Source organism: Rousettus aegyptiacus, unplaced genomic scaffold, assembly GCF_014176215.1.
Source record: "Rousettus aegyptiacus isolate mRouAeg1 unplaced genomic scaffold, mRouAeg1.p scaffold_m13_p_10, whole genome shotgun sequence".
Classification (NCBI taxonomy): domain Eukaryota; kingdom Metazoa; phylum Chordata; class Mammalia; order Chiroptera; family Pteropodidae; genus Rousettus; species Rousettus aegyptiacus.
Window position 1 is genome coordinate 15,810,362 of NW_023416285.1, and position 144,179 is coordinate 15,954,540.

The 144,179-nt window shown below is 33.4% G+C and overlaps 1 pseudogene; it reads right to left on the reverse strand.

Moving 5' to 3' along the window:
• Window positions 1-106,256: 106,256 nt before the first annotated feature.
• Window positions 106,257-106,375, reverse strand: LOC118608974 (annotated as a pseudogene).
• Between the last annotated feature and the right edge of the window lie 37,804 nt (window positions 106,376-144,179).

The window sequence follows — 144,179 nt, forward strand, 5'->3', positions numbered from 1 at the left end:
AGGAGCCTAGAGCTTTAGATTCTTTTTCTTTATGTCTGCACATCTTTGAAACCTAAAAATTAAAAAATTATGATGTATTTTATTTAGAACAGATTTAAAATATGAGGTATAATGGCTCATGTTATACTGCATAATTCCAAAGGGAAGAATGATCTTTCTCCTACATTGATAAAGCAATCCATCTTGTAAGTATCCAAATTTGTCTAAGCATCTGGTATATCACAAACTTTCAGATCGACTTTGAACATTTTCCCATGTGTACAATTACTTTGTGTTAAATCACCATGCTAAAAAGCAGGCATAGGGTTGGCCCTCTTTTTCTATAGATCTTCAAAATGTCATCAAGGCTTCCCTCATTCAACAAGATGCATGATTTGGCAGGTAGCTCACTAATTGGTCTATATAGAGATTATTGTCTTCAAAGCTACTGGCTAATTGTGCTGTTTCATTCTCCAATGTAATGGGAATGTAACAGCATTTGAAATTGACTGCTAACTTTCAGATAACTCTGTGGACTCTGAAGCTGACATCTAACTAAGGCAATCTGGACATAAATAGCTAATATTATATGGAAATAATACTCAAAATTTTATCATTGTTTATTTTTTAATAACTAGCAGAGATAAAAAATTATATTTGCCTCATAGGCACATTATGAAAAAAGATTAACTGTAGAAAGGCACCTAGATCTCAGAAGTTAATTAAATTTGGGTTTGTGAAATTATTTTAATGTCTAGATACCACTATCTTCCATAGTTTTCAGAGTTCACACTTTTATTAATAAATGTAAACTTGTCTGAATCAAGTACTCTATTTTGTAGGATTCGAAGGGTCTGTGAGACTTTATAAAATCTGCACATGTGCCACACACACACAAAAGATATCTTTATGACGATTATGTTAAAATCTATTTTTTTGTATGTGAAACATGGTTGGGAGCTCTAGCTTTGTAAAGTCATCACCGTAGGATATTAAGACTCAGTTGTATTGGTCTGATTTCCTCTTTAAAAATCATTAGGGAAAAGAAAAGCTATGGAAATAAGCATTTCACCTTTTTAAATGATGTATATTACTAATGTTAACATAAATCACTTGCTAAAGCAGATGCACATAATCCCATGAGGATTAAAGACAAAATGTACAGCAAAGAAGCCAATTGTTAAAGCCGAAAATAAACGTAGAAAATATTTTTTCACCCTTTCATTTTAAAAACTAAGCCATCAAAATAATTGTACCCCATTTGACTCAGGGGTTATTTAGAAATGTATTATTGAATTTGTAAATATTTATCAAAAATTTTTTATTTATATGTTTATTATTGATTTTTAATTAAATCTTGTGTTAGAGGTCATAACCAAATAATTTCATTTCTTTGAAAATGTTTGATACATGCTTTATGACAATATGTCAGGTTTTTAAATGTGCTATGTGCAGTTTTAAAAATTTCAGTAGTTACTAGGTACAGTCATTTAATCCTCCTGCCAATCCAATGAGTAGGCTATTATTATTATTATACTATTGTTCCCATTTTACAGGAGAGACAATTGAGACAGAGGGGTTAAATAATTTGCCCAAATTCACATAGCTTGTGAGCGGCGAATATACCTGAGAATTACAGAGTATGTCCTCTTAAACCTAAGCTTTGTTGTTTTATTTGTTGTATAATAGTGGTACAAATATCACATTAAAAAATGAAGTTCAGATAAAATTAAACTTCTGGGTTAAGTTATATAAAGACTTGGTGAAATATTTAATCGTGTGAAAGAATTAGGTGTTTTCCTGTGTGACACCAAGGACTGTGCTGGGAGTAGTAAAGGGAACTTTCACAAGAACGAAAAGAAATCACACTAAAAACAACTTCCCAAATATAGTCTCCAGAGAAAATGGACTTCTTTAAGAATCATGTGACTCCCCTAACCTAAAACTTTCAAATGAGCTGAGGGACCACTAAGTATAGTAAAGAGAATATCAAAAGCAACTGTGCTTACAGACCACATCTGTTTTAGCCACTCTTAGTGGTATCTCTCCAGTCGGGAGATTGTTTGACTGTCAATAATGGTGCATTACTAACATTTCATATTCTTACTGATCCCTTACATTGCCCTTGAAATATTGGTTTTCCTGGAGAAATAACATTTTAGTTGATAGCATTATGGTAGATCATCAAACACTGCATTTTTGTCAAATGTTAAGTACAAGAAATATTGTGTTTATGTGTTCTGCCTTTTAGTCAATAATGAAAGCAATAAAAATGATTAAACCTTAGGAAAAATAGAAGAAACCTTAGAAGAAAGTTGAAAAACAACATATATCTAAGGTAAGAACAAGCTGAGGAGAATCATGAGAGAAGCATTAAATATTAAAAAATAGAACAACTCATAAAAAATACTAAAACATTTCCTTATTCTGCTTATCTACCCCCTTCTCTTAGTCATAAGTAATTCAGGTTGCACCTTGATTTAGAAATACAGACTCAGTGTCTGAAAAGATCGGCAAGCATCTGACAAGGGAAAATTTAAGGAGAATTATGTACTCGAATAGCTGATACCAAGAGAGGATTAAGGATTTACAGGAAAACCAAATTAATATGCCTTGTAAAAATGAGAAAATCATCTCTAACAGATCAGAAGTAGCTTTTAACTTTATGTATAACTATTAATTTACCAACATCCTGTCACCAAAGGGATGGTTGAAAATTGTGTTGGTGTTTTGTGGGGCAAGATGGTTGTGGTGGCTGAGACTCAGAAGGGTGTTACAATCCACCCAGACTTGAGGAGTCATGGAAGTACAGGATTAATCTATGTACCCTCTATTGTTCACCCTGCCCAGTCTCTTCCGTCCTGGCCAATTACACCAGCTCAATTGATTAAGAGATACATGGGCTCACTGACACTGTCCTCAATATTACAGTCAGACACAGATCCATTGACTTAAACAGAAGCAGATGATTGCCACCCAGAGGTGCCAAACTATAGCCAAAACATAGTTGTATATAGGTAGCTCAGATAGCCCTCTGGCTAGCAAGCTATGAAGGCTTGACCTGGCCATTTGACAAAGCTAATTTTTTTTGTGATTGAAAATTTGGAGACTATTAGTCATATTGGGATGGAATTACCCTGTAACTAAAACTTGAGTTCTGAAATTGATGTCTCAAGCATGATCTTACATGTCTTTTCCCCTTTAAATATACATATTTAAAATTTGGTACCCAGACACCAAAGGAGAGAGGGCACTGCGAGTGAAAAATGATATTGGTCCACAATAATTGCACTTTTTATCTTTTCATTTATTTCATCGATATTTTCAGTTCCGGGGGCAAAGAGGCTATTTAATGGCTTTTTCTGTGAGGAGTTAAAAAATTACATGGTGATTGTGAATTAATGTTGATATAATTCAAGAGTGTGCCAATACAATTGCAAAGTATTGAAACCTCATACTACATTATTAAGATACATTTTCTTGAGATATTAAAATAACAGTCTCACTATATTCCAAGTACTTACTTTTTTGGCAAAGAGCACCCTGTGTTACAGAGGACTTTGAGAAACTTAAAAATCTCTAGCAGGTTAATAAGCAAGTCAAGGACCTAAAATGTAATAGCTTATAATAAGATTCAATGGAGAAATTTAGGGAACTTTAAAAACATACTAAGTGATTTCAAATCATGGAAGTTCTGTTCTGCTCAGGAATGAATTTTCTGTTCTGATTGGAAAAGCCATGACCAGTAGGCGGATATTCCAGGAAGCAAAATTTTGGTTCAAAATAAGGAAGAACTAAATATTAGAACACACTGAAAGTGTGAGTCACTGGAAGCTGAGGCTTAATGGCAACTTATTAATTAGAGTAGATGCGGTTATACTGCTGTGAGTTTCAGATTGAACCAGCTTTTTACTATCATCCTGTTTAACTCCATGTTTGCGCTACTTTCTGAATGATGTTTCATAATGGGACTGGAATTAAAGTAGCTAAATCTACTCAAAGTATAAGTAGGGAGTATATAAACAGCATTTCGCTTTTCCCTGAAGTCAACACAAAAGTTAAAAAAATTCTATGATAGCTTTTTTTTTTTAAAAAGCACTATATGAAGTCACAAGACTTGTATTTTATTTCATAAAATAAGGAAGTAAAATTTGATTCTTTCAAAGTCTCATAGAACTGCAAAAATCTATAAAATGCTTTGACAGTTATGTTAACAATGTTAGTGTTGGCTCAGTTCATACAAGAGGAATGTGAAAATTGCATGGTTGCAGAAATCAGTTTTTGTATTAGTGTCAGGAGAATGCTCAACTTGTTGCAATGTTTTTTGCACCGTAGGAGTTAAATTTGAATTTTGAGGGCCCTGAATTACCATGTTGTAATGAGGACATATTTTTGCAGATAAAGAGATCTTGTGAAAATTACTGAATATCATGGTTGGCTATTCTTCAGATAATTGCCTAGGATTGCTAACTTTCTGCCACATGTCAGATGAAAAAATAATTCTTCAGTGAGTTATTAGAACAATTAGAGAATCAAAGGATATTGGTTCAAACTGCAACTTCAGCAAAATTCTACAGGTTATATTTTGGAAAAAATTAATCATTTTAATTTCCATTTCTTACTTCGGAAAATTCACATTATAATAGTCTCTGTCTACCATGAATTCTTGTAAATACTATATGAGATAATTCAAATAAACATACAGTATTTATTAATCACCTTCATTGCTATTAGTGTAACTACTATGAATACTAGATATTTATAAAATAAATCAGTATTGCCTAACAATTTTGCTCATGGTATCACTTGAATGTCTGCCATATCTTTCAGTGTTCAAATGACTCCAGTAATGGAGTAGCTGAAATGGAAAACAGCAAGTCAATTCTTCCACCCTCCCTCTCCCCTTCTCTTCCTCCCTCAGTCCCTCCCTTCCTCCCTCCCTCCCTCCCTTCTTCCCTCCCTCCTTTCCTTCCTCCCTAAACCCACCAGAAACTCAACTACAGTAGTTACTTGATAAATATTTATCAAGTAAACATTGAATAAAAATGGATTCAGTTTTCTTTGCAGCTGTGCTTTAAATAAATAAACTATGGGATGATTGGGCAAATAATCTGAGGAAAAAACAATCTAATATATTTTAAATCAAATAACTCATTTTAGTTTTCACATAGTCTCATCATACACTTCTAAACCATACCAATTCTCACTACAATTTTATAGCATTATCAATGTTCTGTGACAATGAAAGGATGTTCAGGTTTTTCTGGGATTCTTTTGATTGTTGTTGGTGGTGATTTTATTGTGGGATACTCTTTTCATCAATTTTTGCTTAAATAATCCTGCCAAAATCTCACTGGCTTACAACAGCATACATTCATTTCTCACCCTCAGACCTGTAGATCAGGAGCAGAAGCTGTGCTCCAGTCTGCAGGCTGGTTCAGGTCTGTTTTTACATCCTCATTTACCCATCCAGGAGAAAAGACAGCTGCTGCGTGGACTGTGCTTTCCTTACTGTAGGTGAGAGTGGCCCAGAAGCTAAGAAATACCGAGCAATAGCCCATTTGATATATGTCATGCCAACTCACATTTCAGTTGTTCAAAGCAAGTCACAAGGCCAAGTAAACTCTCATAGGGTGAGAAAGCAAATTTCTCCCATGGGTATCAGAAGGCAGGTGAATGAATATATGCTTCTCATTAATACTGTCTATCAGAGTTACATTTTATAGGCTCTCTGTGCTATCCCAATAATGTGATACTTCACATATATTGAAAAATGTTTTTAAATGATAAGAGTAGACAAAATTCTTGTCATCAAGCTATTGTGATAGTGGGACTTATTCAGATTATATTTTATATTATGTGTCATGCTATATTTGCTAACCACTGGGAAAAAACTAACATTATAGAATTAGCTTATGAATATTATAACATGAAATTTAAGTATTTGTTTTTATCTTCTAAGCCAAAACTCATTTAACATGAAAATTGTACTGTAAGTTTTTATATTTCAAATTTGATTTTTAAAAAAATTTAGATTGAATGATAATGAAAGATTTCGATCATCAGTTTTCATACTTTGCAGTATTTAACTTAATAATTCAGAATAAAATGTTTAAGGTAGTAGATTGCATGAGGTTAAGAATATTAAGAAGTTAACTGCCTGCTCTGTCATATCTTGTCTCTTTGAATCACCATGATCAATTCTAGGTGACATTTATGCAATACACTCCAAAAAGTAACAAGTAGAAACATGAATACAACATAATATTAATAATTTCTTCAATATCATTAAGCTTTGGCTACCTGAAAGTATATCAATATAAATTTTAGAATTATTTAGATTTTCTTTTTAAAATTTTTATCTTTTTAATTAAAGTTGACATTTAATAAATATATTAGTTTTAGGGGTAGAGCATAATGGTTGGACATTTATATAATTTACAAAGTGATCCCCCAGATAGGTCTAATACCCACCTGGTACCGTGAATACTTATTACAACATTGTTATTCCCTATAATATACTAGAATTATATTGATTTTCAATTTGTAATCTTTATAGTGATATTATGTACATATTCATTATATTATACTTGTGCTATTTATAACATTATTCATCTGGATATCTAAATATATACCTACCAGATATATATTTAGCAGTTTGTCCTAAGATAATTTCAGAATTCATTGATGACAATTTTTAAATTGTGTTCAAGAATGTACATTTACTTTTATATATTTTTTATGAGTGTGTGTATGTGTGTGTGTGGAGAGAGAGAGAGAGAAAATTTATAGTCACACTGACTGTTTTCTTAGGAAATACATGATTTTTTAATTATTTCCTAAATTAAAAAGGACACACATTGCCACTCTACAAATTATTTTTATGAATAATTTTAGTAGTTTCACGTTTTGTTTAAAAATTTCATATCAAATCTGAGTTCTTTACAGATTCCTAAATGAATAACATTTTTATCCAAGATCTTTATATCAGTGGACAATATATATTTACATATAATGTTATTGGCATGAATATATAAAATTAGCATGGATTCATGATCTTTCTCCATCAATTAACATTAGATCATAGATAGATCATTTGTAATTATTTCTTTTTTGAGATATATAGATATCCTCATATATAAAATGTCTAGTTGACTTACCTGTTTCCCATAATACTGAGTTTAGAATAAGTCTATATTTTCTGTGTGAAAAATGGAATAAAGGCTTTACTCATTATAAATATATTGTATACAATTTTAAACACTATTTGTTTAGATAAAGTAATTGAAAACTTTCAGTAGTTTACTAATCAATCACAAATCATATTAATTTGATTTTTTCAGTATTATGAGAATTCAAGTTAATACTTTATTTGAAAATATGAACATTAATAGCTTATTATTTTTAATGGCGATATTAAGAACATCATTTCCAGAGTAATTAATGAAAATTATAGAAGAGAGAAGTTCTATGAAATAATATTAAAGGAACATTTCAAAAGCATGCCCATCATAACTAAAAATATGCTTCAGGAATGGATTTAATGATTTTTAGAATTTTCTTTAATTTTACCTTTTGTTTTATTTTTAATACTTAATCTGTCGAAAGAGAAGTTGGTGATCTTGGGATTCAGAAGTATAAGATGAAGTTCTCAGGTATAATATTGCTTTTGGTAAAACTGAATGAACGAATTCTTCCTTAACCTCTGGTTGACATTTAAGAGAGGAGAGTGCATTCAGGGTACTAGAATTATTGTGTATAAATGGAAATAGGATTGATATAAAAATGCAGGCATGGTAGAATTTGACATCAAGGCCATGCATGCCTAGACAAACAAAAATAATTGCACAACAGCCTTGAATATGCTATTCCTGCCATTTAATAGTCCATTTGACTTTCTGTCATAATCAAATAGAGCAATATCACAGTATGAACTACGGTATGTGAATTGACATAACTGAAAACTAGCTCTGACTTTAAAATGTTCAAGTAAGACTTCATAACTCTTGATAGCTTGAGAGCATTTAATACAACTTTTTTTTTTTCTAATTTCAGTTTTTGTTGCATGATCTTATTCTAGGTTTTGTTCCAATTGATTTCTGTTGACATAAGAATTCAGTAGTGTAGGCAGAGCTATTTGATTGTGGACGAGTTTAGCACTGAAAAGAATACCTCAAAATTACAATTGTTAAAATTATTGTTAAGGGATATTCACATGTGTCAGGAAAATAAGAATGAGGAAACATGCAAAAATACAATAAAATTAAAATGCAGTTGAGTACCAAATATAACACTTCACTATCAGTAAATCCTTATGGATGTTTTTGTTTCTATATAATCCATTTCTAGATTTTAATTGCTCAAAGTATACCCATATAAATATCCTATCAGTAGTACTATATTTCTTATGAGAACACTAGAATACAATTTGCTTAGATACATTATTGGTTCAGAAAAAACTGTATCTGGGTTAAGCTCTATTTTTCTTTTACTGTTAGTTTTATTTTCAATGTTTGGACAGACACTCTGATTTTTTTGGCATTTCACCACATTGAAGTGGTGAGAATGAAAAAACTATTTTCTCTGTGGATTTTATATACATATTACAAAAACAGTGGCAATAATAATGGTTATCAATTTGCCCAAATATTTACCTTTTATTTCTATTATCAAGTTGTATTTCCCTTCCACATTGATATCAAATTGGTCATGTAATTTGTTTGGTCAATAGATTGTAAGAAAAAGCAGCTCTTTCTCACGGAAGCTTTTGTAGCTATTATTCATTTACTCATTTCTTTTTTCCATTGGTCATGATAAAAGCATGGCCCAAACAGGGGTTACTTTTTCAGCTTAGGTCCCAGTATGAAGGGGACAAACAGAGAAAGACTTTAGCCAGTGTTGGACATAAGCAAGACATAAGCATTTGTTATTATTAATCAGAGAGATTTGGGGATTCTTTATCACCACAACATAACTTAGTAAGAGAAGTTTGATGCATGGGAACATTTGAGATCTTGCTGCTCAGCATAGGTCATAAGTTTAACTCAAATAAACTCTTATAAAAATTTTTTTAAAGGTTGATACCGAGGCACAGAAGTTTTAAGTCTGTCTGAGATTTTAAAAATAATTTTAGATTCATCTTCATCCCAGAAATGAATATTCAGCAATTTTTTAGGAGATTCTCAGATTTCATACAATTTCTAGTCCACCATGGTGACATAAGAGGGTCCCGATCTCATTTATTCCCATGGACATACAGAATCTACAGCTACAAATGAAGCAAATTCTTCTGAAAGAAATCCAGAAACTAGCTGAGCAACTCCTACACATCTGGAGAATGGCAAAATACCCACATTGAAATGAGTCTTGGTAAGACCTTAACTACTGGGAACCAATTAGAGCAAAGAGGACAGCTTGGAGATGAAGATCAGTAGTTTACCTGACAAAGAGTTCACAATAATGGTCATGGGACTCATCGATGTTAAGAAAACAATGGGTGAACAAAATTGAAAATAACAGAGAAAATAGAAGAACTTATGAAATGGAAATGAGAGCTGAAGAATATAAGTGAACTGAAAAATTCAATAGAGGGTTTCAAGCAGAATAAAGAATCAATGATCTCGAGATAGGGCAGTGGAATTTATCCAACCAGAGAGGCAACAAGAAAAAAATATATTAATAAAAGAGTTATTTTATGGGGATTTTTGGAATACCATCAAGCAGACCAATATTCACATTACAGGGATCCCAGAAGGAGATGAGAGAGAGAAAAGGATAGAAGTCTTATTCAAAGAAAAAATGGCTGAAAACTTTCCTACACTCACAAAAGAAACAGTTATCCAGATCCACGGGGACCAGAGAGTTCCAAGTAAGATTATTCCAAAGAGACCCACACTGAGACACATTATAATTAAATTGTCAAAAGTTGAAAACAGAGAAATTTAGGAGCAGCAAGAGAAAAACAATTTGTTACATACAAGTAAACTCCCATAGGACTATCAATAGGTATTTATTTCAGCACAGACTTTGCAGGCCAGAGAGAATGATTATCTTCAAAACACTCAAAATTAAAAACTGCCTACCGAGAACACTGTACCCCTGCCAAATGAAGTTATCCTTTCAGAATTGAAGGAGACAGTTTTTAAAGCAAAAGCTGACAGAGTTTATCACCATTAGACCAGTTTTACAAGAATCATTAAAGGAACTTTTTTGAGCTGAAATAAAAGGATTCTAAGTAGTAATGGAAAAACATATGAAAGTATGACTCTTACTGGTAATGGTAAATATATATTAAATTCACAATACTCTACTGTTGTAATAATTATGGATAAAATACAAATTTAGTATGAAATTTCAAAGACAAAAGTATGAAAACAACTACAATGATGTGTTAATAGATATACAAGGTAAAAGAATGTGAGTTGTAATATAAAAAACATACATGATGGGGAGAGAGTAAAAATGTAGAGACTTAGTATGTGTTTGAAGTTATCAGCTTAAGATACTCTGGTTAAATATAAGATGTTTTATGTAAGCCTCATGGTAACTACAAAACAAAAACCTATAGTAGTTACACAAAAGATAAAAAGAATGGAATCTGAGCAAACTACTGCAGAGAATCATCAAATCATAAAGGAAGAAAAGAAGAGAACAAAGAAATACCAAATAGCTAGAAAATTATTAACAAAATGGCAATATTAATTCCATTCTTGTCAACAATAACTTTACGTGTAAATGGAATAAGTTCTGCAATCAGAAGACAGAGTGGCTGGATGAATTAAACAAAACAAAACAAAATCATGACTCAACCATATGCTTCCTACAACAGAGTTACTTTGGCCTTAACGATACACAGATAAAAAGGGAAGGAATGAAAAAATATTTCAAATAAAAAAGTTATCTTACCAAGTATAAACATAACTGCACAAAATCCGTAAACAAAAATAAGCAGAAGACAGTTAAAAGACTAAAACACATATGAAAAAGAGATTTTACTGAAAATATATAAAATTTAATTAATATGGAACATATTTCCTACTATCTTAATAGATAATGGACAAAGCACTTAAATAGAGTTCACTAATATGAAGAATCTGAAAGAGAAGATAAACATAAAAATGTCAACTTTACCAACTATATACATGTATATGTGTATATATATGTATATGTGTGTATATTTATAATTTTTAAATGGCAGCATTTACCTTCCCAATTGATGAATTATTAAAACAATAATATACAAATCTGAAGTCTAGTAAATTGAATAATTTTATTAAGATGTTAGAGTATAAAAAGACTAATTATAGAAGGGTTATCAAAGATTATATAGTAAAACCTAAAAGTTGTCTACCATAGTATTTTTGTTTGTTTTTAAATTTCTTGACTTTATTTTTTAGAGCAGTTTTAGATTCAAAGCAAAATTGAGCAGAAGATATAGAAGTTTCCCATGTACTCCCTGGCCCCACATGTTTAGCCTTCCCGATTATCAACCTCCCCCACAAGAGTGGTACATTTGTGACAATTAATGAACCTATACTGTGGTACTATAATCACCCAAAATAGTTTAAATTACAGTTCACTCTTGGTATTGTACAGTCTATGGATTTAGACAAATGTATAACATGTATTCGTTATCATTATAGAGAGAAATTTTATTTTCCTAAAATTCCTTGTTTTCTCCCTATTCCTCTACCAACCCCAACTCCTGGCAATGATTGATGTTTTTACTGTCTCCATAGTTTTTTCATTTCCAGAATATCATATACTTGTAATCATATAACATATAGACTTTTCAGTTGTCTACTTTCACTTAGTAATATTCATTTAAGTTTCCTCCATGTCTTTTTATCGCTTAATATTTCAGTTTTTAGTCTGAATAATATTCCATTGTCTGAATGTACCACAGTTTACTCGTTCACTTACTAACTGAAACCTTGGTTTCTTTACAATTTGGGTAATTATGAATAAAACTGTTATAAATGATCATGAGCAAGATTTTGTATAGACATAAAATTTTCAATACAGTTGGGTAAATACCTGGGAGTATAAGTACCAGGTTGTGCGATAAGAGTATGATTAATTTTCTAAGAAACCAAACCATTTTCCAATGTGGCTGCACCATTTTATATTCCCATCAGCAATAAATGAGAGCTCCTGTTGTTTCACACCCTTGTCAGCATCACGTGTTGTCACTATTTTGGAATTTGGCCATTCTAATAGATGTGTAGCAATATCTCATTATTGGTTTGATTGGCATTTCCCTGATGAATACATCATAAGCATCTTTGCACACGCTTATTTGACATCTGTATATCTTCACTGGTGGGATGTATGTTAAGGTCTCTTTTCTCCTTTTTTAATTAGGTTATTTTCTTACTGTTGAGCTTTAAGTGTTCTTTGTATATTCTGCATAACAATCCTTTATCACATGTGTCTTCTGATAGTATTTTCTCCCAGTCTAAGGCTTGTCTTATTTTCTCGACATTGTTTTTCATTGAGAAGAGATTTTAATTTATAATAAAGTTCAGCCTATTTATTTTTTTCATAGATTGTACCTTTGATGTTGTATCTAAAAAGTCATTTCCCTATCCAAGATTCTCTAGGATTTCTTCTTTGTTATCTTCTAGGACTTTTCTAGTTTTATATTTAGGCCCATGATTTATTTTTAGTTAATTTTTGTGAAAGGTACAAGGTCTGTATTTAGATGTTTTTTGTTGTTGTTGTTGTTGTTGTTGTTGTTGTTTTTTTGCATGTAGATCTTCAGTCGTTCCAGTACCATTCGTTGAAGAGATACCTTTGCTCCTTTGTATTATTGCCTTTGCTTCTTGGTCAAAGTTCCGTTGGGAGTCTATTTATATTTATGGGGTCTTTTTTTGGTATCTCTGTTCTGTTCTATTGATCTGTTCTCCTGTTTCTTCGCCAGTACCACATTGTCTTAATTACTATAGCTTTATACTAAGTTCAACTTGGGTAGTGTTGGTTCTGCAATTTTGACCTTGCCTTTTAACACTATGTTAGCTATTCTGGGTCTTTGGCCTTTCCATATAATCTCAGAATCATTTTTCTGGTAGCCACAAAGTCCCTTGCTATGATTTTGATTAGGATTATGTTGAATCTATAGATTAATTTGGGAAGAACTGACAATTTGAAAATACTGAGTCTTCCTATCCATAAACATGGGATTTCTCTCCATTTATGTAGTTCTTCAGTTGCATTCATCAGAATTTTGTAGTTTTTTTAATAGAGATTTTATATTTTTTTAAAGATTTATATTTAAGTATTTTATTTTGCAGGTGTTAATTAAAAGGTATTACATTTTTAATTTCATATTCTACTTGTTCACTGCTGGTATATAGGAGAGCTAGTGACTTTTGTATATTAACCTTGTATTCTGTAACCTTCCTATAATTGCTTATTAATTCTAGGAGCTATTTCATTGATTCTTCAGGATTTTTTACATAGACAGTCATGCCATCTGCAAATAAAGAAAAGATTTCTTTCTTTTCAATCTGTATACCTTTTTTATCTTGTCTTATTACATTAGCAAGTCCTTCAGTGTGATTTTGAGTTGTCAGAAGATACATAGTTTCCTTGTTCCTGATCTCAGTTGTAAAGCTTCCAGTTTTTTACTATTAACATTAGCCATAGTTTCTTGTAGATCTTCTTTATCGAGAAGATATTTTTTATTTGAAGAAGTTCATCTCTGTTCCTAGGTTACTGATAATTTCATCATAAATATGTATGGATTTTGTCAGATGCTTTTCATGCCCCTGTTGATATGAACATGTGATTTTTTTTTTGGCCTATTGATGTAATGGAGTACATGAAATGATTTTCAAATGTTGATCCAGGCTTACCCAAATGGTATATATCCCACTTAGTTTTGGTGTATAATTATTTTTATACATAATTGGGTTCAATATTTCTAATAATTTGTTGAGGTATTGTGCGTCTACGTTTATGAGAGATGTTAGTCTGTTGTCTACTTTTCTTATAAAGTCTTTGTCTGTTTTTATTGTTAAAGTAGCCTCATAGAATGAGTTAATTGGCAATCCCTCTACTTGTGTCCCCTGAAATAGAATTTAGAGAACTGGTATAGTTTCTTCCTTAAATGTTTAATGAATTCAACAGTAAACCCACGGGGAACTAATGCTTTCTGTTTCAGAAGGTTGTTAATTATTGATTACAGTTCTCTAACAGGTAAAGGCTAAAAAGATTATCAACTTTTTGTTATGTAATGGAAAGTTGTATCTTTCAAGGAATAGGTCCATTTTATCTAGATTATCAAATGTGTGGCCATAAAGTTGTTCATAGTATTCCTTTATTATCCATTAATGTCTGTGGGATCTGTAGTGATGACTCACTCCTTTTCCATTTCTAATATTAGTAATTTGTGATCTCCTTCTTTTTCTCTTAGTTACCCTGACTACAGGCTAATCAATTGTATCGATCTTTTCAAAGAACCAGCTTTTAATTTCATTTATTTTCTCTATTTCTTGTTTTCAGTTTTATTATTTTCTGCTTGAATTCCTACGTTTTGTCTTCTTCTTTTTATTTTTGATTTAATTTTCTCTCTTTTTTTAATTTTCTAAGATGGAAACTTTGTTCATTTTAGGTTTTAATTTGACAGAGGCAAATATACATGGAGGAAAGGTAATGTGAATACACACAAGAGAATGCCATGTGAAAATATAAGATTGGACTGATATATCTACAAGTCAACAAACACTAAAGATTGTCAACAAACTACCAGAAACTAAAAAAAGGCAAGAAAGGATTCACCTATAGGTTTCAGAGGGAATATGGCACTGCTGATACCTTGACTTTAGACTACTAGCCTTCAAAACTGTGAGGAAATGAATTTCTTTTGTTTTAAGCCACATAATTTATGGTACTTTGTAATGGTAGTTTTAGGAAGCCAACATCGTAATAGATACTATTGGAAAATAATGGCTGAAAAAATTACTATCCAAAACACACAAGCAATTGTTTTTTCAAAGCCACAGTGTGCCTACAAGTTTCATATTTTTAAAAGAACACTGGGTTATTATTCTGACATTTTTTCTTCCAAGATATTTACTGTAATTTTTCTTAGCCCCTCTCTTTACTTATACACATTCCCCAAAGTAATAATAATATAATATTATATGATAATTTTTCTCTGTGGATATGGTTCTTTTTGCTGCTATTTTTATTGCTTTTTTTTTTTTTTTTAAATCAAACCTCTCTCTCTCTTTCTCTCTCTCGTAATTTTTAGACAGTCAGAATTGTGGAGAGTAACTTAAGTTTGCTTTTCTAATAACCCTTTTTTAGATTTCAAAGTACTAATCAAAATCTTTTCTGAGAAAATATATGTTCATCCATTTTCTATCCAAATGTTTTATACGTGAAATTCATTCCTCTTATGTCTCACTCTATGCTGGTTGATGCCCTAAAAAACAGACAAACAAATAAACAAACAAAATAACTCAATCTAAACTACTAGAGATCTCAAGCTTATGTAAATACTGATAAAAGAATGTCAAGAAGTTTGAAGGTACCTCATCAAATTTTTTCAGTTCATATCATCATAGTATGGTTTTAGATATATACTTCTAAATAACCAGATAAGTTTGTATCAGAAAAATAGTAAAGCGAATAAATTGTGAGTTTGAAGTGACTGGTATTCTATGGAGATTGTGTAGGTGATAAATTTCTTATATATAAAAGTTTTTTTATGCAGCCATATAATTTTAGAATTTGAGATATGGAGTAATTTGCATCAATATTTACATTTGTATAAACTGAGCCACAAAAATGTTAACAGATGTAGCCAAAATCATCCAGGTGCATCTTACATTTGTATGGAATCATTGTATATGAGAAATTATTTCTAAAATATTACTTACATTTTAGAAGAATGTAGATTAAACATCGTTAGAATTTAATATAGATTTTTGATCTGTTTTTATATGACTATCTTTTTATACATTCTAATGATATTCCTATCTCTGTTTATGTATTCATATATTTTATGTTATAAATATTTTACTTAAAATTTTATTTAAAAGATATTTCTCCTAAATTTGATAAATCTATAAAATGGGCAAACAAATATCTCAACTTTAGAAAGTTCTATCAGAGTGAAATAAAAGATTAAAGTATTTTTTCTATTCTTGTTTTTTTGGTTTGGCTTTTTTTTTTTTTAATAATATAGAACATTCTAACTTACCGATGCAAATAAATGTAATCACAAAGAAAGCATACTCTTTTTCCCTTTTCGTTTTCATTCTTGAATTTTGCTTCATAGATATTATATATATTTCATAATTCTATCCAAGCAGGAATATTCATGATTGATTACTGTATTTTCTTTTTTTCCACCCACTATAAAATTGCCTCCTGACATAAAGTTCAGTTAAAGGAATCCTGTCTGGGGAGTTAAGAAACCTGAGTTCAATCCCAGCTGTGACTTTGGAAAAGCAAATTAACCTGGAATCTGTGTTTCTCATGTATAGAAAAACATTATAGCATGTATATTTTCCTCAAATGTTCAGAGCAAATAAAAGGACGTTAAAAATGTAAGATTGTTAATAGAAACATATTCAAAATTCAATCTTTCAATCGCTAGACATTTTTCAGGAAATGGAATTAATAACTATTCTTACTCCTTAACTAAATAGAAAATATACTTAAGGTTATCCCATGAGTATAATAAAAGCAACATTACCTGAGGGTGTTGCCTGGCTTTGTCTTGGGTATTAGTTATTTGTCTTGGGTATTACTTATGTTAACCTAAGGATAAGTGCTTTCACATGAGAATGAAGTAAATAAGACAACAGGGAATTAAGAAAGAAAATAATATCACGATGGTATTTAAAAAATTAAGTACCTGATGGAAATTAGAGTAATACCTAAATCTGTTAGTTAATTTCTAGGTTAGTCATGTACAAGAGAAAAGTCTCCAGGAGAGGACAGGAAATAGAGAAGGGAGGACCATCTTTCACAATCATCTAATCTCCACTGGTACCACTTCAATTCTGTGTGTTACATCACTTGCTCAATAGTATACTTAACATATTTTAAATACAATATTTTCCACATGTGAAGAACTAAATACGGAAGTAGCCTGACATGTATGCTCCTTTTGCCTTGGTATTACCTCTTCATTCTTTATTCTCAACCTTTCTTGATCATACTCTGAAGTTGGTCTGCGCTGCTTTGTCATTTGTCTTCTTTTCACTAATTATTAACTTTAATTACTTATTAATATTCACTTGTGTAATAGTCAGGCTTCTCAAGATGTTGTAAGTACCATGACTGAAGAGGTCATGTTGGTTTCCTTTATTAAACCCAGTGTGCAGGACTGTATTTGGAACAAGTAGACACCAAATGAATAAGTGTGAAATAAAAAAAAAATAAATAGTCTCTATAATTTTTTTAAGGCACTGTTCACTCACTCATTCATTAAATAAATATTGAGCACTTACTGACTGGGTAATTGGAATATGTCAGTATAAAAGACATATAAAAAGTCTACCTTACTGGACTTACATTATTTAAGGGCAAAGATTCCATAATAATAAGCCATAAGTAAATAATTTTATGATATATTAGAACTCAGTAGCTGATGATGGTAAAAAAGAAAAGACAATGAACTAGTATAATAGAGAAATTTGGGGCCAGGGCCCAAGGCAGCTCATTGTATTCACAGGCTGAAATGCATGGTTCATTCCTGGGCTTCACTACTCAGTAGCTTATGACCTCATTTTCTAAGGCACTTATACAAAATTAGATATTTGAAGATTTCTCCAAGGTACTTAAAAGTATAATATTCTATGACTATGTCTAAGGTAAACAACTCTCACAAAGAGGATAAGTCAGTGACATCAATGATTGTTACAATCCAAGAATACAGATGTAGGTATCTGATTAAATTTTTAAAAAACTAAATTTGATAATATATAAACAAAACACATGTTATTGTTTGAGATTCAGTACTAATTTTACTCATTACGCAGAACCTCTTCATATAAACAGTTAACTATGTCACAGAATTTCTGCAGTTATTAAAATAATATAATGATAAGCACAAAATCACAATAAAACATGATTAAAGAAACATTTTATAATGTTACATAATATAACACTATGTTATATTTATGGTGTTATATGTCAGATTTGCTTGTTTTTTTGGGATACAAAATTATGATGTAAAAAATGTTAGATACTCATTGTCCAGGTTTAACATGCTGGATGTACTGCCTGTCTACACTTTTCTAGGTGGTTCTTCAAACTAAAGCTTAACTACTTAAGAATTTCAAATGTGACAAATAGCTCTTTGAAGTTGACTTTTGAGTGTGCATCAGAGAAACACAAGATGGAACATAAATAAAAACAACTCTCAGAAACAAGGTTTAAAGTCTGACATTTCTAAGCAGCAGGTTTCTCTGTCCTCAGGGAGATAAACAAAACTATTGAAAACCCCATTAGGTATATTTATAGCCCAAGTTTAATGTCTGGGATGTAAACTAAGATGCCAGACTGCCAGCTACCAACTTTGGGATGGGAGAAAACGGCTTCTCAGAGTGAACATTTTCATCCTTTTCTCATCAATATTCTAGAGACATGACACCTTAATCTTTTATACAGTGCAGGGGGAGCTTTCTTTTCGATTACTTTCCATGAAAAATTTTATTTTTATTTTTTGTGAAATGTCGTGTGGAGAAAATTCACTAACCTGTTTTCTATTATCCTTACTTATTCTTGAATATGGGGAGATGGGGCCAGGAAAGCCGTGTTCAGAACTTTTCATGGCTCCTCAAATGGAAAAGAAACATGTGAATCGATAACTAATCCTGAAGCAAATGTACCAATGAACTGTCTTCAGAAGAAGAATTACAGCTGCTGTATGTGAAAGCCAAATAATATCTGATAAACTATTTCAAATAATTTTAGTTATAGGGTATCTGAAATAGACTTTTCCATATAGCTTCAAGAGGTCAAACTGCTATATGTTGTGAACCGAATGTTTTTGTGTTCCCAAAATTCATATGCAGAAACCCTAATCCCCAGTATACCTATATTTGGAATAAGGAAGTAATTAAGATTAAATGAGGTCATAATGATGGGGCCCTGATCCAGTGGGATTAGTGTCTTTATAAGAAGAGACACCAGAGATATAGCACTCGCTCTCTTTCTCCCTCCTTCCCTCTCACCCTATCAACCTTCTCTCTCTCCCCCTCCTTCCTTGCACACACAAAGTTGAGGCCATGTGAGCACAGTGAGGTGATGCCCACCTACAAGTGAAGAGAAGAGGCCTGAGAATGAAGTCTACCTTGCCAGTGCATTGCTCTGGGACTTCCAGCCTCCAGAAATATGAGAAATAAATTTCTGTTCTTGTTAAGTCACCCAGTATATAATATTTTGTTTTGGCAGCCCAAGCAGATTAATGTAGTATATAAGATATAGGAAGAACAATTTCATTTCTGTATAAGCAAAACTTTGTAAGTCAATATTCTAAGGCAGAATTTACTGTTTTGAGGGAACAGTGAGTTCTCTGTCATTAGAGGGCAAGAAAAAGCCAAAGATTTCCTTGAGTGATTCATTGGTATGGATTGGATTCTGGCATCAAACACATACTGGATTAAATTGAAGAGTTCTATTTCAAAGTTGGATGAAATGCTCTGATTTTGTGGACTGAATTGGTATTGTTGATCAGGAAATATATTAATAAAAAATATTAGTCACTGTAATTGTGTACTTTTAAAATGTGAAAAAAGAAAAACACAGTTAAAGGAGACTAAGGAAAAGCAGTGAGTTCTAGTGTCAATGAAATAGGTGGAATTGAAAGGGATTAAGTGACATATGAAAAGAATCTATAAGATATTTGATGATACAGGTAGTATTGCTGGGGTTTCCGTGATTTTACTAACAACTGGCCATAATAATGGCTAAGGAAAAAAAATGATTACTATTTTATTTTGTCATTTCATATAAACATATATTTTTTTCCTTTCATTTTTTTTTTTAAGGGTGAGGGTTCCATGTATCTATTTAAAGGTAATCTTTAAGAAAGGGATCAAGTCCCATATAGACAAGATTATAGCACATTGATCCCAAATTGGGAATGGTTTTAAAATATTTCTAACAATAATTGAAGTAGAAGGTATTAATTTTAAAACATTTGGTCACTATTAAAGACTGCCTCTAAGTAATAGCCTTAGACACGCACAATTATTGCTACATTTTAAAAATGTTTTCCAAACTCACTAGAAATTTAACTTTTTTTTTTTCTTCCATCCAAACTTCCTTTTCTCCTGGACTACTACATGCAGTCATTCTCATTGTGCTGAATTAGTATTTGTTTCAGAGACACTCTTAATATAGCATGGAAAATAGCCTGGAGAATTCTACTACCCTATGGATTAAACTAACAGTCCAAGAATCTTGAAAAGTAAGCAAAATTCACATTCAGATAAAATTTACATATTTATTAGCCTTTATATGAGCAGAAACCTTAGGTCTCAACTTTTTATGCATAAGTTGCCAGTTACTTAAAATTCTTTGCAGCTGTTATGTGACAACTTAAAAATAAAATATTTGACCTTTTGTTTAGAAAGCTGTGAGTAAGAATATAGCAAGACATTTCTCAGCCGAGATATTTAACAGGCAAAGTTTGGTTCAAACCAATGTTTGGCAAAGGTTTTTACATTCTGTCTTTGCATTGGCAAAGGCAAAAATCTGAGAACTGGTTTCTACAGATTCTATTTGCCAAGCCCTCAGCAAATGAATGTCAAATCTGCCATAGAAGATGATCAAATGTACTTTTCCATCTAAGATACTAAAATATTTTTTATTATTACATTTGTCTATGAACAAAACTAATTGGATTTTTGAAAATATGGGTTTTTCTTTTTTGATATTCTGTGATCTGATTTATCAGAACTGTTTCAAACATCAACTGTAATTTCGGTTTTCAATTTTTTTTTATATTCTTCTATTGCAGCTATCTTGTTGTTGGCAAGGACGTCTTTCAAAAATACAAGTTTAGTTGTTTTATTGCCAATTTCAAACAATTCATTATCACTCATGAGAAAAAGCCCTTCGGATAAGTATGTGTGTGTGTGTGTGTAATGTTAGGCCCATGTCTATTTCTCCACTCTTTTTAAAAACAATTTTCTACTGAGGCTGGCAGATCACTTGTAGTTCTCAGAAACTGCCACAGTGTTTATATATATATATATAATTTTTTTTTTTTTTTGAGAGAGAGATTGAGAGAGAGCACGTGCAAGCCTTGGACAGCATAACCCCCACTTTCATTTTAAATGTCTGCTCCTTCACCACCAATAGCCTAGCAAACAGGCTAGAATATTTTACATTATTTTCGAATTTTATTTCAAAGTTAGTTTGTTTATTTCTCATATTTTGAATACCTTTCTCTGCAAGATAAAATTATTCAAACTGATCTTTGTAAAGTTTTCTTATCTAGCATTTTTTTGAATTTATTTATTTTCATTGTCCGGCTCCTTCAAAACCAGTGACTCTCAAGAATTAAGGGGTGTATATGAATATTCATGTTAATGTGAGGTGATAGAGATGAGGGAGAGTCTTAAAATCAGAGGTATAATTTTCTGTACCAGTAGGCGTATGCCCCTCGAATGAGATCAGCTTGAGTCAAGGACAAGCTCTTTTTTGTCTTTTCATAACCAGTGTTCAGCAGGTGCCTGGTAAGTATAAGCTGCATAGTAAATTCTTATACAAATAAATGGATGCTTACTCATGAGAAGGTTACAAAGATATCTTGCATGTATGCAAACATTTTTCTTCTTTTTCTTAAAATTTTAAGTTGTGAGATAGAAAATAATCTTTCCATTAATTTACATGAAGATGGAGGAAGGGCCTACATGTAATTTTACACACACACACACATACACACACACACACACACAACTGTTTGATATGTGTACATGTTTACATGATGTATATTTATAGATCCAGTGGAGTCCGAACTCTGAAAAGGTGGAGTCATGCCTGTTTTAGTTATCTTTGGGTTTCTCAGCTTTTATCAGAATCTCAAGTAAGTACTCAATAAATACTTGTTGATTAAATTATACATTTGTTGATGTGTAGTTGGATAGGAAAGAATTGACATTTTAAATGTTGCCTCTATTTTTACAGGTGCTCAAAGGGATGGAGATAACATTCATCTTTGGAAAGACAGCTTCTATTATTAAAGAAACAAGAAAACAAAGTACACACACTCACACACACACACACTCTAGTGTGTCTTTTAGTTATGCACAAGTATAGACCACTTCTAGATTTTATAGTCTAGATTGAAGAAGAGCTAAATTGCTCTTCATATTAAAGTAGAATTACTGCTTTTGTCTTACCGCTAAGACTGTGAGTTCAATGGAATTTTGTTCATCTTTATTTGTGTAGCCCTGAGCATTATTTTTGGCATTTGATGCTTGCTTCATAAATCCCAGTTGTCCTGAACTAAATATATTGACTTGAACTGATTTAAGGTCCAACAAACAGCAATATCCAATGTCTAGGTATATTTACATTACCATACAATTGAGTCCAAAAAACTCTTTGATATACTAAACCATAAGAATTAGCAGACAGTGTTTACTTAAAAACAAAAGATTATTTTCATATTTGAATTGAAATTATTTGGAAAACCACATCGCAATAATTTCCTGTCAATTACTATGTGATAAACAATGGTCAAAAACAGTTTGTAAACATCATCTCATTTCTTCTTAGAAGTCACTGTTATTCTCATTTTACAGATAAGGAAATTGAGGCTCAGAGTTTAAGACTATCACAATATCGCACCACTAGGAAATTTACCCGATTTCGCATCATACTGCCTTTTTTCAAGGTTGGTAATACAGTACTGAACTGAAAATAAAAACACGAATTTAGTGCCTGGGGATAAAGACATCATCTGCTATTGAAAATATGCAGTGCCTGTTCTAATTTAGATATGAAGGGGGAAATGGAGCAGCAGACAGGACTTTCAAAGCAATTATATGCATTTAATTTTTTTTCTTCGACTGAATATTTGTGTTGAATTCTAAATAATAAAAAAACTCATAACTATGCTCTTCCTATATTTTACATTTCTATAGGATAATTGCCTCTTCATAATAAAATATAAAGATGTTTCTGAAATTTTGATCACTATTCTTTTTCCAATTAGTCATGACCCTACACATGTTTTCAAATTATAAAACTGACTTCATCATCATTCATATTAGTATTTGAAAAATTACTTGCCTTTAATATATCTAAGGCTAGAGTACAACTAATTGCTCTATTTCGCAAAATTGCAAGGCACCACAAAAGTTCCATCAGCATTAAGAAAATAGCAGTATGACCAGAACACTGTCCAGGCAGTTTCTTATGACAAAATTTGGTCCTGTTTCGAGTTTTTTCCCCACAATATTTAATGTGTAGTTTATGACTTTTCTCCTCAAATAACTAAATAACTTCATCCTTAAGTTCTCTCTCTCACCTCTAGTCCTCTTTTTTCCCTCTCTCTCCACCGTCTCTCTGCTCCCCTCACATCTTCATATGGAAAGTCCTTAAGCCATTATTGAGTAAATAAATGCATGTGATATTTTATATTTTGTCTGTTCATACATGTACATTCTAAGAGTTACAGAATAACATGTAGGAAACTTAGCTTGGCTGGTTGAATTTAAAGCTCTGCTTTATGACTTAATAAGTGATAATCCTAATAAGAGCTTAATAACATTAAACAAATTAATGTTAAGAGTTTTATTTCTCTTTCAATCAGTATAACCTTGTAAGTAAGATAATGCTGTCTGCTGAACAATGTACTACCTCTAACTGGGCAAGTATGCCTAATCAATGATATCATATATGACTTACGTTAGCTACATCTGCTGTTAACATTCATTCATTCCTTCATTTATTCATTCACTGTAAACATATTATTGAGATCTTATTATGGTCCAGGTACTGGTCAAGGTTCTGGAGATAGAGCAAAGATGGAAACAGATGAAGTGTCAGCCCTGAAGTTTAAATGTTCTCCTTCAATAACACGAATAGGAAAAAAGCCCATCTTATCCTTTGCTTCTGTCATTTATCCTTATCCCCCAGCTGTTTTTCTCACTGAATTAAAACACCTCAGCAGGCGTTCTTGTTATTTCAATCATCTCAAATTGCACTTTAGCTGAAACCAAAATAAATGGGCCACAAAAGGGTCTGTTTGTATCTCAGTAGGCCCCAAGTACATGTAGAAGATTGTGGGGCATGCATTTCATGTCTCTGTAAGTATCTTCAGACAACATATTGCGAACCAGAACTGCTTTGGTAGTAAGTGTTGAGTCAATAGCTTTCCAACTCAGATCATATAACAGAAGGCTTTTTCATGGTCTGTTGTCAAGCAATCAATGTATCAGCAAATAGATTAGCTAGAAACGTATGTTGCACACTGAATAAAGGGCAGCTAATTTCAACACTTCCGCATGTGTTTTTTGTTTGTTTGCTGCAATTATCTAACTAAAAGAAATATTTGGACTTAATAATTCCAATAATTAAATTAGATATATAATTAACCTTTGTATCTAGATAAATGGTTCTTAACTGGGGCCATTTTGCTCCCAGGAGAAACTAGGCAACATTCGAGATATTTTTGTCAAAACCGGATAGATGATAGTGGCATGTGGTGGGTAGAGACATACTCTACAATGTACAAGACAGACCCAAAATAAAAAAAAAATTATCTGGTCAAAAGTGTCAGTACCATTAAAGTTGGGATACCTTGATCTAGATAGAATGGGAAAATAATTTTATTTCTAATATGTCATTTATTTTTGAGTAGGGTTGCCAGATTTAAAAAATAAAAATATAGAATGTCAGTTAAATTTGTATTTCAAAAAATGAACCTTATGTATTTATTAATGTGTCACATGCACTATTTAGAACATATTTAACTGTGTGTCCTATATTTTATCTCGCACCCCTGTTTTTGTGGAGTAGTCAATATTTATAGACATTGTCCCTTGTGGGCAATGGTACAAACTTTGTCATTTTGTCTATCAGTGCCACACTTAACACATTTCAGTCACATGTGTGACAGAATATAACAACATATAGTTTTGGATCAGAAAATAATTGGTAACCAGGAAGATGGTCAATTGGAATGAGAAAAATTAGAGAAAATTAATAAAATCAGCAAATTTTTTTAGGACTGAGAAGCATCTCTAAAATGTCCAGATAATTTTCATTGGAAATAAGTAATAATTCCATGAATTATAATGAATTCCTTTATAAGAAGATTTGTGTCATTTTGTGATATGTATATTTTTACTAAATTTATATGATATTGAGTAACATAGTGGAATAATCCCTCTCTAATTATTCTGTAAACACGAGATTGACTGTAAGTATCAGTTGCATCCTCCAGATGTCGTTAGAATCCCAGAGGTGCTGTTTCCAGAACCCATTCTGTGAGGCTAATGCACCCATGCTTTCCTGGTTGCTCGGGCTTTACTTGCTGCTGCGATTAGACACCCTTTTCTCCTTTTGTTACTTCAACAGAATTCTGAGTGTTGGATCTATATGGTTCTAAGCAAAGTCCCTCATGGAAAACTACTCTGAAGAGACCAGGCCCAAGTTCCGTGTTTTCTCTCTGCAGGCATCCAATAGTGGTTGGTCATGTGGTGTGAGGACTGGCCCCCTTTCCTCTGTGAGACAACTAGGAAGGGCCGGCTCAGACATCCTGGAGAAGCACCAGAGTTCTTCACAATTTCAGTTTGATACCTCCTTTTACTCATTGGTGCTTCCTTACCTCCCCCACAGAGTTAGTCCCAAGGGACTTCTCAGTAAACCTCCTTCTTAAAAACATCTGTCTCACAATGTGTTTCCCCAGTGGCCAAATCAGGTGGTCAGATGGATTGTTGCCAATGGCCTTGACTGGTAAAATGCAAACTTTTGAATATTCTTTGCTATAATTTTTGAGTAGTATGTGCATGTGTGCATATATACACAGATACACACTTTTTTTTTTTTTTGCATGTTGGGGAATGCCACACTTCTCTATTTATGTTGTGAACCTAGAAAATAGGAGATTTGGGCATATCTTTGTCCTGTCTGTGTAACAGACAATGTAGTATTTTAACCTTCATTTTATCTCCCAGTCAATCAAACCATTCTTATTGTAGATTAACTACAAGCTTATGTACTCTACTAGGCACTGTGTAATCCAAGCTATAGGTGACCCAAATAATAATTGAAGTGAGCTGAACCAAACATTTTTTATTTTATTATGATTAGTTTTATTTGTAATTTATTGAGCGTTATGGTTAACAAGGTGCTTTCACATACTTTTCCTCATTGTGTATATTCTCATAAAATCATGTGAGCTGACAAGCGTTACCATTCTCTTTTACACAGGAATAAACTGAGATTTGTTAAGATTATTTTGCCCAAGTTTACCCGGGTAAGAAGTTCCAGGACAGGAAAATCAGGAGTCTTGGTCTTTCTACTTTCAGTACAGAACAGGTCACTTCAGAACCGAATCTGCTACCAGAACTGAATCTGGGACTTTAGACCTGAATCAGCTACTGAACTCTGGAACATTTTTGTTTAGGAAGTGGTAGGGAGAAGACTATGGGTAGAAAGAAAAAAGGCAAATGGCAATTTTAAAAAGGTTTGATTCTATGAGCAGACTTAGCATATGGAATGTTTCGGGGCTGCTGGCACCTGACATGCACTGTCTTAGCACATGAATCAAGAAGTGGGAAAACGTAAATATGATATAACACAAAATATGGTGTAACTGGAAATTATCCACAGGCCTAGTACATAAAAGGTCTCAGTAATTATTTGTAGAAATAATAAATTTATAGTGAATGTGCGGATTCAGTCTGATCTAGCCATCTGGTAAGGTCACATGGCCTTCATTTTCTGGAAATATCAGTTTTATGGATGCTCCATGTTTTTACACAGTGGAGACAGTGGAGTGTCTCCTTGGGATTGATGACTTAAGCCTCCTGGTAATAGTCCTCACTTACATCCCAAATGCAGTGGTGAGTTGGGCGCAAAGACCTGAGGTGGCAGTAGGTATGTAGCATTAGGGGCAGTGTTGAGGAGGGAAGTCAGTGCTCTTGTGCCTAACATCCTGCCTGAAAACAGACGCTTTGCTTTCTGGAACATAGCCAATTCTATACGTACAGCTTTGTCTTGCCATCACCTCTATGCCACCGTATTCCTTCATCGGAGAAGTCTTAAGTATCAGCAGACTTATTAATTCCTTTTTTTTTATTTGCTCTGATTAAACTGTAAGACCCTTGAAGGCAAAGATAAAGTGTGTTGTGCCTTTAGTATAGTAGTCAGAAAATAAATCTCTTTAAAAAGGCCTACTGAAACACAGTTAGGGCTTGAGTAATTGGAAGAATTCAGATAGTAGAGACCAATGGAATAGGTGTCCATGACGCTGAAATGCATAAGTAGATTTTGAACTCTGCTGAAAATGGTGTGAAAAATAATCAGATTAGAAATCATTAAAAGATTCAAGGAAGAGAAAATTAGGAAACGTGACCATATTATACGGGGTTCTTTGCTATGAATGTCTAATTTCCACATCTTTTTTTTAGAAAATTGCAATTTTTTAAGATTAAGTGAAATTTTCCAAAGTATTTAAAATCCACATAAAATAGAATATATCTCTAATTAATAAATATTTAAAGATAATCAGAAGAAGACCTAGGGCATAGTTATCGAAGGTCCTGAAATACTTCCAAGTTTTCTAAATTATCATGTATGCAGTTATCTAATATTTTCTGATTTATGCTCATCTTTTTACAAAGATATATTTTTGTCTCATCGTTAAGAAAAGATAAATGAGTACATATTTTACAATGATGCCTATTAAAATTAGTCCCCAATGGCATTAGATAAAAGTCTCTCTCTTTTTTTTTTTTTTTTAGCAGAAAAGAAGCAGATCTGAAAATTCATTCAGTTTATGGTCCAAGGCAATCATATAACTGCTTATTTTGGTTAGCATAATATTCTGTTGTACAGTTAAGTGCTATTAATTTATATCACCTCTAAACAATTTGAATATTTTTCTTTTCAAATGGACAATCACAGTTACTTATTGTGACTGCCCCTGCTTACATGTGTTTATGACTGTTTATCAAAACATTTCTCTAAAGGCTTGCACTGTGCTTTTTGCTTAACACACCCAATACAGTTCTCTGGATAGATGTTCTGGTGAATTTTCTGAATATAATCTCAAATCTCTGAAGTTTTCAGTTAAGTAAGGCCATTAAATGCCATACACTTCTTCTATCCTTTATCTTCCCATAGCATTTACTTCTCTTCAATGCCATTACCAAATTCTACCTTATCCAAGACACTCCCATATGACATATATAAGAATAAAATTATCATTTATATATCTGTTGCTCTCATAGCAATTTGAATATTTATTGCACTATGTGAGTCTGATTTATATTATTAGCAATTTATAAATACCTCATCTACTAACTTATGAATTCCCGTGATATTGGAGGACAAGGGGAGGTAGCAGTGGGGAAATATATACCATTGATTTTTAATTTATCACAGTGTCTTAAACATCTAACTTGAATACCCTAAGCTATCAATAAATCTTTACTGAATTAAGTAAAATGTCTGGAAGCCAGTTTTAATCATTTTGTTTTGAAAAACAGTTATTGATTTTTATAGAAGAAATCCTGTCATAGATAAGAATTAAAGAAATATTGTATTGGTGGACAGCAAAAGATAAAACAGTGACACCTGTCACTTGATTTGTGACCTTGATGAAGTTATTTTGGGGACACAAAACATTGAAATTGGATCTAACATATTTTTTTTTTTACTTTCTATTCTGATAACTAAATGTTTGAAATTGACTACCTGTGAATGTTAATTTTGCCATTTAGAAAATTAGAAAAACAATAATATCTAATTTCCCTTTCTTCATGGGGTCAATGTCAGTACCAATACAGAATGAGTGAAAATTCAGGGTACTGTAAAAATTGAAGTCATTGTTAGTACTCTTCTCTATTTCATGATCTATTTTGGAGTAATAATCTCTCCTTTTGCCTTTTGAAAATTTTAAGATTTCTATAAAACAATGGGTTTAGAGTATTTTATAATTTGTAAATCATATTTATGTATATTATCTCAATCCTCACAATAGACTTGGAAGATAGGCTTTATCTACACACTGCTAAAAACAGGCTATAAAACAAAATTTTGAAATCTTAGCTCTGCTTGTATTCGTGTGTGTGATTTGTCTTTTGTCCTAATAATTTTACATGATAGCTTAATTTTTGGTTTTATTTTATTTTTTTATGATTGTTAAACATGGTACAAATAATATGAATGCATAATATCTAAATAGAAAATACTTATCACATTATTACTATTTCAAGCAAAAAGGGAATAGAGTGACTCAGTATCTCATCATAAGAGTCATTGGTTATTATATTTTGGATTATTGAGAAACAATTAATTAGTGGACATCTATTTTGTTCAAGTAGCTGGAAGATTTCACATGTGTGAAATAATTCCTCAACACTCCTCTTGACTATTTTCAGAAAACTGAACATTTGTATAAGCATATATTTTTTAAAATGTTAATATTAATCTTGTTTGAAACTGTAGAAAAATTCTAAACCCTTAGGCGTATTCCCTATGACCTAACATAAACTCAGTGAAGAAATTACACATTTTGGTTAATTATACTCATAAAGTAAGATTTCCAAAGCCTGAAATGTCATAACTAGATAGAGTAATTCTTCTGTTTTCTAGTATGGCATTGTTAATGGTGCTTTCACAAAGATTTAAACAGTCCAAATGATCCGTATTTAGCAGAGCTTATCACTCATTGCATAAAATCATTAATTTATGCAATATTTGATGCTCTCTTCTTACATACTTTGAAAGTTAGTTCTTTAAATTCTTACTCACTGGCTTCTAGGCTCACGGCAAACTTGAGTTTTGTTTTCTAGTTAATTATTTTGGTCTTTCCCATACTTTCAACCCTGATGTTCTTCAGAATTTTTCTTTCTTGATTAATTTGTACTTATTATATTATTGGTCAGTTTAATTTATTCCTACAGTTTAATTTATTCTGTGTGTGTGTATAAAATTATATTTTATAATCTGAAATCTCAAGGTTTAGATATGTAATTTTAACTGTTTGACATCACCTAAAAGATGCGCCAATATAACCTTTATTTAAATAGATCAAACACATGTTTTCACTTCAAAACTATCACTACCTTTTCCATCTTCTTGATTTTTGTTAATTATATAAGCATTACCCTAGATATCGCCAGTATTTCCTCAGAGATGCTACAGACGTTATCTTGGAGGGCCAGGGAGAGAAGAAAGTGGGTACAGGTTCAAATTGTAAAACTGAAGTTCGAATCAAAGTCATTGTATGTTTATTTTATATATAGTATATGTCAATCAGCATGACATTTATCTCGAAGGCAGTGTTTCTGTCCCTTGAAAAACTAAACCTCATTTAATTTAAGTTTTATGTATTAATTTAGTGTGACTCCATTTAAACTGTAAGATTAAGAGCAGGGGTTATATTATATTCACTTCAGCTTCCTGCTCCATCCCACAGTGTCAAACACAGCCCCTGAGGGAGTGAAATAATGGAGTACTAAATTAATCTGGCTGTTTTTTCAGCGGGTATGCATAGCATAAAAAGCATATTTCTGAGTCTGGATAGTGATCCATCTAGGAGAGCTGAGTTGACTCAAAAGACCTTTGCTTCTCATGGAGGAGGAGTTTATAGTAGCAGTGCTCCAACAAGCAAGGCCTCCAGAGACACCCTGGTTTCAAATTCTGTCTCTACCACTAACTAGCTAACTCATCATAGAAATTTTACTTTTCGTTTGAATTTCCTCACCTGGAAAACAATGGAGGATAATAAAAGTACTTACATGACATAGTTGATGCAAAGAATAAGTGAGTAGGTTAATCACATCTTAATAAAACTGTTATGTATATATGATTTAAGGAGACATTTGGTGATTCCCAATACATAAAACTCTTGGAACAGTATCTTGTACATGGGAAATATATGTGTCATTATTTTAGTATATATTTATATAAATATATATAGTACATTTCATATTTATCTATTAGTGTATATTTGTCACCTTTATCTACCCAGCATCTGGGTCCCTTTCCACTTGATGAACTCTTGCCTGATAAGGACCAAAAGCTGACTCTTAACACAGGAGAGCAAGCTTCATTTGTATACACCCTGCTCAGACGGCACGTAATGTAAGCTTGACTAATCAGATGAGTTATTCCAGTATTTTGACATGGGAGCTAATAATATAAGCAGCTAATTGAGTGGAGAATCTCTGGATGGTGCTACCAATGACAGGTCCTTGCATATAATATCCAAGAAAAACTGGCAGTTTCCTGGCATTAATAGCCTCAGATGTCATGAATTCATTCCAGCTGTGGTTCTAGATCTTTTTCTTCCAGATCTTTTTCAGTCCCTGTTTTGCCAGTCATTCTTTGCTATTGGGAATCACCAAATGTCTCCTTAAATCATATATACATAACAGTTTTATTAAGATGTGATTAACCTACATATAATTCACTCCTTTAAAGTACAGTACGTCCTCACTTAACATTGTTGATAGGTTCTTGGAAACTGCAACTTTAAGTGAAACAACATAAAACAAAATCAATTTTAACATAGGCTAATTGATAAGAGTAGAGTTTGTATGGCATATTTCTATCACAAAAATATCACCAATCTTCGAAATAAAGACCCAAAACACTTCTTATATTAAACATTGAAATATATGTGAGCCATATATCCATTTAAAAAAGAATAAGAGAATGATTTTTCCAATCTGCTTATTCCGGGTCAGTGTCTCGGGTGGACAGAGCCTCTCACAGAGTGCCAGGCCGGTCTCACACTGGACAGGACGCTCTTCCATTGTGGGGTTCATCATACACACCCCCACACTCACTCAGACTATGTAGACACACCAGTTCACCTCGTGCACGTCTTTGGGATGTGGGAGGAAATGGGGAACCCTGGAAAACCCAGGCAGACGTGGGGGGAACGTGGAGAGTCCACAGAGACAGTGGACTTTGCCAGGAATTGATTTTTTTTTCTCAATATTGTATCAAAAGACCATTGAATGAAATTACATTATTCGAGGACCTGCTCTATACAATTCAGTGGTTTTGAGTATATTCACAGGGTTGTGCAATAATCAGTGCATCAATTTTAGGATATTTTCATTACCCCAGAGAGAAATCCTATAGCTAACAGCAGTCACTCTTTCCTACCCCACAACCCTGACACTTCTGCACAAGGGAACCACTAATCTACTTTCTATCTCTGTGGATTTGTCTATTCTGGGTATTTCATATAAATAGAAATATACAATATGTGATGTTTTGTGACTTGCTCTTCTCACTTAGCATGTTTTCAGAGTTCATCTGTGTTGTAGCATGTATCATTACACCTTTTCTTTTTATTACAAAATAATATTCCATTTTAAGAGTATACATTTTATTTTGTATCTATCGGTTAATAGACTTGGGTAGTTCCCAGTTTGGAGGTTAGTTTTTGAAACGAGCCTTTGAGATTTGTTTCGACTGCAACAAGTCTCTTCTCAGCTGCCTCTTTTCCTGATTCTCTCTGGGGACTAGCTGGCCTGTGGCTTAGCTTGCTGCACCTGTAGAGCTAACAAACTCCTTTTAATTGCTTACCACCAAAACCTCCCATCTTTTATTCTGCCCTTAGATTTGAATTCCTCATACTCTGTTCAAAATAAAATCAATTTCTTTGGAGCGAGCTTGAGAACTCATTGTTCTTAGGGCATATCTCTCTGCCTAGGCAAAGTCTGAGCTAGAAACAGGAAGAGTGACCTCCTTCTCTCAGTTATATCCTGCTTTACCAATAGGGTGCTTGGGGTTGGTTATAGGGGTGAGGCAGCCTCTGATTTTCTCTACAGGGTCTTCCAGTGTGGAACTTCTACCCTGGGAGTGAACTGGGTATTCTTTAGTTTCATTAACCCAGCCCTGCAATGCCTAGGGTAGAGCCTCCTACCTTATGAACACCGAACCTCTTGGAGGGACTCACTTGGAGCTCAACTTTTACTACACAGAGATGAAAGGGCGTGAGCAATGCTGGTGAATTGCCACCCTCAAGTCAACACCATAGCCCTTGATTCGGGGGCAGAGAAAGCCTCCATCTTGGCAACACATTCCCAAAGTGGTGCTTCCATCATGAAGAGCTGTGGTGGGTTGAGGGAAGGGGGTGGGCTCTGTTCAGCTATGACAGACTCTTGCTATTTTTACTTGAGTGTTAGTTTCTTCATTTATCCTATGCCCTTAAACCATCTTTAGAAACTTTTTTTTTTTCATGATTTTTAGCATTTGTGATTATTTCACTGGGGAACAGTTGTGTAGAGCACCTCCTACTGCTACTCTAAGTCAAACTCTTCAATGCCCTATGCAAAAATCTACTTTCTTTTATAATCCAAATTTATTTTTATTCACCCCCCCATTCTCCCCCCCCCCCACCATATCTCATTGTATCTCAGAACACTAGATAGTGTCATACTGAAACTCTGTGGTCAGATACCTAGACAAGCAAGGCCTGCTGTAGAAATGGCCTGCATTCCTTTCTTGAAAAACGTGAAAATGGAACTTCAGTGAATGTAGGAAATATAATTAAATTCTACCGTGAACTTAAGCAAATCTGAGTGCTTTCTCCAGTGGCATAATTTTTATTTCCAAATTTGGATATACTAAAAAAAATTCTCTTAGCCCTCTTTTACTCTTCTAGTGAATTTTTGTAATCTATATTGCAACTCTTTTTGCTGAGGTCAAAATTCTAATGCACTTTTATCAATTTTAACATAGAAAACTACTTGCCTATAATTAAAATATTGTAAGTGAATCTGCATTTAAAATTCTCGAATTCTTAGTTATAGATCAGTTCTTAAGTTTGAAAAACATTGTATGGAAATATCTCATGACATTACTAATATCTATGAAGATAAAGAAAAGATATAATATGTGTATATTTTATTCCTATAATTCCAATTCTCTAAAACACCAGGTTTTTCTAAAGAGGATATTTAGGACAAGGTGTTTAGAATGTGTTTGCTTATTAAACAAAATTCATATTTGGAATAGTCTGTATTTTTTTTCTGGTGGAATTACCTTGACAAAGGATCTGGGTTGACTGTGAACCTAGAAGGCAGATGCATCCATCAGTCCCTATCATAGCCAGAGGTCTCAGTCACCACTGATACATAATGGTTAGGAGACAGTGTGATAGAACAAAACATCACCAGACTGAAGTTTTGCATCTTAGATTGGTGTATTCTAGTTAGTTCTATACTTGTACTTTTCCTACTATTAAACTGTACAGTCCTTTGTGAACAGAAAATGTTTTATTTCATTTCTTGCTTCTTAGCATGTATCTTCAGATCTTTTCCTCCAATGTTTTTATTGTGATAAAATACAAAAACCAAAATTTATAATTTTAACCATTTTTAAGTGTACAGTTCAATGATATTAAGTACATTTGTAATATTGGACAACCATCGCCACCATCTCTGCCATAACTTTTCATCCTGTAAAACTGAAACTTTATATCTTTTATGCAATGATTCTTTATTTTTCCTTCTCCTAGTCCCTATCTAACACCATTCTGCTTTTTTCTCTATGATTTTGACTACTCTAAATACCTCATGCAATAGAAATAATACAGTATTTGTCTTTTTGTGACTGGCTTATTTTAATTAGCATAATGTCCTCAGGATTCGTTATATCATATGTCAGAATTCCCTTCCTATTTAAGAGTGAAGAATATTCCATTATATGTATATAGCACATTTTACTTACTCATTTGCTGATGAGCACTGGGGTCATTTCCAAATTTTAGTTACTGTGAATAATGGATGCTGCTTCGAATATGGGTGTACCAACGTCTCTTTAAGATGCTGCTTTCAGTTCTTTTGGGTATATACCCAGAAGTGGAATTGGTGGATCCTATGGTAATTGTATTTTTAATTTTGGGGGGAACCACCACCCTGTTTTACACAGCAAGTATAGGGTTCCAATTTCTCTACGCCCTCACCAAAGCTTGTTATTTGATATTTTTATTTATTATTTATTTATTTATATTGATAGAAGACATCTTAATAGGTGTAATTTAGTGTCTCGTAGTTTTGGTTTGCATTTTCCTAATGGTTAATTATATTGAGCATTTTCTCATGTGCTTATTGGTCATTTGTCTGTCATCTTTGGAGAAATGTCTATTTGGGCATTATAGGATCTTCTATGTATATAATAATCCTCTACAGGTGAATAAATGACTGCTTAGAATTCTGCTAACACTGGGGTGGTGTGAAATCAGGCATCACCCCAGTGGTGTGGAGGGAGTCCTTGGTTCTTTCCTGTTGACTCAATGAAGAATTATAGGTCAGCGAGATTTAGAAAAAGTAAGATTTATTGGAAGTACACTTTAGAAGGAGATGGGCCATGCTAAGGAAAACTGCAGCCCTGTGGAATTTGGGAGGTGAAAAAATAAAAGATAAAAGGCAGAGTATGCTCCAAGGGAGGAGTAGATTTTGAGTGAAGAGAGCTGTAACAGCACAGAAGGGGGAAGGAATGGCTAAATATAAATTAATAAATTAATAACAATATTAATATTAAAGAGCAGTTTTAAGGGACTTAATCTCATATTTGCTTAAACATCCTGTTTAGATCATAAATCATGTAATGTACCATGAATTTTATATACTTAAATATCTAGATGATCCTTATGTTGATTACAGTCATGTAAATGTTCTCTACTTCCCTGGTCTTTGTTTGAAGTCTGTTAATGTAGGGAGGTGGTTTTTAAATAATTATCATACAGTACGTGTTCCATTAGCTAGATCAAGGTGTTCCAATGCTATAATTAAATAATGTGTCTTCCCAATTTGTAGGAACAAATATCTAATGGAGATAATTTTATTCTAAATTTTATGTTTTTCTTCCAAATATATTTGTCTTAGAACATTGACTCTTGTATCTTATTGATCCCATATATGTGTAAGATGATATCTGATATGCCACAAAATTGAGTATTTGAAATTTAAAGGCACTTTATACTCAGTATCTCAGTATTTCAGTGGTGATCCATAAATAGCACTGTGATGACTTGCAATAGCAAACAGAACAAAACAAAACAAAAACTAATTTTGAATTCACTGATACAAGAATTTAAAAGAAATATTATAAATGTAGGAAAGAAAAAGTTAATATTCCTCGCTGAAACAAACAAACAAACAAACAAACAAAAACTTTGATTACTACAAAATTCACTGACCCATCCAGTGTAAGTAAGTATATTAAATCATTCATTGAGTGCCCTTAACAATTTTCTAGTAGAAAATCGTTCTAGAGATTGCCAGCCAGAGTGAATATTAAAACTTAGTCTCTCTTTATTTGAATGAAAGTGCTTCTCATGACAAACCTCAACACATTTATAAAAGTTAATTTACTAGAAGTAATGGCAGTTCAAATACTGAAGCTAATTTAATTTGAATATTTATTTTAAAAAGGACAGAGCCTTGTTTTGATAGCCATACTGCTGCAGAAGAGTTAGAAATTTACTTTCATAATAAGAATAGGGATGTCTGTTCTCAAGCTACAAAATTACAATGAGGGAGACAGAGAAAGGGAGGATGGAGGGGGAGAGAGAAGGAAGAAGGGAAGGAAAGAAGGAAGGAAGAAAAATAAAGTCACGTTTAAAGAATACTCTATGGGAGCGTGCTAGAATATGAGTTATTAGCCATATTAAACAATGATGTCTTAATGCAGACAGATTTTTAAAAGTTTTAAGCATTTTTCTTTAGTTAACTTGATCTTGACCCATTAGCGAAAATAATTTAAGAATATAATGTCATTATTTGCATAATGGAGAAAAAGAATATTCTTTCCTCCCTCTGCAAGCCTCTGTGCATGATAAAATTATATACTTTGAAAAATAAAGACATCTATGGAAAGTTCCTCACAATAGGAGATGACAATAATGTGAAATACATTTCTGTATTCTTCTGACATTTAAAATAAGGCTTCTTTTCAAGTCTAATATGAATTTTTGTTAAAAGTCAACATTTAAATTTTGCCATTTATTCAATCATTTTTAAAGTAACTTGAGGTTAAATTGTTCACCTCTCATGAACAGTTTTTGTGTATACGTTTTTTAGATTTTACCTAAGATTGATCAAGTATATCTCCTCTTGCTTTCTCGATGACACAATTTTTTAATGAATGGATGTTTTCTTCAAAGTTACAAAGTCTTGTGGGTAAAATAAACCATTATCATGGGCCATAGGTCAATATTAGAGGAGATCGAGAGTATTAAACTAACATCCATGTTCAAGAGTCTTCCTTTCAACACTGTCCAATCTCCTTTTACTATAGCACTATGCACAGCTATAGAATGAGAGAAATTCATGTCTTTGTCTCTCTAAGATATAATATTGCCTTTTCTCATGGAGCAGTAAGAGCAACTTGGAAGAAATTGAATTGTGCCTTAAAAAATGATGCTAGATTCCAAGAAAAAGCATCTATGAGTCTACTCGAAAATTTGGAGCATTAGAAGGACCTAAATTAGTCATCACTGCCTTAAAATTAACAATTCTCCACTAATTTTCAGACTTTCTGCCCTTAAATCCTAATAGGGACCCAATTACTCATCAGCTTAAATAAGAAACATTATAAAATATTTCACGTATATGTAAAATGTTCAAACACTATCCAAAAATATAAACTTTGTAAAATGCCGAAAAGGAAGTATTGATCTCAGGTAAAAATGTAAATTGCTCTAAATATTGCTGCTTGGTCTCCAGAATATTAATATGATTATCAACAGACAGTTGTTTTCTATGCAGGTTCTTGTTCTTCTCCCTGATGATAACTTTTCCCATTTGCTTTGCTTCTTTCTATGTAGTTTTCTATAATACTTCCTCAACTTCTTTAGGACTCATTATACTAGGTAATAGACAAAAATGAGCGTTAATATAAAGGCACAGTGAAATCATGCTGATGAAAACAGTATGACAGTAAAAGGCTCATTTTGTGTATTTTGCCAGAATTACCTCTGTTAGGCCCACAACATGCAAAACATACTTTGTAATTGTTGAGAATTCACAAAACATCCATATGTAAGTATGACATTCTACCAATTGTCCTTGAAATGAGCCTCAATATTTTCTCTCATATAATTTTGTTTTAAATGTTGATTTAGAGGAGATAAATTTTCAGGAAACAAATATAAATTGTTCTTTAGGTACTGGCTGGAAACCATTGTATTGAGAGAGATATACATAAGAGAGAATTCAGAGTTTAAAAGCCAGGGGTGTTTTATAAGGAAAATGTTTACCTGTGAGACAGTCTGCAGATGTCTGGCCAAATCTATATTTGGATAACAGGAAATCAGCACAGTTTGCTCAGCCTATATACAGCAGACCCGTCAGAAAATTCTAAGTTTTCTGTGCAACGTGGAGGGTATATAGATACTTATTTTGTAACTGAAACAGGGAAGGGATATAATCTTAAAATCTTTGTTCCAGATTTTAGAATTTCAAGGTATTTCTCTGAATAAATATATTTATGATGTAATTTAAGCTTATTACCCGCCCTGTAGGTCCAGTGTTTGATAAAAAGTTGATCAATGCCACTTCAAGTTTATTCAATATCATAACTACTTGACCTATTTTGACTGCACTAAGAACAGAAAGCTTCTCTATTTTAGGTTTTTAGCCTTGTTTCATGATTATTTATCATGCCATAGTAACACAATAGCAGTTCAATTTAATTAGCTAGATGGTTTTAAAGACAGATGAATCAGGATCTTCATTTTTCTGCATGGGATTTATGCCCTTAGAGAGGCAAGCTTTTTCCAGATGAAACTTATTTGTGATCATTCCAAGAAAAAAAAAATCAAAATAGGAACATAAAATATACATAAAAATTTAATGATTTAATCCCAAACTATTGAATTAATGATTGAATGACTGATAGAACTATGTTATCCTTAATTAATGAAGACATTAATTAAATTGTAATTTGAGCACAATAATTAAACTAATTGTGATAGATATAGTCACCATCTGTATTTAGGAATGTTTAAAAAAGGAAAGGAAACACAGGTATTTCAATATACTTTTGGAGATAGTTATCTATCTATTTTGAGTACCTTTATTGATGACTCTTTATTGCATCATGTATGTAGTTACCAAACCAGTCCACTATTCACTGTGGATCCACAATTTTTCTCAATTCCACAAGTTATACATATGAATGGTGACTTAATGCGTATATAAAAACAAAACAATGCTTATAGATAATATATAGATAATATGTAATAAATACATATGCAGTTCATACACATGTATATGTGACATATATTATGCTGTATGTAACCTATAAATATTATGATCAACAGACATAAGTTTAAGCTTTTGTATCTTCATTTGGTAACCATTCAGTACTCTAGAAACTTTTGAGGACTTTGAAAAAACTGATGACAACAATAGGTCCTGTTCTTCTTCAGTTTTGTTTATGGTTTTAAGGTTTTCATAAATCAATATCTAAAGCCCATCCAGAGAAACTCTAGATTACTAACTTTCATGTTTAACCATTTGGGGACAAGTATAGAACCTGTGGTGTTTTAGGAATAGAGATCCCGGATATACCACCAAGCCTCTCAGAACGGAGGGTTCTCTGTTTTTCCTCGGTCTGATCCATAAGAATTTGATTTTGGTCTGGATGACACTTTCTAAAAATGCACAGTAAAATTAGTCTCTGTCTCTCGAAAACTTTAACATGCATAAAGTAAAAATCTCCCCCGAATAGTCCATTCAAGATTTATAATTAATTTTTTAAGCAGAAATTCTTCCATTTTAATTGGATAATATTGCTAACTAAGTTCACTCTGATTTTTAATTGCTTGTTTAATTAATGATATTTGCTTGGTTATTGTTTTTACTGTACATTATCGAGAACATTTTCAAGAAAAATCATACTCTTAGATAACTTATAAATCAGAATATAGGCAGTTTTTAAATGTTTTTTTTCCCCCTGTATTCTATCTTTTGTCTTGCTCTAAAATACATGGTTTTATTCTTTCAACCTATTCACTTCCCCAGTTATTTGCATGGATGTAAAAACATTCCAGACTCTTGTCAAATCTCTTTTTATCTGTTTTTCTTAACCTAAATCTGTTTTCCTGTCCTAAGTCTGTAATTCTACTTCCACATTCTTTTATTCCCTATGAATTTATCTCTAATCCTAGGCATTTTGTTCCTGCATAAAACCTGAAATACCCTGTGTTACTATTCATTCTGTGTGATTCTCACAGATTCAGTAGATCAGCATTTTATTTGTAGTCGGAGGCCACACAGATCTATTTTTTCCAGTTAATGGCTTTTCCTATAAGTATCTCAGCCAAATGAGAGTGTCTTTACAAAAGTTTGTATGATGATTGTCACTGTTAATATGTGTGTGTGTGTGTGTGTGTGTGTGTGTGTGTGTTTTAGTAATTAGCAAACAGTATTATCATTTGGATCAGGAATCAAAAAAAAAAAAAAGATTGGACTAGGATGCACTGTTTGCTACCTTTTAACCTGAACCACTTGATTCTAAGATTAGTGGTTCTCTCCTCAGTTTAAGACACTTGTTTCATACCTACAGAGACAGCTCCGGTATCAACATCCACCTTAAGTCAGTGATTTAGAGAACTACTTAAATCAGCAGTCTGAAGACACACTCAAGTACTTATGAATCCAATTCTGACATTGTTTCTCCATTCCAATTTTACTGGCTTTGGAATTATCCACCTGCCAGAATTCTCAAAATTGCAACATGCATAATATCTTTTTTATTTTTCAGGACTTTGATCTTCACTTCACTGACTCCCCTCGCTCTCTTTTCTCTGTTAGGGAGCCGAGTTCTGATACTAAAACTCAGCTTGTTAAAAGTAGGACCATAGCTCCTAATGGCAGAATTTCTTATAGATAATTTTTGCTCCTGTATTTGCCAGAACTGTGCAGTAAGACCCGTGGGGAGAGCCTTTATTGTGTCATTGTCCTTTGAGAAGCCACTGCTGTGCTACATAACACACATTGCCTCTTCCTCCAGCCACTTAAGAGGACAGGGCATGTATAGTATGCCTATGTGGACTTCTCACACTTCCTTCAGCTAGTTTCCCAGAGCCTATGCGGTCATAGGGAGGAGAATTCCAAGTGCTCCATTTAGCCCCTGACATACTGAATTTAAATGGTCTTTGACTATAAAAATGGCCATTTGGACACTAGCTATGTCTCCTGTATTTTTCCTCTTACATTGCTGATATGTGTAATGTATACTTCCCTGTTAGTCATCTCCCTGTCTTTTTCTTCTTTTGGCTTTAGCATCTCAGTCAATTTCTATTTCATTTTAATTCTTATGTGATTTAGGCCTTAGTAAATCGTTCATTCATTCATTCAACAAATATTTAATATACACACATGCCTGCACTGTTCATAGTACTGGGGATGCAAAGGCAAATAAAACAGACTGCTCTCACTAAGATGACAGCCCATAAAAAGTAAATAGGTAAAAATCACAATAATTTATGCTTGCAATAAGTACTGAGAAAGAAAGAAAGATGGCATGATGTGAAAGAGAGTAGAGAATGGTGAATGGGGAAAGGAGATACTTTACATTGCATGGTTCCTATAGGAGTCTTTTAATAAAAAACCCTGAAGAAGTGAAGAGTCATTCAAATATATAGATCAATGTTCCACAAAAGATGAGAGAGAACCAAGGCTCTGTGGTAGAAAAGACTTTAGTTGTTAGAAGAACAAGACAATCCATGTGGCCGAAGCAGAGTGACGACACTGAAGCGTGGGCATGCAGTGGACTTTGCAGATGTTACAAAGGCCATGTGAGACATAAACAAAAGTTTCTATTTTATTCTTAATGAAATTAGGAATTAAAAGAGGGTTTTGAACTGGGAATTTGAGTTGCTGGTTTATGTGCAGTAGTCCAGGTGAGAAATGATGATGTCTTAGACCTGGGCTGTATTAATGATAGTAATAGAAATAGGCAGATAGATGGGTATGTTTATAGGTTTAGCTGACATATCATCCTATGACTCTTTGGGAAATTTTATTTATCTCTCAGTGATACTTTATAATTTTTGTATTTTCATAAGATAGCCGAAGGTTTTCCTTCACACGCAGAATAATCCCAGTTAGATGTTCAAGGTATCTTCAGTGACCAGTTATTGTCTGGACAGAATACGGTTATTTAGGAATGGAAAACAATATTTATATACAGCTAATTTGATCAATAGGAATATTGAATGATAGTCCAGTAGGAGATTTCGTTGTTGAAAATGAACAGTAAGAGTTAGCAATAAAAATGGCAATATTTTAAAGAGGAAGTATGTAGGAACTGTATATAATGATGCATGACCTTGAAAACGAGTATAAAGTATTTGCCTTTGATATAAGAGATGCTATTGGGAAAACATTTTAAATATTGCCACTTTAAGCCAGAATAAAGAAAATTTCCTAAAAGGTAAAATATGTTCCTTCATGACTCCTTATTGCTTGTAGAATATAGGATATAAAGCTTCAGCGCAGTGTACAGGCGCTTTAAAATCTATCCTGCTCCCCTTTATTGGTTACTGTTCTTAACACATGGCTCAAGCTTTTGCCACACTTAATTTTAAGTAATTCTTTGAATACTTCATCCTTTAAAAAAATGCTTACCTTTGCCGTTATTCCTACTTGGAATATTTTCCTCTCGTTTATCCAACTCTCAACTTACTGTTTTAAGTACCACTACAAATATCACTGTAATATTGCCAGTGACTTTCTCCTTTATAATCCCATAGCATTTACTAATTTAGCAGTCTAATTTCTATCTAGATAAGCTTATATCTTTCTCTTTCACTAACTTAGAAGCTGCTTCTTGAAACCAATATTTTTTTTGTACACTAACTGTACAGAACAGCAGTCTATCAATAAATATGTAGGGAATTGAAGTCCTCTTTCATATAAACATAATCTAACCCACAAACCACAATAAAATTCATGTGTAGTTTGGACTGAAGGCAGAACCATTGTGTTACAGCATTTCTAGGGTTACCCATTAAGACAGGCTTATTTGGAGTTCCATAGAGACTATAGTGGTGTTTACATGACATGCTCACACTTTCTTAGTCTTACAAAATACTGAGAGAATCACATGCTTTTAAAGTTTTTATTATAATAATTATTATCATAATGAAAACCAAGCCATATCAGATTCTTTGCTAATTATCCACCTGCATTATCTCAATCCTACAGCATTAGTTTTTGTAAGTAGTTGCTAATTCTGTTTTAAGGGAGAAAATAAAGAAGCCGAGAAGGGTTAAACAACTTTTCCAGTATCTTACAGTGGGGAGATATAATCCCAGATCTATCTGACCCCAGAGTATGTGTCCTTTCCTCTGCATTACACTGACACACAGAAACAGAATATCCTCTTAGAAAGTGGTAGGCGTGCGTGTTAAGTCTGTTGTCTGCTCCAAGAAATAGAGAGGAGGGCCTCCATGCTCTATTTACCTATAAACCTTTGGTGTTCAGTGGGTGTTAAAAAAGGTTTGCTATTGGCCAGCCACTAAGGGGCAGTGATACACAACAATCAACTAATTGCGACTCTGAGCGGGTGAGTCATGGCAGCTCCAAGTTCATTGCAGGGAAAAGAATTGAATCCTCTTGGTTTTATTTCTCAGTAGAGAACTGGAGCGGAAACAAAGCAAAACACTGTGTCTCCCTCCAGGATCTAGTTATACCTTTTACTAAGACAAACACATCACATTCAATTCTCCTCTCCCTCTACTGATGAGGGAGAAATACATTTAGAGAATCAAACTGGGCAGCCAGATTACTCTCACAGAAAAATAAATGGTGGCTTTCTCTACAGATCTTGTGCTCACTTTTACTCACTGTCCTGTGCTCATAGAGGCAAGGGAGTAAATATCTAGAGTGAAAAGATGTTCTCTTTTTGTGACTGAAGCTTTAGATTTCAAAGGGGCTGTAATGTCTGAAATCATGACCTCCAGCAATTAGTGTACTGACAGCTAATGTCCTCTGAGCTCTATCAGCTCCAGATCCTTTCTTTGCATAATACCCTCAGATATTGCCTTTTACACTGGACAAGATTGGATGCAGTGAAATTGTTATATACAGGTTACGGGGAAAATCCTTGCACTATAGTTGACATGCTGTATTGATCTAGTACAAAATCCAACCATTACTGAGACAGATGGGGGAGCTCTGAGACTCTCAATCTAAAAATTGCCTCAGCTATTGCTGATGCTGCTGCACATGCTGACAATAGCTACAGTCTGAAAAGCTGGGTTTACATGCCTGAAATAAATTGTTTTGATTAGAACCTTTAGGAGAGAAAGTCATAAGGTACAGTTTTATTGACTACTTGCCAAACAACACAGGGCCATGCACTGTAAGCTTGTTTTGCTCATGTAAGTCAAGCACCAACTAGGCTTTTATTTTCTAAGGTTATGGACTTGGAGTATAATATATTATCATTTACTCTAAATTATTGTACACATGGCATCTGAGGAGGTGGAATTAATTCTCAAGTATTGCTGACCTCTGTGTATATGTTTGTTTACTAGCTTGGTTCCTCGTAGTGGATGTAGTCTAATTTTATGTGATAAAGAATGCTTTGATTTCTCTGTAATCCTTTAAATGCTGTGACCAACAAAGTGAGTTCAAAAAGTTGCCACTGGGCTTTAAAGAAGCAAATTGTAAAGAGAATAATCATATAAGTAGCCATATTAGTGATGCCTTCTCTCCTTTTCTGTTCTTCTTCCCCAAAGCATGTTTTTTCTCCTGCAGAGAACTTTCTTTTAATCTGTTGCTGTTTTTCAAAAACAAGACAATTCAGTGTAATCAACCAAACAAAATTTGAACAAATCATTGTAAAATGCAAAATGAGAAGCCAGCATGCTTTTTTGTTTTTGTCGCTTAGTTTTTTTTTTTTCCTAAAGCTGGACCCGTGTTACATTATCTCCTTAGAAATCAATGCATTGTGGTGCCCTGTTCCCAGTGAAATGGATGGAAGTGTGTGGTTTTCAGAGTTGGCTATTTGAGATAGAATTGAGCGTATACAAGGTTTATTATATGTACTACCTGTAATCACACCATCCTGGTGTGTCTGTTGTTCTATGTGAAAATGGACATCTTGCCAAGAGATGAAATTTTGTGTGTGTTTTCCATGCACACTTATTCATGAGAAAGTATAAAAGGAAACCACATATATTATATTGACTATTGTGTATTTAGCATATACTATTTAATTTTAGATCAAATATATCAAAAAGCAAACAGATTAAAAACTCCAACGAATAACAAATATATACTACTGTAACTATTAAGTGTAAACTTCAGTTCATCAATCTTCTGGTATTTACTAATCCTACTACATTCTAACTTTGTGTCAGGTTAATTAATCAATTAATAAAATGAATGTAAAACATAATAACTTCCCTTCAGGATTTTATAATCCATTCAAGAGATATGAATCATGGCATTCCATTGTTAGCTAGGAAATGCTAAATGTCAAATAGTTATTAAGCTATGTAATAAGATACCAATAAGGGCCAGATATTGCTAGCTGAACAGAACAATCGTTTATTTCATATAACAAATGCCAATTTAAAAAAGAACATGTATTAATTAAAATGACAACACCAGTAGATATGGCTAACATTTGACCAATAGTACTGCATATTTCATAAATTGTCCTTAATATGTGCTGACACCACCAGATTCTAAAGTGTGAGATTCAGGGTCTCAATTTTTAATAACTCATTTGAATGACAAGCTGCCTAGCTTTCAATTTATATGCTGTCGAGGAGCTAAAGGTGGAATTAAATCTGCTAGAATCTGCACCTTGTATTTTGGAGTTAGCTCTGAAATATAGGACCACACATTATAATTTTCAATATGCAGTCTGCATAACCAGACACTCCCAAATGCTAACTGTAAAGTACCTGGCACTTTTTTAAGTGGCATGAGCATAGTATTGCTGTGGCTTATCCCATGGAGCTTTTTAATAATTATTATTACTACATAAATAAAAAATTACATGAAATTAGTAGACAGTTCTCTATATGACAGAAATGACGGCTGCGATTGTATGGAGTTTGCTTATCTAAACAACTTTATCTGGTCCTTCTCTGAGAATGGAGCCTGTTGTAGGTGGCAGAAATTTGTAGTAGTTCAGCTGCAGTAAGCGTCCAGTGCTGTCCTTCTGCTCTTACGCAGTTGGGAGGGTCACAAGCATTGCTCTGTCTCTTCCACTCTGTTTTTGAGAGAAAGTATTGGCACTTCTTCGCAGCAGATTTGATATTCTGTCCTCTGAGGAAATGCTGTCACTGGCATTATTTACTCTCTGAGCAACAAATCCTTGTAAATTATAATGGTTCTCTAGACAGCCATTTACAAATTTAATCAAGGATGATTTCCTTGCTTTTTTCAATTATCCCCAAATTATATTCAGGCACTGTAATATACTAAGTCCTTTACCATATTTATTCCAGAAATAAACTACAAAAAGCTTCTCATCTAAAAGAAAGGATATAGATGAAGATACATCTACTTTATCTAGCCTATTAAAATATTATTTCTCTTTCTTCAAAGTATTATAAGTACAGCAAGAGATTCTAGGTCACCTTGTCTGCCAAGACCCTTTATTACTCCCCATGGATAACACACACCACCCAAATAACCAACAATCATAGATCGTTAACATGAACTTAGAGCCTTATCCCTCCAGCCCAGACTTTGAAAACAGACAGACATGAATTTGTGCTCTGCCTTCACCATTTACTAGACATGCGCCCACAGGAACATCCTACCTTCTCTAGGACTCAGTTTCTTCAAATGTAAAATGGAATAATATTAATACATCTCTCATATAATTATTTTGAAGACTAAATGACATAAAAAATATAAATAACCTAGAGGAGTCTGGATATAGTCAGTACTAAATAAATGATACCTATTATAAATAGCTTACCTTTCCTTTTTAAATGAAGTAACTAAATCTGAAGGAATTTAGATAACTGCCAAGGATCATATTAAGAATTGAGATAGCCTCAAGGTTTGAACATATGTCTTCAGTTTTGGATCACTTTCTATTAAACTCTTTCCTGCAGCAATTTATATAAGGTATTCAAGTATAAGTAATTTCATGAACAGTTTACGCGTTTACTGGATATCCTACTATTTTTGTGCCATTTTTCAAGTAAGGATGTACAGGGTTAGTGACCCGCCACCTCTGGATGTCGCTCCAGAGATTCCAATGACATTTTAGGATTATCTCAAACTGCTTTTACATTTGGACATGGTACCTTTGGACACTGATACTAGGTGAATTTGAGCTGCCTCAAAAATCAATACTCAACAAGACTGAACTGATGCTAATAAGCTAAGTAAAGGACCTTGGAGCAAGGGCCAAGACTAGGGTAGCCTCACAAAATCAGAAGAATAACATTTCCAGGGGTGGAACATGAGGAGAGGATCACAGCCGGGAGTCATATTTATTTTTTTCATTCTGCTTATAATGATCTCTGGAAGCTAATACTGGGAGACAAGAAAGAAATATGTGAACATGCAGACTGAAAGCTAGACACACACAACTACATAGATCTATTTTGTTTTAAACAGATTAACCACTAGTCAAATTGCAACAGGCAAACATTAATAGTTTTCTCAAAAATTAAGATAATAATTTATAATTTTAGTATCAGCGATCATCCCAAAGCTTCTGAATTTCAAAACTTAGGAAGCCAAATCGATAAACCTTTAAAAAATATTTAGAAAAATTAAGAACAAAAGATTTATGCAAAAAAAAACATTAATGTTAACATTCCATAGTATTACATAGAATTAAATTGGGCAAAATAATAAAATAATCACATTCTACTCCTGCATCATTAATTTTGGCTCTAGGATTATAGTTTGAGCCTATTTCATTGATTGGGGAAGAAAAGGTAACATTCACTTACATCCAAATAAGAAATAATTCAAAATATACAAACTTTCAAACATGGAAGTCATTTTTTTTAAATCTATGAAAACTATGTGTTTGTGAGTTTGTGTTTTTATACGTGAATTGATGAATACCGGTAGATATCGAAGGCAGTATGCTGAAAGATAAGTATGTATTAAAAAAGAGCTGAAGTCTCTGAGGTATCCCAATAAGTAACACTCCTCTTTGCTCATGTGCTCTAAATTGATGTATAAAACAAAGGAAAAGAAGATGGAGGAGAAAATATTATCTTCTCTACTGATAAAGACTATGCTGGAAAATGTCAATTAGTGTGGGAACCAAGTGGTTCTACTAAATAACCCCCAAAATAGAATAGATACAAAGTAGAATTAATATGTCTGTGATCCAATCACTGCGAAGACGTTTGGTCTCAGTATGACTCTTATGAAACTACATAGGCTTAGCTCTTTCTAAATTTTTATGCATGTTAATATGAATGCTGGAATGTTTAATACACAGTCAAGAATATGAAAATAAGTGACTTTTTGATAGGAAAGTAATACAGTATATTAATAATTTAATTCAATAAGAGTTAGAATTTTTGCCTCAAATAGCTTACTATCTCAAAGCCTATAATACAGTAACATCATGTCTCTTCAGTATGCTGTCCATTTCTCACTTTGGTTAATGATTGTCTTATATAATCGAAGCATTCATATTGCACTTGTCGTCTGCCCAATCAATGTGGATATGTCACATTTGTTTAGCTTTAATGAGCTTTACATATAGTATAAAAGATAATTTCTATATCTGTCACGCTTACAATTTAATACAACTACAAGTCTATTAAACCTTAAATGCTTCACCTTTGTGATCTGTTTTACACTTTTGATAATTTTGCACATTCGAAACTCATCCCCTCTGCTACTCAAAAAAAAAAATACATACATATATGTATATACACACACACATACACACAGAATGAGAGAGTGAGAGTGAGTGAGAGAGAGAGAGAGAGAGAGAGAGAGAGAGAGAGAGAGAGATAAGTCTCTTATCCCAGCATTGTTTTTAGCAGAATATGATCTAGTCTCTGTTCCAAATCTCATCTGAAGAATATGGAGTTTTAGCACAGCTATTCTTAGTGAATTTTCCTCATTGATTTCTGAATTTCTTTGTCCCTCCGTTAACATGTCCCTCCATTAATGTGTAAGACAAGCAAAAGCCCACGAGGACAAAACATAAGAACAACTTTTAAATGTGCCGCTTATGCTGCGTATCCCAGTCCTTCCTCTTGGCACGCACCTAGCATAGCAGACAAAGGAATTTAGAGTTCTACGACTAGTTGTTAAGTATTTAATAACAATGGCTAAAACATCTATTTCTCGCTGTCTTCTTTCGTAATAAAGTTAAAAGAATACTCATGTCAAAAGGTAATATGAAATAGCTGTTGTCCCATCACCATTTACTCTAATAGTCAAAATGGGACCATGTAGTTGAAACTGAAAATACTGAGATAGTTCATCTACTTCCTCCCAAATATGAGTATGTTTAGAAATCTCGACAGGTTATTGTTACTACTACTATTTTTTTTTAATTTCAGTAAATAATAATAATGCTTCCAATAGAGTAAAACATGGGCCTCTCTCTGTCCTTAGATTCACTTTTGCTCATGGTATGAATAGTAACTTCTCTTATGAGTGATATTAAGAGACCAGAATTAACACATATGACTCAGCCCAGTCCTCTCTCTTTGATACACATGCTGGAAAAAACCATGTACTCCCTGCAACTCCTTCCTTAAGGCTTTAGATGGGCAGTACCCCATGGAGAAGCCATGTAAGTTCCCAGGAATGGTTGAAACTGGGTGGGCAAGTTCAGTTTCAGAGTGTAGTGAGAGCAAGCCCACATGGCTAACAGGCTGAAGACAATTTCTGTGATTTAGGTTTTATTGATATTCTTGGTGCTCTTTTGATCTCCATCTGTCTGATCCCTGTTTCTCTTAATTGATTCCACTTGAGCAGAAAAAGAAAGATGCTATTTATTGTTTCCTCCTTAAATTGCAACAAAAGCTCACCTTTATTGGTTTATTTGAATTTTATAAATTTACATTGCTCATAACCTCCACTGAATTATGATTCAGCATTTCACAATTATTTACCTCTATAGCAAAGTTATAGGTTTCATTATTTTATAATAGCTGTATTAACTTTTCATTACTTAGATGCAATCGAACATTAATAAAATTTCAAATAGTGATCATAGATGGAAGATTTAAGTGACAAGCACCAAGAAATACAGAAAAAAATCAACTCAAATAACATCTAAATTTACTAGAAGATTTGGAAGCAGAGTGTAAATTGCCTTGTATGTGTTTTAATTATGTCCACCCCCAGGAAATCACAGCACTACCAGATTTTTAGTGAAAGAGTTCCAAGTTTTTTAACTGTTGAATATTACTGGAGATTTTCCAAGTTTTCCCTTATTTTCCTGAAACACCTTAAAATCATCACCTTGGTATTTCCTTAATTCTTTGTAAATTTAGTCATATAGACAAAGTGCCCTCTACATAACATTGTAGTGCCAGAATTTATCTGGGTACAAATCAGTTTCAAAGTATCTTTAATTTGTCTTTGTTTAAGACATAAATGAATGAGTCATCAGGACTCATTTACCTATAGCCATGAGTTATTGTTCTTTCTCAATTCTTTTTTACCCTTATATTGTTTTTATTAATTTTATTTCACATTTTAGCTGAACTTCTCTACCGTTCCCCCACCTCAAAAAAAAAAAAAAAAAAAAAAACCCAGAAAATGAGAGAAGAGGAATTTTCAGATTCCCTTGACTCTCTTATATCTTTTGTCCTTCAAATATAAAGTCATACATTATCTGTAGGCCAAGTGCTTTGAGTTCATTTCCCATTTATGAAAATCTTAGCATGCAAATATCCCTGCGCTCTCAGAAATGCAAGCTCAATTTAAGCTATGTCACTGAGGAACAAAGGCAATTAAATTAGCCTTCCCTGTTCTCGATGCCTTTCTCCTGACCATACCACTTGACTGATAATTTGCTTCAAAAATCATGTCAAGAGAGCTCAAGATCAAACTTATATGATACTCACCATCATAAGATTTACTTCACCTCTGGAAGAAAGAGCCTTAGGTCAGACTGACTTTTCTTATTTACTCCTTACTCTGATGAAAACTTTTCTTAAGAGCCCTGTATCTCTTTATTGACACTGATGTGCACTCATCCTAAACTTAAACTTTTATTTGCACTTTAAATGTCATTGAGGCAACCTTCTCTAGTGAAGCATAATAATTAGAACCAATAAGTGTGCCTAATATTACCATTAATTTACTTTTGCTGATTGTTATCCTTTTCTATCTTACAATTTTAAATCCAGAAAATATCTTTACAAAAAGAGTAAAATCACCATGTTATTTCATGAACAACATGCAACCATTTGGTGAGTAATACAGTCAGTCAGTGAATACCCTGGGTGGGAAAGTTACTTAACTAGAATTTTGGAATAGTATCTAAGCTATCTAATTAATGTAGTATATAAGAGGAGAAATATAATTTTAAAATTGAGAGTGGTAATCATGAATAATCTTAAAATTCTATTCTGAGTGCTTAACACTTAGAAAAGATTATAGTCCAGATTCTTTATAGACTATTATATATAGCCAACCCATACCAAAATGCTGCATACATATCAACATTTGTTGATTAATTTACCAACATTTTTCTGGTGATAGATTTTTATTTTAATCTCTCCTAAATATTTGATGGAAAAGATTCGTGCTATTTCCCAGTAGTCTGAGAGTACTTACATGTCTTCTCTGATGTTTGAGAAACTATCATAAAATATGGCAAATATAATCAGACTCACCAAGATATAACCCTTCATTTCAGAACTGGGAAATAAATGCTCATTCACTGCAAAATTAGGCAATTGCACAAAGATTAGGTATTCATAGTATTGTTACTTTGGTGGATTTAATGTATGAGAAACTGGTTATTTTTATTATACAGTTTTATATAATTATTTTCTCTTTTAAAATATAACAGAAGCAATGTACCTTGGATGATAATGAAAAAAACATTATTAATACTGAGAATTAATATTCATACAATGGAAAAAATAATAAAATTCTAAGCATTGCTTTAAGTTCAATCAGGGGATGCTGAGATGCTTAACTGTCACTATTTTTCAACCTTTTTCAGCCAACTTGTGTAAAATAGGAAGAAATGTCAACCTAGGGGCACTGTCCATCAGGGTATGGCATAGTACAAGCATCTGGTGAATGTGTTAAAGCCCGTGGGGAATCACTTGGAACATTGACACTTTATCTTTTTGCACTTGCTAAAGGCAAAATTTTAAATGAAATTCATGCAGGTATTCATATATTCCTTACAAAGATCTGAATTACTTGGGGAATGATGAAGTCAAACGATCAAGAAAACGGTAACAGGTATATAACGATCCTTCTGCATAGGATCACACCAGGGTATTGATCTCTTCTCTTCTTGCTGAGAGAGGCTGTTCCACGTGATGCCAGGAACAGCTGGCAATTCTGCAAACTGTACACAGTCGGAGGAGGAACATAGCTAAATTCTTCTGCCCTGTCTTCTGAAGAGGTCGTTCTTTCAAGCAGTAGCTTTAGCAATCCACTTCGATTTGGAGGAAATGAGTTTTTGTTACTTGATTACCCCATTCTCAGAAATACCTTTATCTTGTCAATCAGAAAGGTCCATTTAGGGTTCAGTCAATGCATAAAGAAGATTTTTTAGTCACAGGAGATTCTTACCTTTCAAAAGATTTTCTCAGGCAATTCGCAGGCTCTCTCTCACAGTGGTATTGTTTGAAAACTGTTACCCTTAGTAATGGTGTGAGGATTGTGATCTAAAACTTGACTGGAACCATTTCAAAGTGCCAAAGTTAGTGGTAATGCCACTTCAGTGACTAAAGGGACACCAGTGAAATGAAATGTTCTCTTGTTAAAGGAAAAAAAAAAAAAAAAAAAAAAAAAAACCTCTACAACTCGGGGAGCATGAGCAACAATGACTCCCACAATGCCGAGCTCAGCAGGGAGCTCTCCTACATGTACAGGTAGAAATAATTCTTCTTGGTCACCTTGGGGATGCATTTCTATTAAGAAGTGATTTGGGCCTTTATGCTGTAGGCTTTTGGGCCTCAAAAGGAATAAAAATGCTTTCCTGGAAAACCTGGGTACCATAAGATAAAAGATACCCAAATGACCTGGGGTGCAAATATGACACATTTTTTAATATATCAGAATAGAATCAGAATTTGACATTCACCTCTAAATGGCGCTAATTCAGAAATCCATTTTTTAATCAACTTGGCTATTTCCATATGTCTGTTTTTTTTATTTCTTGCCTGCCAATCTAATTTAAAGTCACTTTGACAGGGGTTCTATTTTGGGTTTCTATTACTAGTCCCTCTCTATGCCTTTGTGTTTTCTGTCTTTTTAATTTTAATTATAATCTCAATGAGATATGAGAATAATGGATATATGAGATTGTGCCTTATACACATTGGAATTCAGGAAATGCTGACTGTTTCTTATAAATAAATAATTATATCATTCATGTAATTAATTGTGACCTCACGATTGCAGTAGTAGCGTGTCTGAGTCTAGATCAAAAGTAAGTATTCTGGAAGAATCAAATCTCTTGCTGGAGGGCAATAGATGCTTTAGGTATTCAGTGAATATTAATTGATGGTAATAGTAATATTAGCGAATTATAAAAGATGATACTGGCTAAAGGGGGGCAGATAATATCTTTTAACTTAAGTTTTAGATTTTTATATAATAATCGATATGTAACTGTTATTTACTTAGGGAAAAAATAGTCCTCCCCACCCAGTTCCTTTTTTAAAGGATATTAATTCTCGGATATAGAGAGTCGCCTAAAAACGGAAGTTCTATCCCTTACTAAAACATCTCTTTCTATAATTTTTTTCATTTTAATTCTGAAATAAATCAGCTTTTAAATTGCATTGTCAGGAGGGTGAATTTCTACACATATGTTAAACTGTTGCATTAAATTCAATAACCATTCTTTTAAAATATGTAGTTTACTAGACTTGCACCAACTCTTCAATTTTCAAAAAAGTATATAGGTAAACTTTCTTGTTTTTATTTATGGGGTCTTAGAAAAAATAATTGCTGTTATAAGACTCACAATAGCTATGTTCCAGATTTATAGTGCATGCACATATCTTTCAGGATAGAGAACTTTTGCACAGTGTGATATGCACTATGGGCATGCATCAAAAAGAATTTTCAAATTGTATATTGGCATGTGGAAAGGGAGGGCAGATTACCAGTGATATTGAGATGTTAATTATTCAGTTTTACCGCTGTGCGTTATGAATAATGTATATGACATTCAACACTAGAACAGCGGTTCCCATCAGCATACAATACACTAGAAACATGTATAGGGATACCAGGGCAGTAGTAATATAAGTAATTGGTGCTGGATCATAGTATGAAAACTTCATTTTAAGACTAGTAGGACAGGCCTGTGTTTTCATATACCTCTGGTTTGGCCCAGCAGATGAGGGCCAAAGATAAACTCAAATATGGCAAAGCAGTTTAATTATTCTTGGGGAGAGAGCTTAGAAAAGTTTGAACTGTGATCTGTAGCAAATGGATGTAGAGAAAAGGAAGTTTCCTTTTTCTTTTCCTTCTCCCTTAGTTTCCTTTCCGTTTCTTTCTTTTTTATTTAATGCTCTTTCTTTTTTATCAGGAAATGTTTGCCAGCTTTTACTTAGCACCAGAAATCAGATTTCAGTGGCCACCAGCTCAGATTCTGGAGCAATTCAGAGCTTGTTCCAAATGCAAGCTCTGGGATCTAGGAAAAGTTATTTTTCTAATACTTTCTTCACCTAAAACATAGGGAAAATTATATCTAAACTAACAGGTTGATATGAGGACCAAATTAGATACTTCTCAAGAACAAAGTACTGATTAAAATTATTATTGTTATTGTTACTGAAAATGTCCCTTAGTTTCTACATGGCATGCCAGGCACTATAAGAACTCTTGAAGATAAAGCATTTCTTGAGAATAAGAAAAAAAGCACAATTTGGGATTAAACAATAAACTCAGCAAAATTAAATAGGAGTGAATTTAAACTTATTAAAGGCCTATGAGTATATGATGAATAAGCTGTCCTTTTCTGCTATTCCAAGTTGTCAGGGACATCATAAGAAAGATGATTAAGGTGAAAGCTCAAGTTTCATGCAAAGATGACTCAAAGCAATTTATGACACTCTCCCCAAAATTCAATTCTGGAAAAATTAAAGGCAAGAGGGAAACATGGACACCATGAATTAGCTAGTCAAGCAAATAATAACAATAAAATATGGGTAACCAAGCAACAACACAATTAAGATATTCATAGGAAGAGAAAGTATTGCCTTGACCTGCATTTAGACAGTACAGGGCTACAGTATGCAAAAGAAGACACCTGAAGCTTACAGAGAGGAGACAGCTTGGAGAAAATGTTTTAGGTTTTGTTCCTGTGGTGGATCATAATAGTCTTTTTCCTTTAGAACAAAACCCCAACAGTAGCCAAGGCTATCTGTGCTGGTACCCTTGAGGCTATATGGTACATTGAAAAAGCCTGTAGGGGTTAAGAAAAACAGGTGTGAATTGAATACTCCTTGGGCATTACTGTTTCAACTTGACAATAAGATTTTTTTTTTTTTTTTGATAGACTGGAATGATCAAACGGGCTAAGACTGTCATATACACACACAAAAAAGGTTCTGACCTTGAAGCTGTACTCAACCTATATTACAGACCATTTCTGATAACCAAAAGGCAACTTGAACCCACGGGCCAAAAACTAGATAACTGAGGGGGACAAACACCATAAAAGAAATTGACCAACATAAATATTTGAATAGCAAAATTATTGCAAGAGGCAGACACAAATTTTTAAAAATAATAGCAACAAAAAAATAATTTGAAATATATAGGAAAAATATAATGGTTGAAATAAAAGCAAAATAGATGAAGTTCATAACAGCAGGGATTCAGTAAAAAAAAGTTAGTGGTTTGAAATATCATATTGGAGAACCCGCAGATGACCTAAAGAAAGACTAGAACTGTAAATATATACAAGGAAGCCTAAGACATATAAGACTGAACTATAAAATTAATAGCATTTTTCTATGCCAGAGATATATATCTAAGATATACCACAAAACCCTAGTAATAAAGCTGCCATTTGGTTGAAGAAAAAAATAAATAGATGGAATTGATTACAGGACTTAAAGACAGACCATATGTATGGAAACATAATATCATAAATATGTTACTGCAAATCAAAAGGACAAGGGCAGGTTGTTTAATCTATTAAAAAATGGCTTACAATATGAATAAAGCTAAAACTGTATATGCGATAGCAGTTAACTCCTATTGAATTAATTGTCTACAATTAAAAGGTGAAACCATAAAGTTAGTAGAAGAAGATGTAGAATATATTTCTTCCCTAGAGAGAAGGAATACTTATGCAAAACTTCTCACCAATAGACTTTTTAAAAGGACTAATTGAATTTTACTACAATTAGAAACTTTAGTGAAGAGCACTAAAGACAAAATTATTAGGATACCAGAATGAAAGACAATATTTGTATATCCAAGATTGGCAATGGGTGAATAACCACCCCCCCCCCAAAAAAAAGAGAGGTCCCGTAAATCAACCAGAAATATACAGCAATTCCAACAGACAAATGAGCAAAGGTTATAAACCGTGCATGGGTATTAGAATACAGCAACTCACAAGCACTGGTGGTGGCACTGTAGACTGCGGGATCTATTCTGGATAGCAACCTGCCAGGACACACTCAAATAATACTCTTATGCATACCTTTTGTCCTAGTAATTCTGTTTCCCAGAATTATAATGCAGAATTTCTTACACAGGTCCAAAAGGGGGCATTTATTGGGATGTTCAATGTAGTGTCCTGAGTTGTGGTAAAAAAAAATTAACGGGCAATCTGGGTTCCCATTACTCGGAAAGCAGATGGAGATATGGATGCACATCATATAACAGTTAGAAGCAAGGAATAAGCACACATAGAACAGCATGGCCGGATCTCATACATACAGCTCTAAGTAAAAACGAAACAACAAAGACAGATACAGAAGCACACTATCACAAACAGATTTAAAACACTTGCATGTAATCAATATACATTTTGAAAGAACACATGAAAATTCAGAATAAACATATTAGAATTGCCATCTCTGGGAGAATAGGAGAAAAGTGTTTAGGAAACAAAAGAAGAAAGGAAAAAAAATGAAGGAAGGAGGGAGGGAGGAATGGAAGGACAGACAAACAATGGGAGATAGAAAGGAAGGGAAAAGCAAAAGAGGCGGCTTGAATGGACCAACAATGATAAGGTATCATGAGTGATAGGAGTAATTCGACTCCCTTAATTCGAGGTTTTTTTTTTTTTTTTTAAGGGACCAATAATTTGGAGGAAAACATCTTTCCCCTCAATGACATATATACACACACAAATACATGTACTATTTTGTATAAACATATCCCAGAGTTATCCACAAGTGAGTAAAGAAATAAGTAGAAAAAGATGGAATCACACTTTTTCTTCCTGAAATCCATGACTCAAAAACTTTGGTATAATGCATATGACATCTAATAGCATAGTTTCTGATAAGTAGTAGATGTTCAGTATACATTCATTAATTAGATAAATCATTTATGCCATCATTGGTTTAAAAGAAAAGGAAAAACTTTATTTCTGCTTTTTTATATATTTTTTTATATTTAAAATGATAAAATACCAGGGACTGGATTTATCTTCTCTCTGGAAACAACTAAAAAATATAGGCAAAGTACATGAAACCATGGTTTATAAGACACTGAATATCAAAAAGCAAATTCTGTTTATTTCAAGATTTTTAAAATTTCCCTTTTGATTTCTTCTTTGACCCATTGGTTGCTCGAGTGTATTATTTTAGAGATACAGGGAACAAGCTGATGGTTGCCAGATTGGGGAGCGTGGATTGGGGAGCGGGGTGAAAAAAGTGAAGGGATTAAGAAGTACAAATTGATAGTTACAAAATAGTCATGGAGATGTAAACAAAACATAGGGAATATAGTCAATAATATTGTAGTAACTCGTATGGTGCCAGGTGGGTTCTAGTCATCCGAGCACTTTGTAAATTATATAAGTGTCTAAGCACCATGCTATACATCTGAAATTGATATAAAATAATGTTGAATGTCAAAAAAAAAAATATTGTTTTATTTCCACATATGAATTTGCTAGTTCATGGGTGCATGGATATGTCAGATCTTAATAAATTATACCTTTAAATATGTCGTTTACCTCAATAAAATTGTGTTTATTTTAAAAAAAAAAATGTAGTAAGCATATAAAAGTACAGTTGAAAAAAGTCACACAATAGTGTTACCTTTGTAACACTATTTATAGTGTTAAATAAAGGGGTGGGGCGGTCTTTATTCAACTTGGACAAATGCCCAGTTGAAAGCAATACAACGTAAACTCAAGTGGCATGTCTAAAATTGGATATAGGCTCATTAAGGTATCATCGTAGGCCTGTCTCCAAAGCCTGGAGTCCCCTATTAGCTATTCCCCTCGAAAAGCTCTTGACTTAAACTGATCTTTTACTTACCTGTGTATTCTTACTTCTTAAAGCTTTTAAGCCACAGGTGCAGACTCTGTATTCGTATATATATATATATCTCGAATACAGAGTCTGCACCTGTGGCTTAAAAGCTTTAGGAAGTAAGAATATATATATATGAGATAAGGCTCCCTTTCTCGAAAGTACAAAGGAAAAAAGTACAAGCAAGAAATATTTTAATTTCAACCTAATCATTAAAAAAATACTACAGTTTTAACTATTTGACTCTTTCGTATTTGACAGGTAGAAAGTTCAACTTTTGCATAGGTAGCAGCAAAAAATGCGAGGAAGCCCCCTCCGGTTCTTGGCCAATAGGGTGCACTAATTCCCTCTCAGAAACCTACAGGTCAATTTCGCATGTTTCCCTTGGTTCCCTCTGCCCTCGTAAATCTTTGCCAAGGCTGAGAACCATGCCACTTTTTCACTCTGAATTCTTGATACTTCCCTAGAAAATCTCTATAGATCAAAGGGTACCCTTGATTGTCCTAACTGCAGAACTGTACCCCAACTCTCTCTCTCCAGCTTTCTGATTCTGTTTTTAGCCTGAAAGGAATCCTTTCTGTTCATGTTTCTTTCAGTCTCTTCTCCAGGGAACCTAAACTTATTGCTTCAGTGCCTTTTGGTTTTAGGAAACAAATGCCAAATAAGGAGAGTGTCATGCAGACAACTTCTGAGTTTTCTTTCTGCCAAAAATGCCTCTGTTAAGAAAAGGCAGCCCAGAGCCTATTATCTGCAAGACAGAAGAAAAGAAGAAAAAGTACAAAGAAAAAGATATATTGATGGCTCAAACATTTCACAAAGACAAAAAGTATTTAATTTACAAACTGATTTTGTAGCATTTACAAAGATATTTTCAATAGTCTAATCCAATGAACAAACTTAATGAAGGTTGTGCTGCGTCACAAAGCATCGCACTTGCTCTACGTCATAAGCAAGACAAGCAGAACCAACTTATATTCTGGCAGAAGTTAAAATAAGCCAGATAACAACTCTAAGGTTAGGCTGTGAGCATTCACATGCATTTGTGAGTCCGTGTGTGTGTGTGTGTGAGAGAGAGAGAGAGAGAGAGACAGACAGACAGAGACAGGCAAATGAATTAAACTGCATTGTGTATAGAACAATATGCTTTAGTTTATGTTGATTATTTTCTCAGATACTGTACAACTTTATTCTCACTTTAGCCTTATGAGAAAATATTTTAATTGTAATTTCTATTTTAAAAAGAATTTAACCTTAGACGAGTTAAGTAACTTGTCAAAAATATACAATTAATGTGACAGAGGTGGGGTTTAAAACCAAGTTATTAAGTCTTCTCTCTCATTTAAATCTTATACTATCCTAATATTTTCAGCAGAACTGGATTCAAATTCTGGCTTGACAATTTGCTTGCAAGATGCATTCTTCTTTTCTATAAAATGGAATTAACCAGTTAGGTAACCACTCTGATTACTACCCATGAGGGAAATATGCCCACATGCAAAACAGGCTGGTAAACCAATTTGACTTTGTTAACATGACCGATTCCTCTGCTCTCCCTGGAGAAATTGTGAAAGTATTTCCAAATCATTTTGATGGTGTTTACCCTTAAAAATATTAAAATGTTTTGTCTATTGGGTGTAATGCCAGACTTAATATTAACTAAATTCACTTAATGACAACTTCTTTCTAAGAAGTTATTATATTGTTGTTGTTAATTACTTACCAGCACTTTTTTTGTGTGCAATTTATTATAAGTAAACAAGGACTACAGATGTAGAGGAAAAAGCTAATCACATCACATGACAGCTAGTGAAACAGTTAACGGTCGTGTAGTAGATTTCTTCCCTTTGCTTCCCCAGACCAGACCTCCACTGCCACCTCTCCTTTGCTTTGATGGCTGACTCATGACAAATGTATAACCCAGACACTCATGCTTTCTCAGGACTGATTTTGTTGGATTGGATTAATTTGGTTCCTCGTTGGAGAAAGGAGAAAGAGTGAGATCACTAAATTGTATTCTGAGACTCAATTTTCAACCCCAGGGAGGTGTTCCCAGCGCCTTCAACAAGCAATTCTCAGAACACCCACTGGGTTCTGGGATTCAATTCTGTTCTGAAACTGTCCGCCCAGAGACAGCATCAGATTCCACAGGTTGAGGGCTCAGTCTTACAAGACTGCTCTCCACCCTCAACCCCTTTAGACTCCGGTCGCAAGCCCAGGCTGTTACCTGTAGTTCTGACCAACTAGCTATAAATGAGAGATTCTCACAACCTTCTTTTCATGTTTGGTTAATATGCCAGAGAGGCTCACAGAGCTCAGAGAAACAAGTTACTTACCAGATCACTGGTTTATTGTCAGTGTAACTCAGGAACAACCTGGTGGAAGAGATGCCTAGGGAAGGGTATGTGGAAGGGGGCACAGAGCTTCCATTCCCTCTCCAGGAATATCAGTGTCCCCAAATCTCCATATGTTTACCAACCAGGAGTCTCTCTGAACCCCATCCTTTTTGGTTTTTAGGAAAGGTCCATTACATAGGCATGATTGATTAAATTATTGGCCATTGGCGATATAACTTAATCTCTAGCTCCTCTCCCTCACCTGATTTCGGAGGCTGGGACTAAAAGTTCCAAACTTCTAATCACATGATTGATTCCTCTGGTGATCTGTTCCATCCTTAGGCGCTTTCCAAGTCACCTTATTAACATAAATTTCAAGAGTGGTAAGAGCCGTGATCCAGGAATTATGGACAAAGACCAAATACATATGAGAAATATATTTTGGTCATCTGAATGACCAAATGTGTATTTATAAGTTACAGTATCATTTACCTGCTACCTACCAGTGAGAGTCACTTAGGTTGTCAATGTCCCTTAAAAGACAACATGTTCTATAGGGTTCTCACTCTTTCTGGCATTTGGAAAGTGACAAATTATTTTTTCCTTATCTCTTCTGGCTTGGGATTGATAATAATTCTTCTGTTAATAGTCAAGAATCTTGCACTATCCCTTCCTTTCTGTTTTCTAAACCTATCCACACCTTTGTAATTAATTCTTTTTTTTTGTAAATAAACCTTCTTCAAATTAGCTTAATTTGAGTGTGCCATCTGTTTCTTGTTTGGATCCCGATGGATACAAATTATTATGTAAGCTTCTAGAAATTTGCTTGCATATAAAAGCTCATATTCATAAATATATAACTTTTAATTTTTTTCTGTACAGTTAGTAGTCTCTGCACAACTTCTTTCAAATAATGGTGTATCTTGTAGATTTTTCCATGTTAGTATAATAGAAATTTACCATGTTAAAATAAAGAAAGCTTTAAAAAGTGTAAAATTTGGATGCAATCAAATAAAAAGTAAATATTATCTATAATGGAAGTGCTTATGGTCACAAAAGAGTTTACTCCACAAATTTTTAAAATAATTTTTCACAACTTCAGAATCTACTGAATGAGAATTCATCTATTTATTTAATTTTATTTATTTATTTATTTTTAATTTTTTAATATCACCACATATTTGACCCCCTTTATCTTATCTACCTTCCCCCTGTCTACTCCACCCTATCCTCTGGTAACCACTAGAGGATTTTCCAGGTAGCTTTCCAGTTTTCCCAGCACTGTTTATTGAAGAGGCTTTCCTTTTCCACTATATGTTTTTGGCTTTTTTTTTTTTGGTCAAAAATAATTTGCCCATATAAACATGGGTTTATTTTTGGACTCTCAATTCTGTTCTACTACTCTGTGTGTCTGTTTTTTCTGCCAATACCATGCTGTTTTGATTGGTTTTGCTTTGTAGTGTAATTTGAAGTCAGTAAGAGTGATGCCTCCAGCCTTGTTCTTTTTTCTCAGGATGGCTTTGGCATGAATGAGGATTTAATGTCATCTCAAGATTGAAGATTCTTTGTATTTTGAGAAAAAAAGTCATTGTTTTCTTTCAATGCCATATGTCAATGATTTCCTTCAAAATAAATTCTTAAATTCTTTCATAGATACCTAGTTGAGCACAGTACATTTACCACCTTGGTAAAGAGTTTATATCATTTGAAAGTAAAAAAAAAATATATATATATATATATATCAAGGAGCAGTATAATTATAGGTGGGCCTCATTTCCACGAGAATGAAGGTTGACCTATATCAAATCAATACAGTGTACCCTTTAAACTTAATGTCATATGTCAATCAAAAAAATAACTTTAGATACAAAACATGTTTTAAATTACTTATATTGGAGTCTATAAAAACACTGCTAATATCCCTGATATCACTGATTTTCCATAGAGTATTTTATCCTTGAAGAAATTTAGAATCATTTGTGTGGAGTAGGGGGGAGGGAGTGAGAGCATCTTTTGACTCAGAATGAGTTGGCAGGGTATGTGTCCACTTTGTTCAGCTTTCAGACCTCTGCAATAATCATTTTTCTCATGTTACTACCCTCCACTTATGTTACTCAGCTTCACGGGACTTCTGAATAAACCCACCCACAATTTTCCCATTTCTTGATATGTTCTTAACTCCCATTGATATATTTATTATAAGAATGCTCTAATAAAATTATTGGAATGTATTTTCAATTACATAAATATTCTGGAGAAGTATTAAATAACATTAACAAAGGAAATAAACTATCTTGAAATTTAAAATTAATAACATAATTCTGAGCAAAAACATGGTATTTTCACAGAAAATAAAACCATATGGCGAAGTGAGAACCACTTTTTTCATATTTACATCATCTCATTATTAAATGTTCCATATGCTATTGTCTGGGAGAGTGGAATCACATTATGTTTAAACAGATTCAGTCTATTCATTTATTAAAAATGACAAAACAGGACAATTGTTTATTTCCGAAAAAAGCATACCATTTTTTTTCCCCATGATACTCTTTTTATCTGTGGATTGCATCAGTTTTTGACTTAGAAAGTGAGTTCTCTCTGCCCTGGAGGAATCTGCTTTATTTTAGTTGGCAATTAATTATCCCTTTCTCAGAGTTTATTTCGGCACAAGATTCAGGAGTCTAATGGAACCTAGCTCATGCTCATATAATTCCTTTTACTATTTTTAAAGCTACATTAGTCTTTTTAAGCCAAAGAAGAGTGGGCATTCTCTGTGAATCTCAATCTTAAAGTATATTATTATAAAGAACACTGATTTCCTACAGAAACACATTAAAATGCAGAATACAGTTCTTACTAGGATTGGAATTAAATATAATAGAAATAATCATAATATGTTATAAAAAATAATTTGACAATCAGACTTACATAACTACTGAAAAAAACTTTAAAAACCTTGAAGATAAAAATACACATTGGTATAACATGCACAATAATTCTGCCAGAGATCCTAGTATATTTAAATGTTCACACATGGTAAATAAAATATAGAGTTATACTATATATCTTAAATTTGACCTGAATTCATGTTAGTGTGGTAGGCATGATAATTCTCCCCCACAAAAAAAAAAAAAGATCCGCATTCTTATCTCTGGAACTTGTGAATATATTACATATTTATACTAAGATGTTATTAAGATTACCGACATGGAGATGTGGAGATTATGCAGGTTTATTCAAGTGAACCCAGAGTTATCACATGGGACCATAAAAGCGGAAGAAGGAGAAAGAAGAGTTGAGTCAGAGAGATGCAACAGAAAGGGGAAACAGAGGAAAGATTCAAAGCATGAGGACCGGTTGACCATTACCAGCTTTGAAAATGGAAGAAGGAGGCCACCAAGAATTTGAGAAAGACTCCCAGCAGACAGCCAACAAGGAAATGGAGGCTTCATTTCTACAGCTGCATGGAGATCAATGCTGCCAGCAACCTGAATATCCTGGGAACTAATACTTCCCTAGAGCCTCCAGAAAGAAAGGCCTTGATTTTGACCTGGTAGGACCGAGGCAGACAATCCAATTTCACCGACCTACATAACTATGAGATGATAAATTGGTGTTGCTTCAGCTAATGAGTTTGTGTTAATTTGCTAAGTCAGCAGAAGAAAACTAATAGTGTAGGTGAGCTTTGCTTGTGATAGTTTTGATGGTCCAGATTCTTTTAAATCACCTGATCATTATCATTTTAAATCATTTTCTTTTTCTGATTGTATCTATCTTCAATAGGCAGAAGGAAGCCATGAACTAAGATGAGTCACTACCCAACTGAGGCAAAAACTTCGGTAGATAATAGACAATTGAGTGGTCTTCCAAACTACAGTTTACAGTTTTATCTACATGGTTTCCTAAGGAGCCAAGATGTTAGTACAACATAGCCTTTTGTGCCCTTGTTGTTCTAAAGTAGATGGCTGTGTAACAAAATGGGGCCAATTCAAGGCCCTGTGCCTCTGACTACAGTTTTTGGGCCATGGGGTAAAGATATGCTTCAGGTTATGGGGGAAAAGAGAAGGAAGCTGATATGCACAGAAACAACACAACAAAACCAGAGATGCAGAGAGCCTAAGGTACTTGAGTCTGTTGTTCCTCAGGCACTTTTCTAAACTTGATATGGGATAATACGTTACTTTGTAAAGCTAGACAGAAATGTGTTTTTTGTCATTTACAAATGAAAAGGAGCAATGTTAAGTACTGTATTTTCTATTGCTACTGTAACAGATTATCACAAATTTAGTGGCATAAAACAACACAAATTTACTCTCTTACAGCTCTGTTGGTCAGAACTCTGACAAAGATCTCACTGAGCCCAAATCAAGGCTCAGTAGGGCTTTGTCCTCCTCTGGAGGCTCTCAGTAAGAAGCTGTTCCATGTCTTTTCTGGCTACTAGAGGGCACCTCATTCTTTGGCTCGTGGCTTCTTTCCTCTATCTTCAAAGGCAACATTGTACTTCTGGATGACTTCCTTCATGGTTACAGTCTCTCTAACCCTTCTCTGCCTCCTTCTTCCACCTTTAAGGACCCATGTGATTATGTGGGCCCACTAAAGTAATCTAGAATAATCTCTCTATTTTAGGGTCAGCCGATTAGTAAATTCAATACCATCTGCAACCTAAATTCCCCATTTGCCATGTAACTTAATACATTTACATGTTCTGGGAATTAGGACATGAACATCCTTGTGGGGCATTATTATGCCTACTGTAGGCAGTAAGGGCTCTGTCAGGGCCCAGGAAAAATCTGACCCAAATACCCCACAATGGCATATTGATTTCTTTGGTTTTGGGTAACTTGAATGCAGCTGATATAAGAGGAACACTCTTACTTCTCTGTTCCCTAAAAGAAGGAAATAAATCTTATGTGTAAAAGGTCACCTCTTTACTCCAACAGGGCTGAGGAAGACATCCTTATTACTAGAGTTAAGGAATCCAGAACCAAAAAGCCTGAATAAACAAATACTGTTACTTCTTTACTAATTTACTACCTAAGCCTAGTCTTTGCTGAGACTCCATACTTATGAGTACTCAAACCCAAGTTTCTTTGTCCTGTCAATTTTTCGCAGATTTATTGTTTCTTTATCTAAAAATTATATGCTTGCTGGTTCAATCACTTCTCTAAGCATCATTTATGATATACTGTATGCATATATTGAATTTTTTTTTTCCCCAGTTAATCTGGTCTTGTGTCCATTTTCTTATTAGTCCAGCTATAAGAACTCGAGGAGTAAAGGGGGAAATTTTTTTCTCCCTGACAACTCACAGAGTATGGTCAAGAGAATTAGCTTCGAAGTACAGAAAAATGAGGCTCATATCTTGCTGCTTTTTTGTTGTATGACCTTGGGCATATATTAATGTATGCTGAGTCTTAGCTTCCGCATCTGTAAAATGAAAGGAGTAGAAGCTACTGTTACCACTGGGGTGATGTGAAATCCAATGTTGCTCCAGCGGCATAGTGGGGTCGGAGGGGTCCTCAGTTCTTCTCCACCGATGCAGCAAAGAATTACAGGTCATTGACATTTAGAAGAAGTAAGATTTATTGAAAGTACATTTTAGAAAGAGACAGGCTAACCTAAGGAAGGCTGCCGCCTGTGGAATTTGGGAAGTGAAAAGATAAAAGATAAAAGGAAGTATGCTTCAAGGGATGAGTGGATTTTCAGAGAAGAGAGCTGTAACAACCCAGAAGTGAGAAGGTCTGGTTATATTTGGGTCATGATAGGACATCCTAGATGATCTGTATGTGAGGTTACCTTGACTGTCAGCTGGGTGCTGTATAACACTGCCTACTGCATATGTGCTTACCCAGAATTCAGTCTGTTATAATTAGATTCATGAACTTCCAGGCATAGGCATGATATTATAATGATGGTATAATGAGGCTGAGGTCATGGGCAGGTTGGGTTAGTACTTTTTGTGCATGTGTCTGTGGCTGGTTAAGCCAGCAGCTTTTATGGTCTTTGTACTCTAGAATTTGGAGTAATTTGTAACCCTAAAGGGGGAGGTGTTTCTGGGAGATAAGGAAGCTCTTCAAAGGAGGTTTCTATGGTTACAGAGCTGGGCCTTCACTCCTGTCACTCATGCCTGCCTAACTACCTAACACTACCTCATAAGACAGTTTCGAAAATTAAGTTTATATAAAGTGTTTAGAAAAGCGCTAATGCAGTAGAAATGTGATAAATGTTAATTATTATTATAAGTGTTGGGCAAGAGAGGAAAATGTCACCAGAATCCTAGCATAGAGAAGAGGAAGCCTGTAACCATGGGGATTTAAAAAAAAAAGATTCTTCTAACTTCTTAGTATTATATTACTATAGAGAAGAGACGAGAGAGAGAGAGAGAGAGAGAGAGAGAGAGAGAGAGAGAGAGAGAGAGAGAAACACCATCTCTTTACCAGTTCTATCACTTGAGAATGTCTATCAGGTGAGAGCTTCTAGGCCTAGCAGTTTCTTTGGTGAGTTAAATGATCTTAAAGGGAGATTGAAGAAAAATAAATAAATAAAAGAAGACTACTATTGGAAGTGAAAATTGACTTAGAGGATGTTTGGTAGTGTCTAATAAAATTGAAAAAATGCACATTCTCTATTAGTTTTCTAGGGCTGCCATAACAAAACATGACAAACTGAGTGGCTTAAATACAAATTTGTTGGCTCACAGTTTGGAAGCTAAAAGTCCAAGTCAAGTAAGTGTTTATGAGGTTAGTTCATTCTCAGGGCTCTGAGGAAGAATCTATCCTATACCTCTCCCCTAGCTTCTGGTGGTGTGCTCTCCATTTTTAGTGTTTCTTTGCTTGTTGAAGCATTACCCGTCTCTCTGCCTTCATCTTTGCATGATATTCTTCCTGAATGTGTGTGTCCGTTCCAAATTTTTCTTTTTTATAAGGACATCCACCATATTTCATTAGGGTCTGCCTCAACGACCTCATCTTAGTTTGATTTCTCTCTAAAGACCACATCTCTAAATAAGGTCACATTCTGAGGTAGTTGGGTTTGGGAATAAAACATAAATTGTGGAGGGACACATTAACAACCTAGGAGAGAATTTCCTTTTTTTAAATATACTACAAAAAATATTGGGTAGATGTAGTAGACTGTAGTCGTAGCAATATATATTGTTTTTATAATAAACTATTGGGGAGCAATGTCCATTAGTATGGTCCTAGATAAATAATTATTTTAAAATTTATTTGTACCGTATATTATCACACAGCAGTTAAGATTATACAATTTTTATGTTTTAATGTGGATAGATCACTGAAACATAATGACTGTTAAATGGAAAAAGTGAGTTATAGTAAAAGACTTAGATATAATCTTTAAACCATACAAAAATATGACATGCATTGTTTATAAAGCATAAATATATTTTTAAATGATGCAGAAACCAAAAATATTAAATTTGTGAAAATTAAGCTGGGTCCGGACAGAGAATAAGTGGACTGGTGAGAAAAAGAAAGACTACTCTTTCACTTGAAATGCCTATTTCTTTTAAAAGGCTTGTACCATTAAAAAAAAAAAATTATATTGGTAATTCTAATGTACTCATTTGATATCTAAATTGTTATATTATTTAGTTATTTTTCTGAAATTTTTAAACAAAGAAAATGTTATAGAAGAAAGAATTACATTACTGTTTACAAAGTTGGAATTATTAGGTTAATGTTTCTCAGTTGACATAGAACCCATGGATAAGCCATAGCAAATGAGCAGGCCCTTAATACCATCATTTCTATTTTAAAGCCAACAGATGTTTATGACAGCACTAGGTAGGCATATTTGCATTTTATTTTACATAAATATACATATAGATTTGGTTAATTTGCCTACTCCTTTAAAGGGATTTAACATTATGTAAGATAAAATAAAATGCTGCAACTTTACTAACTAAATTAAAAGTTCCACTTTCAAATCCAAAATTAAAACAATTTTAGAAGAGTTCCAACTAAATAGTATCTGGAGAGTTGATATGACAGTATTTCTCTTCTGGATAACACAACTGAGAGGAAGAAAAAGAATGAATAGATCATTTGTGGGAAGTTAGGAGGAAGTATAATGTAATGGTTGAGCACATGGTGTTAGAACTCTCATCTAACTAGGTGCTAAACCCATCAGTTTCATCATCCATAAAAAAGAGCTAATAAAGATGTATAAATCTTAAAGCTATAGACAGCCATATAGAAATAGTTTGTGTGAAGAACCTGGCACATGATAAATCTTTTTTTTAAAAAGTCGATGTTGAAATGTTCAATTATTTTTTCTGAGAAACCAGTGCATCGTTTTCTAGATTGTGGCATACATATCTAGGGACTAAAGAATATCTAGGGACTGTCAAATAAAAAAAAAAAAAAAAAACTTGTCTGGATGTAGGTATGGAGAGATTTTACTCAGACTGTTGCAATAGGAGGAGGGGGCTATTGCCATAGGGCGAACACTCCTAGGGTAAGGTCTATGCTTATCTTAAAGATCAGGCAGAAAGAACTCTTCAGGTGTAAGTAGGAGTAAATTAGGCTAGAAAGAAATGAATATGAGAGAGTGGGATGAACAGTTGGAAAGGCCTTATGCTACTTTATTTAGTAATGTTTTTCCCTGAGGGCAGTCAATTTTGAGGAGAGCCCATTAAGCAGAAACCATTTCTAATTATGACACTTTCTTATATTCAAGGGTGGATCATAGTCCAAGGTCCAAGGGGAAAGGAGAAGACTGACTAAAATTTGGCCAAGTTAAGTAAGAGAATATTTTGTCCAAATTGGTCAGGTCAGAAAAAGCAAGGAACAAAATAATCAAAATACCTTTTAGCAGAAGCTAATTAATCCAAATATGAGCGTAACTGATTAAAATTTGGAAAATACTTTTTTAAAAAAATAATCTTATATGTACCTTTTTAAAAAGCAAACAACATTTAATGAACACAGATTTGCTTGTTAGCAGTAACACTGACTTTATAGTCCATTCAGCATGTTAACATGAAAAGAAAAATGAAGGTAATTTGTTTCTTAAATGTTGGTTCCAACATTATTGGGTCAACATTTATTATAGTAGAGACTTAGTAAAAATGCAACGTGATTATTTTATTCCACTTCATGCCACTTTAAATCTTACTCTCTTTCTATGTCAGACCTTTGTGTCTGATTCCTAGGTTTTCCACTGGTATGTTTTATTTTGTTAATGATGTCATATTATCACTTCTGTGTTGTGTTTTTACAGACAGCTGAGAGGAGAAAGAAACTGGTTTTGTAAAACATAAGCCTTTGTTTAAACATAGAGAGATTTAGTAAAGAAAGTAGTAAATACTAGCATAGTTAGAGAAGCATAACTAAGGCAAATGGAACTAAATGAATTTGGGGATGTTCTCTCTTTCCCTCTCATTCATAAACTGAAAATATTTAACTCAGTTACTGTATTTTATTTTGCTTTTAAATTTTATTTTCACAATTAAAATATTTTTAATATTAATGGAAATAATAATTGATGTATTAGCTAGTTTATTGAATTTTTAAAAATACATAAATAAACTCAATGCAAATGAAATTTCCCAATAGGGACAAAATAGGATGTAATCATTCTATTACAAGCAGCAATAAGAGATTATAAAAAAAATAAAAGTATATGAGGAGGAATAAAAAATACTAGTTGAATGTGTTTAATCAGAGTTTATTTTAGAAAAAAATATTCAGAAAGGTAATTTTCACATTTTATTAAATGCAAAATGCAAAATGGATTTCTAACCATCTCCTTTTTCCATCTTGACCTTGACTTCTGAAATCCTAGCTCCATTTTAGGATTCTAAAACCTAGCTCTATATTATTCATGTTTCTGTTTTTTCATTACTAGTTCAGAATAAGCCTATGTGATTATATAATTTAAACAAGCTAAGATATTATATCACATTTGAATCCTAAACATGGACTTGCTAATGTTTTATGATGAAGGAATTATATATAAAACTTAGCTCTCATTTTTCTATTTGAATAACTTTCTTTCACTAGTAACTTGAATTTTTCATTTGTCGGTTGATTTGTTTGAAATAAAAGCAGAAGTGGTAGCAGTATGAGAACAAAAGCAAACGAACCCTAAGAAAAAATCACTTAGTTTTGTAGATTCAGGTCACTTGGTGCCCAACTTCCCGGTCCCCTTATGTAATCTTCCTTTAATGCAAAACCTTTGTAGCTAGTTTCCTTTGAATAAGCAAAACAGAAATGAAATGGACTAGAGGTTTTCTCCTAAGTGTATGGAAGTATGATGGGCAATGATGCCTTAGAGGTCTCTTGATGACACTCAAGAAATAATCTGACTGAATTAAAAGAATCTTGAATTTGTGGTAAAATATTCAATGTGGAAGCAGCCACCTTCAGAGTCTCAGATAAATCTATTAGAGTCTCTTCCTTGGGAGAGCCAAGGCAAGCTTCAGGGACTGGCAAAACGCCTTATAGATTTATTTCTAAAAGATCTGTACATGAGATGGTTAGCTTAGCACACAGAAAGTGGAAAGTGTGTCAGCCTCACTTTTTCACGGTAGTTCAATATTTATTAAACACCTTCTATATATAGACACTAATAGGTTCTTGATATCCTAATTTAGTTCAGTTTAGTAAAGTGTAAGAAATAATTGTAACAAAAGAGATTTCTATCTTATACACTATAAATACACAGTTTACTAAGGAAGCACAGGACCAGGCTCAAGCTTAACCTGTAGAGTAGGGGGTAGTTTTCTGGATGAGGTGGGGCTTGAGGTGAAGCATAGAACAGATGAAAGAAAGAGAGAGAGAGAGAGAGAGAGAGAGAGAGAGAGAGAGAGAGAGAGAGAGAGAGAGAGAGAGAGAGAGAGAGAGAGAGAGGATAGATAGATAGATAGCCTTTCAGTTACTAGAATTAACTTCTTTTGTCATTTCTTAATTGTTTCTGTGACTACCATTATATAGAAAGTGCTTAGCATTTATAAGTACTGTGTGTAAATGCAGCTATTGAGGAGTGACCCTCAAGTTCCTACTCCTAAAATATCTCCTAAAAATAAAGGTAAATTGCTTTGCTAGAAATAACTGAAAACCCAAGTGAAACCAGTTTAAATATTAGCAGAAGAAATTTCATCATACTGTACTTGCCTTAGAATTTTTGTTGTTGCATTGCTTTATTTAGCCATGTGCTCTATTTTGCTGTGTCCTCTGATGATGCCATTTTCTATATTAGTGTTTCAGACTCAGGTGCCTTTTTCTGAGGGAGTAAAATGATTTCAACTACTTCAGTTCATGCATTTGTATAGCAAACCATTCAGAAGAAGGAAGAGTTTCTCTAACCATCAAATATAAATCCTGGACATCAAGATGAATGTTTCAAACTGGGTCCACCTGTGAACCAATCCCTTTAAATGAGGCAATGTACAGAGTGATTAGATTAAGTCTACATTAGTGCCATCCCTGAAATAATCACAGGGAGAAATGAATGGATACATGCCATCAGTTTAGAAGATTCGTCAGGATTTGCTCTAGAGCAGGACCTGGAGCGAGATGCAGTCTGCATAAATGAACATTAGTAGAGGAGAGGAATGTATTAGCCCCTGAAAGAGCCTAGACGGTTGCCCAGCATCTTCATTGAAAACTCTCTTTATTATTCCCTACTGATCTTCCTGATTCAGCACCTATCAGCATATATTTTCTAAGCTTTTGTGTATGCAAACTAATATCCTGCTTTGGCATATGCAAACTAAGATTTTGGAAGATTTCCAGGTGTGTGTCGCTTATGAATAATTCTCCAGTTCTTAATGGATGCTGACTGGGTGTTCAATATTTTATCTCTGGTATTTGTATCTAACCCCAATCTAACTTCCATGCTTTCTCAGACATGTACCATCTTATTCTAGTCAAAATGTTTCAAAGTAATTTCAGCCCTTTACTGCTGTGATGTATGATTGCAGTCATGTCCCATTGTTCATGCTTCTTTTTATCTTTCTTGGATAACCCCTTCCCTTAGTGACAGGGTTTACCATGTTATTTGATTTGGCTATTGGGCAACAGTGTGTTTACAAGCAGAAACTTAAAAAGTGCTTGCACATCAGAATTTTCCCTCTCTTTGCTCTTAAAACTCCAGTGCTGCCATATGAATAAGTCTGGGCTAGCCTGCTGTATGATGAGAAGCATATGATGACTCAGTTGCCTCCATGGCACCCACTGACAGCCTACCAAACAGCAGACCTTTGAAAAAGACCACATCAGATTATATAGTAGTCAGCTGACCTGCCGAATAAACATTAGTGCATAAGCAAGCCAAGGTGACATCCTTACTTAAATCTCAAGAAGAGAAAGGAATTGTTACTGATACATGAACAGGTGACTTATAAATTAAATTGAGTATAAGAGGAATGGCCCATTTCTGGGTCATGTTGATGTCAAAAAGGTTATACAAGGAACAGAGAAGGAAATAACTGATTCATTTTCATTGAATGAACAGAACTTGTATTGACTGGAAGAAATATGGTTCCTTGAATGGAAGGGATGCTGAGTAAATGAGTTACTTATCCATTGCAGTTGCTCATATTTTTGGAGTTGAATTTACAATTTGCAGGTTACACTCTAGGGTTCGACATTATCTTAAGATAGCCATGTTAAGAAAATAGATTAGAGAAATCTGGTCATATTTCAATTAGATTCACAATCTAATTTATAAATTTTTTTCTTAGTGCCTCTACATAGGGGCTGTGCTTGCAACCCTTTTGAGAACAATAGAAGAACAGTGGTTTCTTGGACTGTTGCATCAGTGACTACATCAGGAACAGTAAGATAGACATAGCACATTAATATATAGATGGGTTTTATCTAGTATAATCTGCAATATAGTCTAAGTTTGTTCTTTGAAGTATAATGCAAGCCTTTCTAAATCTTAAATATTGAAGACTTACTTTATCAGATCAAAGCCTCACTGTTAAGGACTGAACTATGTCTCTCCAAAATTAATGGGTTAAAGCCCTAACCCTAATATCACTATATTTAGAGATGATGCCTTTAGGGAGGTTATTAAGGTCACTGAGGTCATAAAGGTGAGACCCTAACTAATCAAACAGGACTGGTATCTTGAAAAGAAGAGAAAGAGACACCAGTGCTCTCTCTTTCCACATGAACACAGAGGAAAAGGCCATGTGAGGACATAGCAAGAAGGCAACCACCTGGGATCCAAGGAGAGAAGTCTCAACAGACACCAGCACTGCTGGTACTACGATCTTGGGTTTCCAATATCCAGAACTGTGCGTTGTCAAAGTCACACCATCTGCGATACTGTTTTGGCAGCCTTAGCAGAGTTAAACTGGGTCTTCATACTTTCCCCATCATGGGTTCTTGCTTTTTACCCATCTTATTTTATTTTACTGCACGATGCATGCCTTCCTGGAACCTAATTAGAGTTTGTAAATCATTTTAATTAGATCTTTTAATGAAATATTGAATAATGAAAAATTCATAATCGCCAGATTCTAAAAATGATAATTAAAAATGCCCTGATCCTTCAATAATATTTATGCTTGTTTTATGTGTTTAAAATAAACTAAATGATAAATGTCATTTTTAAAACTCCATGCGCATTTTGAACTTTGGTGTCTAGACTTAGAAAAATAGAGGACAAATGGAAATGGGGACAGATTTCTATATGAGGAACATTAGGTCTGCATGGTTATGCTTTGCATATCATTGCCCAGGAGAAAAAGCAGTGAGACTGTAAAGTAAACTGTTAACCGTGAATAATTATTATGGATCAGTGTAGGCTCATCAAGGTGCTTAGCCCTCTGGTGAGGGGGAGGCTCTGCAACATGCATGTGTGGAGGCAGGGGCGTATGGGGAATCTCTGTCACCTTCTCAGTTATTTTGCTGTGAATCTAAAACTGCTCTAAAAAAAATATATATATATATATATATATATATATATATATCTTTTTTTTTACTGCAAGAAATTCACAAAAGCAATTAACAGTCTGATAATGACACTAGCATACATTGATAGTTACATTTTTATGGGTCAAAATTAAAAGTGCCATAAGACATGGAAGCAGGGAGCAATAGGGAGTGTCATTACTACCATACAGATGAGTGCATGAGCTATTAGTCCTAGAGCGGTTTTGTCACTTTGTTCATCCTTAAACTCATATTAAGCACCATGAAATGATATCAAAAATGTAAATTTCTGAGGTGACTGACCAGATCTTACTGGGAAGAAAGATGAAGTGGGTTAAAAGCTGAATTCCTGCACAGAGAGGTCAGAAATGTTCTGAAATAATGAGAATGATATATAATTTAAATGAAGAACATAGAAATACAGGAAACAAAGGGATAAAGGGATGACTTACTCTTAAATCAATGTGGAAAAGTGGCCTCCAAGAGGAGAAAGAATCCATGAACCGGTCAATGTGTCAGGACAACAAATGAGATATGGGAAAATTATGTTTAAAGGGACTTTCTTTTCAGAGGAAAGAAACTGATAGGCAGTGAAGTGATATATACCAGAAGATAAAGAGTAAGACCCTGTCTAAATTTTGGGGTGATTGGGCAAGAGGAATTGGGTAGAAATCTGATACGAAATAAAAACAAACAAACAAACAAACATTTTCAACCCAAGGTTCTGAAAAAGCCTTGACAGGGAAGCACTACACTATTGTGATCCAATGTTTCCTGTTGGAGTAAATTTTTCTCTTCTATATTTTTATAGCATCCTATATATAAATTTTCTTAGATTTGACCACATTGCATGGAAATATATATTTGTAAATACTTATCTTGTATAGGGTCAAAACTCTTCTAAAAAGTAATGATTAGGGTTTATCTGGCTGCCTTTTCTACATACACATATTGGGTGCTTAATGAATGTTTATAGAAGCAAACTGTAAATTCATCTCGTGATTAACTAAAGGACTATTTCTCCCTCAGTGGACATGGTATAGATAAATATTGTTTTTATAAGATTTCAAAACATTAGATTTAAATAATACAAACACCTAAAATCTAAATAATGCTAAAGAAATGTGGGCAGTATATTAAAAAATATTTTTAGTCATGCCATTTTAAGCCTTTATATTTACTACTCTATTTATTGAACCAAAAATTTTTTGATTTTTAATTCCGAATAAACTTCTTCACTAACAATCAATTTAATTATTGGCTTTTTATATGTATGCCTGCCTGTAAACAAATATAAATCTCTATTTGTATTCTGGGCTTCTAGCACTTACTATCCTTTTGTTAATATATTGAGTGAACAATCAACTAGCTTAAGTACTTAAATGTCAGGATCAAGTCTTTCATGGCATTCATTAAAAGTTTAAAAAAATCTCACATGATGTAATTTGTTTTTCTTTAAATTTTCTCTGAAATGCAAACTCACTCATTTTTTGTAATCAAATTATAAGTAAATGGAAAAATATGTAATGTAAAAATTAAGAAGAAATTTGTTGGTGTGTAAAATTAAATATACTATAAATAAAGACTTCCACTATGAAAAAGAGTATGCCATAGAATGATTTAAAATGTTTTTATTGCTGTTGGAGATTTTTAAATTTTGGTGAGCCAAAAGAAGTTTTAAGAGAGAGAGAAAACACACACACACACACACACACACACACACACACACACACACACACATTAAAGACCTTTTAATTTGAATATTTTTTTATTATGGATTTTTCTTTCTGTATAGAAAAAATACATCAATTTTTAAGGAAAAGGATTGGTTTCTATTAATTAATTCTTACTATATTACTTTGCCAGGAGCATGGTACATAGAAGGCATACTTATGATGGATTTGAAAAACAGACTGTCAAATCCTTATACACTTAGAAGAGGATACAGATATATGTTTCTTTATCTCTCGCCTAAGAAATAAATATGCCCTATAGATTGGCAGGTAGATTCCATCCAGTCTCTCTTTAACAAACAATACCACCACCTCACTACTTTTTATGACAGTCCTCTTCAAATTATAAAATGTTCTAGATTTTTATAGAATGGTGAAATCTGTTTCCCCTTTCATTTTTTAAAAAATTCTTTATATATTTACCTGTTTTCTTATATACTTTTATTTCTTTTCTTGTGAATTATTTCAAAAATGTCCAATGATTATTTATGATTTAAAAATATTTATACTATACAGCAAGTCCTCTAATATTGTTTCGGATTATGTAAAGTTTGTGTATGTATGTGTGTGTATTAATTGAAACAAAACATACAGAAATAGGAAGAGAAGGCCAGCTGAGCATCCTTTCATTCTATTATTACCTCATTCACTTTCTTCCCAGAATTAACCATATCCTCCATTAGTTGTTCATTATTCAATCTGTCATAACTTATTTATTCAAACGAATATTTGCAGAGTGCCTATTGCAAGCCAAGCGTTCTGTTAGACACTGCATAGAAAGAGTATATACAGCATTTACAAAATTTACAAAACTAAGAAATTTATGTATTTATAAAAATACATAGTCTTATTTTCATGGTTTTGAAATATTTTAAATTATAGCAGAAACATTTATATATTTCTATTGTATTTTTAGCAACTTTAAAAATTTTTAATAAATATAAAGTATTTGAGATAACCATTGTTAAAACATATAACTATATAGAATGCCCATGTAAGAATAGATCACATATATACCCTACTACATGTATTCATTATATATTCCAGCTTTTCTGTTGATGATTTATTTCTTTTATTACAAAAACAATGCTGCAGTGAACATTCTTAAACATATCCTGACAGACCCATATTCTTGAGTTTGTTAGAATACATATCTAGGAGAGGAATTTCTGGGTCAAGGATATATACATCTTCCATATTAGCTAATATTAATAAAATGTTTGTCCAAGAGTCTATACCAGTTACTTTGCGGGTAACAGTATATGCGGATTCTTACTCTGACACATCTTTGCCACCAGATGCTATTGTCAAAGTTTTACATTTTTAACTTTGATAATATAAAATGCTATATTAATGCGATTTTTAAATCGTGTTTTCTTGATTATAAGTGAATAGAACATTTTTTGTATTTATTGGTATATTATCTATGATTGGATTCTCCTCTTTCCTATTTTGATGATTACTCTTTTGTTATTAGTATTTAGTAGTTATAATCATTGTACACTATAAGTTGTTGTGAATTTTCATTTGGTTTTCTATATCTTTTATTGAAAACATTTTAATTTTAATGAGGTCAAATTGATTTGTTATGCTTTGTGTTCTTATTGTCTTTCTAAATTAAGACCATAAACATATTATCTAAAATTTTATTCTTAATATTTAAAATTTTTGCTTTTCTTGGTTAAATAATTTATCAGCCTGCCTGATAATTCAATTTTTATGTACAATAAAAAGTAGAAAATTAATTCCTTCTTATATGCATAGATAATTCCTTGGCCTAGTACCACTTATTGAACAGGTAGTTATCACTTCTCAGATTTCATTTCATATTTATAATATATCAAATTTCAATACAAGCATGAGTTGTTTATAGTCACTTTATATTGTTTTCATTTGTCTGTTGATTTATGCCACAGTCTTTTCCCTAAGTTTCTCATCAGTCCAAATAGATGATCCATATATTTTCTTGCATTTTCTGCACGGGTAATCTCTGTTTGAAATATGTTTGGGATTTTCCCGTCTTATCGCTTTGGCTCTTTAGAGCAATTTTAGACATAGGCAGCAATACAGGTCAACAATAGAGGATACATTAACACATTTTGTATACTGAACTATCTTATAATCCTGGGTTAAAATCCATGTAGACATGACACCTTTTTTTAAGTTAATTGTTTGACAGGTGAGAATGAGTAAGCTTTTATTTCTTATAATATCCTTATCCAGTTTTTCTATTAAGGTGAGCCTAGATGATAAATTAAATTAGATAATATTCTCCCTTTTCCTATCTGTAAAAGATTATATAGGACACAAATTATTAATACTCATGTATAAAACTACTTGATCTAATAATATTTTCCATTTTGATCTAAAAACTTTTAGGAAACTGTTATTTCTCATCCAAGTAGTTTTTCTTTGTTCATCATATGTAAATATTAAGAAATCTGCATAGAAAATCATTCACTTATCTAACAAATGTTATGAGATACTTAGATCTATAGATGAAGAGAAATTTTAACCTCTAAGAAAAATGCCTAAAACATATTAGATGCTCAATAAGTCTTGAAAAAAAAATGAATGAAATAACAAGTCGGGACACTATGACTGGAGAGATAAGCAGAGAAAAATTGAACTTTATTTCCAATAAAGTTCATAGTTCATCTCATAGAAAATGAATTTTGTGGTCAATGGATTTGAAAGTTAACAGTTAAGATGCTATTGTGATCATCTTGCTGAGAATTTGATCACCTAAACTAGGTCCATGGTAGTTTGGATAGAGAATGAATTGTACATATTCTCTTTACATATATTCGCACATGTACAGATAACATGCATAGATAAAAATGGAAAGAGCTGAACTTGTTTCTTGATTGAATTCAGGGAATGGGAGAGAAAAAAGAATCAGGAATATGTGCCAGTTTTCTAGTTAGGATGACTGAGTGAATAATGGTAATACTACCTATGGAAAGATATTGAAGTAAGAGCAGAACAATGATGTGATAAATTCTGTTTGGGACATAGTGATTTGACATAGACTATTCTAACTAACTATATCTGCACATGTTAGAAAGCTCAAGTGAGATAAAGAATATGAACAATTTTAATAAATTTAAGACATGAAAATAATCTAGGCATATAAAAATATTGTTTTCAGCAGAAGAGGAAGCAGAAGTAATGTAAATTATTTTCTTTTTACATGAGAAGAATGGAAAAGAGAAGTGAGGTGTGTTGCCTGATAAAATTAAGGTGGAACCTATATATCAGTTTAATGAGTTTGTGTGTTTTATTCTCAGACCATGAGAGTCTGTGAATCTGTTTTAGGCCTACATATTTTAAATGTAATTCACTCCATAAAGTCTTGAATAATCATTTTTTCATAAAATCCATTTAAATAGAACATCATGTAGAAGAACATTTTCTATAGACATCACTGACTGTGGTAAAAGTACCTCACTTTGATGAGAAGATATCAGCCTATATCGAGGGTTAAAAACTTAAAAGATTATTATGAAACATCATGATATCTACTGTAAGGAAACTACTATAAGCCTATTTTTATCAGTCCCCTCAAGGAAAAATATTTATCCTAAGAAATAATATTTCACAGTTATTTAACAAATATGCAATCCCAGAATAATGCTAAATTTCTCGTAAGAATTATCTTACCTAGTAGATTTTAGTATATTTACTCAGGTAAGTTGAGAAGACCAAAGCTTAGAAATTATTCTGTGGGAACTCATTTGGCATCCCATAGTTGGTATGAAGATTATTTTAACATGACAACATTTGGAATTCAACAGATGCAGGAGAAAGACTTCTTGGAGCTTTTCTTATCTGACTAGAAGTAGCAACTTTTGGAAATGAGGCAACTATAAACTCCCTCTTTAGGGTGGCTACTCCCATGAGGGGAAAACCACATGAAATCTATCCTAAATCCCTTCTCCTGGGAACTGTATGGCTCCTAAGAAAATGGAAAGACCACTTATACCTGTCAACAAACCATCACAAACTTTCTTATCTCCCCTTTGTTCTCCTATAAAACCCATTCATCTTTCCTCAAGAAACCATAGGAGTATTTTCTCTCCCTTCTCTTTACTCAGTTAGGTATATAAGCTTGTAACTTGGACCATTTAGCAAGCTAGCTACTTCTTGCTGGCACACTGTCATGAGTAAGGAAAGAAGCTACCCAAGTAACAACTTTGGGTGTGCTTCTGTCTTTCCACAATGCCAGGTTATTGAGTGGAACCTTCTCAGATAAACTGATCAGGTACCAATGCAGGTAAGCACACAGCACACAGAGAGGAGAAGGGCAGAGGGCTTACACAACTGAGTGAAAGGATGAAAGTCCTTAGCGTTTTCAAAGCGAGCTTTGTTAACTGGTGGCACAGATGGATTCACAATGGTCCCAAGCCAGCAACTATGATGGGCAGAAGGTCAGTCTTCAGCCCTTGGCACACCTGTCTTCCCGATGCTCTTGGGTCAGTCTTGAGTGCCCTCTGTTTGAGATGTTCAGCGGATATGGTCCTTAGAGGATGGGATCTGTATGCTTATCAGATCCTACATATGGGGGTTAATGTTTCTATGGTTTGGAGCATTCTGGTCACACCCTAAGGGCATTCCCATTATGTGCCATATGATAGTGTCATGGTTCCTGTGGAATCCATTTTGTAAAGTCCAAAAAGTCCTCAATCCTTTATGGCCTGGACACCTGCCCATACATATTTGTTAATATGTCCATTGTCAGTTTAATTCACAGGCCTCAGCCACTAAACTAAGAAGGTAGTGGGAATAATTTTTTTCCCTGTACAGTTCTGATACAGAAATTTGACAATTAGCAGAGATTTGGCTCAAACCCTACTTATCTGGTTTTAGAGTCTGTGTCTTGAGATAGCCACATTCTTCTGGTTTATTGTTAATTTCTGATCACTGTTTTTGTTTATTATTATTTTTTTAGTTTTTAAATTTTAAATCTTATTGCCCTATGAACAATATCATAGACTATCTCATTGATTACTAGAATGTTTTGAAACAAACCTGAAATTTACCTCCATAAAATAGATAGTTCAGAAGTATCCCTATCAAATTCCTATCAGCATATTATCTCAATAATTTCTCTTTTCTTATTAGTGAAACAAAATAAAAAGATAATACTTCCCGGCAACTCTGAGATTTTTAGTTTACTCTGACAATATAAGGACTGCTGTTCAGGCTATAAAGCCAGGAACTTTCAGCTAGACTGAAGGTAATACAATGTCAGTAGTTTTGAAAGTTTGTTGTTGAAATAAATAGCAATTCAAGGTTTACAGGTAAAAAGCATTGCTATGGGAAGTAAGTGAGTAAAGGAAAACAGTGAATCTGGCCATACGTGTGGGCCCGTGTGTATATTTTGTCCCCGTTGGAGAGTAGACACGACAGCATGAGAGAGAGCTGTGTTCATCAGTTTTAACACATACTCTTTTAAGCCTCATTCTGGTACTACCTTGGTTTATTCTTATTTGTTTCCATTTGTAACTTTTGTTATTTTATTACATCATATATTTTCTTATAAGTGGACTTAAAATATTTCTAGAACTAGAATGAAATGGAAAAGTAATAAATTAAGCAATTACATACATTTTTGTATATAACCTCCTCTGTTTTTTTCTCGCCTCTAAAGGACCATTTCTGTCATGGAGAGTCACACTACCCAGAGATATGAAAGGACCAGATAGGATCATGTTACTTTTAATTTTATTCTTACCTGACTGTTTTATTAATCCTATATTGGGATGGCTATCACAATAGTGATCAGGGACTCTTGGCTACTAGTCAGCAAGAAACAGATTAAATAATACCTAATATATACAGGATGATTTCCAGCTCTGTTGAGAACAATGACTTCTGAATGTTTTTTATATTTAAATTTCATAGGCTATTTACTATAACTCAAAGCTATTTTTTTAGGGTTTTGAATTAAATCATTTACTAATGTGAATATATGTGTAATTGTCAGCTTTTAAACTTATTCTTTAAACAGTATAAATCCACATTATGATTAAATAAACAGGCCAAAAGGTGTGAAAAGAAAACTTAATTGTATGTGTATATGGACAATTTCTTAATTATACAGCTGGTGAAACGGGAGGAATTGTTTGATTTTTTTTTTCTTTTGTAAAGAAATTTTGTGAATAAAAACCAGTGACTGTCTGCAAAACAAAGAACTGATTACATGTTTAGTTAATAAATAAAAGAATGGCTGGTTCCATATTTTGTTCATTTATTTCCCCAGCTACATTTACAAGGTTTCCTTTGAAATTGCAGTAAAATGAGATGGTCTCTGGATAGAGAATAGAGAAAATAGTGTTTTCTCTTTTTCATAATGGTCCAGCACTGCAGCGTGTGACATACAAGCAGGCTCTCAATTGCTAGGAGATGAGGGCACAAAGGGAAGGCTTCCTGTGGTGATTATGTTCTTCTTTAAGAAGGTTTTAATATGAGAGGAACTGGCCTGTGTGTGCGTGTGCGTGTGTGTGTGTGTGCGTGCGCACGCAGGGGGACAGATTGTAGAAGGTGTTAAAGGAAAAGTTGCTAGAAAATGTGCAAATTAGAAAAAAGAAGAAGTACTGTGACCTTTCAATTTTTACCCTTCTCAAGGATGCTATTCGATGTCTTCATACATACATTTCTTTTAAATTTTCCACATCATTTGTATAAAAAAATCAAGTATGCCAAAACACATAGACCTAATCAGGAAAAGTGTCTAGCCTAGACAGGACCTCACACTAGCTCCCTCGGTCATTATTTACCAGAAGAGAGCATCGGTCTATTACTCTGGCTTCCTTGGGGCTTGAATATCAGGGTGTTTATGTCTGGGAAGAAAGCATCTGTGACTGACTCATTTGCAGCCAAATGAATTGTGCTTGAATATTGTGCTAAAAAACTTACTAGTTTTCTGCTACTGGTTGAGTTAAAGTGGCCCCCTCCGCTCTCCACAACTCTTATCATTTGAAAGTGGACTAAGGAGACAAAAGGTCACTTTACCAAAGTTACTTTAGTCCTACTACAAATATTGAGGTTCAGCATTGATAGTCTGCCCTGGCAAAGACCTGGGGAAATGACCCCACAGTGACTTCTAGAAAGACTGTAATGGGGCCAGCTTACTTCTTTCCCATTTGGGAGGAGGTGTCAAATAAATAAATAAATAAAAATCAAGGTCTTTACAGAAAAAAAAAAAAGGTTGAAAATGTTAGCTTCTTGTTTGAACAAAAAAACCCCACAAATTGAGCTAATCAGATGTAAGCACTCACAGGCAGACACCCGCGGACTCACACACAGGCAAACACACGAGCATGTTTTCATACTTAGATCGTGGCAGTGCTTTTAATACACATCTACCAACATATTTCCTGTATCTGTTTATTATGGTTTCTATTCAAGAGATATTTTCCAGGGTGACTCAAAATTGAGAAAATAAAACACAACACACACACACACACACACACACACACACACTCGAAAGAATATAACATGGCTGAATATTTTCAATATTCTAGTCATCAGAAAATATGAAAAATAATTATAAGAATATTTTTCCCCCCTTTTTTGCAGGGGAGGGTTCTTTTTCTTGTCCTCCCCTCCCCTTTTGATAGATTTGCTCTTTTTGTACTGTAGGTTCTATAAGGAAAATTCTACATATTTCAAATGTAATCAAAGAACTCATTTGTTAATATGCTATTAGGTTTTTAATTAACACACATATTCAACTTGATATTGCAAGTTTGTTCGTAAAATTTAAAGGATTTAGAATTGCGCCAGATTATGTTTCATAGATGGTGCATTTAAAATGAACCTTTGGAACAAAAACCATTGCACCATAAAGGTTTGTGTAGTTAGGATCTGAGATCTCAAATTCATTTTTCTATATTTTCATGAGAATCAAAGACTTTTATTCTGATTCAAACGACAATGACAAAGATGACTTAAGGGTTTCATTTTTTGACTTTGTAGGAAGTGCTCTTTTTATTACCACAGCCTTAAAGATCTCCCTTCCTATAAATCTGACAGTAGATTATTTGCCTTAAATTTAAGAGGCCTAGCCATTTAAAGCTTAAAACTCCTGCATCAGTCTGACATGCTGTCACACTGGGATGAGTCAACAGGTCAGACACTATCTCACTGGGAAAGAAAAATTATCATGTCTGAGTATCTAGAATAACGGTTCTAAATATGAACAGATCCAATTCATTCAACATTTCAATGATGGCCAAGTGACACATGCTGGGCAGGCTCAACGTCTATAGCCAGAACCTTAGCTCTTTGGGAAGATGTGGCCATACAGATGTTTTTGAAGAAAAATGACATAAAACTTTTTTGAGAATGAATGAAATTTCCAGCTCAGACAAGGACCTTTCAGAAATCTTAAAAATTGCTTCGTTTTCTTTCTCTTAACTGTTTACTTCTCTTCATCTAACAAAAGCCACTGAAACACACTCCAGCCATTGCCCTCACACATAATATATTCTTGATATTAATTTTTATATTTTTACATTTAAAATATTATCATAAATATTCATTTTTTATCTCCTTTGGCAATTACATTTGCATTCTTTTGTGAAGAACTGTTAACAATGGAAAATAAATTGGTTTAAACAATAATCGTATAAACATCTATATATAAAAGAAGCAATTCTTAGAACTACATAAAATAAATAATACAATGTCTTCTATTTATAGCTCCCCACAAAGGCAATAGTTGAAGTACTAAAGACAGAGTCAACAAAAGCCAGATAATATATTACTATTGCCAGCATCTGTGGTGTTACCTAATTGGTTACCTTTCACACCATTGTCATAAGAGAAGCATCTCCAAAGGTATATTTCTGTACTTCTCTGTCTCAGAAACCCATGGGGCACAATTAAAGAAATTTATATTCAAAGAAAAGAAGGGTCTGACAAAATCGACAACACAAAGTTTTTATAATCTATTGTCAGATATATAGAAAGGAAGATAGATCTTTAAGGCTGTTTTAAAAAGAGCACTCCTTGTAAAGTGAAAATATGAAACCTTTGTCACCTTCATCATTCTCATTTGAATCACAACGAAAGTCTTTGCTTCAGTTTACATGGTCTGAGAAAATAGGATGATGCGTTATATATACGTAGCAAATTTTGGTATCTCCTTGGCCAATCACAAAATAAAATTCTGTAGCATTTTGTCTAGAATCCCTGTAAGTTGAGACTTGTCTTGTGCCAGTGATGAATAAAAGTATATATATATAGATGAAGAATGTACACACAGGGTAAACCCAAAGTCTTAAAAACCAAAGAAGTAAGTTCAAAATATAGTAAAAATGATAATCTCATTAGTAATTATTGTTCAGGCTTTATTATTATTCTCTTGTATTTGTAGAAATCACAAAAGACTGATTCTGATTGTGTTAGGCATGCATTTATGTTTTGCTTCAATACAGGGACCAATCAGTAAGTAATGTCTAAAAAAAGATGAAATACTAGCAAAAAAACAGGTTCAAAAAATGCTAATTTAAAATATGGCTCACTGATGGACTGTATGAACTATAGTTTTCAGATTGCTTTGCTAATTTAATCTACCTACCATAAGTTTCACTATAGGAATATACTCAGATTGATATTTCCAATTTACTTAACATATTTTTGTCTAGCACCAATTGTACATCTGGCACAGTGAAAGACATTGGGCATATGGAAATAAACAAATATAAATGGTTCTTTGAGATTTACTAGAATTACATTTTACTTAATACTAATAAAACATAATGTGATTTTTTCTGATTTATGAAATATTTACAATCGTTATCTAATTGATTCTTTTTATGATCTATGAAAAAGTATAAATAGTCATTATCATTATTTTCAGTTTATATATGAAAGAATAAAGCTCCAAAAGCTTAAGTAAATTTATAAATATATTTTGGCTTATAAATAGTGCATAATACTTTGCAATTGTTCTCTGAAATATAAAGAAATACTTGTTCACTTTTTAGACTTTCTGTACTTTTTTCTCTCTATTCTTCCTTTAGCAGAAAGTTTCAGTAATATCTTCCATGCTAACATGTAAATAGTTAGGTATTTAATAGAATTTTAATAAGTTAATAAGCAAAGTGATTCACAGAATCATAGGGTAGGAAGAAACTGCATTAAGTCTGGTCTAACTCACTTCCTTCAGATAAGCCAAAACATCAACAGACCCAAATTCTAAGAAGTTTATCTTTTTGGTTTTCTCTTCTGGAATTTAGTCAAACTTAGAAAGAAAAATTAATTATTCTGAACAATTTCTCTACATACAACTGAAATCCATTATGCCCTGAATTAGAGTTGAGAATGGTTGCTTAAATCCTGTTAAATGATACCCATATCTCTAGGGCCAGATAAGTTTTGTCTTTGATAACTCCAAATGTCAATAATCTATTTTCTTTAATGTTGAATATTTATAGTATTTCTTAAAAGTCTGTATTACATAAATTGAATACTATAGGTTGAATTCTATTTTATGTTTATCATTAGAGTTTCATGTGGTTAATTCCATAAATTGCAAAACTTATTAAGGCTTTGTATTTTTCTGTATACATCTTTATATATTATGCAGAGATAACATTTTGGTTGTGTGGTGTCTCAGATGGACTATGTAGAGGCCGAAATCCAGAATAATTTTAATTTCTCATTTTTTTATTTTGGCTTTAGGCTAAGGTCTGTTATAGCCAGTGGTTAATGAGAAAATCTTGGAGGTAATACCTCATTCTAACTAATGAGCTCACGTACAGCTATTCTCCATAGCTGCCTTGAATTAATATCATTCAGTTTCATATCCTAGATCTATACATTTCTAAAATTAGTGTATTCTGTCTCAAAGTGGCACTAGAAATTATTATAACTATTTGGTAAATATTATATTGTACATTATTGCAATTAGGGAATAATCAAGAGATAATACATGGTAGAAAACTTTAAGTGCTAACAGCAGAAATACACAGTTTTGGAAAGAAAGAAAATGCATACGTTTGCATTGATTAGAAAAGATTTCATGGCAGAGCTGGGAGGCAGGCCTTGAAGGATAAGTAGGACTGGGGTAAAGTGAGAGATGTGCTGGACAGGAAATGGTTGTGATTGCCATTGCTTGGTGTGACAGGATTATAATCTTTCATCTCCACTAATTTTCTCTTTTAGTCATTATGCCACCATCCAAAACATGGAAAGCTGCTCTAGTAGTACCTGTGGAGGAGCAGTGATGAACAAGAAAGCATGATAGAAAGTCAAAAGAATTATTTTGTTTTTGATTTTATTTCTAACTAGACTTATGTTTGTTAACGTGTATAGGCTCTCCAAAATTCAGTTTCCACATCTACGAAATAAATGACTCTATGTTTACTAACCTTGCACCAGGATAGTCAATAATTATGATTTTGTAAAAATATATTAAAATTATGTTTTCTCCTTTTCTCCCCTTTTTAATCTAACTTGGTACATTAATCTTGGGGGCTTTGTCATTTCTCTTTTCATGTCTGTACACAAGCCTGAGTTTAGCAATGTTTGTTATTTACTCCACACTGTTCCAATTTGACCCGTTGGGGCTGAGTCAACAGGAAATAAGAAAAGCAAAAGGGCGAGAAAATCAGGATGAGTTAGTTTGTCATTGGCAATATTTTTGTGAGGCTGGCTTGTACAAAATTAGAGATGTAGTAAAACAGGGCAGGCAAGCAGGGACAGAACATGTCATGCTAAAGAGTTCGGATTTAATTTCCAAGAAATAGAAAACCACCGAAAGGTTTTAAGTGAGGGAAATAGCATGATAATATTTGTGTTTTAAAAGCTGACTTACAACTTTCTTCTTCTTGGCTGAAAATCACTGCTGCATCATGGCAACAAGTAAAAAGCTGAACAGATTAAAAAATCAACAACTCTTCTTAGATGCTTAAGAGAAGTGAGGTGACAGGGCAAACTGCTGACTCCAAAATTGAACAGACAGACACCCAGATATAGAAAATCAAAACTTACCAGAGCAGAAACACAGCAGCAGGAACCTCCCCCGGAACCAATGCCGGAGTAGGAGAACCCCAACTGTCATTGATGCATTGCTGGAAGCTCAGTCTGGACAAGTCTGAGAGTCAAAAACCCCAGGTGGACCCAGTGCACACACACTTTTGTGGATTTTATTTCCAGAAACTCAGCCAAGGTTCGTGCAGTGAATATCAAAAGCAAGGATAGAAAAGTCATCATTTTGAAAAGCTCCAGAGCCTATTTTTCTTTACAACAAGGACTGCTCACAAGAGAAAGTATTTAACCAGAGCCTAAGCTGCTGGGTTTTTTTCAGAGCCTGACCTACTTGGGGGTAGGGAAATGACCAGTTTCGGCCCATTCTGGCTGCTCTGTGCCACCTAAGAGTTATGCTGAGGAACTGAGAAGCACCACAAAGTTCACATTCAGAAGACACAGGCACAATAAAATACTGAGACCTGCTCAGAGGACTATAGAACACTCTCCCTGCCCTAACCTTTATCCACCCTGATTCTAAGCTCTTTTTAGAGAAATTCCTCTTACCTAGTACATGTCAAGCTATCAAGAAATAAAATCACAAAGCATACTAAATAGCAAAATAAACAAACAAAAAGGCTAGAGTTTGAAGAGATACAGTAAATGTCAAAACCAGACTCAGATATGGCAGAAATATCAGAATTTTTAGATTCATAAACCTACCAAGCCTTCTAGGTGATGCTGATGCACACTTAAGTTTGAGAGCCACTGATCTATAGGAGCGATTTGGATATTGAATTTTCTATATGGATCTCTCTGCTTTGTTGTGTGTTTTGTTATTTTACTTATAATTCTACTCAGTACAGATCTCAAATAATTTCCATTTGTTCTATTTCTATTGTCCTTACTTGTACAAAGATACCATCACTCCTTTGAGGGGTATGCCGTATATGTCTTTTACATCTTTTCATAGCCTAGCGTAGTGCTGCTAAAGAAAGATTCAGTGAGTCCTTAATGAAAGAAAAGTCAGTAACTTGACACATCTACTACCTAAAGCTGGTTTTGCAGTCAGTCTGGCCTGGATAGAGCTCTGCTTTCTAGATGATGCTATAAATGTCAGCATGAAGACCTCTAGGTTCCATAAACCAGAAATGGCTTCTATCTATCCAGAGACATACTGTTCCATTTAAGATTATCTAAACCAGGAACTCTTGTTCTCTCATTATTATACAGAAAGTATACAGAAGGGAGAAGAGAAAATAAATCGGATATATTGGAATGTTGCTATTTAGTATTAGTCCTGGTAAAAGGTTTGTTGGAAGATGAGCTATGAGTGTTTGACAAAAATTAATGGTCCTGACTAAACAGTTGGTACGTTTTATTCATCAGGGTTATTCTTGTAGCCCATTGGAGCCGACTGAATATAATTTAAGGTATCATAGGAAAAAAAAAAAAAAAAAGATAGTTCAGATCAATCCTACTCTTCTCCTGAAGTTCTCACATGAGTATTTACTTCGATCTTACCCAGAACATTTTGGCTGTGGAAATCCCGAATAATGTAAGAACCAATGAAAGCGGCTTTCTGGTGTAGATGGTTCGTCTATAACTGCACAAAACTTTTAAATAAAAATCAAAACCCATTCTCACATTGTACTTTCTTCTTGTTTATCAACTATAAAAACAGACTCAACTTGATAGTTTAGTCAGTTGAGGAAGCAAACTACAATTCGTTAAGTTTTTACTATGTGTGTTCCTCTGTTATCAGCAATTTTCATATATTTAATCTATATGATGGATGACCTAGCAAGAAATGTTATGGCTGATTGATGGGAAACTGAGGCTCAGAGAGGTTGATAAACTTGCAATAGGTCTCACAGCTACTAGAGAACAAAAAATAATCATTTAAATTTATATCACTTGGGGCTGAGAACCTGCTTTCTTAGCAGTATCACAGACCCTCTGTGAACATTTATTTTTTCAGAAATTTTAGTAGTTACAGCCTCCGTTGTCTCATATGATTTTTAAACAAAACTATCTTTTGGTAGAAAACTTGTTTTTTTGGCTTCTAAGTAGCAATTCTTTTACTGATCAAGTCTCCTGTGAATTTTCTATTTCGCTCCCTGGTCAGGGGGAGAGGGATATTTGCTAACTCGGTCGTACACGCCGTGGAGTGACCTTTTAGTGTCCCTTCCACTCTTGTGGTTGGAGATTGTCCTCTTCCCACCTGCTTTGGTTTCTGCTCTCTGAGCCACTGTTTTCATTTAATTTAAAAATGTCTCCTTCTATTATCTGCTCTAGTTTTCAAATCTTTTTTATGTTACTTTCTCTTATTCCTTTCAATTGTTACTTTTTAATTTATGTTAAACTTGTAAAAATATACATATTTATATCGAAGTGTCAGAAAATTGAAATACAAGAAATGTTGAGTCAAGACAAGATTTTAGATCTGAAAATTTCTTAAACCAGAAGTAAAGGAAATAAAGTGAAAGTGAGGCAAATAACATAGCAAAGAGTCTGGGACAGCAATTACATAGATAATGTTGCTATAGATTTGCCATTAAACCCTAGAAACCTAAGCTGTGGATCAAACTGTCTCCACACAAATAGGAAGAAAGAATCTGAATTGACATTCTGTTTAAATGAGAGAACAAGCACATATACACAGACACAGGCATCTTTTTAAAAAAATTCTTATAATTTTATAAAATGGGAATTTAACTTAAATAGTTTTACCTAATTATGCATTGGGTAAACTCTTGATCAGAGAAGACGCAATATGAAAATAATTTGTTCTCGTTTATTAAGGTTGTCGGAAATGATAGGTCTAATTTCTGTCTCAGAGTGGGATAACCCAGAACAAAATGTTATCAAAATGTTATTTTTCAGTTTTGTACATTCCTTTTCTTTGATAGTCATCAGGATTTCAATGACTTGATGTTTTTCCTTTTAGGAAAATTCTCTTGGGCCTAACTTTATTATGAACATCAAAAGCTCATTTAAAAATACATTAATAAATGTTTGTCATTATTTTTTCATAAAATATATTATTTAACCTCAATACATACCTATATATACATATATATGTATGTGTGTGTGTGTGTGTGTGTGTGTGTGTGTGTGTGTGTGTGTGTGTAGATGTAGATATAAATAGCGAGAGCGAGAGTAGGGTATTGGGATACAATATTTTAGAGCAGACATCTTGGAAACATTATATATTTGTCATATAATTTAATTAACACAACAATTTCATACAGGAGGTATTGTTGTAGAAGTCCTATTCATTTGGAATACTTTTAGTTACAGTGAACGCTGAATATCATTTTTAATTACATAACTGCCTCATATGCCTCCATGATACCTTTTTCTTACATTTTTTGGCTTTATACATGTGTGCATGTGAATGTGTGTGTGAATGTGTGTATGTGTGTTTTTTTTTTTTTTTTTTTTAACAAAGATTTTTCAAAAGTTTTTGAGCTTTGCAACCCATTGCTGGTGTAGTAGTCTCCAAGGCCATCATAACAAAATACCACAGACTGGGTTGGTTAAACAACAGAAATTTATTTCTTACAGTTATGGAAGCTGGAATTTCAAGGTCAGGCATTGGCAGGTTTAGTTTCTCCTCAGGCCTCTTTCTTTGGCTTGCGGATGGCCACCTTCTCACTAAAAAAAGCTCTTACAAGGCATTTTCTCTGTGTTCACGTCTTCTTTCGGTGACTTCCTCTTTTTATAAGGAGATCAGCCCACCCTTATGAACTCATTTAATCTCAGTTACCACCTTAATGGCCCTATCTTCAAATACACTTAAATTGAGTGTTAGATTCAACCTATGAATTTTGGGGGTATAGGGGTGCAATTCAGTCCATAACAATTGATATTGTGCAAATATTTCAGATTATTGTCAAATTTTGAAACTTTCTTTATCAAGTTTCTTACATATATGAAAAGTATGTAAATATACTTCTTTCATAGGACTGGTAGAAATTTGTGCTCTTTGATAACAGAAATTCTGATAAATTTTCATAATTTTCATCAAAAATAAAACAAGTAATTGATGGTACATTTATGGTTATATATGGCATATTATCAAGTAGACTATAGATAGAAGATATGCATAATATATTTTATGGTTATATATGGCATATTATCAAGTAGACTATAGATAGAAGATATGCATAATATATTTTTAAAAATAACAAACCAGAAAGTTTATAAAATAATTTATCTAATCTTTTTGAGGCAGTCATAACTGCTTTAGAAATTACTTATAGGAAAGCTACAACTTAATTTTAATTGTTCACTTACTCACATTTCTTACCATATTCTTGGAAGATTGCTTGTTTTATTTTATCATATTCTCTTCTCACTCATGGCTTAACGTTCCTCAATAACACTGTATTTTCCTTCCCAATACCTATCTCTGACATTTTTTACTGGCTTGTTTTTCTATCTAAGATGTTCTTTTCCCAGTTCTTCACACAGCACTACAATATGAGTCTTTCAGGTAACCTCTGCTTTTAGGAAAACTTACAATTTATTTCTTGCCTGAGACAACACTGATATTTTATTTAAAATATATGGATGATTTTTAGATATAAGAAAGTATAGGACATTGATCATTTAGGTAAGAGGAAGAAATGAGGTAATTCCTAAAATTGCCTCAACTTCCTAATTGGAGAGAGGTTCCTGGCTGTGGACCAAGGAAGAAGAACTGAGCCTGGCAGTCACCCTGAGTTGAGTATTTGCACATGGAAGTCTAGTGAAGGCAAGGCAGCTAGAATTTATAAGGGATAGTGCCAGAGAGAAAAAGGCTGCACAGAGGAAGAGCTCTAGAGATCTGTAAAGAGTGCACTTTAAGCCTTCAACCGAGTACTGCATGTGGGTAAAGAAACTGCCCAATGCTATGGAAAATCTTCCAAAATGGAATGGAGGATAATGTCCTTGAGCTTGCATAGGGCTGAGAATAGCTTATGTTCCTACTAACCAGAGTTGAAAATGTCATAATTCATGGACCATAGGGTAGAATAGTCAAAAGACTGTTGCTTCAGTAGTATGACAGAATCAGCCCTACAAATAAATTCTGCTCTGGTCACATCTAACCTAGTTTAAAAGCGGATCTCAGAGTGATCAAATGTTTTTTAAGTAAATTAACTATTTTACAAAGTAAAGCTCAAGAATTATGTAGGAATACAAAAAATATCCTGCTCCCAATATGGTATAATTCACAGTGCTTATAATCCAATCAATAATTACTAGGCTTGCCATACAACAGGAAAGTATATGCCACAATGAGGAGAATAAACAATCAATAGAAATATACCCAGAAATTAAATATGTAATATAAATAGTAGAAAGCACATGAAAACAGTTAAAACTGTAACCCAATGTGCTAATAAAGAAGAGCAAAGATTAACATTAAGTAGATGTGGAACAAATTATAAAAATAAATCTAACTTCTAGAGAGAAAAATCATGCCTGAGATTTAAAAAGATTACAGTGCTTGGATGAGATGGTCACAGATTATGCATTGTAAAAGAAAAGATTACTGAACTTGAAACCATAGTAACAAAAAGTATTCAAAGCGAAACAGAGAGTAAAGAGACAAAATAATCAACAGGCTAAAAACAATTTCATGTGTATTAATGTAGGTTTAACAGAAGTTTGCCAGGGGGAGATTGGAATTAAAAATATATGTGAAGATATAATGGCTGAAAATGTTCTAAATTTGGTGGAAATTATAAACGCACAGATCCAATAAATTCAACATGCTCCTAGCACAAGGAACAAGAAGAAAACTACATAAAAATGAGAAAATATTAAACATAGATGGTAAACACACAAACGTGCACACATATACACATACATACTCACACTATGTCTAGAGGAACGAAGATGGCTTCATATTTCTCATCATAAACGATGTAAATCATAAGATAGTAGAACAATTTAAAAGACAGAAAATAGTCAACTGAGAATTCCATGACTGGCAAAAATTTCTTTAAAAACAAAAGGGAAATACAAACATTTTCAGATATAGAAAAGCTGAAATAATACATTACTATAGTCTAGTACAGGAAATGTTATGAGGAATCCTTTAAGGAAAAGGGAAATTATAAGCGATGGAAATCTACATCTACACAAAGTAGTAAAGAACACTGAATGTATTAATACACAGGCAAGAAAGCAGTAAATTAAATTTAAAACATTTTCCATATATTTTCAAAAATATGTTTCCCCTTTAAAGCAAATATATGTAGATGTAAAATATGAAAAACAATAGAAGTGAGGAAATGGAAGTACTATATTGTAAGGCTTTTTTGTTATAATTAAGCTTAAATCAAACTGTATAAGGTTAAAGATGTATATTATGAATTATAAAGGGAAAAATATAAAGAGAACTAATATTCTAACAGAAAAGATAAAGTAAATTCATAAAAAAAAAATAAACTGAAAGGAGGCAAAGAGTACCATGACAACAAAAAATATAGAGTAGAAAACAAATAGGAAAAAAGTATACTAAAGCACAACCTTGTGAATAATCACATTAAATTTGAGTGGTCTGACATCATCAAAATTGATTTTTAAAAAAGTAAAACCCAACACACATATAAAAACCATATATAAAGATACAAATTGTTAAAAATTATTGGCTGAAAAACATATACCATGCTAACACCAATCAAAGCTGAAATGGATAAAATAATATCAGACAAAGGAGACTTCAGGGGATAAAGAATGATATCTCATACTTATACAGGGGTCAAGTAAACCAGAGGACAAAATATTCCTAAGAGTTTTGAACTTAATAAAAGTTTTAAAATATCTGATGAAACAATTTATTGAATTGCAAGATTAAGTAGACAAATAAATGATTACAGTAAGATTTCAATATCTCTTTCTCAATGATTGATGGGAAAATTAGACAGAAAATTAGTAATGATATAGAGGACTTGAATGATACATAGGCCTACTGATGAGATTCTCCTAACAGTTAGAAAATACTCCATCTACTGACAGCAGAAAGCATAGTTTCAAGTGCATGAGACATTTAGTAGTACAAAACATATATTAGCCATAATAAAAGTCTCAATGGTTTTTAAACTATTTAAAATACACAAAGTATGATATTGACCACAATAAGAAGATGAAATCAGTACCAGAAAGATCTCTGGTAAGTTCCCAAATATTTGGAAATTCAATAAAACAACTCTAAATGAATCATAGCTTGAAGAATAAATCAAAAAGAAAATTAGAATAATTTTGTAGTGGAGGGAAAATAAAAACATATTAAAACATATGAGTGCTAAAGTAGTCCTGAGAAAATTTTATGACTCTAAATATTTTAGATAAAAAAGACAAATCTCAGATCAATAATCTTAGCATAATATTTTTAAGATTCATTCGTAGCAAGTATTATGCCTCATTTCTTTCATGACTAGATAATATTCTAGTAAATTGGTAAATCACATTTTGTTTATAATTCATCAGTTTATGAACATTTGGATTACTGCCACATTTTGGCTATTGTAAAATTTGCTGCTATAAACATTTGTGTACACACTTTTTTGAATGCTTGTTTTCATTTCTGGAGAGTGTATTCCTATGGTGGAATTGCTGCTTCACATGGCAATGTATGTTTACCTTTTTGAGGAAACCGCACTGTTTTCCACCAGGGATGTGCCATTTCATACTCCCACTTAGCAGTGTATGAGAGTCCTCATTTCTCTAAATTCTCATAATTTTTCACTGAATATGAGGTATTTTGATTAATGTGGCAACTGTGGAAGTCATATATTACCCTTCCTCAGGGTTTGTTGTTTCCACCTTTTCTGGGTTGTTTAGTGAATTTTTTAGCTATTTTTTGTGAAGTCTATATTCTTTGTCTTATGTGACCACTCAAGTTCTTGTTCCATTATATTAGTGGTAAGCTAGTGATTTGACAAAGATTTTTTGAAATACCTGGAGAAAGAAAACAAAACAAAACAAAAACTTTCGTAGATTGCCTCTGAATTGGTACACTGCTTCACTGCTCAGCCTTGCAATTTACAGTTCTAGCATATCTTTCACTTCCTACATATTCCTCCTAATATCTCCTGCCTCATCTTTCCCTTTTATTCATTGCGCTATGTGGCTATGGGTAATGCATTTGCTTAAATAATTTTGACCATGAAGCTACTCAGCTTAGCTTATTCGTTGCTTGTGGAGTTCTCTCCCCTGCCATTTTCAGAGATGTCACTGTTACTTTTGTCATTTTTCACACCGCATAGTCCTCTTGACATTTAGCCATGTTTCATTATTGAAAATATTCTGTGGTATAGATGTACTACAGTTTATTTAGCCAATCAACTATCAAAAGAACTTTGTGTTATTTCCACTTTGGGGCTATTTATAATAAAGGTGCTGTGAACATTTGTATATGGATTTTTTTAAGTAAACACAATTTTTCTTTACTCTAGGATGAATAGTAAAGATTACAACTTCTGGATAGTGTGGTAGTTGCAGGTTTAATTTTATAAGAAACTTCCAAACTGTTTTTCAGAGTGGCTTTACCATTTTACATTCCCAACAACAATATTTAATTGGTCGAATTTCTCCACATCTTCACTGGTATTTAGGATTGCAACTTTTTTTATTTTAGCCATTCAAATAGATGTGTAGTAACATCTCACTGTGGTTTAATTTACATTTCCCTAATGGCTCATGGTACTGAACAACTTTATATATATTCTAGAAAATATATATATATATGTATAGGTATATGTGTGTGTGTTTGTGTGTGTATATGTGTGTGTGTGTATATATTATATATTAGTTCTTTGTTGAGAATGTAGTTTGCAAGTTTCTTCTTCTTCCACTTCTTCCTCTGCTTCCTCTTCCTCCTCTTCCTCCTCTTTTTCCTCTTCCTATTCTTCATACTCTCACCAGAATCACTTGAAGAGCAAGATAAAAATTAGTTTAGGTGAAGTCCAATTTATCACTTTTTCCTTGTATGGATCATGCATTTGATGTCAAGTTTTAGAACTCTGCTTAGCCCTAGATTCTGAAGATTTTCTCCTATGTAATTTTTCTGTAATGTCATGGCATTACATTTAAGGGCATGATTTATTTTGAGTTATTTTTTGTATAATATGTGGGATTAGATTGAAATTTTATTTGTTTTGCTTTATTTTGCCAATAGATATCCAATTTTTCCATCACCACTTTTCAAAAAGTTTTTTTTTTTCCTTCGTTAAATTGCTTTTGCAACTTCGTTAAAAATTAGTGGAGCATATTTGTGTGGGCCTATTTTTGGAGTCTCTATTCTGCTTCATCAATGTTTGTATAGATCCTTATGTTAATACTACAGTATCTTAATTATTACAGCTATATAGTAGGACTTACTATCTTATAGAATGATTCCTCCTATTTTCTTTTTTTTTTTCAAAATTGTGTTAGCTATTAGGGCCTAAACCATTCCATATAAAGTTTGGAATAAGCTTGTCTGTGTCTTCATAAAACCTTGCTGGTATTTTGATAGAAATTGCATTAAATTTATATCAATTTGGGAAGAATCGACATCTTTACTACGTTGAATCACATGTGTTGTGATTTGTCACTAGTTTCCACAATTAGCAAATATTTTTACAAAGGTAGAAGTTAGGCTTTTTATAGTAACAATCTTCAGCAAAAAAATTTATGCAAATGTATGCATAAGGAAATGATCTCTGTAATATAGTTTTGGCACTTTGGTTGGGACACATGTTCTCTTTTTAGAATTTGGCTTATTTAAATAAAAGAGATAATGGGGCAGTAAGATCATCTCGTCTAACATGAAGATCATGTAATTTTTCAGCTCATGGATCAGAAATATCCTCCATTTATATTTTCATAACACTTTGTCTTCTGACAATGCTATCAAAGTTTTCTTCAGCAATTAGAATTGACCTACTTCCTTGTTCTTCCATCTTGGTCTATCTAATTGTATTAATTTTTTGACTATACCTATAGTTCCATTTGTTTTATAGCGGTTGAGCCATCTGCATGTAGCTAGAGTGCAAACAACTTTAAATGTCTGAAAATGCTTCATATTTTTCTGCCAAATATGATTCTTCATTTCTCAAATGGTAGTTTATGTTCCTAAATAGGTGGGAGAGCAATATTGACATATCCTCAGGCGGGCTTCTGGCCTAAAGAGGTCAAAGCAGACGGAAGGAGAAGGCTGCACAGGCTCGGGGAGATTTCTGTCTCTCTTTCTGTCTGTTTCCCTTGTTCTTTCCTGTCTAACAAAAGACAGTTGTCTCAGTTCAGAAAGCATACTTGTGACTATAAAAGAAAAAGATGACACAATAAGAAAGGAACCTTTCTTGATTGATGTGATCAATAAACCCTGAAAATGTGACACCCTGTATTCCTTGTTATGTGAAATTATAAATTCTCAAATTTTCAAGTCTGTTTCAGACAAATTTCTAAAACTTATTCCCAATAGACTCTAATGATTAAGAATTCTTAAATGTCATTGAGGGAAAGATAAAGGTCCCAATAGAGAAAAGACATGAAGAAAACAGATAACACATATAGGGAGAAGCATAAATAACTAGTAATAATGATCATGAGTCATTTGTGTGTTTGTGTGTGTGTAAGAGAAAGAGGGACACAGAGAGAGAAGTGGATGCTAAAACCAACAATTAAAGTGTTTCAGAAAATAGAAATGTGAACACTGCCAGAGGACAACCCTATAGATTATCTGAGAATTGCAAAGGCTAAAAATAAGTGGGCCTTTCCTTTAAAATTTCTGGTGGTAATTTAAAAAAAAAAAAAGTGATTAAATTTAACATTACCAAAAGTTGGATCCTGATGAGGAAAAAGAACTATAAATTTTGAGGATAAATGAAGAAAACAATGAACTGATATTAGATGGTATTAGGGAAGAATTGTTGATTTTCTGTGTGAAATGGAGTAACTGATTGAATGAACTAAAAAAAAAAATCCTATATTTTTAGGAGATGAATGTAAAGTATTTGGGGGTAAAATGTTGATATTTTTATAACTTTTACGTGATTCAGCAAATGTAAGAGAGATGGAAAAAGATAATACAGTAAAATACTAACAGTTATTGAACATAAATGTTTCATATGAAAGTGTTCATTGTATTATTATTCTAACTATAAGGTATACAGTTGTTTAATACTAAGTGTTATAAAATTAGCATACACAGAAAATTAAGAAAAATACTGATTCATTCTTTAATTGTGAAAACTAAATATTAGGAAACATTAAGGTTAGTCATATATAATTATATAAACTAAATTATTTATCTACCACACAGTTAAATATAGACATAATAAATAAAGAGTTAAATTCACAAACATAAACAAAACATTTGAAAATTCATTAAAAATATAGATTCCAATAAAAATGAACATAGTTTACAAATTGGTAGTTCACAAAATAAAACATAGTAAAATTATATTAAAAAACTGCCCAATATTTAGATTTATTTAGAGGAATGAAAATTAAGATCATAAAGACTACCATTTTTACCTATTAAACTATTTTAAAGATTGATAGGATTCATTGCTTTTAAGTGTATGAGAGGAAAACATGCATACACATTGTTGTTAGAAGTATATACTGGAACAAACTTTTGGGAAAAGAATATGTCTATATCTACTAAAAGTAAATTTTGCTACAAAATATACAAAAACACCACCAGATTAGAATATTTATAACAGCATGTTTATTAAAGCAAATTATCTGTCAACAACCTGAATGTCAAATAATATGGAGTTGTTAAATAAATTATACTACATTTGTAGTTAGAAAATGCAACAGTTCAATAAATTATCTTGTTATTTATATATTATGTATTAAAGTATGACTAAAATCCATTATTTAGCAGTGGATAAATCTGTTTTTGTAAAATATAAAAATGGGAAAAAACCTTTATGTGTGTGTATATTTTTATTTCTCTGTCTCTGTCCCTATCTTTATCTTCATTTCTATTTCTCTCTATATCTCTTCACATCCATATTCATATCTATCTTTGTGCAGGTTAAAAAAAAGTTGGAGAGCAGAAACTCAAACTGTTAACACTGTTTAGCAAGCCACAAGGTAGATGGAGATGGAGGGGAGTGGGTAAGACTAGTGACACCTAACTTAAAAATATCTCTATTATTTGAATTGTTACAAACATGTATTATTTTTCTAATTAAAGAGTAACAGTCTACAGCCTTGCCATCCTGAACGTGCCCCGATCTAAGCTAAGCAGGGTTGGGCCTGGTTAAGTACTTGGATGAGACCACTTAGGAATACCAGGTGCTGTAGGCATTAAAAAATAAATAAATAACAATACGTCTTTTTAAAACACCCTCAACAATAGCAACAAAAGAAATTGCTATTGAATGATTTATATCTATTCAGGCACAAATTATTATTTTCTAATGTGCAGAAGTTTGATTGTAGGCATATAGCAAAGCAAGGATTTATAAATCTTTTCATATAAAATTAATGATGTAGTATAATATGTGGTCTTTTTTTACTTTAAAAGAAGGTATTACAATGCGATACACTATTACTATTCCATTTTAATTGCTACATCTCTGTGTGCTTTATTATGAATATTTTTGGTTTTAAATTTTTGACCCCAGGCAAATTCATTATGAAGTAAGGTTTCTTTTCATAGATTAGAAAATGTTACAAATCAAAAGGATAAATTATAAACACAATAAATTATAATTCAAACTCTTAAATTTTCTCATATTTTTCTCTTTATCCTGGTGGAACAAAGTGAACACTCAATAAGTTAGTGTGAAATGAATAAATGAAAGAAAGAGCTGCAATTTTTCTTAGAAAGAAGTTTAGGGGAAGCTGCCACTTCAATTAGTAAATTACAGAAATCACGAAGCAAATTATCTCTTTAAGGCTAAAGCATAAAACGTTACCCAGGGCCTAGAGAAACACTATGCTTTATTATCTTACAAAAAATAAAGAGTAAGTATGGCTTATAGGATTAATAGTTCTCAAACCCCACAATAAGAACATTAGAATAACACTGTAAGAATAATAAGTATAAGGAAACCACTTATACCAGGACTTCTTATTTCCTTATTATTCTTATCCTTCAAAACCTTGCAGAGATGTAAATCAGTTTTATGTTTACTCACTGGCCAGGGAACTATGCTTGGGTTTCATTTTTTTCCTTTGTATCTTAAGACACAAGATTCATACCCATTTTTGAAGTCACCATCTGACCTGGCACCTCACTCATTAAACTATAAAAACTTCAGAGTAGTTATATCATTAATATTGGTAACTCCCGAGATTAAGCAAAATACCTGGCTCATTTCAAGTGTTGGACAAATGTTTGTTGAATTTAGTGAATTAATATATATGACATTGGACATTAATCTACTCTTCTCTCTTCAATTATCTTTTAATCCCTTTTCCCATTTATGTTTCATGAGAAAAATGAATACTTTCCAACCGGAATCTATCAAATCTATCTCCATGTCAATCGTAGTCTCTGCTTTCTCTTCTCTGTATTGGATGACGTGTCCTTATTCCTGTCAAAGAGCCATCCAGGAGCCCACCCAGAGTCTTTTCATTAAAACAAAAGATACTTTTCTCATCTGTGAAATTACAAGGAACTTAGGAGCCCTGTGGGGTCAAAGGAACTGGAGTCAAAGACCAAATATTAGAACAGGAGATGATCCCAGTACTCTTATTACTTAGGACATTCATTACAAAGTTTTCAGGAACTTTGTGCTGGGAATTGGGGTCAAAGACTAAATGAGAGAACAAAAGATTGCTCTAGCAATTCTATTCACAAGAGTTTTAGGAGCCTTGCATCAGGAACCAGGGGCAGAGACATCTATATACATTACATAGAGAGAGATATATATTACATATTCTATATATAAAACCAGGGGCAGAGACATATATATGTACATAATATATATATTGCCTCTCTTCTCTTTCTATATATAATATATATACATATATATGTGTGTGTATATATATCTATATATATTATATATATATAATTTCATAGTTGCAATGATAAAATTCAAGATCTAAAACAAGAATTAGAATTTTGGAAAACTCGTATTTGCCAGTCTGAAGTTGACAGCTTTCTAACATATTTTTCTGGTGAGGTCAATGGTGATGTGAATAATTTTATATTATATAATAAATTGTGACTTATTTTGGCAAATCTATATGTCAGTGACGAATGACATTATAAATGCATGCAAAGGTAAATACTCATTTTAAGTTTAAAATAAACCAATGGATTTTAATATAATGTGGTATGAGACTTTTTTTATATGATTTCAGATGCCACATTGCAAATGTTAAAAATGGGACAACAGGCTCAAAATGGAGTAGCTTATGCTAAGTTTCACATCATATAACCAAGACTTAATTATAGTTTCGACTATCCCAGAAATGGAACCTTAAACCAGTCAATCAGGAATCATGTGACCAGCACTTAGGTGGGTAATCTTCCTGAAAGGTCCCTTTAGGCCATTTCCTAAAGGGAAGTAACTTTGCAATAACCAGCCCACGTTTTGCCTAATATAACTTCCTTGTTCTCGCTCCCTTCTGCCTATAAAGTCTTTCATTTTGGGCAGTTGCTTGGGTCTCATTTCTGTCTGTTAAGATTAGATGCTGTCTGATTTGAATTATTTTGTTCAAATCAAGTCTTAAAAATTTTAATATTTCTTTTTCTTTTTTAGCACAAGTAACTTGAAGAAAGTATCGTTGGGTAGTTTTGGTGTAGTGTCACAGAACATCCAAAATTATCCAAAAATGCTATTAAAATATTCTGCTGTTTTCAAAATACTTATCTGTGTGAGGCTTTATTTTCTTTATATACCTTAACTCAAATAACATTTCATTTTATATTAAAAGAAAATGCAAATATAAGAATCTAGCTTTCTCCTTCTAAGCCATTAGGGAGATTTATAAAAACATAGGACAGTGCTCCTTCCTCTTCTCAGTTATTTTGCTTTGGAAAATATAGTTATGTTTCATAAACTATATGTATTATTTACATTATTATCTAATGACTGTGATTTTTGTACGTAATTGGTAAATATATTTTTACATTTTTAATCATTTAAATTTTTATTTGTAAATCAGTTTTAATTTCTAATCTGGTAAATATCAGTGAATATAAATATATACATAAAAGCTCTGTGGGGTCGTCAGTAATTTTAAAGAGTATAAAAAGTTCCTGAGAATAAAATGCTTGAGAAACACTTGTCTACAGCAATCATTTTCAAACTCCTTTGGAGTTTGATGCTTTTTCCCCATCCAAATACAATCATGCTTGAAATTTCAACAAATAAAAAAGATTTTGTGGAGCTACTCTGTTGAAAATGAGAAAATTCTAGCACTATTATATATTCATAATAACTAAATAGATTAAAATATGTATTTTTATCTAGCTCCACAAGTATAAATCTACATGGATCTATGTCCTACACTCTTGTTTAAAAGAGATTAAACAGATTTATGGCAAGACTAGTACAAGCAAGTTTGCATGGATTATATGAACTAACATGTATACTATATGCACTACATTGCTGGATGATAGTGATGTTTAAATTCACTGTGAATATGAACAGGCAATTATTCCACATCAGCTGGATTACAGGTGTTTCAGCCAAGTTGTATATAGGCAGAATGAAGCTGTCTGAGCACAGAAAACGAATTGATGGCAGGAATTAAATGATTACTTTATCAAACACAAATACAACATAATTTTGCTTGGTGAAAAATTAATAAACTAAAAGGATTAAGTTGGTAAAATTTGAAACAATATAGAATTTTTTCTACTTTTACTTTCAACATTCTGTGTATTTTTTTAATGTAAGCAATTTCGGATGGGAAGACAGGGTGTTTCAATGGTTTATTTTAACATCATAGAATTTTAAGTTCTTAATCAGGTTGCATATTTCTCCCCAGAGGATTGTCAATGTATAAGATTCTAAGCATGGATTGTAAAGAATACACTCAGAGGCATGTAACTAGGTGATGTCTGTACAGTGTTCGTGCGATGCTTTCTGTTGGCTCACAGAAAATTTTGCTCCACTGATTTGATGGCAGGTTGGCCTAGGTCACATTTTAACAAGTTTCATTTCTGCAAACAGATGTGTTCTCATTCTCAAGGGTTTTCTTTTCTGTACAGCATTTTCCACAGAATATGAGTGTGAGTATGTGTGCATGTGTGTATGTGTGTGTAAAATGCTACTCTTTTACAATGCTGAGTATTCAGTAAGCAAGGTCACTTTTAAAAGCAGTCCCTTTAGTATTGATAAAGCTCTCTTCTCTGACTCGTTTCTCTCAAAATATTGGCTGATAGATGTCTACAGGTGATTTTTAAAGTAAGAGCATTAGTCAGGGGTTGGAGCATCACGGCCTCCCTTACCTGTGTGAGAAAATAGAAGTCTGATGTGTGATGGATGGTAGTCTGTAACATTAGAAACGCCTCTCTCTGTCTGTATATAGTGTCTTTGGGAAATAAAATCAATATACGAGGTAATATGATAATATAGCACAGGCCTATTAGAAAACTTGTTAACCCAAAAGTTTTAAATGGTCTCTATGTAACAGATGCCACAAAGCAATTCTAACAGTGTAATTTTCTAGTCTTTAAAATGGCTGGTATAACTGTCGTTTGAGATTGGAATGGGAAGAGAGCTCAGCCTATTCTGTCTTCAGAGGAGCTGCTTAGGGAGATTTCTTCCTAATAGGGTGTTATCGGTTGAATTGTATCTGCCCCCCTTCGAAAATAAGTATATCCAAAGTCCTAACCATTAGTACCTCAGAATGTGATCTTATTTGGAAACGAGTTTTTTTCAGTTATAAATAATAAAGTTCAGATTACTGGTATAGGATAGGCCCCTAATCCACAATGACTGGTGTCCTCATAAAAGAGAGTGCCATGTGGTTATACAGACACACACAAGAGGAAGATGATGTAGAGACATAATGCAAATGCTGAGTGAAGATGCAGGTAGAGATTGAAATGATACATCTTCAAGCCAGGGAATGCCAAGGATTGCCAGCTGTCCCCAGAAACTAGTAGAGAGGCATGGAACAGATTCTCCCTTAGAACCTTCAGAAGGAACCAACCCTGCTAATACCTAGATTTCTCACTTCTGGCCTCCAGAGCCATGAGATAATAAATTTCTGTTATTTTAAGTCACTCAATTTTTGGTATAGCAGCCCTAGACATGGGGGTTCTGAAATGATTCTTGTGGAAAGGAGGAATGGGGCACGTAATTTATTAAAACAATCTTTAATTAAGTTATGACATCAATATAATCTTTTTGTAAGGATGAACAGAGAGAGTCATATGGAGACATTTTCCTTTGAAGAGCTCACAGTACAATCTGGACTAAAAATCACAAATATTGATTATTTTTCACTTTTTTTTTTTAGGTGAGGTAACCCTTGGTTGACTTCACAGATTTCAAGGACCTTGTCAGCTTACAATCCCTTATTTTTTCATTTTTTATGCCTACAGCACCTGGTCTTCCTAGGTGGTCTCCCATCCAAGTACTAACCAGGCCCAACTCTGCTTAGCTTCTGAGATCAGACTGGATTGAGCTTGTTCAGGGTGGCATGGATGTAGGCTATTTTTCACTTTTATTTACATGTATTGACATGGCATATGTAAACATATGTGAACAGGTCACAGAGATCTTATGTCATCTGCAAATTCATTAAATAATGGACTACATGAGGGAGGAAGTAAGTGCTAAGAAAAGTTGCAGAAATAAACTCGAACAGGTGATCACCAGGCCTTTTATAACATGAACCGGGATAGAAGTGTGACACTAGGATTCCATTAGTCAAAAATGACAGGTAATGAGAAATATATTCCTTTTTTCATAGGTATGGGTGATCACACATCTACATTCTCCCAAAAATCATCAACCGGCACTCCGGCAAGGTTAGGGAGAGCCCCTTCTCCTAGGAGAAATGTCATCTTCTTTCATTAAAGTAGCCATTTTCTGACTGGTGCATGCATGAAGAGGGCATGTCTTTGAGGGGATGGGGAAAAGTGGGAAAACATTCAGAAATCAGAAGTTAATTTCCACTGGAAAATATCTAAGAAGCTGTAAAAGTAGTACATTATTTTTGACTAGAGAAAAATCTTTGATTTTGTCATTAGCATGGTTCTTGACTTACAGAAGATATTTAAATGAATAAATAAATTAGTTCTTTGATTTAATTAATCTTTTTTTTATTAAATAAGGCTGTATGTTTTTTTTCCTGTTTTATAATTTAATTTTCCTAATGTTTTTCTGAAAGGATGATATTTATTGTGAATAATTAATTAAATCACCAGTGCTTCTCTCTCTTCTCTAAATAGAGTTGGCTTTTCATTTAATTTTATTTCCAGCACTTTGATGAAAGAAATCTCATAGTCCCCTGGGAACATGGTATCGAGATTTTTTTTTTTTAATATAGTCTAGATCGTACAGAAAATATAAACATCCCATTTTAAAGTCCCTCACATTCTAAATATTAGAAAATATTCTGGAATAAAACTTTTAGCTGTATATAGGCAGACTTTGGAGATCACCTAGTTCATTCCCTTCATGCTCTAGATACATATGAACAGCCTGGGGCTGCAACAGGAATGAATGGAGGTACACTGTTGATTATCCACAGTGTGATACGCAGTGCTTATCAGGAAATTTACTCAGATTTCCAAGTGATCCTTAATACAGATTTCATGATCAGCAATTTATAAAAGTGTGAACTGAAACTCAGAGAAGTTAAGTGGCATATAAGGAGCACGTGGATAGTAGTGGCAAATTAAACCCAGAGATTCCTGTTTTTCCATACTCTGATCATGAAAAACATTATAAAAATATTTAAAAGTAAAACAATCAAAATAATCAACAAAACAACCCTTTTTATGTCTTCTGTCTATATATCTTTTTGATTTTTAAATAGTTGTAAGCATAGGAATTTTTTGTTTATGTTTTCTGTATTTCCTTTATATCAATACACTATCATTTTCATACCTATACTCCTAAAATGAGATATTCAATCTGTTTGAGATGCTCTTTTGTTGTAATCGATATTATATATGTATATGTAATAGTATATTTCTTTATAGTGCTTCTTTATAATTATCATGTCAAAATATGGATATGCTTTTGGTTCATATTATTTTCAAAAGGATACCAAACTATGAGTTCTGAACTGATTTTGCTAAATGTTAAAGGAACTTTGGTACTTGGAGGTTTTGTTTTTTTCTAAAAACAAAATTATGCTTCTTAATTCTGTTATTGATCATCTATGTAATTCCTTATAACCTGCATTCTCCAGTTAATTTTTTCTGTGTATTTTGTTTCTTTATCCATTGAGCACTTGATATTTTCTTATAATAATGTATTCCAATTGTGATATAATTTTATATTTCCTATGACATAAGATAATTTTAAGAATTAGGCATTGTTATATTTATATTTATATTTCAGATTGAGATGTGATATCATAGACAGCATTTGAGTATAACTCTGCATAATATCAAAACTTGTTGCATAATATACTCTAAAAAACCTCCTTCTTTATTTCTGTATGTAAATCAAATATCTAGGCTGGGCTTGAGGGTTCTAGAGATCCTTGAGAAATTCATACATACAATTACCTATGCTTCAGTTAGTTATTGAGGGCTACTAATAAATCTAAGTTCTTTGAAACATAAATTTCTATCGTAATTTTAGATTACAATTTTATGGTAATACTAATTCTATTTTTGTTTCACTAGGAGAAATTTTTGAAGTTAAGTTATTGTCTGAGGAGAAAAACGCACTGTGCCCCTGACTTATGAACTCTCAGCAGGGTATGCACCGCGTATTTGTAACTGACAGTGCCTATGGCTCCATTTAGGTCTGACTCATCAGTCATGTCATCCTCTAAAAGTACTAGAAATAGTGGCAAAACTGGAGTGCCTTTTGAGATGTGCTTTCACACTTCCATAAGGTTATTGTACATTCATTAATACAGATGACAAAGGAAATGTCATCTGAGTTGAGTGAATAGATGCCAAGATGGTAAAAGTTCTATTGTCTCAGGTGAAGGGGCAAACGTACAGTTTTGGGAGATGGAAACTTTCGATTCTCTATCTTATGTAGTCACACATGATGCACATTGTCCCTATAGATTTATGGGAAAGAGGATCATCAACAACTAATAATATGACATATATAACCAGACCTTGAAGTTAGGCCACATTAGTCTTCATCTGTTTCTGATTGATGGTCTCTATCTTATCATAAATACCAGTCGCTTAGAAGTATAAAGCCACAGTGGGCTCAAATAAAGGCATGCTTACAAGAACATAGAAAATATGTCTGGATTCTGTCTGTGATATTATAACAGAGTTGGTAGAATGGAAATGTGCACTGGTTAGGAGGCATGTGTGGATCAAAATGCCTCTGGTTTAACAAGAATTTTATATATATTTATATATACGTGTGTGCTATTTGATGTTAAAGAACCTAATAAACAATAGCAGTTTGAAATAGGAATACTGTACATAAAAAATAGAGATGATAGAGGAGAAATACCCTGGATATTTGTAGTCTCTATTTCTTGGGTAAAATGAACAAAAAGCCCACTGAGCTAAGGGGGAAGAATTTGGAAGCCTAAGGACCTGCAGTATCTAATCCAGTCACCCTCCCCCAACCTCCCTACTAAAAAACTCATTTAATTTAATGGCTCACCTTTGGAGCAATTTAAAATTTAGAATTTAGGCCCCTCATTAGAATCAATGAATTTGAATTATTAGCGATGATAAATGGAAATACTAATTTGAAGCAAGATCACAGTCGATCTTTACCGAGATCCATTGAGCTAGACCAACCACTGGGTGCATGGTCTCAGGCTTTCCTGGGCTCAGTTATTCTTTCTTGCTCCCATCCATCTTTTCCTTCTATTCTGGAACCTGTTGACATAAGAAACTTCCACATCTACAGAGAATTTTTTTGAGTTTATTTGATCCAAGCTGAAGACATATGCCAGAGAGGAAGATCTCAAATGCTCTAGAGAATAATAGTTTTGCAGCTTCTTTTATGCATTTGAAATTAAGGAAGGAATTTAAGAAAGAATACATGGAGGTGGGAAGAAGCAATGCGGCGATTGGATTACAGGGCAATTGATGAGATTATGTGCTCTCTTGAGGATGGTTATGGTTTATTTCAAAAGGTGCGTTAACCTAGATACACATAGAAACAATGGACAAGGCTTGCTTAAGGCAAAGATAAACATTTTACTAAAAGTTATATTTATTTTATTTGTCAACTTGGCTCTGGCTAGGGAGCTTGGTTATTTGGTTAAACATTAGTCGAGATGTTGCTGTGAAAGTATTGTTTTTATATTGATTAATATTTAAATCAGTAAACTATAAGTAAAGCCGATCACTGCCCATAATGTGTGTGAGCTTCCTTCAATCAGTTGAAAGTCTGATGTGCAAAGAAGTTTCTTGAAAAAGTAGCAGTTGTGCTTTAAGATTGCAACACAGAAGCTCTACCTAAATTTCCAGATTATAGATTTCGAACTCAAGACTGCAGTATCAACTTTTCTCTACGTTTTCACTTTATTCAGCTGGTTGCCTAACTCTGTAGATTTCTACAAATTCTTATATAATTGTACTGTCTCCACAACTATGTGAGCCGGTTCTGTGTGTGTGTCTGTGTGTGCGCATCCACGTTTATATGTGTATATACACATGCACACATACACACATATAGTTTCCTTGACTAAATCAAGAAATAATACTAAGAGATAATAATTATATGTAACTTATTGGGTGGGTTACAAGGTTTAAATTGTTAATAAATGTAAAATGCGTAGAGTGGTACCTAGTGTAAAAATAATAATATAGCTACTAGTTAATATTATATATCTTTCTCCAGAACTAAGTATTGAGCCAGGAACAATATTTGCTCAAGTATGAGTTGTACTAAATCTTTTTACGTGAACCTACCTTGATCTAACTAATTTTTAAATTCACCTTAAAATTTCACAACTAATAATTACAATTCATTCCTCATGATCATTTGCTGCCATATGAAAGTAATACATGATGACAAAGTTTAATATTTATATGCTTTCACTATCTTTATTTGTTTTGCAATAGGAAAAACACAACCAGACTCTATTAATTTATGTAGACACAGGACGAAATCTTAGTTATTCACATAGAGTAGTGTGACTTTGGGAAAGTCACATTCCTTAGGTTGTTTTCTCATCTGTAAATGGTTATCATAATATGTACCCCATGGTAGTGCCATTGTGAGGTGCTGGGTCCACACATTAGGCATTCAAAACTTGATAACATTATGTTATATTTTATTTATGAATTTCTAGATTATTCTGAATTAGTTTGCACAAAGGGCAATTAAACAAAAAATAATATTTTTTTCATTTATAATCCTTTGCTTGTGATAGCTCTAACCAGGTAAGTAAATTTTCCAGGGAGCACTAGGTGATATGTATATGTTAGATAATTTCTATTAATAATACCGGGTGATTAGTGAATTATAAATAGCAGCTTTACATTATAGAAACAAAGCATTATTTTAAAAAAATCAATTTGGTCTTTGGCTCAAATGACTCACTCAATATTTTACCAGGCATTCATGGGACATGCATTTTTAAATAGATTTCTGCTACTAATGTTTCTCAAACATACTAACTTTACATAGAAGTACTCTACCTTTTCATTCAAAAATCAATGCACTTTACCATGGTTTTATTAATAGAACATTTTTAGTAGTAATATGAATTGACTTTTATGGACATGTAATATCCAAGCCTTTCAATAGAGCAGAAAAATATTCCTAAGACTTATCACCTCATTTAGCACTTATATTTGTATAGCACTTTCCATCTATTTAGAGCATGGCAATAATCTTTATTAGTTAACAGTGAATAAGGTCAATATTATTTCTCCCATTTTCCAGAGAAAACATTTAAGTCCAGAGAAATGAAATAATTGCAGCCATGCAAGTAAGATTTGTGAGTTCCAGTGTTAGCTTTAAAGATATTGTTAGATTATTATACTCACTTAAATTGCCAACTAAATAATTGCTACTATTCTTGTAAGAGAATGGGGGAAAAAATGCAAAGGCCATGCTTATAGCTCATCCTTTTATAGACCAATAATAATTTAGAGAAAAATAAAATAAAAAACTAATACCAAAATCCGAATACGCTATATTGTGTCTTCATTATACTTTCCTTCTTACCATACAGATCATACCTAAGATGTCCTACATTCAGTAGAAAATTAAGAAGCAGAAAGAGAAATAGGGAAATAGACTAGTCAACCTAACTATAGACTAAAATGTGCATGTTGTTAGATGCACATATAAACCTTTAAACATTTTTTAATTACTTAATTTTACTCTAAATTTTAGCAAAATCTTTCTAAATGATATAGATAAAATTTGCTTTTGATAAGAAGCTACTGAATGGCTTTAAGCAGAAAATAGTAATCAGATTTTCATGTATCAAAATGTGGTTAGCTCATGATTGGTGTTGGTAAAGGACCATAATCATATATAACACTTCAAGCAAAAACAATAATCTCAACAAATATTTCCTAGTTTAAAAAATAATGAATTAATTTAGTATAATGTAAGATAGCAATAGATCTTAGAAGTAAACATCATTATTAATATTATCTAAATTCAGAAGCAAGATTTCTGGAACTCTTTAATACTCTGTGACAGTAGTGTAGTTTTCTCTTATCAAAAATTATATTAATTGTATTAAGACACTCATATACTTAAGCACTTACTGTGCTCTCAGAATAATTTGTAGGTAACAGGTAAGTAAAATTATGGTTAAGGATAAATTGTGTTAATGTATGTCAAAGCATGTTGGAGGCAGCATTATTATAATCATGTTTATTTTTTTTTTCATAGTCTTATTTATTTAAGTAGTCACTATTTGTCTTGCACATATTTGGCTAACACTTTGGGGTACTAGGGATTTGAAATGAAAATCTATCAGTAGGAATGGTGTGGTACAGAAAAAAGAAGAGATCCTTGAAAGTCAGATAATCATAATTTTCATATTAGTCTACATAATTTCATTTTTTTGTATATCTATTTTTGATCTCCTAAAATGTAAAGATTATGGTTCCTCTTCCCACTTTCACATCTTCCAGAGAAACTTTGGAGTAGTAAAAAGGGGCGAGAAAACGAAATGCTCTCTCTGTCACAGAATAACCAACTGACCTTAGGCAAATCACTTTATGCAGTAGAATTTCCATTTCTTCATCTGCAGTATAGAAATAATGACACCTTCCTTGGCACCTGGGGCTTTAGCCTGGGGGTTTATGGTAGTTACCCTTCCTAGTATTTTGCTTTTCCTTCAGAAAAGGGTATATAAATTTTAAAAAGAAAAATGTATGTGTGAGTGTGTGTGTGTGTGTGTGTGTGTGTGTGTGTGTGTATTCCTACTTAATTTGCTGGTAATTCTTTTAATATCACCAAAGCTATGAAAGGCTTATATATAGTCACCACCGCTTAAGGCCAAAGTGTTGGCTTGGTGTCAAATCTGCTGATATTTAGAGAAAAGACCAGAAAGAAAAACAAACAAACAAACAAAAAACGTTAAAAATATATTTTATGCTAAATGTTTGACTTGAGACAAAAAGAAGCTATTGAACAGCTTTAAGCAGGGAAATAGTAATCAGATTTTCATGTATCAGTGGGAGAGAAAACTGCAAAGGAAGGAAAATCAAAAGTCAGGAGAATGTTGCATTGATTCCATGAGAGATAATGATGGCTTAATGTAGGTCATTGGCTAGGAACTGGAAGAGAAGGAAATGATAATTAAAAGATAGAGAAGAGGTAGATTGGACTGTACTTACTGATGGGTTGGCTGTGGGAATTAAGGATGAAGAAAGAGTAAAAAATAATATTCACAGTTCTGGTGTGGGTCACTGGTAGTGCTTTTCATGGACGCGGTAAGAGGAAGATCAGTTCTGAAAAGAGGTATAATGAATCCATTCAGTTTTGGACTTGCATATTTTGAGGTTCCCATAAGAATATCAAGTGAAGTTTTCTAGGAAAGGTGTCTATATCTGAATATATGTGTTTGAATATACACATATACTTATATGCACACACATATGTAATAAATATAAATACATATGTGTGTGTGTATATGTCTCTATAGACATGTGTGTGTATATGTTTGAAGATAAGAGAGAGGTATGGGCTAGATCTATAGAATTGGGAATTATAATCATATGAAGAATATTTTAGCCTTAATGGTGAAGGAAGTTCATTCAACAAATTTTCAATAGCTGTCTGTTATGTATAAGCCTTCATAAATATACACCATCATGGAAAAAAAAATATATGGATATATCTTTTGTTCTCATGATTCTACCATGCCATCAGTATAAGAGTATAGAGTAGGAGAATATGACTTGGAGTAGAATTATGAGAAGGCCAAAATTTTTGTTATTGAGAAAAAAAATAGTTGCCTGGCATACAATTTTCCACTTTTTGTCTGAATTTAAAGTAATTATTCATCATTATTTTAGATTGAAGGTTCAGAGATCCTGTTAATTTACTACTTTTGTTTAACTACTCATTCATTTTTCCACCCGTAAAGAATTATTGAGTACCTCTAAGTTTCATATTAGGCATTGTCCCAGGTGCTGAGAATACAAAGCTGACTAAAACACATTCTCTGAAGGTGAAACATGCATTGTTGAAATTATGTAATCTGTTGCAACTTTTTCTATCATCATTGGGATTTTGGTAGCAGAAAAAAAAATTGTTCATATGCAGGTGATGTTTAAATGATGGAAGTAATGACAATGGAGCAGAACATTTCTGAAGGAGAAGGAGAGACTTGAGATGCCCATCATTGCTATTCAGCCTTATTTATGATTCTCCTACTGTGCATGCACGTGGCAGGATTGTTCTCCCTCACTCCCCTTGAAGTGAGGCATCACCGTATGATTTGCTTTGGCTGACCAATGTGGCTTTAGTGTTAGTCCACAGTTTTACACACTCTCTTCCTTTGTCAGCAGTGTTCCACATAGTGGAGACTCCATCATCTTGAATCCCCAAATGAAGACAATATGTCTTCCCTACTCAAGATGGATCTGTAGCATGAGAGTAATAAGACTTTGTTGATTTAAACATCTACATTGAATAGATTGTTGTAGTATCATATGCTAGTCTATCCTGATGGGAAAAGGAACCAAAGTACAAATTGAAACAAAGGTCAACTCCCGAACTGACTTTTATTTTACAGTTTTGACTAGTGATTTCTCTGTTTATGATATTGGTAATGAGGAGGTAGAAATAAAATAAAGAAGGGCATGAGAGTGGAAATCCTTCTTCTTTTTATATCCTGTACATTGATGTTTAACTTTAGAGATATGCGATATCCTCCCACAGACCTCATATTGAGCTATTCCATTTGCCTGTAACAATGGAAATGTGAAGAACACTAAGTTGAAGTGTTTGTGGAGTCATTTCTTTGGTGTTCTTCAGAGATTGAAATGCACTGAAGAACTGGTTGTAGTTTTTTGCTTATCAATTATTTGAAGCAGTGTAAAAGAAAAAGATAATAGTTCTTGGAAAGTTTTTTTCCTGTATATGCTCTATTTCAGTTAATGGGTATGACATGTCCTGACAAAGAGAAGACATTATTTTTATTTCATAACTTTGAAGGTCTGCACACAAAATGTTTGACACTTTTGCTGTGATATCTTGACAATTCTGTGTTTGTTTGACTCTGGGATAAGCTATCAGTCAAACATCACTTGAGAACTGGATAATATCAGTGAAAGCTAAGTGTTTATTTCATCGACTTTTGATTCATATGTTTCCTGTTTTAACTTGCACGCCAATTTACCTCAATTGCTTGGCAGTTTATCACCTTCGTACTTAAAATAAACAAAAACAGTATTTTTAATAGTGAGTGATGGCAGAGATATTTAAAAAGAACCGGAGAGTACAGAAACATTAAAGCTGTGCTCATTAACTTTTACTAGGGCAATGTACGGCTACTCACTGATGTTTCATCTTTTCATTCTGTTGTGTGGATGACAGCAAATCTTTAATGGTTGAAATCAAGATAGCAGGGAGGGAATAAGGTGCCTGAATGACTCATGAGAATAGTTGATGAAAAGTTCCAAGTCTTATTTTATAAAATGTCAGAATCTTCTAGAACACCGATTCCCAACTGTAGAAGATTTTGCTCCGAGGGGACATTTGACGATGTCTGGAGACATTTTTGGTTGTACTAGTGGAAAGCTGGGAAGAATGCTACTGGCATCTAGCATGTAGCTCAAAATGACAGTGGTGTCAAAAATGAGGAATTGTGTTCTAGACCAAGCTCCTCATTTTACAGTAACTGTATCTAAGACTTATTTATCTATATAAAAATTATTCACTAAATGGCCATTGTTAACCAAGGGCCTGTGCCGAGTATATGGATTAGAAAAATGAGCTAAACTGTGCAAATCCTGCCATCAGTAGGTTTGGGGTTAGAGGAAAAAGAGATGTTATGATCCGTAAAAATCCTTTCAGCAGAAATATCAAATAAAAAATATCTGGAATTTTTGAAGTCTGTAATTTTCCTGTGTTCATGTTTATATTCCCCACTTATTTTATAAGGCCTGGCTTCTAATAGCCTAATAAATATTAAGTGAAAGAACAAATAAAAGAAACTCATTATCATTCATTAAAATAATAAAGCCTAAAGTGTAATTATTCAGCTACTTTTTTATTGAACAATAATGAGTTCCAAGCACATCTCTAATTATTGGACATATTGAAGTTAATAAAAGAGGCAAAGATCCCTCATCTCATGGAACTTATGTTCTAGGGAGCAGAAACATAAAAAAACCAAATAAATAAGTAAAATATATAATATTTAGGGCACTTAGCATAAGAAATAAGAACTTAAGAGAAAAAAGAGAGGTTATTTGCCTTAAGGATTATTTTGTAGTAAATACTTCCACAACAAATTACCTGGAGTTTCTATGAAAATTTCTATGCTTAACAGAATCTTTAAGCTTAAGATAGAAAAAATAAAGAACGATAGAGAGTTCTAAGGTGCAGAATGGAGTTAAAATGTAAAACAGCATTGTCAAGAGACAGCTCACTGAGAAGGTAATATCTAAGCAAAAGCCAGAAGACAGAAGGCAGTGAACTATGTAGATATGAAGGTAGGGGTAGGAGTGGGGCAGGGGATATCCAGAAAGAAGTGAGTGGTATACAAATGAGCTAATGTTCTTGGAATGGAATAAACAGTGACAGACTAGGAAGTGATTTTTTTTAGAGATAGATGGACTGGGGCACTGGGAGGTGAAGTTAGAATCTCACAGCTCATTGCCAAAGACTTTGGTTTTCACTCAGACTAAGATGGGGAGCCACTGGCAGGTTTCAGTGGCAGAGTGACAGATCTGACATATGCTATGACAGAACAGCTCTGACTACTGTGTTGAGACAATCTCAGGCAGTATGAATGGAGGGCCACAAAGGAAGAAGTGAGACAAGTCAGGAGGCTACCGACATCATGCCAGTGACTGATAATGGTGACTTGGACCAGAGTGGTAGCAGGGAAGATTACAAGGAGTGTCTCTACCTTTTGATAACTTTGAAGGTAAAGAGAATGTTCAAGTGGATGGAATGCAAAGTCTGAGAGAAGGAGAGGGCCATGGATGACTCTCAGGCTTTGGTCCTGAGCAATTGGAGGTTTGGGGTTTTCATTTACTGTGATTGTGAAGAGAATTGAAGGAGCAGGTTGAGCTGGGAATAAGTGGGTAATATCAGGAGCCTGGACTTAGGTTATTTTGGAAAAAAAAAAAATGAGCATGTAGGCCAGCAGGCTTCCCACAGCAGGTATCTAAAACTTGTATGCTTCATAATTCTCCCTTTATCTTTTACTTACTGGACCCCAACTATCTGTTTTACATTCTTTACAGAATAGACTAATTCTCACATATAGTTCTGGTTGTACCTTTTCACATCTCTCAAAATTTAGTTCTGGCACTTTTTTCAAACAATATAAAACATGATTGCTTCAAGTTTCCTCACAGCGAGATTATAAATACTGATTAGGCCATGAACAAAATGTTTCAGAGGACCTGACAATGCATGTTGTTTAACAATAGCCCCGGAATTCACCAATTCTGGCATAAAATAATCTGACAGATGGGATACTATATTTTTGTAAAGATACAAAGAATTACAAACCTCTTTTCCTCAGTATCTAAAAACATCTTTAATAGCAAAACAAATTATTTCATGAGTTTAGAAATATCAATTCAAATGAACATACTATTATACAGATAAGAAATTATAAAAATTGAACACAAACAATTATATGATCATGTACTACTTTGAAGAATGTACAAAAAAGCCATTTTTTTTTATCCCCACTATGTCTGAGGTTATATATGTGCCCTTTTGTTTGTACGTTTGTTTTTATCTTTTGTTTGCCTTTTTTTACTTTTGTCAGGGCTACATGGATACTCAGAAAAAACTGCAGTTTAAGAAGAAATCTTTAAAACCTTTAAGTGTATCTTTATCTACCGGAAATATATAAAATTAGCATCTATCTTATCACTTATGTTTTGCTTATCAGTCTTCATGTTTTACATGATGTTTAGGGTTAATGGATTCATCCACAACTTGTAGAGCTTCCACTCCTGGCGTCTGCAGTTCCTCTTGCTGATCCTGCCGAAGGCTACATTTCCCCACTTCATAGTATCTTCTGTCTAGTGCTGGTGGGTGTGATTGCACTTCCTAGTTCGCCCTTTGAGAATGGATGTGGAGGGAAGGCGAAGAGGAATCAGTTTCATATGTTGAACTCACAAACGTTAAAGGATACAAATTATCCTCTGCAGCCTGTGAATTGCAGTATACTGTCTTGCATGCTTTGTTGAATTATTGATTCACTCTCTTCTATTCCTAGATCTCATGTTTCACAAGCATAAAGCTGACCTGTATATTAGAACCTTTAATGACAGATCATCATGAAGAAAGAGAAAGAGAGCAGATGAAATTTCCTAGAGGTTTCACACGTGAAAATATGCTTCAAAAGCAGCACATGGATTCTCATTACATACCACAGTAGAGTTTTAAAAGCATCTTAGACACCACAGCATTATGCCTTGACACTTTAGGTCAATATGAGTTTTCTTCTGATTACCTGGCCCTGCTAAAATCTTACAGAGAGCCTGGTGTGAATCCCTGGGCAGGGAAGGACAAATGGGGAAACTTGCAAGGTATTAAAGATTCTGTAAGTTATAAACCTACCTTAATATTGATATGGGAGAACCTTAAGGCTCTTCATCTTAAGTTTTGTCTACTCTCGTTTTAAGGTAGTGTGTGTGAATACTGTCCCTGTAGGGAAGTACATTTATTTTTAGGAAAAATTTTCACTAACTGTTAGGGCTTTAAACTCATCTCCTCGGGCCTTCTGGCTAGTACATCTTCATTTGTAGACTTGTATCTGTTACATCTGGATGTTGTGAAGAATAACGAATGAGAAGGAGAGAGAGAAGGAGAGAGATTCAGAGAGATGTGGAACAGTGAATGTGTTGGGAAATCTCTGGAAGAAATAGTGTGTGGGTTATAAAGAGCAAATTTGCATACAACCTTTATTTATACTTGAGTGCCCAAGTCACGCTCTGCTAACAAATTAGAGGCTGAGATTTCTCCTGACAAGGCCAAATCTCTGCTGATATTTTTTCTTGCTATGTTCAGCTCTGGGAGATCTAACAGTGTGACAGCAATGCAGTAAATGACCATGAGTGGGAATCAGGCCCTGCTAGGTCTATTAGTCTGCATGCTTGGGCTTAGAGAAGTACCAGAAGACTCCTGCTTTATTAGTTTTTACTGGTAATTATAGTACAAAGAGGCTAAGACAGTTAACAGTAAGAAAATAAAATCAAGGTAATGAGGTAAGTTTGGCCATATCTAACACATTCAAAGCAAAGACAAGAAGAGTCTGCAAGAACAGTCAAAGATTGTGTGTCAATGTGGCACTTTTTCTTATGGTGCTTCTTCAGACTGTTAACGCTAATTAATATCTGGCCATCACTACCAGGTACTTATGATTCAGATTTAGGATTTGTAAAGTGGAAGGAAAATGAGTGCCGGCTGAGTAAGAGAGACAGTTCGTGCACAAACTCAAAAAAACACATACTATTGACCACTACATTTGATGTTAATGTGCAGCAAAATAAACATCCCTATTTCTCATGTATTGGGACCTCTCAATAGTTTGAGGGGACAATTGGAATATGATATTGCTGATTTCCACCTTTGTCACAACTCTGATCAGAGGTCCTGGCATGATTAGGTTAAATTTTCACTAATGATGTCTTAAAATCATTTGGAAACTGGAACTTATCCCTTTTCTTATAGAACCTTTTCTTTAGAATTGAAACAATTCCAATCTAGTCATGTCATAGATCCAGTCATATCCTCAGAAATGGGTTTAGTGATGTTAAAATAGAGAAAAGCAATATTTTGAGCCAAAATTTATTTATCTTCTAATACACCATTATCTAGCACACATAGCATCCGACACACAGCAGTCACACAGTATATGTCCAAAATGCAAAATGTGTCTATGGACATGCCACCTTGAACAAGCCCAATACCATCTGATCTTAAAACCTAAGCAAGATCGGGCCTGGTTAGTACTTGGATGGGAGACCACCAGGAAGACCAGGTGCTTGTAGGCATAAAAAAACAAAACAAGACATAAGGTATTGTTAGCTGACAAGGTCCTTGCAATCTGAGAGGTCGACCAAGGGTTGCCTCACCTAAAAAAGCAAGAATGCACATATGTTTAATGGCTTTTACAGTGTTCATAACATTTATGTTTGCTGTGTGATGAAACTTATCTACAGTCAGTGTTAACATCACAAAACTGCTTCCTGTCTTTATTGGAAACTCCCCATAAAATGACAATGCCTTGAATATATGTAAATGTTTAGTTCTTAACTTCAATTCATGGCATATTTAGCCTCTACGGTCAAATAAAAATTTCAGTACATCAAGAATTAGGTATACGTATTACTTTAAGCATTTATGACAGCTTAAATAAAATTAAGCTTAAAGGATTTTGGACTGTTTTACTATCAATGTGTTGTTATTATTAAAGAAAGTGATGATATATATTTTATTCGATGGGACACATATTTTGAATTTGAACAGAACCTAATCAGAGATTAAAGCAGAAATGCAGTGTCTTTTTTTAGAAGCTCCATTCACAATTCCAGGCTAGAGAATGAGATTGTCACAGATCTGGCCTCTGGTGAATTGTTGGCAATGTGAGGAGGATTTACTGCGATGACTCATGCTGTGATTTAGATTAAGCCACTTGCAGCTTCAGTTCTCACACACTTATGATCATTCTCATTCAAATTTACTTAAAAGAGTCCCTTTAACTTCAGACTGTTGTGTTGGACAATCATAGCAGCCCATTTACTTTACATGCTGGATAAAGGAAATTTTTAACGCAACCTTTACCAAACTACACAAATCCAAAATAAAATTATTTTGCTTCTGAAATTTAGTAAACATCTGTTCTTACCGAATTTAGGTGAAGTTGGGTTTATTAAGAATCATGGTATATAGTAAAGATACATAATGCAAATGTTTATAGTATTACTCAGAAAATAATGTAGTTCTTAATTTTGTGAAAAAGAATTCTTCTGTGATTTGAGCCCCTTCAACAAAAATCAAACAAACAAACACATTTTTTAAAAAAATTCATACATTTCCGGGGATTCATCAAGGGTTTTCTCTCTTAAACTCTGAAGTCAGACGCCGTGTTCTCTTTGACGTTTTCCTCCTCTGCTGTTTCAGCAGCCCTGGGTGTGTGGGGAGCGATTGCCTGTAAGCACACCCTCGCTTTGCCCCGAAATGTGCTGTTTTCTCTCTCTGCTCCAGCAATTAAGCCTATGCACTCCACCACCGTCACCCGGGTTGCCACTGTGACCAACAATGTACTGAAGCCCTCCACAGGACAAAGTCTCCAATTTTGGCCATTAAAGTGAAGAGAATAGTAAACTGTTGTCCTGGGGTGCATTGTGTAGTGTAGACCCCTAAATTTTAATGCATGCTCCCTGGATCTCACAAATATTACGGACAGAGATCTTTTAGCTTCTAGGCTACGGCATGATTGGACAGGGGCAGGATTGAATGAAAAGCCAGCGGTAGGTGCTTCACTTTCTTGCATATGTCTTGGATAGATTGTGTGCTTAGGAGCCTAGGGGTAGGGTGTGACTTCTTTGCCCAAAAGAATGTGAATTTCCAAGCTTAACAGTGAACGGAGTCTGTAAGTATGCTTCCACTGTGGAGAGTCATGGAGAAAGCAGATGATCGACAGCAGCATTGTCGGTGATGTAGGTTAGAGTGAAAAGTTTTGTCTTTCTTTTCAGTGTGATTGAAATTATTGAATTGTTTTAAGTAGAGAAGTTCTTTAATCTATAGTTTTAAAGATCTGGTGGTAGCTGTGTGAAGATTAGGTTGCATAAAATTTAGGAAGTCTAGTTGGAAAGCTATAACTCTTCATGAAGGGGATGATATAGGATTGCTCCAGTGTAATAATGAAATTGAGGAAAAATAAGTAGGATTGAGATATAGCATGGAGGCTTGTCAGTGGAGATTGTATAGGTGGTATGCAGTGAATGAAGAAGAGAAGACTTAAAGCACCTCCTTTAAGATAAAGATCATTAGGATTTAAAGTAGATCTTTTTATTGTTTACATCCCCAGTAGGAATAAACGCTTGTCAAAATCTCTGTGTTTATAGTATTTGATGGTTAAAAAAAAAAAATGGTATCGATTCTAAAGCACAAAGTCATAAACAACTTTTTAAATAATTTTTTCCAAAATATAACATATAATGTCTTCCTTATATTGCCATAATCTCTCCTTTTGCAGTTTATCTTTTTTAAAAATATAAAAGTAAGTATTTTGCCTCCTCGAAAGTTAAATCTGTACTTATACCTCCATGTCCATTATGGTTTACTTTTTCTTCTTTCGTTCTCCTTTTTCAAATTTTCTTTTCCACATTTTCTTACTTGGACTTCTCATCTGGTGTCACACCAAACTTTCTAGTCCATCCCCTTCATTATCTCATTTCTATCTTCCCCTTCTTCTACCTGCCACAAATTTTGCCTTTTGTACTTTACATCTTATTTTCACATTCTTACTAGATTGGGAAATACTCAATTAAGTATTCTGCTAACATAATAGGTTTTGAGTTTAGTCCCATTTAAGAGAAGCGGAATAAGGAAGTCCATCTAATTATCTTTATTCTAGAGTAAATGGTAGTTTGCACACTTGTGGAGAAAAGTCAGTTTACTTCCTAATTTTGTGGTGTGGCCCAGTCAGTTTCTAGCCTGATAATGCGCAGAGTGGTGTCCGTGGGAGAAAGAGTGGCAAGATGCGCAGTACCATAGTCACCCCTATTTTTTATTATGTTGCCTTTTCGTCTGTAATACGCTACCGCATATAACTAATCCGTGTCAGTGCTAATGTCAACTAACAGTGATGGTGTATAATACCTATGCCATTCTTTACCTCCAGTTGTTTTAGTGAAGTATTTCTGCTTATATTATGGATATGCATTTATCCCTCCGTTTCTTTTGTTATGATTTTAGAGATGAGAAAACAAATCGAGAGTCAATAGAGAATTACTTTAAAACACCTACGCATGCGATATATACCATACACAGCCCTATATAAAATCTACCTTTTTCTAATATAAAACATCTATGTAAAATCTATTTCTTTATCAACAACATTTTATTGAATCCCTACTATGAGAGGGACTGTACTGGGTGCTAGTGACTCAGAAATGAATAAGACATGGTCCTGTTTGTATTAGTTCTTAGGAGTGGATTTTTTTTTTTTTTCCCCCATTATGTTCTTTGCAATTTGGGGGATAAAAAGACACATTCAGGCCAATGAATCTTTCTCTTTGTGAGTTTCTAAATATACTCACAAGTCCAGAACTGAATGTGCAGATTTTCTCACAGCACTGTCAAAGAGAACAGGCACGTCTTAATTTAATACCTAAGAAGATCCTAGATACTCATTATCCTTTGAAGCCTGGCTCACTGAGCCCTTTTTTACAGTGAAGTCCTTTCACTAATCTTTTGCCATCTGAATCAGATACAATTTTTTTGCACCCTTAATGCTTTAATATGAGCAATACCAAAGGGGAATTACAATGCAAATAACCACCTTTATGATTTTCTCATTTCCTATAAATATTGTCATAAAGGATCATGGTATATATTATCTTAAAAAAATGTTTATTTCTGTCCGTGCATATAAGTCAGCTTTGGAAGATAATATGGTTAATATACTTCCATTTGATTTTTTCCTGACATTGAGGACAATAATAATCTATTGTTTTCAAAAGAGTAGCAATCAAAGGGGGGTAGAAAACATTTTCTAGTGTTTAATTTCTTTTTTAAAAGGAGGCTTTCCATGAACTTTAATTAAACATGTAATAGAGATTGCAGCCTGAAAATCTATTTTCTCATTGAATTTAAATGACTTCCCCTGAAGAAAACAGCGTGAGTTTCTAACAGGGTGGGTCGGATCCTCCAGAGAGTTCTGTCTGTCTCCTTCCTTTTCAGAGTACTCACTGACCTGTTATTAACACTCCAGGGAAAATCCTTTCCCATGATTTACATTTCTGGATCACGGCCTTCTTTGTGTGCACCTACACTAAATACAGGATTTATTTTTTGTTTGGCTTGTTGCAGGAAGAGATACTTCAGCTACTAATTCTTTGTCTCTTTTGGAGCATTAACAAGAGGAGAGGCTAGTTCTTGCACAGATCAAGGCTGCCCCTCAGCAGCAGAGCCTTTCTCACACACCTTGGAGAGATGCCATTTGAAAGCCTCTCCGTGCCGGGCGGTTGAATGGAGGAGGTTTTTACCTTCCGACTTAGGTTCTTTCTACAGGTCTTTTGAGTCTTCTCAACCAGCACTGTTCTCATATTTTCCAGCTTCTGTCAATTCATTAAATGCTGATTTAGATTTTTATGGCAACATTTGTCTCAGATGACAGTTACAGTAAAGTTCATCATTAAACCTTATAATTTTTAGTGCTGTATATAATTTATGGTTCCATTTAAAAATCAAATCCACCATAATAAATTGTCTTAAAATTTTGCAGATACATCATGTAGTTAGCTTTTTCTTGCAGCCTCATTTATAAAGACAGGATATGACTTTATGCATGAGAAATATATTTTATGTAGAGCACAACAATGCATTGATGGATTTGTTGTAAATTATCTCAAAAGAAGAGTACCTCAGAAGAATAGTAACATTTATAATGACCTATGTACATAAGAAATGGCACCAGGAACATTTTGGAAACATAGCAGATATTCAGGAAAAATAATTGAAAAAAATTTTTCCTACTTAACCTGAATGGTATCATTAGTTGCTACATGAAAAGTCCTTCATATTTTGGGTCTAAATTGCCTTTTGTGTCTAAGCTCCAATTTTGAAACAGTTCTTTCTTATACATATGATACCACAGTTCTACTAAGGGACTTACTGTCTCGCCTCTAGACAACTATATTTTCATGACTATTCGCCTGTCTTTCATTCTTACCCCATGTCCAAATCCATTCTTTAAATTATTGTTATAATCAACCATGTAAGGTACAATTATGATTATGAACCCTCAGTGCTTCTTGAAGTATTCCAGTGGCTTTCCATTGCTTAGACGGTAAGGTTCATGCCTTTGTAACAGGACAAGAATCTTTCTTAATTGGTACCATTATTCTCCTCCAAATAAAAAATCCCCATAGTATGGATTGTATTTAATACTCCAACAAGATCATATTGTGTCTTAACTCATTATTTTATGTGTCTCATTTTTCCATAAATAATTATTGTGCACCAACTCTGTTGGAAATATTGTGCTCTGTATTAGGTGTACACAGTTTGATTGGACCTGGGCTCTGATCTTGCGATTCCTACAGTCTGGTGGAGCAACAGCTGTTAATCAAATAATCATGTAATGAAATATAAAATGGCAACTCTGACAAGTGGCATAAAAGAGAGGTACATGGTTATATTCATACTTGTTATAAAGGTGTTTGATCAAATCAGGGAAATCGAAAAAAGCTTCCATGGGAAAGAATTTCTCTGAGCAAAGATGTGAAGGATATAGATGCTTTGCAAAGAACGAAGGAGAAGAACATTGTAAACAGAAGGAACACCATCTACTTTGTTCCAGGCTTTCCTTGATTTCCTTGAGCTTTTCCTCCGCCTGAAGTTGCTTCTCCTTCATACACTTCTTCACTTGCACTTAATTTATAATTAACATTCCCCCAGAAAACTTTCCTTGCTCCTCTCTTATCAAATCAATGAACTTCCTTTGTGTTCCTCCCCAAATATCCCATTATCCACATTATATTTTTTCAGTGCTGAGAGAAGAGGAGAGGAAGAGGAGTCTGAGGTGGCGGGGAAGGAAAGACAGAACTAAAATTGCTGCCCAAATAGACACTTTTGGTTTTTTTTCTTAAAAATCTATATTCATTAAGATCAAGTTAAAAAATAAATAAATAAATCTAACTTTCTTTATAAAGGTATTCTAGATTTTCTAAGCCAGAGATGTTTTCTTTCTACTTGAAACTCCAAGTATTTAGACTTGTTTTATGGGATTATTTTATTCTAATTTGTGTCTTTTTAAAAAATCTACTCTAAGGTATTTCAGAATCCTTGAGGTTAACTCATCATTTAATTCGGTATTTTACATATTGTTATTAAATTTGTGAGATTAAATTAAATTATTTCTTTCTTTCTCTACTGATCATTTCTTCATATTTTAGTCTACTTTGTTTTGAAATCTCTAATGCCTTTATTGAGTTCTAAAACTTTTGCCTGTTTGAAGCGAAACTGTATAAATACAAAGTATGAGTCACAGAACAAATTTCTAGGGCTTGTTTCTTAACCAGAGAGTTTTAACCTCAGTGCTATTGACATCATCATGGACCAGATGCTTCTCTGTTGGGAGAGCTGTTTCATGCATTCTAAGATATTTAGTAGCACCCTTCGTCTCTACCTGCTATATGCCAGTAGCACCCTCCTCATTCCCCCACCCAGATGCCCCCTCCCTGAGAACCACTGCTTTTAACAATCAAAGAGTCCTTGCTTCCCCAGATATAGACTAGGAACTCTATGGATTTTCATGAGGCTCTAATGTTCATAGAAAGCCTACAATTTGGGCATTCTATGGAGCTCCATGTTTATTATTATGATTATTATAATTCTGTTTATTTTCTATACCTTTTCCAGTGAGACCTGTTATACCATTCTTTTAAGCCAAATACCCATATTGCTCCCATAATTTAAGAAATTATTTTTAAAGGCTTGAAAATTTTTATTGCTGTTGATGGGATGTGGGGAAGGGGGGGGGTATCAAATTAGCTCCCTCGAATTTTATTCTTGTTGTTGTGATTTCAGTTATTTTACCAAAACGTAGGACTCTGAACTTCCCTCTATTGTCTGCCACATTCCTACACACTCATAATGATAGTGAGATTTTGGAATGGGTCCTAGTTGACTCGATAGTTCAGCATGCGGGAGAGATTAGAATCATTGGCAAGCCATATTCACATTCTCTTTTTTCTAGATCATTTATAAAAATGTTAAATAAGGCAAAACATTCACTCAAGTGTTAATTACAATTCTTAAACAGTTTGAGGCACAGAAACTTGTGCGATATGGCTTAAAGCAATCATCGATTCCTCTGTCCAAGTCCTCAAGAAACTGCCACTACAAGTGCACGCTGTTAAGGGAGACACTTTGCCTGTGCTCTGTTTTCATTAGAAGAGTCTTTTCCAATCTGCAATTAAGTAATTCCCTAATCTTAAACCAGTGGACCAGTTCTGTTCTACAGTGTTTACTTAAAACCACATAATAATTGCTTGATAAGATATGTACCCTTACCTTCCCAAAATGTGTGTGTATTTTCTCAATTTCTGTAGTTAAAAACTTATGTGATTTATTTTAGATTCTCAGTATCTGTTTTCATAAAATCGATGCAAAAATAATAGCATAGTTTTCCTACTCTTTTGAAACTCCACAATTAAATTTAAAGATATTTATATCGCCTTTGTTTAAATGTGAAGGATATAATTTTTAAAGCATATGCCCCCAAATTGGTTGCAAATATAATTTAATAAACTTAGATAGATATTAGAATATGTTTCACCAGTTACTAATTATGGAATCATCCCCACATCCCATCAATACGTACAAATAAGAATTTTTATATTTATCCCAGAAATTTAACATTTTTAATCTGTATGCTAATAGTTTGCTTTCATTAATATATGTAATTAAACATTCAGGTTTACATAGTTTTCTAATTTGGTTCTAGACTGCTCATCAAGGTAAAATATCAATTAAGATTAAGAAAATTTCAAATAAAGATTCACTAGATAAAATAAAGACAAAGACAGAAATGTCTTAAAACTGGAATAAATATTCTAGATCATAGATCCTATCCACTCAGCAAATGAAACAATGAGTGTGAAAAAATTACTTTTAATTGGTTGCACAACTACTTGATGATTACTACTTAGATATCATCTTGGTCTCTTGAGTTATAGTTCAGTGATATTTATAATCCATTATTGAATCAAACAATTTTGGAGGTGCAACAGACCTACATATATTCTGATTTAACTCTTTTCTCTTGTCGGGAGCTTTTTAAAGAACAGGTCTTCACTCTCTGAAGATGCAGAATGCATCTATTTGTTAATCATATTTTTTATATACTCCAAGTCTTTTTATACATCTACTACTGGCTTTAGTTTTGTTCTCTAGTTCAACAAGGACTGGTCTTTAAACATTGAAAACAACCATTGAAATAGATATCTCAGATTTCTTCAGTTGCTTTAGATAACACCAGTTTCAATAATTCAGCCAGCTAATTCTTTATAGGAATATTCTAACTTGACATTATTCCTTCTATTCCTCCAAAAGGGCCATTCCTGAAGTTAAACACAAATTTTCAAGCATGGTCAAACATTTGACACATTGCTGCCCTTGTTGTAAATATTGTAATTGTATTTATGAAGGTACCCAGAGACTATTAACTTGGAGAATAACTCAATTTAGTTAATTTGGTAGTATTAATAGAGACTCTAATCTACACTAGCCATTGTGCTAATTGTATAAGCTAAGAAATGAGTAAAACATGAATTTTGCTTTCAGATATACAGAAGGGTTAACAAAGTAAGTGAAAACAAATCAGGAGAAGGAGGGAACTAATTCTCACTGGAAACTGGATCAAGAATAGATTTTAACATCAGATCTGATTTTTGCCGAAAAATGTGATTTGTCAAGAAGAAAAATAAGTAAAATTTTCTATGTTGTGGAAATAACACACAGTAAAGGAAATAATACCATAAGTGTATGATTTATTTTGTGAAACTATAAGTAGTTACCTATTTTCAGATCATAGGTTATAAGGGAATATAATGGTAGGAAGCCAATGGAAGAAATTTTTTAAATATGTGAACATTTAGGAATCTTTTTGTTGAAAATTTCAGAAAATGAAATCTAGGCTGTTGAGTTGCTTAAGCAAAAAAAAAAAAAAAAAAAAAAAAAAAAAAAAAAAAAAAATTGCGGTCTGTAAGTGTATTTAGCTTGAGGTACACTTCATCAAGATTCTCATAAATCTGCTAGAATCTGATCTCAACACATCTCAGTTTTGTTCTCTTCCATGTTACTAGAACCTATTTGATAGCAAGATGGCTAATAGTTTAGACCTACATCTTTTCACTATCAAGCTGAAAATGAAGGAAATTCTATGTCTTTCAGAAATTTAAACGAAAGTCTGGGCACTCTCATTGAACCATGCTGGGTTAAGTTCTACTCCTTGGACTAGTTGCAGTATTTGTGGAATAGAATGTACTGTTTTGGCCAGGTCCCAATTTCATATCCATACTCACAGATGAAGTAGGAATAGGATAATATCAACTTCACCTAGAACATAGTAACTTTATCCACATCAAACCTTCAACCCTGACATTGAGTTTCTGATGGCAAAAGAAAGAATGGCCGAAGGTATAAGGGGAGAGGAAATGTGTATTATAGTTTTTTCTAGGAATATGTTGAAATAATCTGTGTTGTATGAGCAACTATTTATTTGGTAATTACACAGTAGACATTACTCATTATGTACAATCCTCACTAGTTTTCTGAAAGGTATGTGGTTTCATCTTCACTTGATAATTGAAGAAAATTAAATCTGTCAAAGTATATATGAGGAGAAGTGAAATATGAACCAGACAACTTTTAAACTAAAATTGATTATTTTTTTATACATTACAATGTTTTCATAAAATGATTATAATTATATTTATCTAAAGTAATCTTCAGCTCTACCTTCAAAGGAAAGGATCTAGATCAATGTTTATCAACCTTGGCTGTATGTTGGAATCACCTGAGAAGCTTTAAAAGATACTGAATTCCAGTTTCTACTTTTAGAGATATTGAGTAAAATTGGTATTTGATAAGGCCTGTCCATCAGGATTTCCAAACCTGCTCACATGATCCTACTGTGTTTAAAAACCACTTGGAGAAAGAACCAAAGGAAATCTGACATGGGAATCTCACTGTATTTCGCATCTAGAGTTTATGAGATTCTATGTTAATAATAAAAAAAAATAAAGTCATGATAGTGAAGTCAGATAGGGACCATACCTACTTCTGTGGCACTTAATTTTACAAAATGGCCCTTATACATGATTACCACCATTAAAATCTATACTTGTTTCTTTGTATTGTTATTTACTAAGCAAAGTTGAATTAAATGGAGAAGACATTTCATTGCCATATAGCGATTCATCTTTCTGAGCCTTAGAACAGTTCCCACTCTTCTCTAAAAACATAATAGTTGACTAAGAGAAATCTGAGAAGGAAGAAGAAGCAGCAGGGACAAGACTTCTTTTTCTTTTCTTTTCTTTTCTTTTCTTTTCTTTTCTTCTTTTTTTATACTTTTCTCAGCCATGTGGACCAAGTCCTCTTCTTCCCTGTGTACGTGGCCTGAATTCAGAGAGCAGAAATCTGTCTATGCAGCATTCCTATCTCCCCTTGAGTACTGCTTCATAATTTCTATCACACACAATTCCTGGCTCCTTTGTAGAAGTCTGAGACAAGAGAGCTTATCATTCCCTGAAGTCTGAAATGGTGCGGCCTAGTATTTTCCATCTATATTAAGAGGCAGAAGAATGTGCACAAACATAGTGATGTTAGAAGCAGTGGGTAAGGAGCTCAGCAGTGGAATAAAGTCAGACTTGTAGATCAGTCCATATTATTTTATCACGGATAGAGTAACATGTAAAACTCCTTGGGTCAGTGCCTAAAAGTCATTTAACATGCTCACTAAAGAACAAAAAAATAGGCAAGGCTTAGGTAAAAATGAGCCAGTTTTATTCTCAGATCAGTGTCATTTTTTACTAGGATAGAGTTTCAGAATATAGTCTTTAAATATATTAAAATGTATGCTACTATATGGCATATTAAATGACATCGTCTCATATAAATTCTTATAATAAACTACAATAAATGCTGAAGTTTAAATATTTCTTCTTTTCCCTATAGATGTTATTTCCACAAAGAACTCATTCAAACCTTTTTAAGGTGTATAGACCCTTTTTAAATATTTAGTGGAGAGTGTCACTTCTTTCTGAGTCTGATAAAAGTAAAACTTTTCTTTAGTCTTTTAAGCAAAATCCAGCAACATCACTGACATCGTTTTCACCCTTAGAAGAGTATTTTCAAATTGTCAAAATGAAAAACCATTTCTTCTTTCATAGAACTTAGTCTACTGATCCTGAAAACAATGTGAACCACATGCAGTATTTTAATATCATAAAGAAAAAGTTTCATAGACTGTAATTATTTTCACTTTCCAGATCAAAGATTATGTGCCCTAATTTACTAAGAAGTGCCTTCAACTCTTATCCACTGAAAATATTCCAGGAAATGTAATTTAAAGTGGAAGATTTAAAGTGCAGTGTAGAGAATTCCAGTTCCTTTAGAGTTTCAGAATTTCTTCCATGTGACCAACAAATAAGAATTGAGATTGTTAACATGGACCAGGACCCAACCCAGGCACCAAAGACTGAGGTGGAATCTTGAAGGCTATGTAAGGGGTTTCCATGTTATTTCTTGAACAAAGGGTAGCCATGGAATGTTTTTCTTTTCTTTTCTTTTTTTTTTTTTTTTAAGCAAAAGAGTGACACTAAGTTAGTAGTACCATAAAATAACATTCTGTTATCTTGGTGGATGATAGTTTGGAGAGAGGCTAGTATAAAAAAATGAGAATTTCTGTTAAAATGAACCAGATCTTTCAAGAACAGTGACCTCTCATGACAGGTTAATTTTTTACATTACGTGATTATTTGTTTCTTAAATATTTCTATAGAAAGCATCCTCAAGTGTTCAGAACAATCTTAATGTTAAACGACCTCAACCAATGGAGACTTTATATGGGGAAAATATAAAACAGTGGGATATGGTGGAAATGCATATCCAAATTTATTTTACATATTTAAAACTTATTAAAATACTTTTTATGTTTTTAAAGTTATTGCCCCAAATTGAGACTTATAGAACCATATACTTCCTTGAACACAGACAAATTGCTCATAGGTTATCTCTGGGAATCAGACACAAATAAGATATAATTTATTAGATAATGAATATAGAGCCAACGTAACTGTTCTCAAGAAACACACTGTCAAGTCTGTGGGTTATCATATGAGAAGGACAGACCTGTTTCCAGCTATGGGATCTGGAAGGAGTGCCATTCGTAGTCCTGTGAGCAACTATGCATAAATTAATTGTAAAGGGACCTCACAGAGGAGATAACCTAGAGAAAAGTTGTCAATTAATTAAATCATTAATCACATATGTTGTCTCTAATACGTGCCTAGCTATGAGCTGGTTGAAGAGAATACAGAAATAAAAGACAAAGAAATGGTGAATGTAGAACTTATTTCAGGAAGGGAAACTCAGTATCTTCTTTTCTAAATTAATAATACCAGAGCCAGGAGCCATTGTATACTCAGCTAATGATAATACTCTTGCCTATGAAGAAACAGAGGCCCCAGATAAAAATTTTGTGTGTGTGTGTGTGTGTGTGTGTGTGTGTGTATATATATATATATATATATATATATAAATTTTGTGTGTGTGTGTGTGTATTTAATCAAGTACATCCAACAGAGAAATAGTTCTAAGTACAGATGATGAATGGGTCACAGACCTTTATTTCCTGCATTCATTTTATATAACAATAAGGCAATTTTTAAAAAGGGTCTAATACTACAAGGATAGAAATAATGTATGGGTGTATATTCCTGAAGAAAAATTGCACCAGCTGGGGCTAAATGGGCAAGGGAGATTGTTGTAATAGGGGAGAGAAAGGGCCCCCAGGTACTTGATAAAAAACATTACTGGTTTGTAAAAGGGACAAGAGGCTGGGAGAAGAGTTACATCTCAAAGGAGCAGAGTAAGAATTTATAACTGCAAGTTTCTAAAGTAAATGTTCTAAGAAAAAAAGATCCGGGAACTACAGCCAGGAAGAGACCTGTTATAAGTTTAGTTAAACTGAGGGGAAAGGAGGGCCATATTGGTTAGTATATGTGCGTATAGTTTTTTTTTCTTTCTTTCTTTCATTTTGATACCAAAAACCAAGCAAGAGCAATGTAAGAAAGGAGATCATAAACAAATTTTGAGTAAAGATGGATGTAAAAATACTAGATCACTAATTAACAAACTAAGTCTGGCACTATACAATAAAGAAAGGAAGACAGTATCGGATTATATCTGCTTTGAAATGAAATGGCTCTGTTGTATTAAAAACACTTGAGAATGGGTAAATTGAATCTTTAGCTCTCTTTTTCCTATGTAAAACCTGTCAGGTTTGCCTTCTTTGCTTAGTGGTTGCAGGAAGTCAGCTATGTATTTTGTATATAGCATCTAGCACAATGCCTGGTCAAATGAAAAAAAAAAATCAGTAAATAGTTGTTAATGTGAATTAGAGTATGACTTCACCAGGAAGATATTATGATGGTTGAAAAAAATACTCAAATGTAAGAGTTATGAAGTAGCACAGTAAATTCAGAGAATCACAAATAAGGAACTATAGAATAGTATAAGAATGACAGTGGGGTCAAGACAGGTGTTCAAAAAGAAAAGATAGAACCCAACTGAGAATGGTAGAATATTCTGTACTTTGGAAATTATGTAATTTATTATGTGGCGTTAGAGAGTCAATGAAAGATTTAAATAAGAGGATGACATGGCGAGGTTCAAATTTTAGAAAGAACTTCCTGGCAGTAGTTTGGAGGGTCAGGATGGCAAATTGGAGACTTCAACAGTGCATTGGAACATAGTAAACAATAATCAGTAGAGTCCGTGAAATGGATAAATGAGTCTTGCCATTATGTGGTAGTAGCATCTTTATTAATTTTTTTCCTAAGCTGAGTGGGCACCGAAATTATTTTAAGATGTTAGGAATGGCATCAGGGATGAGATCCAGACTCTTGTCCTTAAGACTTACACATTCGTGACCATCTAGAAAAGACTATAATAAAAGCACAGGGGCAAGATTTCTACTCTTGAAAGGAGTGAAAGAATAGAAGTGGGAGAAGAATTATGGCAAATTTTAAAAATATATATTCCACATGTTTACCTGCCTAAACCATATTCCATTTATGGCCAATTTTCCTTTTTATTTTTGTCTTGGAAAAATAATTGTTTGAGGGAAGAGAGTCCGAAGAGGAAGGATATTGTGAGTCCAGTGTAATATATTTAAAAATGGAACTGTTTTCTTAACTGTTAAACATTTAACAATTCGAAGTTTTCAATATGACTTTATTTTCTCTCAATAAAGTGATCATATAAACCAAAGACAATACAAAAGAGCTGTCATAGTAGAAGCAAGTAGTGCACACTCTTTTTCCAACATTATTTGTTATGTTTTGCCATGACCTTGGATCTAACAATGCTCCCAGTGAAGCCTATTAGGAGGTTAATGCAGGTGCTCACGTAATTATATGTTAAAGAAATGTCTGTGCACATTTGTATTCATGGTAATAGCAAGGAATATGACAATAGATCTGTTTCTTAAGGGAATAATTTGTGTGTGGGGGGGGAGGGGTTAGAGTCTTCCTGCAGCGTATGGGGTAGTATCCACTTTTGGATTTTGCCTCTTATAGTATATTATTTTCTGGTCACAAGACCAGCAGAATAACAAATGCCTTTCTATTAGTAATAGTGTAGTAAAAGTATTGTATCTACCAGTTACAAAATAATTAAACGGCTTGCTTAAGATCACACTGCTAATAAGTGGTAGGCTTGAATTTCACTCAAAAATACATGTGTTATTACCTCTATTTTTTAGAAGATTATTTTACTCACAAACAGGAAATGATTATTTGCTTTTTAAGAGAATATTTGATAGAGTTCCTATATGACTTAGTACTAGTATCATAAAGCAGAATTAAATTGCATGTAGATATCAATATACCTTGAAGAAGGTTTGCATGGTTTTCATAGCACACATATATTTATAATAATAAATTATATCTTGACGCTACTTGAGGCATTACATTGTTTTATATTGTAACGAAGAGTGTCTAACAGTTTTTTAGCCATACATTTAAGTGCTGATTGTATGAAGGACTGCCATGTGTAAAAGAGGATGCACATATTCTTACTACACAGGAGGGTAAAACTTAAAGTAATAGTTGGAAGTTAAAGGAAGCAGACCTCACCTCAACTGAAGGCACGGTCTAAAATAAGGGTGTCCTTATAACTGACGTAGTTGTTTAATAAAAAGATGAGCAGAGAATTTTTACGCCAAGAGCTTGGGCATATTTTTTTTTTTTTTGTAAAGGTAAGGCAAATGATTGGTGTGTAGGGGAGTTCTGGTATTTCCATATGAAGTGCAGTGTTAAAGCTGGAAAATAGGAGAGTATGTTCCATGTCATACTTAGTTCATAGCAAGTTTATTCATTTTCTACATTGCGAAGTTGCAGGATGTGGTTAGTGTAGTTAAGAAGAGATTGTGACAAGAGTCTGAGAGCATGCAGACTACTTATTGAAAGCAGTTAGTTAGAGAAAGAAATGATTTTGAGGAACGAGGTAAGCAAATGCAGACATCTAGATAATGTTGGTTGGCAGTTTAATGGCTCTTCTTTTCTCAAGATTAGCCATCTAGTGGCTATCCCAATTCTTTCTTAAGATGTTGGTATATACACTGTGGGAATTCCACAGAGGGGAAATCTAGTGAGAAAACGGGAGAGTACCAAATTCTGGGATTTAGGAACAATTGAAAAAATTTAGTATGGAGGCTGTACCACTCAATATCCCAGCAAGGAGCACATGGCATGCTCAAATGAGGATAATGCTCGAAGGAGAGATTTATAAAGGATCTTTAGAAAAGGGTAAGGGCATCAAGATGGAAAACTACAGGGTTGCGCAGGCCTCTGCCCTTAACATCAGAGCTGTTCCCACTCCTACGTCTAAAACGACACAGCTTAGAAATGTATGTCAGAACTTGGAAGGAGAGAATCATGTACAGCAGAATTTCTCAAACCATCGGTAGCAGGATTTCCAGAAAAAATACATATAATATGTATGAAAGTTTTAGAATGCCCACACTTGGACTCACTCACTTTAGTAATATACTGAATAGTGCTATACTCTTTAGATTCCTGGCCAGAGGATGACATTCATAGAAAGAGTAGATGTGTGTATTATTTAATAAGTGTCTGGGCTATTAATGGCTTACTGTGCCTTAACAATTAGAAACATAATTGTGAATATCATATGTTCCTAGCCATTCACAGATGAATTAGGATTATATCAGTAGTGGGTTAAAAATTAAGTGAAACTATCATTTTGGAGTCTCTCTTAATCTATAGAAAATAATGGATAAGAATGAGCTTGGCCAAGATCCTCAAAAAGATAGACTGCAGGCTGAAACCAGGTCCTATATTTATTGTGTTTGTTTTCGTTTTTATTTGTTATCAATTAATCCTTTAAAATTATACAAATATGTAACACAGAACCCACATGCTAGCAAAGCAATAATCATCTGGAGCTGAATACCAACTGCCCCCTAGTTTAGGAGAGACGTAGATCCCACTCTCCTACACCTGACTTGCTTTACTCATGAATATTGCCTTCTGGTCCCTGTAGACACTTCCATCAGGATTCTCGAAATTGAGGAAAGAACAACCTGTCTCTCTGTTTGGTGTTTCACATGATCTTTTAACATCACGAAATAGTAGGAGGATGTGAGGAATAAAGGCACCTAAAGAAGAATTAAATTTACTTAAGAATAAGTGTTCCCAAACTAGGCTATACTGATAAATTATTTAAGAAAATTGTTAAAAATATAAAGAGCTGGGCACCACCACCTGCAAATTCTGATTGAGTAGGTTCAACATAGAAAGCAAGAGTCCTTTTTTAGTGTGTGCCCTAGATATTTAAATCCAATTGCTTTGAACTATTGTCTGATCACAAGATGTCTCACAGTATTAAACACAGTTATACTATTTTGACATGTACTTTGCTTATGCGTGCAACTTCCCAGTGTTGAAAGTTATTTTTCCTATCAAAGCACTTAGTGACTCTCTCATATATCTAGCCCATAATATCTGAACTTGGACATTCATTCTGAATTTGTCTGAATCTGGAATTCAACCCACTCCCACCAAAATCTAAAACAAAACAAAACAACTATTATTTGCATTTCATTGACTGGTACCAGTAGCCCTACATTTACCCAAGTCAGAATCACCCCAGGCACCCTGGCGTACGTCCTTTGGCTAGCTCCCAATGCTTCATCAGTAACCGAATTTAATTTGGACTTAGACAGGCCCCACTGAGTGAATAGTTTCAAGATACCAATTCTAACATGAAAATGCTAACCATTTAACTATTCTTAACTATTTATAGGATTATGGTCAAACTCTTTTCATACACAAATGGAATTTCCAAACCATCTTCCAAACTTCATGTTTTGCCAAAGCACATTACGTTACAGTACACTTGATAGTTTTCTTTATATCAACTTTTTAAAAATTCATATATTTACTTCAGCCTTACAACATGCATTACAAACTTCAATAACAGTTTATATGTATTTTTTTATGTCATATTGAAATAAACATATTTAAAAATATTTCTCTGGATATCTCCTAAAATGATCTGGCACACATATGACAAATATCTGGAAACAAGAGAAAATAAGGAAAATTTAATGTTTTTCCCTTTCTTTCTGCTCATTTCTCTCTTTTCCTTCTCTACACCTGTTGCATCATAACTTCTGCACCACTAAACTATCTGCAATTCCTTTATGATGCCAGATTATTTTATACTTGAATCTTTTGCTCAGGTTGCTTTCTCCATATGAGCTTATATTTCTCATGGACATGGAATCATTTTTGAAGATCCCATGTCAGAGTTCTATGCTATATAAATAGTCTCTTGACTTGTTTTACTTAGATCAAGGCAGTAGATTTTACTTCTCATCTTGCTTTGCCCACTTTTTTAACACTGGCCCTTTTACATATAATATAGTATTTGTGGCACATTTTTAGAGGTCTGTTTTGTGTATTTTTAGCAAGATATGGTAGTTGAGACATTTGAATCCAGATTTAGACTGCGTGGTTTCAATTCTCAGATCTGACAGTTACTAGCTGTGTGACATGGAATGGTTACTTCTCTGGTGCTCAATTTCATCATCTGCAAGATGTGGTCCATAACTTGTTTCCTTGGTTGTGAGAGTTAATACATGTAATAAGTTTATCCTAGTGCCAAGTTTGCAATAACCCATCAATATGGCCAACAACAATAAATTATTATTCCTTTACCAAAATAACACTATAATCTACCCAGAGGTTATTGTGCATTTCTTATTGAATATCCAAAATCTGTATAATTATATAAAATTTAATAGATATTTAGTTCATGTTTACTTAAAGAACAAATTAATGGTTCTCCGTTAATATCTTGATAGAATAAAGTAACAATAGTCAGACTTCTTGTGTATTTTTATATTCATACCTATGCAGATGTCTAAATTTACTGAAAAAAATTTGAACTTGCAACAAAAGTATATATTCAGATGAACCTCTAAGTTCCTAAAGATAATCAAGGAGACTGAATTTATTCAACTTCAAGTTGGATTAGTAATTAGTGATTGCAGAAGCTTAAATTTGAGATCAGGGTACAAATTTCCAAAGAGACAATACAGACTTAACGGAGATACAGGCAGACACTCATAGATGTTGTTTGATTAGTTTTTTTACAGATAGATATACAGATAATGAATTTGAATAAAGGATATGAATTCCTTCGACCAATAAAAACATCTCTACCCCGATGATTCAGGTTGGTTACTTAAATATAATCATGCACATACCTGTGTATCAGTTTCAACCTTAGTATTTTATTTTTTCACTTAAAGATACAGGAAAATATGTTTGATCAAATTCAGCCATGTGCTTGTCTTTCTTTTTAGAGGTCTGTATCACTTGCTAAATCACATTCAAGTTGGTGTACTGTTTGTTGAAATTTTCACTCCAGGTACTATTTGAGTTCAAATGGTCATAACATCCTAATAACCTGATGCTTGTTCTACAATTGGCCCTTCCACCCTGAACTAATGAAGAGTAAATTACAAAACAATAAATGAATAAGCACAATTACCCTTGTGTGGCATAATTACTGCTTTTAATTACTTTAAAGCAAGCATTTGAGAGCCAATGATATAAACTCATTGTTTAATAAACACACTGGAAAAACAGAAGCTCTCATTTTGGCTTTTTATAAATTTGTGAGGTTATGTTAATGGAAGACCTTAGTCATACATAGCCTATGGTAATGGAGTTTTGTCATCCTGGGGGTAACTATATAATGATAGTAATAACTCAATAGAAATAAAATGTATTTCTGCTGTGAAATAACCTAAGATGCAACAGGAACTTTGATGAATGTATCTTGGTAAGTTCTGATCCTGAATTCCAAAGTTATCCAGTCTGTACAAATACAGTTATATTAACAACATAGATATGTAATGTATTTGCTTTGATGAAAATAGAAGAATACTTATAGTAACACTCAGTTTCTTTGGTAGGGATCAAGAACTGTATTCATTTTTGCTTTAACTAACCCATTGTATCAAATTCTCCAAATCTGATGATGACAATGATGATGATGATGATGATGATGATGATGATGATGATAATGCAATATGTGCATACATAAGAGAAAGTAGAAGCCTTTTTCTGCTATGGGCCCCACTGAAAGCTCACAGTTGTGCTCTGTTTTTCATGATAAGAGATGTAAGATGTAATAATTTGCTTTCTACTTTGAGGACATTTCCTGGCTTGTACCTGAGTACCATGATTATAGATATTTTATGGGTGTTGTAGATCTCTGCATTTTCACATGGTTTATCTTTTACCCAATTAGGCATATAGTTTTTAGTAAAGCCCTCTAAATGCAAGGCATCCTATGCTCCTCCAGTTCATTCAACTTAACGTATCAATGTAATTGATCCATGTGATGTGATGTTCTATGGGATGTTCACAGATATCTCTGAACTATTTTATAATGAAGAGTTTGAAACTTACCACTTTCCTAGGAGAAAAAAAAATGTAAATGTATATTGTCTATTCTACGTGAATACAAAATTTTATTATTTGTATGTATTTCATATTGAGTTAAATTATATAATCAAAATAAAAATAAATGAATTGTTTAAGACAAAGAAATAGGAAATTTATTCAGAAAGAAACATGCAAAAGCCTAATTTTGATAACTCTAGGTTAATTAATTTTTTTTACCACAAGCACTCTCTACCTGTTATTTAGTAGCTGTCAAGGTTATCATATAAGCTGTCATAGTATCGCATTGCTTGTGTTCAAGTAATACTTTTTTAAAAACTTATTAATTGCCCCAAAACACAAGTGTAGTTTAAACTTTATCATAGGTATGTATGTATAGGAAATAAAAAAGTATATATCAGACTCAGTACTATCTGCATTTTCAGGCATCCATTGGGGAGGTCTTGGAAAATATATACTTTACAGTTTTTTTTCTATGCATACATATCTATAATTAAGTTTGATTTATAAATTAGCCACAGTAAGAGATTATTAACAACAACTAAAAATAAAATAAAACAATAATAACAATATGCTGTAATAAAAGTTATTGATAACCAACGTGATAACCAAAAGGGCTACTAAGTGACTAAAGGCTGGGTACCATACACAATGTGAAAATATTGGACAAAGGGCTGATTCACATCTTGGGCAAACTGGGCAGAATAGTACCAGATTTTATCACACTATTCAGAGCAGCCTGCAATTTAAAAATTATGAACTGTTTATATCTGGAATTATGCATTTAATATTTTTGGACAGTGCTTGACTACTGGTAACTGAAACTACAGAAAGCAAAACCGACAATAAGGGTGACTTCTGGAGCCACAATGCTGTACAGAGGCTAGACGAATTTTTGGCAGATATTATATGCTGCCAGAATTCATATGTTAAGGTCCTAACTCACAATACCTCAGATTGTGACTGTATTTGGAGATAGAATTGTTAAAGAAAGTAATTAAGTTACAGTAAGGTCATTAGGGTGGGCCCTAATCTGATATTACTGTTGCTCTTATAAAAAGAGAGTATTTGGATACGATGGGTGCAGAAGGAAGAGCAGGTAAAGACATCATCTGTGAACTGAAGAAAGGTTTCAGAAGAAACCAACCTTGCTAACACTCGATCTTGGACCTAGCCTCCAGAATTATGAGGAAATTAATTTCTGTTGCTTAAGTCACCCAGTGTGTAGTATTTTGTTTTGGTAGCCTTTGAAAACATATATCTGGCAATAAAATATCCTGATTTTATTAGAATCTGTTTCAAAAATTTATTGAAAATGCAATTTTTGGTTTATTTTTGAGCTGGAAGGGACATTTGCTATAACATTCTCTTCTTCTTTGACTTAAGTGGCAGTTTGAAGAAATGAGTCTAAATATTGCTTTTTATTTTTAGAACCTGAAGTGAACTTTTGTTTTTTACTTTATCATTGTATTGTTTCACTTAAAACATAGCCTTTTGAAATATGAAGGAAAGCAGAGATAAATAAGAAAATATAAAGAAATATAATATGGAAAATTTGAAATTTTTATTGTTGTGAATTACTAATCAACAAATAATTTGTGAGTTCTATACAACTCAAAGCAAAGGTACACACAAAGATGGAATTATACTTTACCGAACTCAGAAGATTTAAAGAAACTGTACATTAAATAGATTTTAATCCATGAATACTTAAAATGGATAAATATAATTGCTTTGTGTACCTCATAGTCATAACATAGTTCTATAAAGATAATGTACTAAGGGAAATCAGCTGAGAGTTTAATTAAAATGTTGGGTTTTGAAAATATACTGAAACAATAAGACATGTAGAGATCACCTCTTTTCTATCAATTAAAAAATGTTTTATGTTTAAATTATGTACCCCAGCTATGCCTTCTTCATCTTTTTTAACCTCATTTTAGAATCTCATTTAGAACTAGTCAGACTCTCCATTTTGTCCGTGAATCATGAAGCATAATTATATAAACTTCTTACACAAGGGCTTGCTATCTATTGACTTGCCCATGGGAGGAGTAGCTCAATCACAAATCACTTTTTTAAGAACATGTACTTTTACAGCTCCTACACTGTACGTCTCCTCTCCATAATGTTTACAATAAATGGGAGAGCTCTTCCGACTTTCAGTCATCACTGCTTTTGGTGGCCCCTGTCACTATCCAAGGTTCCTCTTGCATACCTGCTCGAAGAATTTCCTATGCACTACACAGACTACAAATCAGTTTAAGGTACCCAACCTATAAATTCCAAATTTGATGAAAATATGTTCATTTGTTTTTTAGATATGATTGTAACCAATCAAGAAAGCTTATTTTTATTTATACATATTTCTGCTTTCAACATTTATTATGAAATTTAATTTAAGTAAACCATTTAATGATTAGAATTTACATTAGAAGAACTGACTCAGCATTATTGGTAGTACATTCTGTATTGTATGATACGTGGCTGGGTGATTTATTGGAAAATGGATGGTACAACCATCAGAATTTATTTATATAATCTATACATCCAAAAGTAAGAAAAAATCAAATTACACAAAATCAAAGGATGTCGATTTTATTTTTAAATATCTGTAAGAACCAATAATTTTTCTTAAAATCAACCATGAAAGATATTGTAAAAAAGTGCTGTATGTGTTTCAGTGGATCCAGTAAGTCAAGATATTTTGTTATTGTGATTTTAAAAATGAATTTTTTTGTGGATAGGTGATTGCATTTATAAATAATAATAAGTGTATTCAACTTAATTGGTGAGGCTAAGAAAAAAATTTCCTTCTACCCTTTTAAGTTCTAAAAATAAAAATGGTCTAACCAGATTAGCAGGAGAAAAACAAATTTAATAATGTACATACGGGAGCTCCACAAAGACAATGAGACCAGGGCAAGGCAGACATCCCAAACCAAGGAATGGGATAGTGGTGGGGGGAGGGTGAGCTTCAAAGGGAAGAGGGCGGTTCACAAGACAATAAGAAAAGCAGATGTGTAGTAATTAAATGTTTGCCCTGTCATACAGATAGGTCTTTCAGATAGGAACAACAACAACAAAAAAAATTATTTCTGTGAATAGCTCAATTTCTAGGCCAGGCCCCTATCTAAATTTTTTAGATAGTTAAAGTTGAGGTAAATGTTTTTCTTGAGTCAGCTGTATCTTGATTGGCCTCAACTCAAATAATCCACATGGGCACATTTTTGGGAAACTTGTTCTGAACCCCTTCAGTTGCAGTTGAAATTAATGGTGTTGTTTAATTTTATATAAGCTCTTACAATTTTACAAGCTACCTGGGAACTATTTACTTTTAACAAATTGTGTGATACTATGTCACTATTAGATTTGGACAAAAGAAATGAATTTTGTTGTTTAGTTTAAAGTTTAAGTGAAGTCACTTCCAGATTTTGTCATATGGTGTTAAGATCTTATCCTCCATAGAGGGAAAACTGAAAGATAATTGCGTCATTGATTCTCTTAATTAAGCTTTTTTTCCACTGAATACCTTTTAACATGAGAAATACAATAACAATTATAGTTGCTCACAAAGGATTATAAAAATGGTAAAAGGGCAAGCTTGAAAACTCCTGTTTTTAATTTTCCAGAGAGAAACTATACTCTTTCATTTCTGTTGTACTTCAGTATAAGAAATCAATGACAGGTACATCTCTCTTTGGAATA